This window comes from Chionomys nivalis, chromosome 5 (assembly GCF_950005125.1).
Source record: "Chionomys nivalis chromosome 5, mChiNiv1.1, whole genome shotgun sequence".
Lineage (NCBI taxonomy): Eukaryota > Metazoa > Chordata > Mammalia > Rodentia > Cricetidae > Chionomys > Chionomys nivalis.
Genome location: NC_080090.1, coordinates 20,378,697 through 20,510,405, shown reverse-complemented (window position 1 = coordinate 20,510,405; position 131,709 = coordinate 20,378,697). Strand labels below are relative to the sequence as shown.

General features: G+C 37.3%; 5 protein-coding genes across 5 annotated transcripts in view; 1 reads left to right on the top strand and 4 right to left on the bottom strand.

The window, feature by feature from the left end:
* Positions 1-24,697: 24,697 nt before the first annotated feature.
* Positions 24,698-47,345, bottom strand: LOC130874718 (gamma-interferon-inducible protein 16-like). Its single transcript, XM_057770160.1, is given in 11 exon segments — positions 24,698-24,839; positions 26,090-26,278; positions 28,222-28,638; positions 30,028-30,507; positions 32,857-33,024; positions 34,084-34,157; positions 34,160-34,195; positions 36,076-36,360; positions 41,638-41,680; positions 46,845-46,992; positions 47,294-47,345. Coding segments are annotated over 8 exon segments (1,662 nt in total). The 5' UTR covers positions 36,338-36,360; positions 41,638-41,680; positions 46,845-46,992; positions 47,294-47,345; the 3' UTR covers positions 24,698-24,803.
* A 13,530-nt stretch (positions 47,346-60,875) lies between these two features.
* Positions 60,876-78,114, bottom strand: LOC130874556 (interferon-activable protein 205-B-like). The gene is made up of 9 exons (XM_057769932.1): positions 77,883-78,114; positions 77,420-77,587; positions 74,771-74,812; positions 70,039-70,323; positions 68,870-69,054; positions 68,256-68,414; positions 64,172-64,594; positions 62,631-62,826; positions 60,876-61,849 (listed from the first exon to the last, which is right to left on the bottom strand). The coding sequence occupies exons 4-9, from the start codon at positions 70,298-70,300 to the stop codon at positions 61,710-61,712; spliced, it is 1,365 nt and encodes a 454-aa protein (XP_057625915.1). The 5' UTR covers positions 70,301-70,323; positions 74,771-74,812; positions 77,420-77,587; positions 77,883-78,114; the 3' UTR covers positions 60,876-61,709.
* An 18,819-nt stretch (positions 78,115-96,933) lies between these two features.
* On the bottom strand, positions 96,934-102,578 carry LOC130874555 (interferon-activable protein 205-A-like). Its single transcript, XM_057769931.1, has 5 exons — positions 102,555-102,578; positions 102,152-102,328; positions 99,501-99,923; positions 97,950-98,138; positions 96,934-96,948 (listed from the first exon to the last, which is right to left on the bottom strand). Exons 1-5 carry the CDS (start codon positions 102,576-102,578, stop codon positions 96,934-96,936), a joined length of 828 nt encoding a protein of 275 aa, XP_057625914.1.
* A 9,860-nt stretch (positions 102,579-112,438) lies between these two features.
* Positions 112,439-119,369, bottom strand: LOC130874965 (interferon-activable protein 204-like). The gene is made up of 5 exons (XM_057770549.1): positions 119,091-119,369; positions 117,548-117,660; positions 116,882-117,040; positions 113,808-114,230; positions 112,439-112,633 (listed from the first exon to the last, which is right to left on the bottom strand). Exons 1-5 carry the CDS (start codon positions 119,353-119,355, stop codon positions 112,439-112,441), a joined length of 1,155 nt encoding a protein of 384 aa, XP_057626532.1. The 5' UTR covers positions 119,356-119,369.
* Positions 119,370-131,121: 11,752 nt separating this feature from the next.
* The window catches only part of LOC130874554 (olfactory receptor 6N2-like), a 945-nt gene continuing 357 nt past the window's right edge, over positions 131,122-131,709 (top strand). Inside the window, exon 1 of the mRNA XM_057769930.1 lies at positions 131,122-131,709. This exon is cut by the window's right edge and continues 357 nt beyond it. Coding sequence (XP_057625913.1) covers positions 131,122-131,709 — 588 coding nt within the window.

Genomic DNA, 131,709 nt, shown 5'->3' with positions numbered 1-131,709 from the left:
CCCTTCCCCCTACATCCAGGTCTAGGAAGGTGTGCATCCAAACAGACTAGGCTCCCCAAAAGCCAGTACATGCAGCAGAATCAAAACCCAGTGTCATTATCATTGGCTTCTCAGTCCGTCCTCATTGTCAGTCACATTCAGAGAGTCCAGTTTTATCACATGCTCATTCAGTCCCAATCCAGCTGGCCTTTTAATACAGTTTCTCATGTTTTGGTGACCTTGACCATATAATGCTTTTCATTGCTACTCCATAACTGCAATTTTGCGACCACTATAAATCCTAAAGTAAATGGTCTTATGTGACTGCTATGAAAGTGTCGTTAAAGCTCTAAAGGAGTTGCAACCCACGGGTTCAGATCTTCTGGGAGGTAGAAAGAAAGGGAAGAGCTGGCTCCATAGAGAATAATGGGAAGAGGAAAGCTTGGTCCCCAGTCATGACCCAGCCACAGAAGAAGCAAGATGTCTGCCTCGCTGAAAACGGTACCAATCTAACATAGACAAGAATAATGGTCTAATATAAGTTGTAAGAGTTAATAAGAAGTCTGAGCTAATGTCTCAATCAGTTTATAACTAATGTAGACCTCTGTGTGGTTTCTTTGGGACTTAATAACTGTGGGACCAGGCTGAACAGAAAGCCTCTGACAACAAGCAGACACTTTAACTTCCCTTTCCTGCTTAATAAGGAATCTCCCTCTGAAAACAAGCATTGGATATGGTTTGTGCCTAATCCAGAATCTAGAAGAGAGCTCCCACTGTGCATGAATCACCTTAAGGGTTGGGGGCTTACTTATGACACAGATATATTGTCTTGATTGTTTAGGTTTTGGTTTTTGTCTTTGGAACTGTGCATCTCTAGTATATAAGGTCAAGAAGTAAACAACTTAGCAGTTTCAGGAAACCCTGAAACCAGATATAATTCTGTTCTCCTCCCTTTAGAATATCCAGGATGTTGCTAGGTTGCTCAGACAAGCTTTTTCCAAGAATATTATGTGGAAAAAGTAGAGATCAACCAAGTTGTACAGAAGGGGCTCAGACCACCTGAACTACCGGAAAAGTATACTCTCCAAAGCATTGTACTTTCTACAGTCTGTCAAGGGTGCTTCAGATTTCTGGCTATTGTGAGCTGATGCTTATTTTGGGATGAACTGGTGACATACCTATTTTAGCTTACCAGGAAAGATCTTAGCCTGCGTCTGTCTTGGAAAGGAGAATCATGGTAACTGACTGACTTGCCTTCTTTCTCCCAGCATTCTGTTCTGTTTACTCTACCTACCTAATTTTCCATCCTATTAAAGGGCCAAGGCAGTTTCTTTATTAACCAATGAAAGTAACACATAGACAGATGACCCTTCTCCATCAAAACACAATAAAAAAAATCCTATTGGTTCAAAAAATTGAACTTATTTGGATCTGATCTTCAGTCTGGGGTGAGTAGATACTTGTTTAAACCTCCTGAGGAAAATTTTCATACAAAACAGTCAGAGAATGGTTCCAGTCTACTTTGAGTAGGTGGATTTGTTACTGTTACCCTCATCTTTGTTGCATAGCATTTGTGCACTATACAAATTGAAACTTTAGGTACAATTCCCTGTCTCTTTCTTTTATGCAAAGTCATCATTTTCTTTTCTCTGTTCTTTGGTGTATCAGGAAACTACCAATAAAGTGTTATATAAGGAATATAAATGAAGTACTCACAGATCTGCAAGTTGGGGAATTCAAGAAATAACTTTCAACATTTGGTGTGATTTCTTCTTTTATCTTTGTTGCAGTATATGGTGGTAGTCAGAATCTAAGCCAAATGTTTCCAAAATCTTACCCTTTAATTCAAAGACTTATGTAAAGGCTCATACAGATTATAAAGAAGCCTTGAAATTTTTCTCAAAGCACAGTGACAGTACAGAATAGACAGGAATATGTGTGAAGAGCAACAGTGGTCACATGAGGAAAGGTGTTCAAGGGCCCCAGTTTTTGTTTGGAGCCATTTTCATATGTTCAAGAGAAGGAGTTGGGGTGCTGTGGGGGTGTGACACAAGTGGATCTTCATTTCAACTGACAAGCTTAGATTAGGTAGGCATTACCTAATGCAGGTCCTTTCCACAAAGTATTTCCTTTGATTATAAATAGGTCCTTTTCTCAAAGTATTTCATTAAATATAGACAATTATACATAGGAGGAAGGTGGTAAACATGAAATTTGTCATAAAAGTTCCTTGTGATGACACAGTTTGTCTTGTTGTGCATGTACCTGAACTAGTCTAGTCTGGATTAGATTGCTTTTCTTGGTATCAAAAAGATTTTGTGAAATATTTAAATATAAATAATATATGTAGTTATTTCTAAAGGCAGTAATCATTTTCATTATTTCCAACATATATATTTGTGACCTGATATATGAGGGTGTCCGTGCGGTCAATAGGTTTCAGGTATATTGATAGCAGAATGTGTGTATACAGGAGATGCAGATAATGGTCTCAGGCTGGAAAGTGCAACTGTGGTTATCAAACTAGAAAAGTGAAGTCTCAAGTGGCTAAGCTATTTGCCATGCTAGCCTGTCTCATCCTCATGTGCTGGGAGAACATACCAAAAACAAAGGAAATAAGAAAAGAAAGAAAAATAACCAGAAAAGTGAAGTCTCAAGTGGCTAAGCTATTTGCCATGCTAGCCTGTCTCATCCTCATGTGCTGGGAGAACATACCAAAAACAAAGGAAATAAGAAAAGAAAGAAAAATAACCAAACCAACAATAGAATTTCCTTCCACATATGATTTTCAAGTTGCATTGATCTATTGATGGGAAGTGACCATGAACTAACCCCCCTATCCCCATTAAACCCAAATTTCCATGATATTAGATTGGGAAGTAAGACATGGACTTCCAAATTCACGTGGGCATCAGATGTAGAAGTAAGTCACAAAACAATTGCACACCAGTTTGGAATTATGATTAATAAAAGGGTTATTTATTTAAGGGTAAAACTTAGAGATCAGTGTCCTATACAACAGCCCTCTGCACGATCAGGAACTGAGTCTAGGAGCCAGAAGCAAGAGAGGAAGAACAGGGCTACTGCTGCTTTTTAAAACAAAAGAGACAATGCCCAAGTGGGCTGCTTTCTTAAAAGCTATTGGCTGAAGGAGCAGAATGAGCTCCTGCAGCAGTCAGTCCCTTTTCACAGCAGTAAGAGAAGTAAACACTACTCTAGAAAGGCCTCTCTGGGAATCCTGACTAATTTCTTAATTCTTTTACCACAGTGCTTCGTCATTTTGATCTCAAGGTTTCCAGTGACATTATTTCATTATAGAATTTGAGTTGAGATTCCGTACTGTTGCAAATAATATTCCCCACTCATAAAACACCTCACTTTTGTGGTTTCTTTGCTCAAATAATTAAACTCTATGAAACACTCAAATTTGTTGAACAAAAAGGACCTGAAGACTTGTCCTGTTCTCAGCAGACTAGCTTTGAAAATGGCACTCAAGGCTGAATTGAATCTTCTGTGTCTATTAATGCCTTGGTTTTACTGGGGCAGATGTGGTCTACTTGTTCTTTGACATGTTTTCTCCTTAACATTACACATGAAGCATGTATTCTGTACTTCTGATTTTAAAGCAATTCTCAAATGGTTGACATATATTCCCAAGGAAGCACTGCTTTATTGAAACTGTGGTTTTATATTTAAGTTTTATATGTAAAACTTACAGATTAACAAGTATAAAAGTTATTGATAAAAATATGGAACTTAAATTATACAAAATTTTATTAAAAATATAAGAAAGTACCATTTTCTAAAATTAAGAACAGGTCTGATGGTGGCGGCACAGACCTTTAATCCTAGCACTCAAAAGGCTGAGGCAGGTAGATTTGAGTTCAAGACCAACCTGGTCTACAAAGTGATTTCCAGGACAAAACAGAGAAATCCCATTTTGGAAAACCATAAAAAAAAAAAGGAGCTGGTTGTCACAGATATGGTATTGCAACAGTTCATATATACACGTATTTTCTGGACTTGGATCTTATCTCCATAAACAGTATCTTGGCATCCAGGTTTACAGATATGAATTAGACTTGAGAAACTTTCTTTCTGATGTTGACGACCTTAAAGAAGAAGATGATGAGGTCAGATAAAGTGAAATTCAAATGGCTCCAAATATTCTCTACATTCATACTGACACCTCCCTATAGGTCACATTCCATTTTTCACTGGTCTGTCTTTTTAATGCCTCTCTGGCTTTAGAGTCAGCTTTCTTTCCCTACTTGGAACTATGAGAGTAGGTAGTTACTCCTACAGACTTGAGCACAGGTAGAAAGCCCGGTTATGACACAGAACTCCAGAGGAGAGGAAAGAGCTGCCATCCCTGAGGTAGAGATTGAGTTGCAGAGTCTCATTTAACAGGCAGGTTGGGAGGAGGGAGAAAGGACTTTGCTGTTGCAGCTGCCATGGAAGAAGGTTTGAAACTTTGGCTGGTGTTCTGAGAACCATAGTGCTGTAACATTTCTATGTGAACGAACATGTGATCCCTTCCATTTCTTCTGTTCACGTGCTTATAGTGGTCTTTTTACAAGTGTAAAATGAATCCCACACAATGTGTACGTATGACAAGGATTGTGGATTTTAGTACATTGTGGTCTGATCTGCCCGGGGCATCCTTGGGAACTTATGATTTCTGTACATCATGCTCTGCAACAGACAGTATTTGAATATTATGGATGAAGATTCCAAGGTTCTTTGTGCTTTAGTTTTTGCTCATTTTGAAAAATCAAAGAGTCATAATTTGAAACAAACATCTTAATTTTTTTTTTTTTTTTTTTTTGGTTTTTCTAGACAGGGTTTCTCTGTGGTTTTGGAGCCTGTCCTGGCACTAGCTCATGTATACCAGGCTGGTCTCGAACTCACAGAGATCCGCCTGCCTCTGCCTCCCGAGTGCTGGGATTAAAGGCGTGTGACACCACCGCCTGGCAACAAACATCTTAATTAACCTGAGTCATGTCAAATTATCTCTCTGCTTTGATAAATGAAATACTTTTTGTCATTAGCTAAACATATAACAACTTTTGAGTTTTTTGAATTTTTTTTAATTATAATTTAAAAATATTTAGTTAAAAGATAGTGGAAGGAACTTTATTATTAAATGTGAACAGTTTAATTTTTATTTCTGTTGGACTGTCTATGTAATGTCAACAGTCAAGTACAATATATATATATATATATACACACACATATATACATATAAATATGAATGATTCTTAATAATATTAAATTCCAGAGCACACACCTGCATGTTACTATGTCTTACAGACTTCAACTGCCATTTATCTTCCCTTGAGGACAATTCAAAACAGATGAGTCGTAGTTTTTGGCCTGTCTCACACTTTATACTGGTCAGTCTTCCATAAACCACCACTTCCATTTTCCCTGTATCATCTTCAATTCCATAGTAAATGAAGTCACTCCTCTCAGTTTTCTGAAAAGCAAGTTAACATTTATCTTTTAGAAAATGTGTCAAAGCTTGTCACCTCTGTGAGGAATAAAGAGTGTCAGCATAAACCTGTCCCTTGCCAAGGCAAGGATGCCTCATAGGTTTAGAATCACAGGCACAAGGGCCAGTGAGATGGCTCAGTGTGGAAGGGGGCTTGCTGACAAGCCTGATTACCTGGGCCCAATTATCAGGACTCATGGTAGAAAGAGAAAACTCATTTTTGGAGCTTGTCTCCTGACTTCCACACTACTTTAAAAGTTTTTGCGTGTCTTCCCATCCCTCACAGACAAAATAAATAACTGAGAAAAGATTTTCGGGAATCAGAGAGTTTAAGATGTTTTAGTGAACAAATCTTTTCTTTGAACTCCCTCTTGTCGCCTTGTGGGCCTAGCCTTAAGGATTGGGTCATCACTACAGCCTTTGGAAGCCACTCGTATGTTTTACCTATTTGATGATTTCTTCTGCTGGGTGTTTTTAGCGAAAAAATGAGTATCTTTCCAAGTACAATGATAACATATAAGACTACCTGAGATTTTTTAAGAGACAAAAAAGATAAAAATAAAATTAAACAGCAAGAACCGTTTAGTTACCATTGCAGGTTTCTTAGGTATCTCCAGGAGGACTGAGAAGAAAGGCTACTTGTAGCTTATTGTCCTTCTGAGAAACACTATTATAAGTTTTTTTATTTAATGTATTTCAATTTTTATTGAAAATAAACTCATTTTCATGTAACATAATCCGATCATAATTTTCCCTTCCCTACTCCTCCTAGATTATCCTCACCTTTCTACACCTCCCACTCCACAGCTTCTTTCTCTCTCTCTTAAGAAAACAAACATGTGATTAAAGAAGAAAACCAACAAGAATGAAACAAAAGGACACACTAACAGAAATAAGAAATAGTATGAGAAACAAATACACAGACATACAAATAGATACTAATAGTCAGACAGACAGAAGGACTGTTACATTCACTCATCACACACACACACACATCTCCTTTGTAAATGGATCACATTTGCTCACTGCACACATCGTTCACTCTACTTCTTCTTAATTACTCAAATGTTAAATTTACAGCTTTGCGTCCTGGTGTTTAAGTTCATGCCCCACTTAGTTTACTTATGAATTGTGTAACCAAATGCACCAGCACAGTCAAAAACAGCATAGATAAATTAAAAACCCATGGCTGATTCATAAACAATGAATTATAAAATCATATACTTAATAAGCATACTAATGAATTGGTACATTGGCACTTAAAGAAACACCAGAATGTCACAGATTTGTTGAATTTCCTCACTTTTGTTGTGCCTAGTTATTAACTGTGAAATTAAACTAGACTGTAAAACTTTTCTTCCTTTCATTATTTAAAACATTAGTCCTATCAAAAGAGTTTGATACAACGTAAAGAATATTATAATGAGAACACATTACAAAACAATCGTGGCTTGTTGGACATGGCTACAATCTGGAGCAGAATAGTCTCTTGTTTTTTATTCTCATCATCTCAAATTGTATGAAGGCTTTGAGTTTGGCTCTTTTCACAACTCAGTTGTCAATAATATGGGCATGGAAGCTATCAAGGAATTAGAATCTGGAAGTGTGCTATAAATTGAATAGTGTCTGGGAATAAGATGGATACAATTGATTGTCCCTGGTAGAATAATGCCAAAGGTTATTGATGAATCGATTTCTAAAGATTTTTCATGTTTTTACCTTGTGGAGAAGAATGATAAGAGACTCTCCCAATCCCCAAATGAGGAAACCGTACTCATCTCTTTCTGACATGAAGAGAAGTTACTTCCTGTCTTAAATAAGTTGAGCAAATTCCAGTGACATTTTAAAACTTAAAATCCCATCTGCAAAAGGAATTCCAAAAGTACCGGAATGGCTTACCTTATATACCACAAACTCTCCATTCGTATATGTCCCCTGTGCCTGTGAGAAAAGATTCCTAATTTTAGGAGTCGCATTAGCTCTTTGCCTCAGTGTTTTTGAGATATCCATGGTTCTGTTCTTGTCTACATCAGACACACAGGAAGTTTCGTGTATTTCCAGAAAGCCATTTAAGCCAAAATAATTTGATATGGCAATAATCTTATTTGGAATGAACTTATTCCTTATCACTGGGTCAAATATCTTCACTCTGAAGAATTCATTCTCAGTCGCCACTGTGGCATGGAACACCCTTTTGTCATCAATCAAATCATAAGTAAATGGTTTTGTTACTTTCAAAACCATCACTTCTTTGGGTTCTCGATGGTAACCTTCTTCCTTAACAGGTTCCTTTGGTATGTTTCCCATCCTTGGTGTCTACATAAAACACACACAGGATAAACATGTATAATTCAGACAGATCATAAGGCACAATTCCACAATCTCACTGAGTACCACGGAGAACGTTGGAACAATGATTGCAATCTGTAACCTAGATAAAGGGAGAAATGGACATTGACTTAAATCCCTACCTAGTGTTTCCAGTTAATGCTAATTTTACCTGGTAAATAAAAGGATTATACTTATTATAGTCATGGGGGATGAACACAAAGCCCCCAATGCTCTAGTCTATTTTTATGTATGAACATTCTTAAGATTTTGGTTACAAATTCTTGGCTAACTTGTTAAACTTTCTGGTAAATGGGTTAGACTGGCAGCCCCGGGAAGTGCCCCTTAAGTGTTGTTAATCAGAAAGGATTTAGACAAGCAGTTCTTCTTTTTGCATAATAGCAGGCATGGAGGAGAATCCCGGGACCAGGAAAAGTTTTCAAACCATTTTACTTTGATCACCAGCCTTCTCGGTTTCCTACTCTATTTTTGAACATCAGGAGAACACGTTGAAATGAGGGCAACACTGTAGAACTCAAAGTAGAAGCATGCTGACAGTCATGGCCAACATGGATACATTTCACGGAGGCAGCTGTAAGAGGGAGCCCTCCCTGAAATTCGACTTGGAAACATGTGGACGTCACCCTATTGGTAGCAGTGTTTAAGGATGATTCCTCCATTATGTGTTTTATCAGAAATTATATTTCTACACAGGGCAGAGAAACCTGCTGGCTCTTTGGGCTGAGGAGGAAGGAAGACTTGATTGGGGGAGGGGGAGGGAATGGGAGGTGGTGGCGGGGAAGAGGCAGAAATCTTTAATATTTAAATTAATTAATTAATAAAAAAAATCAGCAAGAAAAAAAAAGAAAAAAAAAGAAATTATATTTCTAATATAAATGGAACAGTAGATTAGATGAGGGCATTAATTTGAAGATTAGAAAATGTACAAGATTAGGAGATTGTATGAGAACTATTTTCAAGGGTAGGATCATTGTAATTATGTTCAGAAGGCATCAATATGAGAACAGGAACCCTTCGATGAGAAATGTCTGGGAGAGTTTAGTGTATGCCTAGAAGGGGTCTGAAGCTGACTCCCAGCAAAAGAACCCTTACAATTACACAGTATTTAGTTAGTGAATGAACATGCTAAAGACTTCAAAGCAGGTAAACAGCATGTGTCAAAATACCTGCTTAGAGGAACACAAAATGTTGAAAACAACCCCTGAATAAATATTTACCTTTTCACTACCATGGTGGCTATAATAAATGAATAAATAACTTAATGAGATATTTAATAATAGGAGGAAAAGCTCTGAAGTAGGAGATCAATGAGATATTTTTCTAAGACTGTGGTGAGCCCAGTTAAACTTCAGGAAGGGGCAAGCACTGGGAATAGGAAAGTGGTACCTTGTTGGAGGAACTGCTCAATGGTGTCAGTGGAGGCTTATGAGAGAGAGGTCTGGAGACAACCTTCATCTTTCTGTGTGTTTCTTACTGAAGATTCTGGAAGCTGAGTCTGCTCCTGTGTAAGCTTCCTTTTCTTGCCACCTTCGGTTTTTGTGGGCATCTTTCTTTTTTTCTGAAAGAACAATGTCTTTCTTTATTGATTTTCCCGTGTGTTGGAAATTGAACCCCAGCTTTGTCCTTGCTAAGATGTGCTTTTCTACACAGTTTCTCCAGTACAATGTCTGCCTGCATGCTGCCATGCTTCCTACATTGATAATAATGGACTAACCCTTTGAATATAAGAAAGCTTCCTTAGTGGAACTGATTTATTGGGAGCCCACCAAGGCCAGCTGGTCTGGGACTGAATAAGCATGGGTTGATTCCGGACTCTCTGAGCATGGCGGACAATGAAGGCAAATGAGAAGCCAAGGACAATCGCACTAGGTTTCGATCCTAATACATGAACCGGCTTTGTGGGAGCTTAGCCTGTTTAGACGCTCACCTTCCTGGAAGTAGATAGAAGACCTTCGTCTTCCCGCAGGGCAGAGAATTTGGACTGCTCTTCAGTATCGAGAGGGAGGGGGAATGGTGTGGGGGGAGGAGAAGAAGAGTGGGGATAGGGGGAGGGAAGTGGGGGGAGGGGGCAATATTTGGGAGGAGGGGAGGGAAATGGGAAACGGGGAGCAGGTGGAAATTTTAATTAAAAAAGAATAAAAATAAAAAAAAATGGTTTTTATAAGACTTGCTGTAGTCATGACATTTCTTCAAAGAAATAGAACTCTAACTAAGACATGAAGAATTGTCTTATAAAGGGGTTAAAAAGTTACATTTATCTCATCCTACTTATTCCTGTGGTGTCATAAGAAAATAGCTGTGGAATAACAAAGTTTATATTCGGGCTGAATTGTTTTAAGAGTCATATTCTAAAGTGACTGATATTTTAGTAAATGGTTTTTAAAAAGCCACATAGTGATTTTTTGTTTACATCTTTGAGGGATTATACTGCACCAGTATATCTGCCACAAAATGAGTCACAGGCCATGATGAATTTGTTGACTTAGAACTTCATTTTCATAGAGCCTTGGACTAGATAGATAGATAGAGTGCTAAATCTTCCTAAAGAGTTAAGAAGGGGCTGAACCTAGATAGAAGCATTTTGTCTGGAGATTAGCCACTTTACCTTTGAAGGGGGTTTATTCTTGTTTGATTCATTACCAGTGGAAAGAGATTGGGAACTACTGGGTTCATCTTGCTTTCTTTTTCCCAATGCAGTTTTATTTTTTCCTTTCTTTTGCTTCTGAACTATTGGAATAAAGGAAACACAGTAAATCCAGGGATTAAAATGGTTGAAGCTCACTCAGAATTATTTATTTTCTTCCCGTTTTAAAAATGGATATTTTCTTTTCTTTTCATTAATGATTTTAGAGAAAGGCAATAATTTCATGTTGACTTTAACAAAACCGCTATCGTTCAATTTTATGAGTAAAAACTTAAAAGACAGATGTTGGGGTGAAAGCCTGCTAGCTCACAGAGACAGAGATAGCAACCATCTGATTTTCCTTTCACTGATGTTCCATAATTTCCTGTTTCCAGTACCACGTCGAACCAAAATCCTTCAAGCTCAATGTCCTTCACGCTACTTCCTGTGCTCTTCTCTAAGCTAAGATAGAAGCCTACTGATATAAAGTTTCCTAAAATATAATATAATATAAAATGGTATGTGATATAATATAATATACACTCTATTTATCTATTCATCTATCTGCCATCCATCATTTGTTTTATATAATATCTATCAAGAATTTACATGTAGTTACTGTATAATGAGCAACAAGTTTCTAATAGACACCATAGTTTAACAAAATGCCCAGTTATAGGAATGAATTTTCTCTGTTAAACTTATTGGCCAGTCAGTTCTCATATACCCCCAACATATAGCTTGTTGACAATGCTCTTGTTTATATTCCAGAATGTATTACTGAAGACACCACATTCCTGAGTCACAGAACATGAACAAATCAAGTTGATACTCACCTGGAAGCCTCATCCTTACTGGATAGATTTTGATATTCTGGAAGGTATTCTGCACAATACCTTCCTGATGAGCAAAACAGTCATTAACCTTACCCGGTTGTAGATTATTGGAGGTAACAAACAGTCTGTCAACACATGGTTACTGGTGCAATTGTGGCATGAATGTTGTGGGATTAATCATCCTTCTTTTTTGATTTGATCTCTGTCATGTATAAGTTGAAATCAATACATGGCACCATTTCTGAGATGGAAAACCTGAGAAGACTACTCATAGTTCCTTCCTTGTTGATAACCTATTAATTTTACTCTACTAAGTAGGAGTAGAATTAAACTTTTCTTATATACACTTGTCTTTCAACACTCATCAGAGAATAATTAGAAAATTAGAAACTATAAAAATCTGGCTTTCTGAAAATTTCTCTAAGAACTGAGTGAGAAGATACTTCCCATATTATTCCTCAATAATGTTGATCTATTCTTAATCACAGCCAATTCTTCAATGCCAAATGACCAGAATCACAGCTGTAATTCAATATATTAAGTCATCTCAGTAGATTCTTTAGGGACTGTTCAACCTTCCCTCTAAAGTCCAAGTCAGGCTTCCATCATCTGCACTGCCCTCTGCATTATTTTGTAAGTCCCCACAATAGTCCACTAATCTCTAAATATGCAATAGCTTTTAGATTCCAAAGTTACAAAGTTCATTCATAATTCTTCCCAAAACATTGTCAGGTGTGTCACAATAATAACGCACAAACCGTGTACCAGTTTCTCTTTTAGTTACAGGTTCTCTTGCTGTGATAAAACATCATGACCAAAAGCAACTTGGGATGAAAAGAGTTCATGTAATTTTTCATTCCACATCACAGTCCTTTATTGAAAGAAGTCAGAGAATTAATTCAAGGCTGGAACCTGGAGGTAGGAACTGAAGCAGAAGCCATGAGGAACATTGATTCCTCACTTGATTCTCATGGCTTGCTCTGCACTCGGGACCACCTGCACAGGAGTGGCACTGCACCCAAAGGGTTACACACTCACATCAGTCACTAATCAAGAACATGATGTCCACACATTCTTACAAGCAATTTTAAAGGAAGCATTTTCTCAACCCAGGAATCTCTTTTCAGATAATTTTATCTTGTGCCAAGTTGCCAAAATGCAACCAGAACATACCCTTAATACTTTAAATGTTGGAATTATATACCACTAATAGTGTATGGTAATTCTTAGCATTTTGTGTCTCGTGATAGGATCATAATAAGTAGCAACACTGAACATCTTTTTTTCCAAATGGAAAGTTGCATACATATATTCTTCATGTGTATGTGAAAGAGCATACAGTGAATTTGATAAAAACCCAGAACATTGTGATAGATACAGCAGTATATTTCTCAGTTACTAAACCATCAAGGTATAAACATCGGTAACAAATTTAGAATGTTTGAAAACCTAATGGAAACACCAAGAGAGATAGCATTACACATAATCATGTCTCAAATCATTTTTAAAGTACTCTGTTCAAGTACATATTAGAAACTCTACAGGGTACATGAAAAGCCTTTAAAATATTCTAAAAGTATGCATTAGAGATATATTTTCTTTTTTGGGTTTTTTTTTTTTTTTTTTTTTTTTTTTTTTTTTTTGGTTTTTCGAGACAGGGTTTCTCTGTGGCTTTGGAGCCTGTGCTGGAACTAGCTCTGTAGACCAGGCTGGTCTCGAACTCACAGAGATCCGCCTGCCTCTGCCTCCCGAGTGCTGGGATTAAAGGCATGCGCCATCATCGCCCAGTCTAGAGATACATTTCTATTTAACTCTCCTGAATACCTCTATGTTTTCACCAGAAAACTAAAAAAATAATCCAAGCAATGTAAAACTAAAGAAAACAAAAAACTTTCAAGATGACAGAAACTAACTCATTGTGATTGAGATTCTGCTGATGTAAAAGATAGCAAGTATTTTGGTGAACGATTAAAAAAGATGCACTTGAATAACTATGAATCTGTAGAACTTTGTACTATACATGTCCATTGCTTCACATGCAGAACACTAGAGTGCAGCTCCATGTCCTGATATATTTTCATTAAATACTATTTCACAGTAATTAAAATAGCCAAGAAGTTACTTTTTACTCTCCAGCCAAGATACTCATTTTGCCTTTACTCATACTTATACTTAAAATATTATTTTATTATCTGCCATGATCAAAATTCGGGGTTTTTTTTTTGGTTTTTTTTTGTTTTTTTTTTTTTTTTTTTTTTTTGGCTCAAGGCCCAGTAAGGGTGGAATTAAAATGTCTGCCATCTGCCCGAGAGAAACATCAGAATCTATCTGCTGTGGGTTCATTTCCCTAAAAGCAGTGAGTACAATCCCTGCTCCTTCCATTGTCCTCTGAAAGAATCAGCATTGATTGCCCCCATGCCTTTGTGGGTTCACAGAACTCTCAACTCTACATAGTGGGGTTCGGGACTCGCCTTCTCAGAAATTTCTTCAGCAGTGTCCGGATCCTAGTTCGTCTGCAAGGCAAGAATCAGGACTGGTTTCATTTGAGTAAGAAAATAAATCTCTCAGTGATTGGACCAGTATGTTGCAATCTCTCAGCTGCCCAGAACATGAAGTGTTTTTAAAGATGGGAAGAATAACATCAGTCTGAGTTGTTTCACTCCTCTTCAAGTTGAGCAACCTTGGGTGTCTTGCATTCTGCTATTCCTGGAAGTGAAGGTTTGCAGAAGAGAAGCCTCCTCCCACTGTACTTAGCTTTCGATTTCCCCAGCTAGCAAGATTGGATTGTCTCCTAACTGCATACACTTTACTTACCAGAAAGAACAAAGATCTTTTGTGCTCAGTTTGTTTTCTTACATATATTCAAAGGGGGTATTTTAAACTTAAGCCTTCATATTCAACAGCATTACCCATACATTCCTCTGAATAAAGGTAACATCTGAAAGGGAAAGTGTAAGCTGCCCAGACACTTCTCCCTCCTCCCACTCAGCATAGGGTAGCAGGAAGAGAGAATACAGCAAGTGCCTATTGCCACCAAGAACTGAATGTGGTTCCTGGGTAGAAGAAGATATATAGTGCACTTACTTTTGATTTAAGAACTTACTAAAGCATTATCTCATTCATTAATAGTTCTCCCAGCCCCCCCCATAAAAAAAACCTCAAAATAACTCAATACACTTACTAATTTAATGATGAATAAATGGGAAGGAATTTGTTGCTGTCCAGACAAGAGCTACACTGCTTTCCTTTTAGTGATTAAATTAAAAATTCCTTAGCAGTTCTGCACTATTAAGACATTTATGAAAAAATAAAAAAGATATTTATGGATAAACCCAGAAGGTGTAATAGGCCTATGTAATAACAAAATGGAGGTTTTGACAACTGTGGGAAAACTCTCAGGTGTTAGTAATATCAGGGAACTTAAATGACCATTATTCTAGTGTTTTTCTGTCAAGGAGAGTGGAGAAATCTCTGAAGTTTTCTGTAATTTGGGACACAGAACAAATGGTGACAGGCAGTGGATGGTGGAGAGATCACCCCAGCTGATGTGCAAGCAGGATCGTGTTCTTGGGGTGTTATCATTCAGCATGTTAGGGTTACACACATTGCCTAGATGCACACACAGACATGCCACACGGTTTTCAAAAGCTTGTCCTTGACAACTCTTGTGTCCTCTGATTTTGACAGAGAGAATGTAGCATGCAGGAAGGAGCAGCTACAGTTGTGCCCTCTGGTGCTGTAGTTTTCTTACAAGTCTTAGGCTTCCAGGATCTATAGCTCTTGTGTAGACAGACCTAAACCTTTCATATCCTTTGCTTTCCAACTCTTGAAGACTTATAATTCAGCATTAACTTGGCCTAGAATTGTAGGTTTATGGAGAGATTAGGTTTGAGGAGCTTTAAGTCTTTCATAGCAGCCAGTGTTGATTCTAGTGTACCTGAGAACCTTGGCTCCAAAAGCTCAACATCCCTCAGCAAGTCTTCCTATGCCCAGAACCTCTAGCTCTCAATGAGTTTGATACTTAATCATCCTCTCTGCTTCTGCATGCTGTTGAGACCACCATCTTTATTCTCTTTAGCTGCCACTTCAGGAAGCCTGCAGCCTCACCACGTTTGTTCATTTTGCACTCCTGATTGCCTGAATGTCTTTCCTGCTCTGCTGCATGCACCTTTGCTACTACTTCTGCTGATTCTTTTATTTTTTTTCCTTTTTGGTACTTACTGTTTTTCAAAACTAAAATTTCCTACAGTAAATTTTTTAATAGTCTTTTCCCTCATTCAACTCCTTCCAGATCCTTAGTATTTACCTATCAGATCAACATTAGCATGCATCATCATGCATCATGCTCTCTCTCGCTCGCTCTCTCTCTCTCTCTCCCCCCGTACTTTTCCACACATACATGCACACATGCATTTGCACACATATATCACATGAGCATACACACATACACACAAACACACACTAACAGACACTCAATTTAAAAAAGAAAACAAGGAAACAGGAGCCAGCAATCTGTAAGGGAGATTTGTGGAATTCCTTTGATCAAAGATTCAACAAGATGTAACCCATTCCTGGTACTGGGGAGTTTATCTCCCCATTATATGGTGAATCCATTGATGTTTCTGTCATATGTGTATATGTATAAGTTTCAGGAAACTTAGTAGTAGTATGTTCCTGTATGACCTTCAAAAAGTCTTTAGTGTTAGCTATCTCACCCATATTCCTTCAACTGTCCTGAGTCCCCTCCACTCCCTGGTCCTTTACTAACTATATAACCTCTGTGGTTATACTCTAAATAAAACACAAGTACCTAAAGTTTAAAAGCTAATATCTATCTATAAGAGAATGCATGCATGAGTTAGGTTGCCTACCTCACTCAGGATGATTGTTTCTAGCTCCATCTATTTATGTTCACATTTAATATTTACATTTTTCTTAACAGATGAATAACACTTTATTTTGTAAATACTGCATATCTTCATCATCCATTCATCAACTAATGGACAGACATCCAGGTTGTTTCCAATCTTCTAATTATTATGAATAGAACAGCTATGAATATTGATGAACAATTGTTTTTGTAGTATGGTGTACTCCTTACGGTATATGCACAAGAGTGGGATAGCTGGATCTTGTGAAAGATCTATATTTAGCTTTTGAGGAAACAACTCACTAACTTCCATAATGGGTATATTTCCACAAGCAATAGATAAGATTTATTCCTTTCATGCATGTATCTACTGACATATTTTTATTAATCTTTACCATTCTAGAAACGAAGAAAACCCAAGATAGCTAGAACAATCCTTAAATAGAAAAAAAAACTGTTGGAGGTATCCCCATGCTTCATTTCAAATTCTACTAAAGAGCTGCAGTCACAGAAAACAAGATGGTATTGGCACATAAACATTGGTTAATGGAACTGAATGGAAAACATACATCTTAGTCCTCTCACCTATGGACATCTGATTTATACATATACAGACAGAAATACACACTGGAAAAAAGACAGTATCTGTTGTGGGAGGTCATTCTCTGTGTGTTGCTTTTCTTTGTTAATGAATAAAAAAACTGCCTTGGCCTGTTGATAGGGCAGAACTTAGGTAGGTAGGGAAGATGGAGTTGAATGCTGGGAGAAAGACAGGCAGAGTTAGGAGACATCATGGATTTGCCGCTGGAGTCAGACATGTTAATTCTTTGCTGGTAGACCACGACTTCATGGTGAGATACAGATTAATAGAAATGGGTTAAATTAAGATTAAGTTAAATTAAGATTAAATTAAATTAAGTTAGCAAATACGAAGCTAGAGCTAATGGGCCAAGCAGTGATTTAATACAGGTTCTGTGTGATTATTTCAGTTCCTGGTGGCCCAGACGAACAAGCAGTTTCTTGCAACAAGTATCTTCAACATTTGGTGTTGGTCCAACTGGATATCTGCATGTAGAACAATGCAACAAGATCCATATTTATTACCCTGCATAAAACTCCACTCAAAGTGGATCAAATACCTCAGCATAAAGCCAGATACGTTGAGATAATATAGCAAAGAAAAATCATCTGAAAAATCATAGAGAAAAGAGAAGAAACCAGTTCAAATGCATAGAAAATATTGTAACAAAATCAAAAATAAATTGCTACTGTACAGAAAGAAAATCTTATCATTGGTGTGGGACAATGGTCTGTATTCTGTCAATTATATTTTAAATAAACACTGATTGGCCAGTAGCCAGACAGAAAGTAGAGGCAGGTCAGTGAGAATAGAGGAATTCTGGAAAGAAAAAAGTCCTAGTCTGAATCATGGCCCAGTCACAATAGCAAGATGTGACTGAGTTGTCAAATAAGGTACTGAGGCACGTGGCTAACATAGACAAGAATAATGTATTAATATAAGTTATAAGAGTTAATAAGAAGCCTGAGCTAATAGGCCAATCAGTCTATGACTAATGTAGACCTCTGTGTGATTTCTTTGAGACTTAATGACTGTGTAAAACAGACAGTACAGAAACCTCTGACAACAGAATAGCAACTAACATGTGGCAACTTAATCCACATAAAGCCTGAGAGAGTTTGTAAAGTAATTCTAGACACAAAATAAAGGAGTCAAACATGGCTTATTGATAGCAACACTTTATTGGGTGGGCTCTGTCTGCTTGAGGCAAGCACTCTTATGTAAGAGAGGCTTCCTTACTCAGTTTTAGCTGTAAAATCTTACAGCCCTTTTAAGAGATCCTGCCACAAAACACTTAAATGATGTTAAAAACATGACCACGGGCGTTTTGGTTTTAGCCCATAGCAAAAAAAAAAAAAAAACAAAAAAACAAAAAAAAAAACAACCTGGCTTTCTGGGCAATCCTACCAGCACAAACTCTGACTCTTTCAGGTAGGAATGAGAACATCAAATAGACAGGAAAAGTAAAGAGGCTCTCCGTAAGATAAAAGAACCCAAATACTAAACATGGAGGACAAAGAAAGGCTACTGAAAGCTGTAAGGTGAAAAGACAAGGTCACTTATAAAGGCAGACCTATTAGAATAAACCTGAAGGTTCAACGGAGATTCTGAAAAGAGGGGTCTGGGCAAATGTTCTATAAACTCTGAAAGACCACAGATGCCATCCTAGATTACTATGCCCAGCAAAAATCCAACCACTATCAACAGAGAAGAAAACATCTCATGATATAAACACATTGTTCAATTTATCTCTACAGAAGACATTGATAGAAAAATTTCAGTATAAAGGGTCATACAACAAAGTGGACACAAAGAAAGAATAATACCGGAATAGTTAATCAAAAGAGGAAAAAATCCACTATAAAAAGATAACAGAAATTAATAAATACTTTTCCAAACTGTCTCCCAATATTAATGGTCTCAATTCCTTCAATAAATGACACAGGCTAAAAGATCATATTAAAAATCAAGATTTATCTTTCTACAGTTTTAAAGAAACAGACTTTATCATCAAGGACAGCCATCAATTTAGGCAAGAAAATGAAAAAAAAAGGTATTCTAAGTAAATGAAACTAAGAAACTAAGAAGCAAGTAGAGTATAGTAATGGTGTGGGAAATCCTTCTGTATATATGTTGCTTTTATTGGTTAATAAAAATGACTGCTTTCGGCCGATGGCTTAACAGATTATAGTCAGGCAGGAAGATATATAGATATAGATATAAATATATAGATATAGATACAGAAATAGTTACAGAGGTAGATAGATAGATAGATAGATAGATAGATAGATAGATAGATAGATAGATAGATAGATGGCAGAGTCAAAGAGAAGCCATGTAGCCTCTGCCTGAAACAGACATGCCAGAACATTCTTGGTCAGGGACAGTGAAGTGGCAATATACAGATTAATAGAAATGGATTAAACTAGGATATAAGAGGTAGCTAGAAAGATGCTTAAGCTACTGCCCAAATGGTATTGCAAGAAATACAGATTTCTGTGTGATTATTGAGGAGCCTAGGTGTCTGGGAAGCCAATGAGCAGGCTCTAGCAACATAGTTGCTACTTTAATATTTGATAAAATAGATTTTGTGGCAAAACTAATCAGAAGTAAAAAGAAACGGTACTGCAATATCACTAAAGGAAAACAAAAACAACAAGAATATATTACAATTCACCACGCACTGTTAACATATGAACTACATATAATGGTATTCAATTTCATAAATGAGACACTACTTCAGCTAAAATCATATACTGCGCTTAGCACAATGATAGTGGATAACCTCAATATGCCACTCACACCAATAGGCAGGTCATCCAGACCAAAAAAAAAAAAAATGGCAGAGAAACTTTGGAGTAAAATCATCTCATAAATCAAATGAACCTAACATAAGTCACAGAACATTTCATACAAACACTAAGTATTATATTTTTTCTCAGAACTCGGTGAAACTTTCTCCAAAATTTACCGCATATTGGTTACAAAACAACTCTTATCAAATATAGGAAGATTGAAGTAACACCCCGCATCCAATCTGACTACATTCAATTATGTCTTACTCTATGGCCATCTGTGTAGCTGGGTGGCTGGTCCCTAGTGTCCTCCCTCTCCCTTGGTGTCTTCTTTTCTTGCTCTCCTCTTTCTTCTGTTTCCAAGATTTCTCCTCCGATTTATTCTCTCTGCCTGCCAGTCTCACTTCTCCTTTCTCCTGTCTGACTATTGGACATTCAACACTTTATTAGATCTATCAGGTGATTTATCCAGGCAAAGTGATACAGCTTCATAGGAGTTAAAAAAGTATAACATAAAAATATGCAGTGCATCTTTGTACCATTAAATAAATATTCCACAGCATGAATAAATGTAACACATCTTAAGCTAATATACCACAATACTATTTGTGTTTACATGGTCTTCAATGAGGTACTTATTCATATCTTCTTTATGATCCTTTAGCATTTTCATAGTTGCTCTTTTAAAGTTCTTGTCATGTATTTCTGCTAATCTGCTTTTCTCATGGCTTGTTATACTATGTTTTGAAGAGACACTAGCTCACTAGAACTTGTGACTCTCGCAGCCCTTGCTCTTCTCCCATAATCCCTCTGTCTTGTTAAAAAAAAATCAAACAAACAAACAAAAAAAATTAGAATACATCCCTAAAGCTAGCACCAATGTCTGTTCCTTTCTTTGATCACTTCTTTCCAAGGCAGACTAACAAAATCCAGTAATCAGAAGCCCCTTTTGACTAACCTAATTTACATGACCAATTAAAATTGAATACCTCATCCCAACAGGTGTTTTCCCCCATACCTTAATAAACTGCCATTTCCCTATGTGCCCAACATCCGTCTACCCTCTATCCACAGGCAATTTTTTCTTCTTCCAGGACAAATACTGCTTCCCCTCTCCGTTGTTCCCTTTTCCTTCTCTTAGTCCCCTATCTCCTTTACCACTGCATCCTAGCCCATTCTATCACAGACCTCCCCTTTTTCCTCCTTTTAAAATTGTACCTGCAAGGTCATTTGCTGCTGTTTTTCTGTCAGAACCAGAAAGCGGCCACTTTAACTTCTCTTCCCTGCTTAATAAGGGATCTCCCTATGAAAACAGGCATTGTGTATGGTTTGTGCCTAATCCAGAATCTGGAAGGGAGCTCCCACTGTGCATTCATCCCCTTAAGGGTTGGGGGCTTAGTTATGACACAGATAAATGATCTTGGTTGTTTATGTTTTTGTTTGTCCTTATGAATGAAGGTAACATATGTGGAGGAGCTGAAGAAAGAAGGCAGCAGATGCTCTAAGAGTCTCTGGAGAAAGAAGAAAGGACGAGGGCAAAGAAGGGCACAGGTAAGCAGGTGGTCAATATGGGTTCCCATCAAGTATGATGGCTCTGATGTCCCTTGTAGAGAGACGGGTGGGTTCTTTGTGTTTTAGAGATCACAAAAGGATGAAGCTAGACCAAAAGAAATGACTGGTCATTTTTTCATGTTACCAGCTTGACCTTCACTGTCAAACTAATAATAAATATTTAAAAAACTGGCATAGGAGGACTAATCTTGAGTTTCTATAAGGGTTTCCAGTGGACATTTTCTCCCACGCAACACAGTGATGCTGAGCTGCTTGCTGATAGAGAAGAATTTCTGTAGACTAGATACAGTGTGCATCACATACAAGTGAAATTTTCTATTTGCACCAATAAAAGGAATCTTTCTATTAGGTATGGGGAAGTGCTCTGGCTCTAGCTTAGAAGGAAATGTTACCTGGCATGCTCAGACAAGCTAATGTGCCTAGAAAAAGTAGAGACCAATCAAGTTGTGCAGAACGGGTTCAGACCACCTGAACTACCTGAAAAAGACACTCTCCAAAGTGTTGTACTGTCTACAGCCTGTCAAGGGTGCTCCAGATTTCTGGCTATTGTGAGCTGATGCTCATTTTGGGATTTACTAGTGACATAGCTATCTTTGAGGCATTTCTGCTTTTGTAAGTAACACTTCATCAATATTGCTGTAAGAAACACAATAAAAATCAATCCTATTGGTTCAATAAATTGAACTTAACTGAATCTGAACTTTGTTCTGGGGTGAGTAGATACTTATTTATACCTCTTGAGAAATACTCATACAAAAGAGTCAGAGAATGGTTCCAGCCTAATCTATGTAGGAGGATTTGTTACTGTACCCTCATCTTTGTTTCATAGCATTTGCGTAATATACAAACTAAAACTTTACATCTGTAAAAGATACAATTCCCTGTCCCTTATTGTTATGGAAAATTATCATTTTCTTCTCTCTAAGTCTGTTCTTTGGTGTGTCAGGACACTACAGAGAAAGTGTTGTATAAGGAAGATAAATGTAATACTCACAAACCTGCAAGCTCAGGAACGCAAGACCTAACTTTCAGCATTTGGTGTGGTTTCTCCTGTTTCTTTGTCATAGTATATGGGGGTGGTCAGAGTCTAAGCCAAGTGTTTCCAATACCTTGGCCTTTCATTCAAAGATATGGGGGTAAAGGCTCACATAGATTTTAAAGAAACCTTGAAAGTTTTCTCAAAGCACAGTGGCCGTACAGAGCAGACAGGAATATGTGTGAAGAGCAACAGTGGTCACATGAGGAAAGGTGCTCAGGAGTCCCAGCATTTGTTTGGAGCCACTTTCATGGGGTTCAGGAAAGGAGCTGGGGTGCTGTGGGGGTGTGACGTGGGTGGACCTTCATTTCAACTGACAGGCTTAGATTAGATAGGCATTTACTTCTTGTGCAGGTCCTTTCAACACAATATATTATGTGATTATATACACACAATTATACATAGGAGGAAGGTGGTCAACATGATATTCATCATAAAAGTTCCCTTTGAGGATACAGTTTGTCTTGTTGTGCATGTACCTGAACTAGTCTGGATCAGATCCTCTTTCTTTGTAAAGTATTTGAATATGAATAATTCATGAAAGTATATCTAAGGGCAGCAATCATTTTCATTGCTTCATATATATATATATATATATATATATATATATATATATATATATTGACCTGATGTATGTGGGTGCCCACGTGGTCAACAGGCTTCAGATAATTTGGTAGAAGAATATAAGTACACAGGAGATGCAGGTAATGATCTCTGGCTGGAAAGTGCAACTGTGGTTATCAAACAAGTGGAGTCTGAATTCAAGGCTGAATTCAACCTTCTCCTGTGTCTTTCATTAATTCCTTGAGTTTTCTGGGGTAGACACAGATTACTTGTTCTTTGGCATGTTTGGTCTTTAACATCACACGTGAAGTTTGTATTCTATACTTTTGATTTTACAGCAACCCTCAAATGGCTAAAAGATATTCACAAGGAATCACTTCTTTATCAAAATGTGGTTTCATTTTTAAGTTTTATATGTAATTGATGGAGGAGTTACTTTCATTTAATAAAGAAACTGCCTTGGCCCATTTATAGGCCAGCCCTTAGGTGGGTGGAGTAAACAGACAGAATGCTGGGAGAAAGAAGCCGAGTCAGGAGTCGCCATGATTCTCCCACTCCAGACAGATGCAGGTTAAGATCCTCCCTGGTAAGCCAGCTCGTGGTGCTACACAAAATATTAGAAATGGGTTAGATCAATATGTAAGAGCTAGCCAATAAGAGGCTGGAACTAATGGGCCAGGCAGTGATTAAAAGAATACAGTTTCCATGTAATTATTTCGGGGCATAAGCTAGCCATGCGGGTGGCCGGGTGCTGGAGACGCAGCCCCGCCGCTCTTATTACAACAGAGTGGCGCTAAAAGAATACAGTTTCCGTGTAATTATTTCGGGGCATAAGCTAGCCATGTGGGTGGCCGGGTGCTGGAGACGCAGCCCCGCCGCACTTATTACAACATGTAATACTTATAGATTAGCATGTATAAAGTCATTGATAGAAAACATAGAACTTAAATCATTAAAGGTGTATAAAGAATAAAAGAAATCATTTTCTAGAATTAAGAGCAGGTCTGGTGGTGGTGGTGCAGGCCTTTAATCCTGGAAGGAGGCTGAGGCAGGTAGATCTGAGTTCAAGGCCAGCCTGGTCTACAAAGTGTTTTCCAGGAAGCAAGGACAAAACATAGAAATTCTGTCTTGGAAAACCATTTAAAAAGGAGCTGGCATTGTTCTTCAGTTCTCAGTAGTCCTCATTGTCCATTATGTTCAGCGAGACCGGTTTTGTCCCATGCTTTTTCAGACCCCGGCCAGCTGGCCTTGGTGAGTTCCCGATAGAACATCCCCATTGCCTCAGTGTGTGGGTGCACCCCTCGCAGTCCTGAGTTCCTTGCTCCTGCTCACTCTCCTTCTGCTCCTCCTTTGGATCGTGAGACTTCAGTCCAGTGCTCCAATGTTGGTCTCTGTCTCTGTCTTCTTTCATCGCCTGATGAAGGTTAATATTCAGGGGGATGCTTATATGTTTTTCTTTGGGTTCACCTTCTTATTTAGCTTCTCTAGAATCACGAATTATAGTCTCAATGTCCTTTATTTATGGCTAGAAACCAAATATGAGTGAGTACATCCCATGTTCCTCTTTTTGGGTCTGGCTTACCTCACTCAGGATAGTGTTTTCTATTTCCGTCCATTTGTATGCAAAATTCAAGAAGTCATTGTTTTTTACTGCTGAGTAGTACTCTAATATGTATATATTCCATACTTTCTTCATCCATTCTTCCATTGAATGAGGACTACTGAGAACTGAAGAACAATGGCAATGGGTTCTTGATCCTATTGCACGTAATGGCTTTGTGGGAGCCCAGGTAGTTTGGATGCTCACCTTAATAGACCTGGATGGAGGTGGGTGGTCCTTGGACCTCCCACAGGGCAGAGAAACCTGCTTGCTCTTTGGGCTGAGGAGGAAGGAAGACTTGATTGGGGGAGGGGGAGGGAATGGGAGGTGGTGGCGGGGAAGAGGCAGAAATCTTTAATAATTAAATAAATTAATTAATAATAATAAAAAAAATAAAAAGGAGCTGGCTTTCATTGATATGGTATTTCAACAGTTCCATGTATTTTCTGGCCTTGGATCTTATCTCCATAACCTGTATCTTGGCATCCAGGTTTTCCGATTTGAATCAGGCTTGAGTGACTTTCTTTCTGACATTGATGACCTTAAAAAATAAGATGATGAGGTCAGATCAAGTGAAATTCAAATGGCTCCAAACACTCTCTACATTCATACTGACAAGTGCCTATGGGTCACATCCCATTTCTCACTGGTCTATCTCCTTAAATGACTCTCTGTCCTTAGGGGTCAACTTTCTTCCCTTCTTGGGACTATGAGAGCAGCTAATCACTCCTAAATACTTGAGCACAGCTGGAAAGTCCGGTTATGACACAGAGCTCCAGAGGACAGGAAAGAGCTGTCATTCCTTAGGTATAGACTGAGTTACAGAGTCTCATTGAACAGGCAGGTTGGGAGGAGGGAGAAAGGACTTTGCTGTTGCAGCTGCCATGGGGGAAGGTTTGAAACTTTGCCTGGTGGTGTGAGAACCATGGTGCTGTAAGAGAGTTTCTATGTGAACTAACATATGATTCCTTCTATTTCTTCTGTACACATGGTCATAGTGGCCTTTTTTAAAGTGTGAAATGAATCCCACACAATGTGTAAGTATGACAAAGATTGTGGATTTTAGCACATTGTGGTCTGATTATCCCAGGGCATCCTTGGGAACTTATGATTTCTGTTCATCATGCTCTGCAACAGACAGTATTTGAATATTATAGATGAAGACTCCAAGGTTCTTTGTGCTTTAGTCTTTGCTCAATTTGAAAAATCAAAGAGTCAGAATATGTACAAAATGAACTGGCTTTGTGGGAGCTTAGCCTGTTTTGATGCTCACCTTCCTGGGCCTGGATGGAAGTGGGAGGACCTTGGTCTTCCTGTAGGGCAGGGAATTTGGACTGCTCTTCAGTATCGAGAGGGAGGGGGAATGGACTGGGGGGAGGAGAAGAGGAGTGGGGATGGGGGAGGGGAGTGGGGGGAGGGGGCAATGTGTGGGAGGAGGGGAGGGAAATGGGAAACGGGGAGCAGTTGGAAATTTTAATTAAAAAAGAATAAAAAAAAATCTTAATTAACCTGAGTCCTCTCATATTATCTCTCTGTTTTGATAAAGGAGATACTTTTTTGTCATTTGGCTAAACATATAACAACTTTTGAATTTATTTTCTTTATTATGATTTAGAAATATTTACTTAAAAGATACTAGAAGGTATTTCATTATTAAATGTGAAAAGTTTAATTTTTATTCTCATGTTGGATTGTCTGTGTAATGCCAACAGTCAAGTACATGATATATATGTATTTATGAAATCATATATATGAATGATTCTTAATAATATTAAATTCCAGAGTACACACCTGCATGTAACTGTGTCTTACAGACTTCAGCTGCCATTTATCTTCACTTGAGGACAATTCAAAACAGACGAGTCGAAGTTTTTGGCCTGGCTCACACTTTATACTGGTCAGTCTTCCATAGACCACCACTTCCATTTTCCCTGTATCATCTTCAATTCCATAGTAAATGAAGGGATACCTCTCAGTTTTCTGAAAAGCAAGTTAACATTTATCTTTTAGAAAATGTGTCAAAGCTTGTCACCTCTTTGAGAAATAAAGAGTTTCAGCATAAACCTGTCCCTGCCAAGGCAAGAATGGCTCATAGGTTTAGAATCACAGGCACAAGAGCCAGTGAGATGGCTCAGTGGGTAAGGGGGCTTGCTGGCAAGCCTGATTACCTTGGCTCAATGAGCAGCTCTCATGGTAGAAAGAAAGAACTCATTTGTGGAGCTTCTCTCCTGACTTCCACACTACTTTAAAAGTTTTTGTGTTTCTTCCCATCCCTCACAGACAAAATAAATAATGAAAAAATGTTTTCGGGAATCAGAGAGTTTAAGATGTTTTAGTGACCAAATCTTTTCTTTGAACTCCCTCTTGAAGTCTTGGGGGACTAGTCTTAATGATTGGGTCATCACTACAGGCCTTGGAAGCCACTCTTATGTTTGACCTACTTGATGATTTCTTCTGCTGAGCGTTTTTAGGAAAAAATAAGTATATTTCTAAGTACTATGGTAACATATAAGAGTATCTGAGATTTCTTAAGGGACTATAAATGAAAATAAGAATAAACAGCAAGAACCGTTTAGTTACCATTGCAGGTTTCTTAGGTATCTGCAGGAGGCCTGAGAAGAAAGGCTACTTGTGGCCCATTGTCAGTCTGAGAAACACTACTATAGTCTTTTATTATTTTATTTATTTTAATTTTTATTGAAAATAAATTTATTTTCATGAAACCTAATCTGATCATAATTTTTCCTTCCCTACTCCTAGATTTTCCTTACTTCCCTACTTTTCCAACTCCACAGCTTCTTTCTCTCTTTCTTAAGAAAACAAATAGGTGAATAAAGAAGAAAATGAACAAGAGTGAAACCAAAAGAACACATTAACAGAAATAAGAAATAGGATGTGAAATAAATACACAGACATACAAATAGAAACTAGCATTCATACAGACATAAAGACTGATACACTCACTCGCCACACCCCCCCCCGACACACACACACGCAGACACTCACCTCCTTTTTAAATGGATCACATTTTCTCAGTGCACACATCGTTCACTCTACTCCTTCCTAACCTCTCATGGATTAAATCTACAGCTTTTAGTTCTGGCGTTTAAGTTCATGCCCCACTTAGTTTACTTATTAATTGTGTAACCAAATGCACCAGCACAGTCAAAAACAGGATAGATAAAAGTAAAAAGCCATGACTGATTCATAAACAATGAATTATGAAGTCATACACTTAACAAGCATACTAATGAGTTGGTACATTGGCACTTAAAAAAAATACTAGAAAAATCACAGATTTCCTTGAATTTCCTCACTTTTGTTGTGCCTAGTTATAAACTGTGAAATTAAACTAGACTGCTAACCTGTTCTTCCTTTCATTGTTTAAAACGTTAATCACCCTATGAAAAGATCTTAATACAATGTAAAGAATATTATAATGAGAACACATTAAAGAAATAATCGTGGCTTATTGGTCATGGCTTCAATCTGGAGCAGAGTAGTCTCTTGTTTTTATTCTCTTCATCTCAAACTGTACGTAGGCTATCAGTTTGGATGTTTTGACAACTGAGTTGCCAATAATATGGGCATGGAAGCTATCAAAGATATAGAATCTAACAGGAAAGTGTGCTATAAACTGAACAGTGTCTAGGAATAAGATGGATATAATTGATTGTCATAGCCAGGAAAATGCCTAAGTTATTGATGAATCAATTTCTAAAGATTTTTTTCATGGTTTTGCCTTGTGGAGAAGAATGATAAGAGCGTCCCCCAATCCCCAAATAAGGAAACCGTTCTCATATCTTTCTGACATGAAGAGCAGTTACTTCCTATGTTAAATAAGTTGAGCAAATTCCAGTGACAAGTTAAAACTTAAAATCCCAGACTGCAAAAGGAATTTCTCAAGTATCACAATTGCTTACCTCATATACCACAAACTCTCCATTCACATATGTCCCCTGTGCCTGTGAGAAAAGATCCCTAATTTTAGGAGTCGCATTAGCTCTTTGCCTCAGTGTTTTTGAGATATTCATTGTTCTGGTATTTTCTACATCAGACACACAGGAAGTTTCGTGTATTTCCAGAAAGCCATTTAAGCCAAAATAATTTGATATGGCAATAATCTTATTTGGAATAAACTTATTCCTTAGCACTGGGTCAAATATCTTCACTCTGAAGAATTCATTCTCAGTCGCCACTGTGGCATGGAACATCCTTTTGTCATCAATCAAATCATAAGTAAATGGTTCTGTTACTTTCAAAACCATCACTTCTTTGGGATCTCGATGGTAACCTTCTTCCTTAGCAGGTTCCTTGGGTATGTTTCCCCTCCTTGGTTTCTACATAAAACACACACAGGGTAAACATGTGTAATTCAGACAGATCATAAGGCACTATTCCACTGAGAACAGTGGAGAACATCTAAACAATGATTGCCATACTATAATCTAAAGAAAGGGAGAAATGGATATTTACCTAATTGTTACCTAGTGATTCCAGTTAATACGAATGTTACTTGGTAAATGAAGGGAATATACTTAGAGTTGTGGGGCTGAACTCAATGCCTCCAACGCTCTAGTCAAGTTTTCATTCTAGAAACATTTGGAAGAGTTTGATTACAAAACCTTGACTAAATATTAGAGCTTTCTTATAATAGGTATAGGTAGGCATCCTAGGAAGATACCCTCAAATATTGCTACTCAGAAAGGGTTCAGATTAGTAGCTCCTCTTTTTCTAATATAACAGGCATAGAGGAGAATCCTGGAACCAGAAAATGTTCATGAAGTCATTTTACTTTGATCAACTGCCTTCTCAGTATGCTACTCCATTTCTGAGCATCAGGAGAGCACTTTGAAATGGGGCAACACTGTAGAACTGAAGGAGGAAGTACGTGGACAGTCACCACCAACCTGGGTACCAGCGCAAGTAGGCAGCTATAACTAAAGCACTCTCTGACCCTTGACTTGGAAACATGCAGACTTCACTTTGTGGGTGATGGGGCTTAACTCTGATTACAAACTGATGTGTTCTAACATCAGGAAGTATACTTCCAATATAATTGCAGCAATGATTCACAATCTGAAAACAATACCTTGATAAAAGGTATAATGTGCAAAATTAAATAAGCATGTGACTCAGCATACTCTTTAAGAGTAGCCTGAAAAAGCATGGGATAAAACCGGACTCGCTGAACATAGCGGACAATGAGGACTGCTGAGAAGTCAAGAACAATGGCACTGGGTTTTGATCCTACTGCACCTACTGGCATTGTGGGAGCCTAGGCTGTTTGGATGCTCACCTTACTAGACCTGGAAGGAGGTGGGAGGTCCTTGGACTTCCCACAGGGCAGGGAACCCTGACTGCTCTTTGGGCTGATGAGGGAGGGGGAGTTGGTTGGGGGAGGGGGAGGGAAATGGGAGGCAGTGATGGGGAGTAGGCAGTATTCTTTAATAAATAAATAAATAAATAAATAAATAAATAAATAAATAAATAAATAAATAAATGAAAAGAGTAGGCATGATCAAGTGATCGCTGAGTCAGACATTTTCTTAATGGAGTAGAACATACAACGTATTCTAAAATTGAATGTAGGGAAGGATCAGTAATTATACACAATAAAAATAGTGATTATTTAAGTAAAAGATTATGTGTCCATATAGATTAATGAAGAAGTCTTGCAGGCTTGTGCTAATCTTTGTCATTATACTTTGAAAGTAGGAAGCCATTACCTTGCATGAACTGCTGCTTGTAGTTGCTGGAGACCCCAGAGGATCATGGAGAGCACTGATTGCTGTTGCTGGAGACCCCCTTGGAGCCAGGAGACTTTTGGATGCTGTTGGTGGAGACATATATAGACCCAGGAGACTTTCAGATATTGTTGCTGAAGGTACCTGAGGAGCCTGGACACCACTGGACTGAAATGGAGGCAAATGAGAGATCAGACGGATGCTAGAGTCTGATACTCTAGATGCTAGAAAATTCTGGCAGGGTTGTGCTGGAGAGCCCTGAGCCTTTTTTAAAGCGAGGCATGGAGGTGTTTGGGGAGTCTGAAGGCTGCTAGAAGCTGTTGTCAAGAGTTCCCGACAATTTTGGAGTTCACTGGCAGCTGAGGAGTTGCTGGTTTCTGACAATTCTGGAAGCTGCTGTTCTTCCTGGGAAATCTCTGTTTTAAAAGTCCTCTGGGTTTTGATACTCATCCTTTTCTGTTTCTAAAAGAAAATATGATTGAGATATTTTTAATACTGCTTAATGGTTTTTAGAAATAAGACCGAATACATCCTTTCACTTTCTCTTTTGAAAAGAGAACTTTCACACCTGTCAGCTGTCTCCTGGGTGAGGGAAGTACATTAGAACATAGTTAGTATTTCTAGCACCGAGATTCCATCCTTAGTGATCGATATTACAACTCCTCTTAAAAGTCAGGTATTGAAATTTCACTGGTCTGGGATGGAATACTAGCTCAAGTATCTCACAAAACTGTCCAAATATTACTTGGCCTTATTCAACTCTTAGTGTCATTTTATGGGAAAGGAAGCATGAGATAAAATTGGCCATTTCTATATTTTTCTTCATGTAGACTTTCTAAATCATCATATACTCAATTTTTATTGTACACACGGAATCCCCCCACCACACATATACAGTTTTTTTTTTCAGGTGATCTTATTGAAATTGTGTGACAAATATCCTAAAAAATGGACCACAAAGATAGATTTTGGTGGATCGGATGTATCTCAGTTGACAGAGTACTGGACTCACATGCGTGAAGCCCATCCAGACCCATTTAAACCCTTGTTTAGGTCTTTAAAATAGCCATAACTTTAGTTAAATCAAACTTCTACATATGTGAGAAGTACTTGTTCTTCAGGCAATCGATCTAGTTAGGGTCTTCATTATACTTATATAATCTTTAAATTACAAATTATAAAGATTTAAAAATTTTGCTTTAAGCCGGGCAGTGGTGGCGCACGCCTTTAATCCCAGCACTCGGGAGGCAGAGGCAGGCGGATCTCTGTGAGTTCGAGACCAGCCTGGTCTACAAGAGCTAGTTCCAGGACAGGCTCCAAAACCACAGAGAAACCCTGTCTCAAAAAAAATTTGCTTTAAAAGTGAAGGTAAGTTAATATGCAAATCCCTTTGAATAATTGCAATGGCCATTTCTAATGCAACTATTGCTATGAAGCTGATGCCATTCTATTTAAAATTACTACTGGCTGTACCCTATTTTCCAGGCTTGTGTACATTTTGAATTATATTGCTGTCATCATTTACAAACACCGTTAATTAGACATTCCTAAGGCGTTTCCATGCAAATACCAGGACTCTGCCATTTAAAAAGATTAAATGTTGGTCACATGGCATGTACAACACAATTGTATCATGCAATAAAATAAGGAGATTTGTATAAATTACAGTCAGGTTCTCAAAATACATGCCTGTCGAATATATATCTATCTATATATATATATATATATATATATATATTTAAGTACATGATTAGTAGACCAGATGAGGAGTTTTTCTAGGTTATGGTTGTAATTTTATTAAGAAGGCATCAAAATGGGAACAAGAATCCATTTCCTTTGATGAGGAATTGTTGGCGAATATTATTTTAAGGTGTGTGACTTTTTTTATGCTGTATTTGATTAACTGTGAAGCTGTGATTTTTTTCCTGTCTAAAATACCTGATGGTCCTTATAGAACTAAACAACCAATAGTGAGGCAGGAGCAAGGATAGACAGGGCTGGCAGGCAGAGATATAAACAGAAGGAGAATCTAGGAAGAGGAGGAGAACAGAGAACAAGGGGAGGGGGACATCAGGGGCCAGTCACCCAGCCAGCCACAGAGTAAGAGTGAAAGCAAGAATTACATGAGAGAAGGATAAAAGCCCAGAGGCAAAAAGTAGATAGGATGAGGTAAGAAAAGCTGGCAAGAAACCAAACTAGGGCCTGGCATTCATAACTAAAAATAAGCTTCTGTGTGTGCTTTATTTGGAAGCTGGATTGTGGGTTCCTCAAAAAGTCAAAAGAGTAAACCATCATAGAACAGAATTTAGTGTATGCTTTGGCGGGGTGGGAGCGGTCTGAAGCTGACTCTCAGCAAAAGTGATCATTACAGCTATATAGTGTTTGGTTAGGGAATGAACAGCGATAAAAGACTTCCAAGAATGGAAACAGCATGTATCAAAACACGTGCTGAAAAGAACACATAATGGTGAAAATAACCTTTGTGGTTGGGTCACCAGCAAAGGGAAAAGGGCTGAGAAGAAGGCAATGAAGATTAACACATTCCTATGTTTATCCCTGACTGTCTCTTCTAGACTTCCTTCTGAACCCTAAGCAGAAAGTTGGTCTACAACATTAGAAATCATTTCACAAATACTTATTTTTTTCAGTACCAAAAAGGCTGTGATACATGATTTGATAACATAATAAGTTATTTAATAATATGAGGAAAATCCCTGAAGTAGGGGATCAGTGAAATGTTTTTCCAAGGCTGTGGTGAACCCAGTGATATGCTCTGGGAAGGTGCAAGCACTGAGAATATAAAAGTGGTACCTTGTTGGAGGAACTGTTAGGTGGTATTGGTGGAGGCTTATGAGGAGTCTGGAGACAATGTTCATCTTTTTGTATGTTGCTTTCTGGAGCTTCTAGAAGCTGAGTCTGCTTCTGGGTAAGCTTCCTTTTCTTGCCACCTTCAGTTTCTGTGGGTGTTTTACTCTTTTTCTGAAAGAAAAATGTTTGTCTTTCTTTATTGATTTTCCTGTGTGTTGGAAATTGAACCCCAGGCTTTGTACATGCTAAGATGTGCTTTTCTATACAGTTTTATCCCCAGCCCTTAGGAATGTCATTAGTATTAAATAAAGCATATTTTTAAGACCATAAGAAAATTTGTTTTATTACTGGATTCTAATTATACACTTTTTTTGTCATTGTGCATACCTCAGTCTTAACAGATAGATTGTATAGTATGGTGGTTTGAATAAGAATTGCCCCATAGACTCATAGATTTGAATGCTTGGTCATGAGGGAGTGTTAGTATTATGAGGTGTGACCTTTTTGGAGTAAGTGTGTTTTGTTGGAGGAAGTGTGTCACTGAGGGGTGGGAATTGATGCTTCAGACGGTCAAGTCAGTCCCAGCCTCACTCTCTGTTACTGTTGCCTGTGAAGATGTAGAACTCTCAGTTACCTCTCCAGCACAATGTCTGCCTGCATGCTGCCATGCTTCCAATTATTATATTAATAATATAATATAATAATAATAACACTCTGGATGTAAGCAAGCCCCAATTGAATGTGTTCTTTTATAAGAGTTGCTGTAGTCATTTTGTGAGATGTTGTGAGTCATTTTGTCACTATATCTCTTCAGAGTAATGAAAACCCTAGCTAAGACATATTGAATTGTGTCATAGAGGAGTAGAAAAATTACATTTACCTCGCCATATTCATCCCTGTGGAGGCAGAAGAGTATTAGATATAGAATTTTAAAGTCCATATTATGTTTAATCTTTTTAAAAACCTCGTCCCAAAGCAACTGCTATTTCAGTAAATGGTCTTTAAAGAGTCATGTAGTGATTTTTTTGGTTGATATTGGGGGGTTATACTGAACATTGAACACATGATAAACTCGGCACAGAATGAGGGACAGGCCTCTATGAATTTGTTGACTTGGAGTTCTGTTTTAACAGAGCCTTGGACTAGATAGAGTACTACATCTCTCATAAGAATTAAGAAGGGAAAAACCTAAAAAGAAAAAACTTTTTGGTGGGAAGTTAGCTACCTTACCTTTGAAGAGGGCTTATTCTTGTTTGATTCATTATCAGTGGAAAGAGATTGGGAACTACTGGGTTCCTCTTGCTTCCTGCAGTTTTTCCTTTTCCTTTATTTGGCTTTTTAACTACAGCGATGAAGAAAACACAATAAATCCAGAGAAATGGTTAATATGGCTGAAGCTCATTCAGAATTATTTGTCTTTCTTTTTTAAAAAATGAAATTGGTAATTTATTCCATTTCATTAATGATTTTACAGAAAGACAATTTCATGCTGTTTTTAAGAAAACCTCTCTGGTTCATGTTTACCAATAAAGATTCAGAAGCTAGATGTAAAAGCCTGCTAGCTCACAGAGGCAGAGAAAGCACCCAGCTGACCTTCCTGTTCCACTGATGTACCATAAACTCCTTTTCCTTCATTGTCTCAAACCAAAACCTCTCAACCTGAATGTCCCTCACGTCTGCTTCCTGTGCTTCTTTCTATCCATTTCTATTCATTTTCCTGACTTCCTCCCACTCTCTATGGTTGTTTTCTTAGTAACCCTATGTTCACTTCCTGTCAACTGGTTGCTTGCTCCATCTCTTGGCATGTGGTTGAATTTGTTTTAACCTGTTTACAGTATTCAATCAGAAAGCTCTTGGATTAAGGGTATGTGCTAGGGCTGAGCCACACCAAACCTGGAAACAGTTTTCTTTTACAGTAAATAATGCAATCTCAGGGTGGAAAGTGCAATAAAATATTATGCAACAATTTCAAGAACTATTTAGTCTCCTCTTGTGTCTTTGTGTTTATTTTCTTCTGCTGCAGAGGCTCTACCTGACCAGAAAGTCACCAGTGATAACAAATCAGATGCAGGCACTACCTCAGGGGATTCTTTACTCATCTCAGGCATAGTGGACTCAGCTTCTCCATTCTAGGAACTTCTTTTTATATCAGTACAAGCCTATGCCAACAATCTTATCCCACAAACTGATTTTATAAACCTGATACTTTTATCATAATAGCATTAGGTTACTTTTAAGGAGGATAATTCCAAATCACAGAAAACACGAAAGAATTATGATTTGATATTTGATGTAAATACATAGTAACATTGTATTTTGACTTTTATACTGGGGATATATCTTTCTATGCAACTCAGGGTATTCTCAATCTGGAGATCTCCTTGACTGAGATTCCTTGTGCTAAATTCTCAGGTTAGAGTTGTGTACCAGTATATTCAATATTGTTTAAAGTATTAAATTTGTGCTATTTAAATGCTTTAAATGATTTTTAAAAAATTTTACTTTATCATTTTCTAGTTTTTCCAACATGTTGAGTGTTGAGCCTCATGAGGCCTGGGTGTGAGAACCAGTGTAATTTCCTGAGCCTAACTTGAATTGGCATGAGGCCTAGTGTAACTTCCTGAGCATAGCTAGAGTTTGGAGACATGTCTCTGACTGCCTGACCTAGTCCCGCCTCCGATAGCTACCACAAATGTGGTAGAATTTGGACCTTTATTTCTATCTTTGCCTTGACCCATCTCAGGCTTCTCCACCCCCATCACAACCCTATATAAGTCCCTGCTTGATACCAATAAATGAGTTTCTGCTTGACAGCCTCCCTACTCAGTGGGTGTGTTTTCCCCCCCACACCACTCCCATGCCCAGGGGGGAGGGTGGCTGAGTTGTGACACTCATCATCCCTGGTCAGCTCCAGGGAGAGTCCAGTGGGTCTGCCTCTGCCCTGCTCTTTCTTCCAGAGAACTCAGCAGTTGGGTATTGTAATCTATCACAACAACTGCATTTTATTTTATTTACCTCCAAAGCAAAAGATGTCTACCAGAAAAATATTGTTTGTTTCCAAGAAGGATTTTTTGAAATCCTCATCTAACTGACATCTGAAACACTTCAACCCCTATAATTTCTACGACACACAATGGGAAAGGGACATATCAGCTCTGATCACTGCAGGGAGCTAGATATTTGGAAAGGGTCGGGAAGGGATGGGGGGGATCCCCTTGTTACCTTTTGCTCTCTCTTTTTTAAGATTTTCAACAAGACCTCTAAGATCACTAATTTCATGACAAATTTCTATCAGTTTGTTGAGTCCAGCATCTTTTGGGAATGTTTCCTCCATCTTGTCAGCAATCTGAATTTTGTCATAATCCTTTTGCATATTTTCAGACAGGTGTAGTTCTTTTTTTAGTAAGGACTTAATTGTCCTAAAGTGGTAGTCTTCCATACGCTCTAATCCTTTTAGAAGAACAATTTTCTTGTACTCACTCATTATCTCTAATATTATGAACAATCCTAAAAGATAAAAATGGACATATGATTACTCACATATACAGACAATTCCAAAACCAGGATTTTCCTATATTAGTGAATGACCCCAATTGATAATGTCTATAATTTTGCATGTGAGAGACAAACAGAGTTACATACAACTGTGTCACTGTCCAAAATGGATGTAGAACTCCTGTATTAATAAACAGGTCTAGGAAATTCTTCCCCAGTAGCCATGTTAGGTGACTTAGGCCAGTAGCAGTTGTGGGGGAAGAAAAGTGTTGGAATCAGTCATTGCTGCAGTTTCTAGAGTCTGGGCTATGAGTGTTAAAATCCTGAGTCCTTTTTCTATTCTTATTTAGTGCTTCATTCCTGAATATCAGCCTGTGCATATCTGAATTTTCCCAATCTAAAGTGACCTATATGCAAACGGACTGCATCCAACTCATCCTGGATAAACAATGCCTGAAGTAACATGGCCCATGTGAGCCACTGACCCTTGTCCACTAAGGCTTTAGCCAAAACACTCCTTGGGAGCATCCTTTCTCTCCTGAGCTTAGATTTTGTGCTCTATGGGTCCTTTGTGTTCATATTACTGTCAATCTCCCAAACATTTACATGTTTTTCAGAGCAGCATTCTAGAATTTATTGGATGGATTTACATTAGTGGTTTCTTGATTTATCCTTTCAGACTTGACTTAGTGATACGTACTTGTTCATAGACACAGTTTTCTAACGACAGGTCATACTTAAATCTTTCCAGGGCCTTTAATAGTTTCATAATTTATTAAAAAGTTCCTGTCTCCTAAAATATATAGGAAACACTTGAATAATCTGCAATCTTCCATTTATGTTTATTTTTATTACTGAGACCATGCGTTTCAAAATATACAAAACATGTTCCTATTGTCAAGGTTTATGATGTGTCAAATTTTTTCTTCATTGTTTGGAAAGGTATTCTCACTTTTTTTTCTATATAATTTTCATAAACTTTGAAAACTTAAGAGTGAAATGGGGTGGTTGATGGGAGGCTAGGGTAGTAGAAGGACTAGACAAAGGAGTAAGTAACCCTAATTATATTTCTAAAAACTGAGATGGAAATGTATCACTGTAGAAACTTCCTAATACATATTTATATGTATATATACATATATATATATATTCTATCTATCTATCAAGAATTTACATGAATTTACTCTATAATGAGGCAACAATGTTACTACAGGTTAACAAAATACCTTGTGCTAGGAATGAATGGATTTGTTCTCTTGAAATTACTGGCCAGTCATTTCTCATAGACACCCAATATACAGACTATGAACATGTTCTTAGTTACATGTCAAAACTTTGTGGTAAGAATCTATTACAGAAGACACCACATTATTGAGTCACAAAACGTGGGGAAATCAAGTTGGTACTCATCTGGAAGCTTTTGTCCCTACTGGCTAGATTTTCTAATTCTGGAAGGTACTATGCACAATACTGGAGGAAGAAAATAAAATAAAAAAAAAAAACAAAAAACACTTATTCAGCTGCGGATCTTTGGGGGAAACAATAGCAACCAGTCTAGAAATACATGCTCACTGGTGCAATAGTGACATAAATGTGGCATTAACCATCCATTTGGTGATTTGATCTAAGGCATGTATGAGTGGAAATTTCTACCATTACTGAGACAAAAACCCTGTGACTAGATGACTCAGACTCACTAGTTGAGAACCTACTAATTTTACGCTCCTAAATAGGAGTATATAAATTTACTATTATATCCACGGGTCTTTCAACACTCATCAGATAAATTTGTAAAGAAAAAAATAGCAAAAATTGGAAAATTAGAAGTAACTAAAAATTTGCTTTCTGGAAATTTCCCAACAGGTTGAATGTCTTCTTTATAGCTCATCCACAGTTTATGTAGTTCCTTGAGAACCTTCAGAGAATGCAAAGAGTCCAATAATTCAATTTATATTATTTTAGTTTAGGAATCATGCCTGTATGGACCTTTCTATAACTGGATTTTAATTTCTAGGCCTGTTAATTGCTTCTTTTTTTTTTTTTTTTTTTTTTTTTTTTTTTTTGGTTTTTTGAGACAGGGTTTCTCTGTAGCTTTGGAGCCTGTCCTGGAACTAGCTCTTGTAGACCAGGCTGGCCTCGAACTCACAGAGATCCGCCTGCCTCTGCCTCCCAAGTGCTGGGATTAAAGGTGTGGGGCACCACCGCCCGGCCTTCTTTTTTTTTAGAAAAATTGAACATCAATCATGCTCAATGAAACTCAAAAATAAACAGAATGTTCACACAAGGACACAAGAGAGGGAAAATGTAGAGTATGAAGAAAAAGACATACTCTGTAAGCTCTAAGACATTAAAAAACAGATCATCTACATATCCGAGGAGGAGATGAAAACAGGTTCTCAACAGTAAAGCCCCCTTCTTCAGAGCAGCATTCTAATTTTCATACAATACTGATCTCCAGACCCCAGAGAATTTTACAATAGAAAGATTTTGTTTGGGTTGGTACTTGTGAAAACACAACTGTTTCCAACACAACTTGATATGTGATGACAGAGACAATGTATAATTTTTGTGAGTTCCACTTATTTGAGAACATAAAATTTGTTTTGTTATTGAAGTCATATTGCTTTTGAATTTAGAAAATTACCCCAACTTCAATAGAATTTCCAGAATTACACAATTTAGTACATGTGTGTCAATGCCAATCTATGCCCACCAGATTCTGGATATCAATATTTTCAGCCTCACTGCTTAAAAGCTAAACACTTTAAATATCCAGTCTCTTTAAAGCACCAAAATTCTCTTCCAAATTTCAAAGCCTCTCTAAAATATCCAATCTCTCTCCAAAACACCCAGTCTCTCTCTAAAACACCCAGAGTCTTTCTAAAATACCCAATATCTCTCTAAAATAACAAAAGTCTCTCAAAAAATATACAAAGTCTCCCTAAAATTCCGAAGTCTTTAAAAATTTAAAGTATCTCAACTGTGAACTCTTACAAAATAAAAAACAAGTTGCCTACTTTCTATTCCAAGAGGGGATAACCAGGTCATAATTACATTGAAATCAAAGCAGAACCAAAATTCAACAGTGTAAAAGATTCTCTGGTTTCCAAAGGGCCTTGGCAGCTTCATTTCTCTTGCTTTTTCATCCAAACACACACAGTGTTTCTCCTATGCTTAGGACACCTCTCTCTCTACACCTGCTGCTATTCTGGTGGTCATCCCACATTACTGGCAACTCAAAATACTGGGGTCCTCATTGCACCTGGGTTCTATCTTCATCAATGACCTTTCGTGACCTTTCACAGTGGCAAGCCTCAGCTATTGCCTATGGTCCCTTCATGCCTCCAAAACCAGTACCACCTGGATGAGTCTTTCACATTACAGAGTTGAGTTGTCAGCATAAGGTGCAGCATTGTCTTACTCTGGACCACAATTTAAATTCTGTGTACTGAGGGTGAGAAGACACTTCCCAGAGTACTCCTCAATAATGCTGATGTCTTCTTAATCACAGCCAATTCTTCAGTCCCAGCTGACCACAATCACAGAGTTGTAATTCAAAAAATTTAGATACTTCAGTAGATTCTTTAGGGTACTCTCAACCTTCTCTCTGAAGTTTCCAAGCCAGGCCTCCATCATCTGCACTTCCCTCCAGATTATCTTGTAAATTTCCACAATAATTCATTAATCTCTAAATATTCAGTAGCTGTTATGTCCCAAAGTTATGATGTTCTTTCAAATCCTTCCTAAAACAGTCAGTCGTGTCTTAATAATATCCCACTAACCCAGTACCGATTTCTCTCTTAGTTACAAGTTCTATAGCTGTGATTAAACACCATGACCAAAACCAAGCTGGGAAGAAAAGGGTTCATATCATCTTATATTTCCACATAGCAGTACTTATGGAAGGAAATCAGAGCAGGAACTCAAGGCTGAAACCTGGAGGCAGGAAGTGAAGCAGAAGCCATGAGAAACACTGATTACTTGCTTGATCCTCATGGCTTGCTCTGCACTCAGGACCACCTGCACAAGAGTGGCACTGCCCCTAAAGGGTTACACACTCACATCAATCACTAATCAAGGATATGCCCTTGACTTTCCTACAGGCAATTTTGAAAGAAGCATTCTATCAACTCAGGTATCTTATCTCAGAAAAATTTATCTTGTGGCAAGTGGACAAAAATAACCAGAACATACCCTTAGAAAAAGACAATACTTTAAATGATTGATTTGTGTGCCAAAAACAGTATATGGCATTTCTTAGAACGTTGTGTCTCTTTATAGAACCATAATAAGTAGCAGCATAAAGTATGTTTTGTTCCAAATGTAAATAAAATAACATATATCCTCTTCATGTGTATGTGAGAGAGGATACTCATCTGCAAATCTGAGAAAACCTAGAATATTTTGATAAACACAGCAGTAGTTTTTCAGTTACTAAATTAACAAGGTATAAACATCTGCAAAATTTTAGAATGTTTGAGAAAAATGAATGATACATCAAGAGAGATAACCTTACATACATACATGTCTGAAATCAACTTCTAAAATACTGTTCAAGTACACATTAACTCTAAGATATACATAGTAAACTTTTAAAATATTCTAAAAGTAGACTATAGAGATATATTTCTATTTTACTCTTCTTTAGCCCCCAACTTTTTAAACCTGAAAACAAAAAACAAATTCAAACAGTATAAATAAAACAAATAAATTTCAAGATGACAGAAACTAACTCACTGTGATTGAGATACTGCTGATTTGAAAGAAAATAATAAGTATGTTCAAGAATAAATAACAAAAGATGTACTTGAATAACTATGAATCTGAGAATTTTTGTACTATATGAGTCCATTGTTTCTCATGCTATAAAATATTGCAATACTAGAACACAGTCCTGGTATATTTTCACTAAATACTATTTCACAGAAATTCTTTGATGTTACTAGATTATCATTTATCTAGTCAGTCACCACATCCAACAAGTTACTTGTCACTCTCCAGCGAAGACAATTAAATCCTTCTCATTTTTCATTTGCTCATATTTACACTTGTGTACCATAATCAAAATGCATTTGTGTTGGCTCTGGTCCCAGTAAAGGTGGAATAAATATGTCTGTTGTTTTCCCTAGTAAAGCATCAGAACCCAGTGGCTATGAATTCAATGCACCAGGAGCAGCTGGCACCAGTCCTGCTGTCTCCATTCTTCTCTGAAGGAACAGTGCTGATTTCCCCCATGACTTTGTGGGTTCTGCAGAGGTCTCAACTCTACATAGCAGGGGAATGACTCACCTTCTTGGAAATTTTTTTCAGCAGTGTTCAGATCCTAGTTTATCTGCAAGGCAAGAAGCAGAGATGGTTTCATGTCAATGAAAAGATAGATGATTTGTAGGCTGGTTTTTTTTGCTTCATGTTTAAAAACCACTTATGAGTGGCTAAATGTAATAATTGTCTTGCTGGGTCCGGGTTACCTCACTCAAAATGATGTTTTCTAGTTCCAGCCATTTGCCTGCAAAATTCAAGATGTCGTTATTTTTTCTGCTGTGTAGTACTCCATTGTGTAAATGTAACACATTTTCCTTATCCGTTCTTCAGGCGAGGGGCATTTAGATTGTTTCTAGGTTCTGGCTATGACAATCAATGCTGCTATGAACATAGCTGAGCACATGTCCTTGTGGCACGATTGAGCATCCTTTGGATATATACCCAAAAGTGCTATTACTGGGTCTTGAGGAAGGTTGCTTCCTAATTTTCTGAGAAATTGCCACACTGGCATCCAAAGGGGGCTGTACCAGCTTGCATTCCCACCAGCAATGCAGGAGTATTTTCTTTATCCCACAACTTAGACAACAATGAGGACCCTAAGAGAGGCATACATAAATCTAATCTACATGGGAAGTAGAAAAAGATAAGATCTCATGAGTAAGTTAGGAGCATAGGGACCTTGGGAGAGGGTTGCAGGGGAGGGGTTAGGCAGGAAAGGAGAACAGAGAAAAATGTAGAGCTCAATAAAATTTAAAAACGATAAATCAATAAATCTCTCAGAGACTAGACAGGATTGTTGCAATCCCTGAACTGCCAAGAACAGAAAGTAGTCTAAAAGATGAGAAGAACGACACTGGTCAGAATGGTTTCGCTTTACTTCAAGTTGCACAGCCTTGCATGTCTTGCACTGTGCTCTCCTTAGGGAATGGATGGCTGCAAAAGTGAAGATGCCTCCCACTACTCTTATCTTTTGGTGTTCCTAGCTAGTGAGATTGAAGGGTTTCCAACTTGAATATACATCCCTACAACGAAAAACAAATCTCTGCTGGGCTCCGTTATTTTTCTTACATGTCTTCATAGGTTGAATGTTCCAACCTTTAACTTTCATGTCCAGCAGACTTATCTTGGGTCACTGAGAAAAACATTCCTTTGAATAAAGGTAATTTCTAAGAGAAAAAGTGTGAGCCACCCAGACACTTCCTCTATTTCTCTAAAGGTGGGGGTGGCAGCAGGAGAATTCGGCAGGTTCTATTGCCACAAAGAACTGAATCTGTTTCCTAGATAGAGGAACATCTTTGATGTAGGTATTTTTGGTTTAAGCACTTATTAAAGCATTTCCTTATCTTTCACTAGTTTCTAAACCAGAAGATTGTTTAAGCAGGATGTTGCACATTTAGCCTTCAGTAAATTGGTGTAGGAGGGTCTTCTTTCTATGTGTTGCTTTCATTGGTCAAATAAAGAAACTGCCTTGGCTTTTTGATAGGGCAGAATTTAGAGAGGCGGAGTAGACTGCACAGAATGCTGGGAGAAAGAAAGCAAAGTCAGGCAGATACCATGGCTCTCCTCTCCGAGAAGGACAGACGCTGGTTAGACTCATCCCGGTAAGTCACAGTCAAGTGGCGATACAGATTATTAGAAATGGGTTAATCAAGATGTAGGAGTTAGCTAGTAAAAGGCTAGAACTAATGGACCAGGCAGTGTTTAAATGAATACAATTTGTGTGTTGTTATTTAGAGTTATAATCTAGCCAGGCAGCTGTGAGCTAGGTTGCAGGAAGTGGCCCACCACTCCCTTTTATTACAGTAAATTGAAAATAATTTGACATTGGCTGTTGCTGCTCTATGTTCTATAGTGAAGCTGCTCCTCTTTAGATGACCAAGTTAATACATTCATAATGTTTCTGCCTTATTTATGGATAAAGATAATAGATAATGGGCCTATTTAATGACAACATGGAAAGTTAAAAAAATGGGAAGTTCTAAACTTATAGTCAGACCAAAGATCTTAAATAACCTTGCCCTACTGTGGTATTCTGTTGAAGAAAGTAGGGAGTCTCTGCTGTGTTGCAGTTTTGAGATTGTTTTGAGGTGTGGGAGCCTCCGAATACATTGAACTACAGAATTTTGATTTTCATCACTGGATTTTGGTTTTGTTTGTATCTTATTGTTCCTATGCCCAGATTCTTCCCTTGGACGAAGAAAGTATTTCCCTCACTTTTTGTTTTACAGCAGTTTATAATTACATTTAGGATACCTCAGGATTTTAAAGAGAGTTTGGATTTCTCTGAAGTGTTGAAAAATTTAAAGAATGTGGGATTTTAAAACACTGTACTGTGTTTTATACTGTACTGGGTGGGAGACCTGATGAACAATGAAAGAAAACTATAATTTATAAATGATGCTTTCAAGCGAAAGGGAAAAAAATGAAGTGGTGCAAAGGTGGGCAAAGTGGCATGTTGGAACAGTAGGGTTAAGTGTGGTTGGAGAGTGTGGGGGCAGAATAATGGAGGGGATATGTAATTAGAATAGCTAATTCTAAAGACCTTTCAAAAATTATATGGAAACTAATACTGTATATGTTTCATAAAATAAATGTGTACCTATATAAAAAAGGTTTAAATGTAATTATGCTCCATTTAATGAATTACGGTGATCCTATTAGAAACCAGTAGCCAACAAAAAAGAATTCTAGTGTCAGGAATAGTTTACTTTGGAATTGTTGATTGGTGAGGTCCCATAATACCATCCGAAAACACACACACACACACACATCCATTCACCAACACACATTCTACAAGCTATTGCCAGTGCTTTTGGTTTCCTTCCAGAACTTGAGAGAGACTTCGCATACTTGAACTTGGGACAGCAGCTGGTACTGACCTGACCTTGAAGCTCCATTCCCACTGGCTAGCTCTACAGTGCTGGAAGATGCTGGGCATGCTACCAGCAGAGAAAAGTCATCTCTAGTCTTTTCCTTATTCTCAGGAAAACTTTAAGAAGACGAGAAGAAAAAAAAATTTAAGAGACAGAGGTTTTGAATGACTGCAGGGACACAGTGTAAACATAGTTGGCAGGCAGGAACTTGTGAATTCAGAGTGGTTGTAGCAGCATCCTAAAGTCTGTGGAGGTTTAAGACAGGAAAAATCCTAGAATGAAATGAGAGGGGGTCGTCACAAAGCCCCTTAACCTTCTAAGGAGTTTTTGGCACTTGATAGTTTTTGGGAGAGGGAGATTCATTCTTGTTAAAGGGACGCCCCAAAAGTGAGTTGAGCACAAACTGTACCTGATGGGTTTTAAAGATAAAGAGAGATACGAAGTTGGATATGTAGAAAAGGGAGTATGTATCTGGAAGGAGTTGTGGGAGGAAATAAATATGAGCAAAATCCACTGTAGGACTCTCTCAAAGAACTAACAAAAGTGAGAAATCAAAAAAAAAAAAAATGTAGCCAGGTGGTGGTCTAGCACACTGCCCTTTCAGCCCTCAGGAGGCAGAGGTAGTCAGATCTCAAGGTAAGTTTAAGGACAGCCTAGTCTACAAGAGCTAGCTCTAGGACAGCTAGGGCTGTTACACAGATAAACCCTGTCTGGAAAAAAAAAAAAGAAAAGAAAGAAAGAAAGAAGAAAAGAAAAAGAAAATATTTCTTTCTTAATGAAAACTGCAAACTTGATGATTAGGCACACATATACGTAGAAATAAATATCTGATTAAAATTAAGATGAAAGAGGAAGTACATAACATGGTTGGGGGACAGATGAAAGAGGACGTACAGTTTGTTGATGTAAGATAGAGACATCCTACAGTGAAATGACCTTAGCAGAAGCAGAACAGAAACCTGCTGTTTACTAGCCCATGACGAAAGATCTGATCAGTCCAACGACAACTTCTTTGAAATGTTATTTAAGAAATGTACCCCTATGTTGTTTTAAAACATTCCTTAACAATGGAAAAATAAAGAAATAATTAGAAACTAAAAACAACTCTGATTATCTTATATTGGTGAAGATTTAAAAGAAATGAAGGTAAAACTTTTATCAAATACCGAGGTATGATTAAACCTCCCCATCCTAGAAAGATATAACAGTTTTAATTATGGATTTGTCTACTAATAATTGTGCATGTACTATCTTATTATTATATTCCTTCACATCTCTATGAAAACATGAAATATTTTGACATAAGTATACTTATCAACACACATACATGCATCATATACATTCAATGTCTCTGAGAGCACACATACCTGTGAATTGGAAAAAATCTCAAAAGGAGATCCCACAGTTTTGTGGCCAATATAACAGTGTGTCAATAACTGAATGACTAAGTGGAAACATCTGCAAAAATCCAGAAGATTTAAACAACTGCTAAACTCAGAAATATGGGTTTAATATGGGTACAACTCTCAAATCGACATTTAAATTATGAAATTCAGGAACATATGTAGTGCTATGTGAGAGGACACAGAAAGTGTTTAAAATATTTTAAAAGTAGACAATAGAAATATATTTCTATTTAGCTGTCTTTTATATCCCTTATATCTTATGACAAAAAACGCAAACTAATAAAATTTAACCAACCAAAAAGAACAACTTTTATGATGACAGAAAATTTCTCCCAGTGACTAAATAATATTTTTACTTCCCTGTGTGAAGGGACAAGTATTAAATATGCTTATTAAAACAGGATGTATTTAAATAGCTGGGTTTAGGAACCTTAAAAATTTTTACTACATATGTCCACTGACTCTCATCTTGTTTATTATTAAGATATTACTAGATAACACGGACCCATGTGCAGAAGCATTTTCATTCAATTTTATTTCATGGTAATTCTTCATGTCATTCCCCTGTCCTTTCCTCAGACATGCGCCACGGCCACCAGGTTTCTGCTAACTCTCCAGCCCAGATAGCTAAAGCCTTCTTCTACTTTTCTATTTATTTATACTTACACTTAGAAAGTTTATTTTACAGTCTGCAGTAATCAAAACACATCTTTTCTTGCCTCAAACCCCAGAGATGGAGGAACAAACATGTCTGCCATCTTTTTGCCTGAAGCATTATAACCTAGCTGCAGGGTTTCCCTGCCCTTAAAGCAGCTAGAGCCATATCTGCCCCCCCACCCCCACCCACCCCCATCCCCACCCACCCCCCACCCCCGCACTGGAAGAAGCCACAGTGATCCCCTGCCTTCTTGTTGGTTTCACAGAGCTACTCCTTATATTCAAGAGTAGAACTTACCTCCCGGAAGTTTCTCAGTAATGTCCAGATTGTCGATCCTCAACGAGGCAGGAAATAGGGCTTGTCTATTTTGTGTAGGAAGATAAATCTCTCAAAAAGTACACAGCAGGGAGTTGGAATCTCATTAAACGCTGAGAAAATGTAGTATCTACAAAATAACAAGGAAACTGGTTATAAAGTGAGTTCCTAATTTGACCAGTGCTAGATGTCTGACCTCGTGCTGTTTCCCTGGGGAGAGTTGTGATGAAATAGGACTCCTCCCAGCAGTGTTCATAGCTTTCGATTTCCCCAGCTTCTCAACTAGAGCTGCTTGTTTCCTGTAACTAGTGCAGTGTCCAGGAAGACAAAGAAAAAAAAAAAAAAAAAAAAAGACTAATAAAAGAGCTACTCCTTACTCAATTATTTTTCTTACAAATAAAAGTAGGCACAAATCCCAACAGTAAGCCTACCTCTCCAACAGATTTACACGTTGATCACTGGGAATCTTACACTCATTTGAAAATGAAATCACTAAGAGATGAAAGTGAGTCATACAGCCTTCTCACCCTTTTTTCCTGTTTAGGATGGAAGCAGTCAGAAACTTGCCAGATTCTGTTGTTCCCCAAACCTGGCTGCTTGTTTCCTGGGTAGGGAAAGATCTGTGTTGAATCACCTTTGATTTTTAAGCACTTTCCAAAGCATTCATTAATTTATTGACAGTTCCCAGACCATAGCTTTCCAGAGCATAATTTTACAAGAAACATGCAACTCCAAATTCGGCTAAATAGAAAGTAATTTGCCATTAACTGCTGTCTTTGTTATTGCTAAGCTGTCTTCTTTCAATGATTAAGATAATGAGCCTTTAGGCATCCTTAATGGGAAAACACAGCAGATCATGAGTTTATCTATATAAGACTGAGCTGAACTCTCTATATAGCTTTGACAATACCAAGCCTTGAAAACTTACAGAAATGTTCTGAACTTCTGGTAGCTTCAGAGCCTAAAACCATGGTTGTCTGGCTGATTTTTCCTATTAAGGATAGTGGATGGTGTCTGTACTATTGCTTTACCAAGGCATGGAACAAATGACACCAACCAGTGGAGACTAGTTTGAGAGCTTTAAAGGTAATCCACAAGCAGGGTAATGCCATGGATTATGGTAATAACAATGGTTACCAAGGCTGACACCATCACCTGGAAGTGTCTATTGATTTGCCCAGATAGAAAACATGAATATGTGTTTTCCAACTGCAGGTGTTTGGCAGCTCTTGTATCTCCCTGTATGGTGTGGAAAGTCCTTCTATATATGGACTATATATATATGTGTGTTGCTTTTATTGGTTAATGAATAAAGCTGTTTTGGCCAGTGGCTTAGCAGAATAGAGTAAGGCAGAATTCCAAGCAGAGATAGAGGAGAAAATAAGCAGAGCCAGTGAGAAACCAGGAAACCACTGCAGGAGACAGACTCAGGATAAGCTTTGTAGCTGCCACAGGAGACAAACGCCTCTTCTGGAGCCTGCTGAAACTTCGCCCGTAGGTTATGACCTGGTGGTGAGGCAGATTAATGGAGATGGGTTAGTTTAGGATATAAGAGCTAGCTAGAAAAGTGCTTAAGCTATTGGTCAAACAGTATGGCAAATAATACAGTTTCTGTGTGATTATTTTGGGTCTAAGCACCTGGGAATGATGAGTGGCCTCTGACAACATCTATATTTGACAATCCATGAGATTGGGGTGCCTTTCATCTTCTGATATCTTCTTCAAGTTCTTTCATTGTTTTAAAATTTCATTGTGCAAATCCTTCCCTTTTTTGGTTTGTAATTTTAGGCTGTTTTGAGTATGACTGTTTCCTTGATTTTGTTCTTGATATGCTTGTCTTTTAAATAGCAAATCTACTATTTTTAAGTGTTATACTTGTATATTTATATTTGTTCAAAGTGTTTATGAGCTGTAGGAGATTTCTGGTGAGGCCTTCAGAGTCTTTTATATAGAGTACCATATCATCTGAAAATAATGATGCTTTGGATTTTTTTTTCTTTTATTGAAAATAGGGGATTTTTGTGCCCACTAATCTTATTTTGTTTTACAATCAGTTTTGTTTGGTTGTATCCTGAGTCCTTGGACTATCTAATCTCTGGTTCTTGATCACCCAAGCAGTGTCAGGTATGGGTCCTAATTTATGGAGTGTGCCTTTATTCTAATCAGATACTGGTTGGTCACTTCCACAAGCTTTGTGTCACCATTGCATTAGCTAATCTTTCAGGCAGGGTACCACTGTAGATCAAAGGATTTGTGGCTGTTTTGGTGCTTATGTTTCCCTTTTGGTAGGGTATCAAAGATGCTCGAATGTAGGGGTAAAGGCTTTATGGAGGCACCAGAGTGACTTGTTCAAGTTCAATAAGTTGTATAGGTGTTTCCTTCAGCAATGGGACCTTGTTGTCAATTTGTGGAGAGCAACGTATTATCTTGACAACAGGCTGCATTATTTAGAGGTTCTCATGGGATCCCTTTGGTCAACAAATCAATTAGATGCAACACAGTCTCAACAAGTTTTGTTTGTTGTTTCTCAACCAGTGGAAGCTATGTTTGGTGACAAGAGATGGCCAGTTGGAATTCTGTCTCCCCCATTATTTAGGGATTTTATTTATATCACTTTCATGTATATAAATGAAATATCCTACTGTATTAGGTTTTCTTATTACAGCTTGCACAAGTTTGCACCAGGTCCTCTCTATATATTATGTCTTCCTGTTTAGTGTTGTTATAGAATTCCTGAGTATATGAATGAGTGAATCTAAGATTCTTGTGCCTTCCTGAGTTCTTTTCCTTCTGTTCTTTTGTCTTGTTCAACTTCAATGTAATAATTTTTGTTTTATCTTATCATATTTTATTTTTTATATTTTAAAAAGAATGGAAAAGAGGAAAGTAGATTTTTCATATAATATATTCTGATTATACCCTTCTCTACTTCTCCAATTCTTCCCCACCAACTAAATCTTTCTTCTCTTTCTTTATCTGTTCTGAAAACAAACAGGCATTCAATAAATAATAACAAAATAAAGTGCAATATAATAAAATAAATTAAAAATAAACAAATTGGACTATATCAAAATTGCCAAACAAGAAAAGGCCAAGGAAAAAGTAAAAGAAACACATACAGACACTGACACACATTTTCTCACATGGGAATCCCCTAAATATTTCAAACCAAAATCCATAATATATACAAAAATGACGTATAAGACAAAAAGGAAAAAAAAATCCCTGACTTAAAAATATGGAACAACAAAAAAAAGAGCATCCAAAGATCTTGTTGAGTTTGTTTTGTGTTCCCCACCTACTGCTGAGCATGGGCCCCTGGGGCATGCTTTGTTTCTCCCTTGGAGAAAACTACTCTTTTTCATTTGTAAATGCCAATCAATTGCGGGCAGCTTCTGAGAAGGGCTGGGGGAATTTGTCCACTTCTCCTTTCAGTTCTCTGACCCCATCTGATACAGAACCTTCCAGGCCCTATTCCTGCTGCCACTGTCTCCCCAAGTTCACATGTATAACCTTCTGTTGTGAAGACCTTGTTTTCTTAGTTCCTCCATCCCGTCAGGCTCTTATGGTCTTTCCACCTCCTCTTCTGTAGAGTTCCGAGTCCTGAAGGGAGAGACTTGATGGAGACATCCCATTTAAAATGGAGAGTTCCATGGCTCTCACTTGTGCATACTGTCTGGCTGTGGGTCTCTATTTGTGCCTAGCTACTGTAGGAGGAAGCTTCTCTGATGATGACTGAGCAAGACACTGGTCTATGAGTAGAGCAGAATGTCATTAGGAGTCATTTTATTGCTTCATCCCTTTTACAAAGCAGTAGTATTTGGTTTTTTCCTAGGTCACTGCCCTATCCTGTCTCTGGTTCTTGACCATTTGAGCAGCATTGGATATGGGGTTCACCTCATGGAGTTGACCTTAACTCAAATCAGACAGTGGTTGGTTACTTCCACAAGCTTTGTACCACTGCTGCACCAGCGTGTCTTTCAGGCAGGCCACTTTTATAAATGGAATGGCTTATACCTGGGTCAGGATTTATGTTTCTACTTTGGTATTGTGAGCAGAGTACCTTCCAGTTCCATGAATATTATTAGTTCACAGAGGTGAAGGATCTAGGTAGTCAAATCTCTATTTCTCTGTGCTTAATGAGTTGTGTATGTGTTTTCTTCAGCAATAAAGCCTTACTGTCAGTTTGTGGGCAGCCATCAATATTCTTGACACTAAACTAGGCACTTTGGGGGTTCCTATGGCATCCCCTTGGCCAGCAGATCTATTCAATGTAGCCCATTTCTAGTACTGGAATTTGGTGATGAATGATAGATAGGCAGTTGGGACTCTCTTTCCCCAAATATTTGGTGGTTTTATTTATATTATATTTCTATATGTATATATTGAAAGAAGTTTCTACTGTATTAAGTTTCTCTATGACCCCTCAAGTGGCCTTTAGTTTTCTCTGTCCCTCCATGTATTTACTTTCTTGCTGCCCTCTCCCTTCCTTTGCTCTGTTTTGTCTTTCCATTACAGTGACCCCCTCCTGAATCATGAGATTCACAAGTAAATAGATGGAAGGAGGGTGGAAAAAAATCATCCTGAGTGAGGTAACTCGGGCCCAGAAAGACAGATAGTGTACGTAGTCTCTTATATGTGAATGTCAGTTCTTAAGTCAATGAGAAGCAAGCTACAATCCATATAATCACAGAGGTTCGTTAGAGAGTAAGAAACTAGGAGAGAATGGATTAATCTCCTTAGGAAGGATATTGTTTCAGAAACAATAGTTATGGATGGACAAAGAGGGATGGACAAGATGCTGTCTTTTTTCCAGTGTGTATTTCTGGCTTCTCTACCGAAAAACAAAAAAAAAATCTGGTGTCCATAGGTGTGTTGAATTGATTGACATGTCTGTTTTTATGCCAATACCATGTTGTTTTTATTACTGTTGTTCTCTAGTACAATTTGAGATCAGAGATGAAATCCCTCCAGCAGTTATTTTATTATTCAGGATTATTTTGGATATCTTGTTGGGTTTTGTGGGGTTTTATTATTATTTTTAGTTTTATTAATTCTTTGTGGATCTCACCTTGTGTGTCTGTAGTGTGAGCTGCGGGCCTGCTTTTCGTCCTGCCCGGCTCCTGCACGGCTAGATTTATACCCGAAATAATTACACGTAAACTGTATTCTTTTAAACACTGCTTGGCCTTTTAGCTCTAGCCCTTACTGGCTAATTCTCATATCCCGATCAACCCATCTCGAATAATCTGTGTAGCACCAGTCTTACCGGGAAAGATTCAGCATGTCTGACCTGGCGGCTTGCTGCATTGCGTCTGCTCTGGAGAGGAGAGCATGGAATCTGTCTCTCAGAGGAGCTGCCTTGCATCTGAGCTCACTTCCTCTTTCTCCCAGCATTCTATTCTGTTTACTCCACCCACCTAAAGGCTGGCCAATCAAATGGGCCAAGGCAGTTTCTTTATTAGCCAATGACCTTCCTCCATCATGTGTCCCTATCCTATTTATCACCTTGTCCCTTCATATCCACCCTCTGCCCTTGCAATGTCCCCAAATAAAATAAAATAAATTTAAATAAAATAAAAATTGAAAGACAAATATCTCATAGTTGGGGCTTTAGTGTAACACAGTGAGTCACACAGTATACTCTTTAGTCCATACAAGCTTACTTACAAGTGTTCATTGCAATGAGTCATTGTTCTGGTTCTAGGTCTCTGTCTTCTGCTATGCTGTGAAAACTGAGCCTTCACTGGGTTGCCTCTTATCCTATTATCATAGGGATACTGTAGCGTTAGAGCTACCGTACCAGGCCCTTCATGAGCTCTAGCAGCTCATAGGTGGAGTGGATGTTGGGGTGGGCAAACACATAGCACTGGTTCTCGGCCTGGATGGTAGCTCAGTTGGCCAGCCCTCAGCTCTCCCTCATCCTCATCATCAGGAAGAGTTCACCAGCACTATCTCAGCTAGCTTGCTCATTGTGACAGGGAGCAAGAAATGGGCCAGTTCTCTTGCTTCCATTTCCTTGTGGCTGTCTCACTTTCACCTGCACCAGCAAGGTCAGCTCTACTGTGTTGCTCAGGCAAGCTGTAGGGCCTGATTTTCTAAGTGCTGCAGCTGGTAAGGGGTAGGACCAGCTCTTCTGCTCTCATGATCTTAGGGTCAGCTCTCCCACCTGCTGCAGTGTGTTTTCATATAAAGCTGGAAATTGTTCTTTCAAGTTCTGTGAAGAATATGTTAGAATTTATTGAAGATCTCATTAACTCTGTAGATTGCTTTTGGTAGGTTTTTTTTTTCTATATTAATCCTATCAATCTATGAGTATCGAGATCTTTAACCTTCCACTATCTTCAGTTTATTTCTTCAATGTCTTTTTTTTTCCATGTAAGTCTTTTACTTGGTTGGTTAGAATTACCCCAAGATATCTTATTATTTGAGATTTAAGAAAGACATTGTTGCTCTGATTTCTTTTTTAGTTCATTTGTCATTTGTATACAGGAGGGCTACTGATTTTTGTTAGTTAATTTTGCATCCTTTTACTTTGTTGAAAGTATTTATCAGCTGTAGGAGTTGCGAGATGTAATTCTCAAGGTCACGTTTATATACTATCATATCATGTGCAAATAAAGATACTTTGACTTCTTCTTTTCAAATCTGTAACCCCTTGATCTCCTTCAGTTGTCTATTGTTCTAGTTAAGACCTCAAGTACTATATTGAATAGATATGGAGACAGTGGGCATTCTTGCCTTGTTTTTAGTGGATTTTCTTTGAGTTTCACCACATTTAAGTTGATGTTGATGATGGATTTGCTGTAAATTACCTTTAGCTATGATGAGGTATTTCCCATCTATCCTTTGTCCCAGTAACTTTGTCATGAAGGGGTATTAGATTCTACCAATGGTCTTTTCTGCATCTAGTGAGATGATCGTGTGGGTTTTTTGCCTTTCAGTATGATTGAATGGTGAATTACATTTATAAGCCCATGTATGCTGAATCATCTCTGAATCTTTGGTATGAAGCCTTGTTGATCATGGTGGATGATCTTTTTCATGGGTGTTTGGGTTCAGTTTGTGTGTATTAAGTATTTTCGCAGCTATAGTAATAAGGGAAATTAGTCTGTATTTCTGTTTCTTTGTTGGGCCTTTACATGATTTAGATATCAAAGTAACCATGACATCTCAAAATAAATTGGACAATATTCTTTCTGTTTCTGTTTTGTGGAATAATTTCAGGAGTATTGGTGTTAACTCTTCTATGTAAGTCTAGTAGAATTCTACACTAAAATCAACTGGCCCTGTGCTATTTATGATTGGGAGATTTTTAATTACTGCCACTTTTTCAATAGGGGTATAGATCAGTTTAAACTGCTCTTCTGATTTTGATTTAACTTGTTAGGTGGTATATATCAAGAAAAATATGCATTTCTTTTTGATTTTTCCAATTTATTGAAGTACAGGTTTTTGAAGTATGTTCTTTTGAGTCTCTGAATTTCCTCAGTGTCTGTTATTGTGTTCCCCATCTAGTCTCTAGTTTTGTTATTTTATATCATCTCTCATAGCCTTTTAGATATGGTGGCTACAGGTTTATCAGCCTTACTGATTTTGTCACAGAATCAACTCTTCTCTTCACTGATTCTATGTGGTACTCTATTTGTTCATTTCTATTCCTATTATTAGTTCCTAGTTTCATCATTTCTTGTCATCTACTTTGGGTCATCATTTCTTCTAGTTGAAAAAGAGCTTTCAGGTGTGCTGTTAAGTTATGACTATGAGATAGAGATCTCTCCTTTTTTTTTTTTTGCTTTAGGCATGTAGTGCTATGAACTTGCCTCTTAGAACTTCTCTCATTGTGTCCCATAGATGTGGGTATGCTGTGTTTTCATTTTCATTCAAATCTTCTTTTTATTTTCGCTTGGCTGATTTTATTTGGTAGAGAGTTGTTTTGTTTCCACGAGTTTGTAAGCTTCTGTTGTTGAGATTCAGCTGTAATTTGCAGTGGTCTGATAGGATGCAGTGAATTATTTCAATGTTCTTGTACTGGTGAAGAGTGACTTTGCTTCTGAGTATGTGTTCAGTTTTAGAAAAAAGTTCCATCGGTGATAGAGAAGAAGATCTATTTTTTGGTCTTTGGCCAAAGTATTATGTAAACATCTGTTATCTATAACATTTGTTATAAATTTTTAGCTCTAGCGTTTCTCAGTTTACTTTTGTCTGGATTATCTGTCTGTTAGTATTGAAATCTTCCACTAAAAGTGTGTGAGGATCAATATGTGATTTAACTATAATAATGTTTGTTAAGAATTCCATTCCAGTGTGTTCTTTGTGGTAGATTTTGCCTTTGATGAGTATGTGGTGTCCTTTCCTATCTCCTATCTCTTTTGAATAGTTTTTGGTTGAAGTTTTTTTTGTTTGTTTGTTTGTTTGTTTGTAAAATGACTACAGAGGCTTTCTTCTTAGGTCCTTTCGCTTTGACTTGGAACATTTTTCCAGTCATTAACCCTGAGGTAAAGTCTATGCTTGATATATTGGGGTGTGTTTCTTGAGTGTTGCAGAAGGGTATATCCCATTGTCAAAACCATTCTCTTAGTCTGCGTCTATTGAGCGACAATTGATGGTGATGGTAATCAGTGAGCAGTGTTTTTTGATAACTGTTATTTTTGTGAGCTTTTCATTTGTTTGTTTTTCCTCTTCTTTTGACTTGATGGTCTGATACAATTATTTTTCGTGTTTTCTTGGAGATGTTAACCTCTTTAGGTTGAGGTGTTCCTTTTTACCACCTTCTGTAGGGATGAACTTGTAGATAAATATGCTTAAATTTTGTCTTATCATGGAATGTCACATTTTCTCCCTCTATCATGATTAAAAGTTTTGCTGGGTTACAGTATTGGTCATGGGGGTTATCTGTGGTATCTCACAGTCAGTAGGATATCTACCAGGGCCTTTTTGGCTTTTAGGGACCTTACTGAGAAGTCAGGTTTTAGTCTAATAGGTCTGCCTATATAAACTATTTGTTTTTTTTTCCTTGTAACTTTTAATATACTTTGTTCTGTAAGTTTAGAAATTTAATTATTATATAGAATTTATTTTCTAGTCCAGTGTTTATGGTGCTCTGTATGCTTCTTGTTCCCGGATAGGCACCTCCTTCCTTAGGTTGGAGAAATTTTCTCTTGTGATTTTTTTAAAAAAATATTCTCTGTGCCTTTGACCTGGGTTTCTTCTCTTTCTTCTATTGCTATTATTCTTAGATTTGAACTTTTTGTAGTGTCCCTGATTTCCTGGATATTTTGTGCCGAGTTATTTTTTTAATTTAACACGACCAAGGTATCCATTTCTTCTATTGTATCTCTAATGCCAAAGATTTTCTTTTCCATTTCTTATATTTGGTTGGTGATGCTTGTTTCTGAGGTTTTTGTTCTATCTTCTAAACTTTTCACTTCCAGTTTTTTCAGAGTTTGGGGTTTCTTTATTAATTCAATTTTCACTTTCAAGTTTTAAATTATTCCCTTCAATTCAGTGTAGTATTTCTCTTTACATAGATTTCCTTAATAGATTTTTGTTCATATCCTCTTAAGGACCTCTATCATATTCATAAAAGTTCTTTCGAACCTCTTATCTGGCACTTCCAATGCTATTGCATTTTCTGGGCCTATTGTGGTAGGTTTGCTGAGCTTTAGTGGAGACACATTGTCCAGGCTGTTATTGATTGTGTTTTTATGCCAGTGTCTAGGCATCTGGGTTTGGGATGGCTGTAATTCTCCTTATTGGTAGGTGTTCTTGACTTTGTTGGATGATGCTCCTTTCTTTTCTTCCTGAACCCTCTCTGGTTCTTAGGAGAGTGTGGTAGCTGAGTGTTTCTGCTAGGGGGAATGCTGCTGAATTCCTCCTAGGTGTGGGCACTGGGGTTTTAGTTAGAATACACTTTCTGGTATTGGGAGCTGACACTTAGGGTTGGAGATGGGCTACAAGTGGTCTGAGGGATTCAGTGGGAGGGACAAAAGGTGTTCAGGTGGGTATTTCACCAGAATCTGCTTAGTCCCCTGGGGATGGAGGCAGAAAAAGAGGAGGGCCAGAGCTGGTAGTCTGCTGCAGAGCTGGAAATAAGACTTAGGGATTGGATTCAGAGGAAAGGATGGGGAGTGAAGATTTGAAGATTGCCTACCTGCTTCTCTGGTCTATCTGCTTTTTTGGCTGGAGTGGCTGAATGGTTTCCAAAGAATGTCTGCAGGACTTTGTGGTTTAGACAAAGGGATGGTGACTTAGTTAAGGTTACTATTGCTAAGATAAAACACCATGAACAAAGTAACTTGGGGAGAAAAGGGTTTATTTGGCTTACACTTCCTGATCACTACTCATCATTGAAGGAAATCAGAACAAGAACTCAAACAAGGCAGGGAGCTGGAGGTTGGAACTGATGTAGTGCCCTTGGGGGAATACTGATGACTGGCTTTCTCCTCATGACTCGCTCATCCTGTTCTATTATTGAACCCAGAACCACCAGTACAGGGATGCTACCACCTACCATGGGTTGGGTCCTCTCCCATCAACCACTAGTTAATAAAATGCTCTACCGCTGCATCTTAGGGAGGCATTCTCTCAATTCAGGATTCCTCCTTTCAGAAGACTCTAGCTTGTGTCAAGGTGACATAAAACTAGCCAAGATAAATGGGCTGGGTAAGGAAGGCTATGGGAGAAGATCTGCTTGATCCTCTGGACGTGTACAGGGAGAAAGGGGAGATCACAGGTAATCTGCTACAGAACTAGGGGGATTGGAGACTGGGGATTGGAGTTGGAGGAGAGAAGGGAGAGTGAAGGTCTGAAGATTTGAAGATTATCTGCCTACTTTTCTGGCTGGTGTGACTGGTGGTTTCTTAGGGAGTATTTTTTGCTCTCTTCCTTTTCTATCTATATCCACTTTATCTCCTTCATTTTTCTTATTTCTCAACAGAGAATAAAAACATTATGATACTGGCATAAAAACAGACACATTGATCAATAGAATAAAATTAAGAACCTACACAAAGGCTCACATTCGTACATACACTTAATTTTTGATTAAGAGACCAACAACAAAAATTGGGGAAAAGACAGCATCTTCAACAAAATGTGCTGGTTAGATAACTACACATAGATTTTCTCTGTTCTGCTAATCTGATTCCTTCATATTCATAGTAGTTATTTATTTATACTAGTCTTAATAACTTGTACAATTGGCACTTCCTTTGTAATCTTCCAATTTTCTTTAGGAATATTTGCTCTGAGCTCTTTATACCAGCTTGTGACTCATACAATAATTCCCCTAAAAAAATGTTAGAGCTTCCTCTTAAAAATTTTTATTTTTCCGTTATTTGTGGACAAGTTTTAGGATCACAACGAGTAGAGTGCTAGGAATTGAAGGTCCCAGGGGCTTCCTCCCCACCCCATCACAGTTTTTCACCCGTCACAGCTTGCAACACACTGGTGATTTCACTGTCATCTCTAAGGTTTTGTATGGAATTGATTTATTGTGAGAAAAGTCATCCTGGGCTGGAGAGATGGCTCAAAAGTTAAGAGCACCAGCTGCTCTTCCAGAGGTCTTGAGTTCAATTCCCAGCAACCACATGGTGGCTCACAACCATTGATAATGACATCTGGTGCCCTTTTCTAGTGTGTACATGTTAACAGAACATTGTGTTCATAATAAATAAATAAATCTTTTTTTAAAAAAAGAAAAAAGTCATCCTATTCATATTATTAATAGAATTCAAAACTTCACATATTTTCTCATTTATATAAGTTATATTTTATTTTAATAAAATATTGTTTCTCTGCAATGGCTTTAAAAATTTGTTATAAAACTACTAGTATTTATTTTATTAGACTGAGTGTCTCTCTGTTTTGTGAGTATATATTTAGGATTATATTGTTTGTTGGTCAGTTATTTTCTTTAATGATTTTTTAATTCCTTCTTGCTGAAGACTTGACATGAATGGGTCATCAAACAGAGATTAATCAAGTTAGTATTCACATGGAAGCTTCCTCTTTTCTTGTTAGCTTTCACAGTGATAGAAACTGATATGTATGTATGCCATGAGAGGAGAAGAGTAAACATCAGTTTTATTTAGTTATAAAACCTGAAAGCATCAGTCACGACAAGCTTTGCAATGTATTCTCAGAAGTACAATAGTGGCATGAATATCTCTGAAGTGACCAATGCTTTCTTCTTGGATTTAAAGCTCTCATCACAAGATAAAATCCACACATAGTACTGATATCAGGTACACGAATCTGGGCTACATGGGTCACACACCAGAGCAGAGATCTGACTTTATTACCCTGCCAAAGTGACATAGTAGTAAAGTGACTACTAATGACTTATCATTACTCCAGTAAGTAACATGAACAACAACTGGGCAAGGTGGAGAGAAGAAGAGAGTGTGCAATGAAAAGCTCAGCCCTCAATAGAACATCTGTAATGCAGCCCATCTTCCCGCATGACAGGGGTCATTGTAGAAGATCAGACTGGTATGAGGGATTGCTGCAAACACCATGGTCAGTAGAGTGTTGATCCAGGAGAGGCAAGAAGTAGGTTGGGTTCAATAAGACTCAGTGACCTGTTTTGTTTCAAATTCAGAGCCTGACATCAGGTAGTTTGTTTCAGGCATATTAAGCAGAGCACAATTGGGAGAAAATTTCCTAGTGATAATTAACTTAATCATGTATGCACAACAAAGCTTAAGACATGATTGTATTGAATCTCTGATCAAGTTCAAGTGACATCTTCCATAAAGATAGGTTCTATAGATTTACTAAGGGCCAGGCCATAGTGGCGCATACCTTTAATCCCAGCACTCGGGAGGCAGAGACAGGCGAATCTCGGTGAGTTCGAGGCCAGCCTGGTCTAAGCTACAGAGAAACCCTGTCTCGAAAACCAAAAAAAAAAAAAAAAAAAAAAAAAAAAAAAAAAAAAAAGAGTTCTAGATTTACTAAGGAAGCAGGCTTGAGGTAAACAATGCTTATCATAAGGATTTCAGGGAGGATTAGTGCTATAAATAAACGTAAGAATCTGGGTGAACTGTGTTGCCAGGCTATTAACCATATCCGTTCCTAGGCTTCTGGGCAGAAAACAAGTTACACATCTCTTCCTTTGAAGAGACAACACTGCAGGTTCCCTGTGCTTGTCTGTGAGCACAAGTGCCTACATGCTTCTTAGAGGCTAGCAGAGTGTAGGAACAGAAGTGGATGGATGAGTACAGGAAACAGTTTTAAATATGTAACAGGGATGTTGCACTTATGATCATCCGGTGGTCATAAGAGCATGCACGAGGCATGTGTAACTCAAGCCAGACAAAAGTCCTGCATTGGAGAAAAGGGATTAACACAAATTATTACGCTTAGCAAAGAAAGAGAGCTATTTTGATCAGGATGTTACTACTGGTAGATGGAATATGCTCCAGTTTTTGACAATAGCCAAGAATATATAGATGCATTAATTAGACAGAAATTACTCCTTAAATCAAGAAAGCTTGGTATGGGATAGGTACAGACAGCAGAGGAACTGAAGAAGTAGGAAGAGGTAAAATTGATTAAAATTTAAAATGCTATTTCTAAATATATTTTAGTTTATTGTACTTAGATTATGTGAGATACTGATTTTTAACAATCACTACCTGTGTGTTTGTAAGATAAGAGTTCTCAGATGTTATATGTTGAGTTTTATACCTAGAAATATTGAAAACTATAATATTTTGTATTAAAATTGTAATATTGTAAAGACAATCAATTTTTCAGTGTAGTTTTGCATTTAAAATACAGAGGAAATGCTAGTCAAATGCTAGTAAAGAATCTAGAAAGCTGCTTTTGGAAAAAATAAGAAGCAAATAAGTGGAGAAAGGAGGTTTATTCAAAAATATTTTACCAATAATAAGAACTTTAATGGGACAAATTCCATACTCATATTAAATTAAATCCCATTTCACATCTTTTTTTTTTTTTTTTTTTTTTTTTTTTGCTTTTCGAGACAAGGTTTCTCTATAGCTTTGGAGTCTGTCCTGGAACTAGCTCTTGTAGAACAGGCTGGTCGCGAACTCACAAAGATCCGCCTGCTTCTGCCTCCTGAGTGCTGGGGTTAAAGGCATGCGCCACCACCGCCCGGCCTCCTTTCACATCTCAAAAGTATGGAAAAATCAGATAATAGGCTAAAAGGGAAAGAACTAAACTACTTCCTAAAAAGGGTAAAGGATACAATCTTATGGTTTTGAGTCTGGAAAAGACTTCCCAGACAAAAATAGCAAGAAATGTGAATTGCATTTAAAATGTTTCAAGGAGACTGAAATAAGGTTCACGAGTTTGCACTCCACCAGCAATGGATGGCTGTTCCCTTAGTCCACATCCTCACCAGCGTGAACTGCCACCTGTTTTACCGATCTTAGCTGTTCAGCCAGGTTTAAGATGAATTCTCAAAATAGTTTGATTTGCATTCCCTGATGACTAAGGATGCTGAACATTTCTTTAAGTGTTTCTCAGCCATTTGAGGTTTCTCTTTTGAGAATTCTCTGCTTAGATCTTTAGTCCAATTTTCAATTGGGTTGTTTGTTTTCTGGATTATTTAGATTTTTGAGTTCTTCATATATTTTGGATATTAGCCCTTTCTCAGAAGTGCAGTTGGTAAAAATTTTTCCCCATACTGTATATGGCTGCTTTGACTGAATGACGGTATCCTTTTCAAAAGAAATTTTTATTACTTCTACACTAGAAATATTAAATTCAAGTGTTATTTTCATAAAAAAAACAGAGTAAGGAGTTTTATAAAAATACATAATCACAAATCAGGTAACAAAACCTTTAAATGCTTAGATGTACAACTGAAGCTTTCGCTTATTTCCAGTTGTTTGGTGTCTCTATTTTAAAAGCTTCACTGTTAAAAGCACTGAATGAATTTTGTGGGTAGCCACTTGCTTCTTCATCTTTCGGGTTAGGATGGAGAGCAGACATTTTCTTTTTTCCAGCCTTGGTGACTTTGAAAGAGACAGCAAGAGATACTATCAGATTCTAGCAATTGAATTGAAGCAATGTTTATATTTCTCCCCTCAACCATCCTTGTCTATTGCACTCAATGGCCTTTCTGGCTTCTCAAAGGCTGTTTGTTGATCTCTGCTTCATCTTCTTCATCATATTGGCTTATTTTGAGCCACCTCTTTCCAACTATGTGTTCCTTAAAGAGAAGGCTCTTCACACTCAACATGACTTTATTTAAGTAGGTTGGATATTTTCATGTGTAGTGGAATTAACAGTGTTGATCCTCACTTTGGTATATTTTTATGCCATTTCTATTTCCTAGACCCCTCTCTCTAGTGTCTTTACCCAATTAAGGAAATAATGTTTATTCACGTCTTAAGATGTGCTAAGCACTGTGTGAACTCACAAATATATAGGCATTTCTTCCCTTAAAGTACAGATTAAGAGTTATACTTTCCCCAGAACCAGCCACATCCTAATTGTTGAAGCTGCCATTCAAATCACATCTGACTTATTCAAAACTCTTGCTCTTGATCACTATTCAAATGTACTTTATGGCATTTCAATTTTTTCATACATCTTGTTATTTAGCATACATACAATAGTCTTTGGATTATTTCTTCAATATAAATTTTTGAAATTTTTCCCATAGAAATGAATGCGAGGGCATTATTTGAATTCTCACTTCCAGAGACAGAATTATCTATGCACCACAAGGAAAAGTTCATCTTTGGAATGAAAACGTGAATTTCTGCTTTGGTAAATCTGTTCCCTGTCTACTTCGTACCTTAATAAAACTGTGATTGCCAGACACCAACTTCGGTTGCCCGTCCATTGTTTTCAGTTGAAAGCAGAAGAGTCGCAGTTTGTCTCCTATCTCACAGCTGATGTTGTAGCATTTCCCACTCCCTAAAACTTCTATACTTCCTGTATCGTCCTTTATTTCATAGATTGTGTTCTTTGGGTTGAACTTTTTCTGCAAAAGTAAAATTAACATTCCTTTTCTAAAAGTTTTCTCATTTTGTTATAAACGTAAAAAGGATTTTTTCATTTCAAAAATCACAGAAAAATATGAAACCTGTTACAGATATAAACATTTAGGCATCTTCAGTGATGTCTTTCCAAAGAATTCTCTTTTATTACTGCAATGATTTACTTTGTTTATCTAGAGGATTTCTGCCTGGAAGTGTTACTACAATAAATGTTCTTCCTGCTTCCTACTACTCTTTATTCCTCAATAGTCTGGATTCTCCAAAAATCACCTTGATAAATCTCAGCAATCAAAACTTCGGGCAACCATCTTTGTATCCTCTTATAAAAGGATGAATGGACATTTTCTTCTACTATTCATTCATTCAATAGATTATAGGGAATTTCCAGAACAGGTAAGATTCCAGTAGTTCACTCATTTGGACTCTATTCATTTACTTAGCTTTTTCCATTATCATGCCCAAGAAAGTCAAAGTCCCCAAATCATACTGTATTGGCTTTCATAATTCACTGTATTGTGTTCATAAGCATTGTCGCTAAGGAGTGTGCTATAAAGTAACGGCTTTAGAATAAAGGAGCTTTTAAAAGAAGATGGACTAAGGAGTCTTAAATTGTCAAGTTTATAAAATGTTTGTTGAGTTCACTGAGATTGTCATTTTTTAAAAACTGAATCCTAATACTCAGAATTTGGGGATTGTTTCATATAAGATATCTGTATATATTTTCATTTGTAAAGGAAAAAACTAAATTTACTTACTCCCTAAAGGTAATTTCGTACAATCGTTCTTTGTTGCTAAGGTCTTCAGAAATAATTAGGTAACTGAATAAGATTATCAGTCAACATTAAATGATTAAACCTTCTAACTGCAGAGAGAGTAAATTTATTCTATTGAATGGTTTTGAATTTGTGAGGATGTCACTCATCCATTTATTATTTCAAATACATGTCACAATCAATATTCACCCTTTTCAAAGAATCTGTAGAAACAGAATGCATAGAAAGCAAATAACGAGCATTGTATATCTAAAAAATTTGAGATTGTTGGCATGACCCTGACCTGTGGCCTGTACCATTCCTTCTCGTTGATTTTTAACTAGCAAAATAAAGTTCCTTGGTAAGTCATTTTCTGGAGCTCTTTCAAAGACATTTTATGGAGTAGGAAAAGGGCATCCACTCTTATTCTCTAATATTGGGACGATTTCATCTTCTGTCCCTAGTCTAGAATACTGTGCTACAATATTGTCACTAAGCTGTGACTGGAAAGTTATCATATTTGACTCCAGGTGTTGGTATAGAAAAGTTAAAAAAAAAACAAGTTTTTAAGTATTACCTTGTGTAATGTAAACAACCCATAAAACAGTGTTCCACCTACACTCTTGTGAATATCAGAAATCATGGGAGTTTCATTTGCTTTACTGATTATCTTCTTGGGAACTTCAATCTTCTCGTTGGGTTCAGCTTTAATCACATAGGAGTCTGCCTTTATCTCTATGATTCCTCTGAACTTGACATAATTGGAGATTATGATGACATTCCCTTTTGTGAACTTCTCTTTCAGCTTGATGTTGAAAACTTTCACATGGAAATATTCGTTCATACTGGCCACTGTAGCATGAAACATCATCTTTCCTCCAGGTTCTCTTGACTCATATTCAAATGGCTCCTCTGCATTGAGTACCATCACGATCATGGCATCATTTTGGCCAACAGCTCCTCTGTTAGTGCTCTGGCTTGGGGTCTGTGTCTTTTGGTTCTGAGTTAAACAAACACCGGGATATAAACTTGTAAGTTTAGCAACAAATAAAAATTAACCTTCATAGCCGGGCGGTGGTGGCGCACGCCTTTAATCCCAGCACTCGGGAGGCAGAGGCAGGCGGATCTCTGGGAGTTCGAGGCCAGCCTGGTCTACAAGAGCTAGTTCCGGGACAGGCACCAAAGCTACAGAGAAACCCTGTCTCGAAAAACCAAAAAAAAAAATTAACCTTCATATAAGATAAATCTCAAACTCCATATTGGTCCTAAAGGTATGTATTTGTAGAACTATAGATAAGGTAAAAAGAAATTCTTTCACTGGAAAAAAAGACTAATGAGTTAAAGAAACAGGCTTCAGCCACGGAAGTTTGAACACTCTCCCTGAAAAACAGAGGAATCTTTCTAACGTGGACAAGATGTTCAGCATAAACACAGCACAAGCTGTTGAGAGCAATTGTCTGAAGTACTTAAGTGAAATTATCATTAATTCAATTATCCTTTTCTCTTATGACAGAAGAATATAAAATGGGGAAATTAAATATTGTTGGATTAGAGAATAGTAAATATAAAACATACAACTGGAGTTTCTTAGGTTATTAAGTGGGTACAAATCAAAGTATGTCTTCTCTGGAGATACCAACCTGCTCCTATTAAATGATCAAAAGCAACATGAACTGGCTCACAGCCACCTCTTTTAAATAGGCTCAGGTAGAGGTTCTTTGGTTAGAGTCATGTCCTCAATGTTTAGAGATTTTTTTCCTCAATATTGTGGGTTTATAATACAGGGATAGATTGATAGGCCTCTAATCTCTTTTCTGTGCAGTGTTCTGAGATCACAGACTAATACAGAGTATTTCAATGAAGAGAAGATTGCCTAACTGTAAGACAGAATATGCAAAGGAAGGAAAAGCTATAAGCTTGGAATCTGCATATAAGGAGATAGTGTTGTCTTCACAGACCCAAAGAAATGCAAATAATCCAAGCATCATGTCACACACAGTTACTACCTATTAGTGATTAGTGTTCACTTGGATCTGATTTTTCCATCAGTATAACCAATTGGTATAACATAAAAATAAAAATCAATATAGTTAGTGGTAGTGATGTGTATATAAGTAAGCAAGTAGCACTGACTAGATTAAAATTAACAAGAAAGTTTTAGGATATGTATAAAATAAATTAGTGGGCTATTATGAAGACCACCAAATAATTCTCAATGCACACAATTTCCAGTGTATACGTTAAAAGTGGAACTGAAGTTGTGGTAGTAGATAATAAATCTGTAATTAACTATTTTAAAAAGAAGCACAAATACTGATGTAGTCACTGAATTATAAGCATGTTAACTTAGGAACTTGGAGAGATGGTCCTGTTATGTTGAATTGAAAAGAAACCCAAGTAATAAAGTAATAACTATTGTAAGATGTTAAGACTAGTAAATTTTCCACATAATTACAAAAATATCTAAAAAATACCAAGAAAATCCTTTAAATTATCTAAATGGCAAGGTTTGGGGTGAGTAAAAATTGCTTTGTTTTTGCTTGACCAGCTGAATATATTTCTTCAAGTGAGAAAAAAAAGGAGGGGGATACAGAAGGAGAGATAGGGAGAGGAAAGGGAGAGTCCAGAGATGGTTGCTGACAATGTTGTGGTTTTTCCTCTGTGACAAATCTTTAGTTTCCTCCAGGGAGTACTCAGGAAAGATAAAAGGCATCAATCATCTCATTCGTTATGTGCTATGAGACTAACATCGATGATACTGCAGAAATATTTGGAAGTCCAAAGTGAAGACAGCCTGACCTGGGAAAAGTAAACATGAAATGACTTACAGCTCACTTCCTTTTCTTCTCAGTTTCTGGTCAATGCACACTTTCCCAAATTTCCAAATATTCTTTAATTATCCCCATTATATGTTTTTCTCCACAAATTTTTATTTTTCTATTTGTTTTAACTTAAAAATTTTTATACAATATATATTTATCATGATTTCCCTCCTTCAGCTCCTCTCAGATCCTCCACCCTCCGAAATCTTTAGTGTTCTTTCTCTCACTCTCAAAAAATAAAAGCAAACAAAACTGAAAAATTCCAAATAAAAGAAAAAAAAAACCCTATACATACACATGGAATTCTTTTTTTGTTGGCCAAACACTCCCAGCTGTGGGACCTGATCTAGACTATGGTTGATAGTCTCCATTGGAGAAAACTGATTATCCCTTTGCTAGTGGGTATCAACTAAAAATAATTTCTTATGGGGGTGGGACTTTGTGTCTATTTCCTCCTCTCTGTTCTATGATTCCAGGTAGCTTGAACCTGTGTTTTTTTTTAATGTGTGCCACCATCATCTCTGAGCTCATATGTACATCAGTCCTGTTTGTCCAAAAGAGACTGTTTTCTCGAAGTCGTGTACCATCTCTGGTTCTTACAATTGTTCCTTCTCTTCTTCAACATAGATCTCTGAATCTTGAGGAGAGGGATTTGATGCAGACACTCTGTTGAGGGATGGATACTGTGAAGTCTCTCAGTGTCTGCACTTTGGCCAGTTTTGGGCCTCTGTGTTAATTCCCTTCTATGGAAAGAAGCTTCTCAGATGAGACCTGAATGAAGCACTGATCTTTAGATGACAGCTTGTCACTATGAGTCGTGTTATTGCTATGTTCCCTAAGCAGAATAATAGTAGTAGGTTTTTTCCCCAGGTCTGTAATCTATCTAGCCTCAGATTCTTGGTTGCTTTAGCAGTTTCAATTATGGATTCCATCTCATAGAATGCACTTAGATCCAAGCAAAAACTGGTTGATTATCTAATTTCACATTGTTCTGTGACCTCTAAATCTCACCAGACACCTATTAGAGCTTTAACTGGACTGCACAGCTCTCATTTACGCTTCTTGGCTGTGCTGATTCTTGTTGGGAACAGTGAACTTCCAATTCTGAATTTCTGGTGAACAATTTGTTTTGCCCTGATCTGAGTGCCTACAGCTGCTCTGAGCACGAGACCCTCTGGAGTTCCTGATGGCAGGGGAATGGTTTTTGGTGCATTTGGCTAGGGCATGGCTATCTCTATATGAGCTGACCCTGCACACAATAAAGGAGGCATTCTTGGGGCATTCCTGCATCAAGGATGACCTGTGTCTCTCTGTCTGTGATTCTTTGTGTATTTCAATCTCCAGTCCCTTGCCCGGCTTGCGAACTGTATGGCGGCGGGCGCAGAGAGCACAGACAGCCATCGTGTGCCGCAGATTCTTACTTCTAAGTTTCTGAAAATCTCAGATCTGAAAGTATCTATAGAAAAATAGGGCAACCATCATCTTACAATGCACAGTAAAGTTGGAAAATAAATACTAGTTATGTGCCATAACTGGTAATAAAGCAAAAAAGCAAGAATATTTTATTCAGGTTAGCACTATCAGTTTTTAACTTAGTGTGGCTAGGGATTCTGGAAAGAAATATTAAGGATAGAGCAAGATACCAACACTAAAATTCAGAGCATGGGTGTCTTTGGACACTTACAGGATTTTGAGCTGGAATGAATATATAGTAAGTCAAAAATTCAGAAGAAATCAATGTTAAATCTTAGTGATAAGTGGGAAAAAATGATCAGAAACTTGAAGATCTGATTCTGATATTTGGATTGAAGAAATGAAATGGAAGCAAAAACCTTGTACCTTAGCCAAAGAAGGATTTGATGAAGTCGAAGATGAGATCTGGGGTCCTGGAGTCTGGCATCTGACTGTGGCTTCTCCAGGAGAGTCAGGGCAATCTGACCCCTTAGACTTTTTGGTCTTTTTCACTTCAGGCTTCTCTTCATTCACACTTTTTCTTTTCTGAAAGTGTATCCATTGGCCTGTTAATGAATCTCAGTATCAAGTGAGCAGAGTGTGTCTTCATTATTAGGTAGTAGAAACCTACTTATCTAGTTACTCAATCTACTACTAATTTAATTATGCCTGAATGTTTTGGGGACTTGAAGGGGTAATACTCACCTTCTGGACAGGCAAAATATGATCATAAATATGACAAAATGTGTGGATAACAGGCTTGATTAAATAAAGGTAGAAGAAAGTTATATATACATTTTTTCTATCTTTAATTGTGTGGTAGGACAAAACTGAATTTGAATGTGAAAACTAGGTTTTGAGTACACATGGAACAAACATTGTTATACCTGATTTTCACATTTACAGCATCTCTAGTAGGAGTGAACACATATTAATGCCACATGCTCACTTATCATAAGTTTTGATAAAGCTTGAAGATAAACTAGTAAATCAGTACGTACTTGATGGACAGAGTAGGGACAAATGGCACTACCTCTGTACGCTGCCAGCCCACCGCTGTCCCCCAGGCTCACCTGAGCTGTGGATGTCTCCCCTCCATCAGATGCTAAGGTGTTGCTTGTAGTTGATGTAGGTACAGCAGAATCTGCTTTTTGCCTCTTTTTTCCCGTGGGTTTTTTTCCTTTTACTGGGATGAGTATAATTTTCATCACAACAAACGAATGACAAAAACAGCCCCCATAAACCAAAACAGAGGATCAAGGAAACATCTAGTTCTCCTGCATTTCTTCTCCATTGCATTCATATCAATGTTTATTTCACTAGCTTACTGTAGAGACATAGCCTTAGTCACTATCTTGCACTACTTGATATTTCCTTACTTGTTCCCTATGAAATGAGAAAATTCCTGTTTTGAACCCATATATATATATACATCAGCCAAGCTTTTCTCACTTCTATTTTCTTACCGTTCTCTTAAAAATCCAGTTTTTAGGGGAAGGAGGAAGGTGAGTGGGGGAGCGAGAGGGGAATGGGAGGATGGGAGGAAGTGTAAATTATTGAATGGAAAAATAAAAAGTCCAGTTTTTATCATACTGACTTGTCATGTTTGAGTATAACACACCCAAATCATAGAAACCAATGAAAGGAAATCTGGCACAGACTTGTAAAATGAGATACTGCACTATCGGGGCTTCCTTATGTTGAATTCTGGGTCAGAGTTCTGCACCAGTATAACTAATATGTATTAAATTCAGTCACTTTATGAATAGAAATTTCTTCACATCTCTGATATAGATCTCTACTTAAATATTGTATTGTATTTGTTACCAGAAAAGATATTAACAAATGTGTAACATTGTTATTTATATATAAATACTCTATTACTCTATATGCTTTAAATGATTATTTTGCAACTCTCACTTTATTAGTTTCTAGTTTTTCTACCATTTTGGATGTTCTAATCTATCTCAACAACTGCTTTTTATACATCAAGTTCCTTTGTAGGAAACGATTTTTCGAAATAAACTTGTTGACATCTGAATTGCTTCAACCCCTATAGCTTCTAAGAAACACAATGGGAAAGCAACCTATCAGCTCTGATCACTACAGGGAGATAGAAAGTTTGGGGAGGGTGGAGAACAAATGAGTGACCAGGGTATTCCTCTGTTACCTTTTGCCTTCTCTTCTTTAAGATTTTCAACAAGACCTCTAAGATCTTTAATTTCTTGACAAATTTCTATCAGTTTGTTGAGTCCAGAATCTTTTGGGAATGTCTCCTCCATCTTGTCAGCAATCTTAATTCTGTCATAATCATTTTGCATATTTTCAGACAGGTGTAGGTCTCTTTTTAGTAAGGACTTAATTATCCTAAAATGGTAATCATCCATACTCTCTAATCCTTTTAGAAGAACAATTTTCTTATAGTCATTCATTATCTCTAAAATGATGGAAAAGCCTAAAAGATGAAAATAGATACAGCATTACACACATACACAGACAATTCTCCAAACAGGATATTCCCGTGTGAGTGTATGACACCATGACCCCACTTGATAATATTATCCATAATTTCATGAGAGAGATAAGCATGCCACTGTGTGAAACGGATGTAGAACTTCAGAATTAACAAACAAGTCTAGGAAATTCTTCCCCATTGGCCATGTTAGGTGACTTGGTCCAGTGGCAGTTGTAGGGAAAGAAAAGTGATAGATGAGTATTTGCTGCAGTGTTTAAAGTCTGGGCTGCAAGTGCTAAAATCCTGGGTCCATTTCCCATTCCCATTTGGAGGTAAAGCTCTTTGCTAAATATCTGCCTTTGGGTTCTGACTTTTCCCATTCTAAAGTGGCCTATATACAAATGGACTGCATCTTTCTACAATATACATGGATGAACAATGACTTAAGTAGCATGGCCTGTTCTGAGTCTCTGAGCCTTGTCTGCTAGGCGTTCTCGCAAACAACCCTCACTAGCTTCCTGTCCTATTTGGGCTTAGATTGTGCTCTTTGGTACCTTCATGCTGATATTACTGTTAATTTCCCAAACATCTACATAATTTTCATAATAGTGCCCTAGAATTTAGTCAGTGGAATTATGTCAATAGTTTCTTGATTTTATCTTTCAGGCTTGACTTAGTGATTCTTACTCATAGACAAAATTTCTAACTACAAGTCATGCTTAAATCTACCCCAAATCCTTTAATAGTTTCCTGATTTATTAAAAATATTCCTTCCTCATACAATATATCATAAGTCCTTAAATAATATGTTCTTTTTGATTTGCTTATTTTAATTTCCGATATATGCTTCAAATTTACAAAATATACTATTGTCAAGTTTTATGATATGACTAATTTCTTCTTCATTGTTTAGAAAGCCATTCTCACATTTCTTTCTCTGTCTACTTTTCATAAATTTTGAAAACCTAAGAGTTAAATGAGATGTTTGGTGGAAGGCCATGCTAGTGAAAGGAAAAGAAAGAAGAGTAGCTGACAATAATTTCATTTTAAAAAACTAAAATAGAAATCTACTACTGAATAAGCTTCCTAAAATGCATACTACACATAACTTTATCTATCATTTCTATCATCTATCTATCTGTCTGTATGTCTGTCTGTCTGTCTATCCATCCATCCATCCACCCACCCACCCATCCATCCATCCATCCATCCATCCATCCATCCATCCATCCATCTATCTATCTATCTATCTATCTATCTATCTATCTATCTATCTATCTATCTATCTATCTATCTATCATCTATCATGTAGTTACATATCATCTACCTATAAAGAATTTACATGAAATTATTCTACAGTGGTTTAACAATGCTTCTACAAAGTGCCCTAAGCTAAACAAAAGCCCAGTAGTAGGAATCGATTTCCTCCTTTGAAGTTATTGGCCAGTCAGTTCTCATAGACCTCCAACATACAGCCTATTGCCAGTGCTCTTGATTTCATTCCAGATGGTAAGACTCATTGCAGATGACATAAGTTCGAGTCATCAAACATGGAGAAATGAGGTTGATACTCACCTGGAAGCCTCGTCTCTACTTGATAGATTTCTGATTCTGGAAGGTACTATGCACAATAGTAGAGCAGCAAAACAATTATTTATCTTCCTCAGTGGTGATCCCTTGTATTTATAATAATAGCCAGGTCTGACAAGACATGCTCACTGGTATAATAGTAGCATGAATATTATGGGATTAACCATCTATTTTGTGATTTGACTTAAGACCTTTATGAGTTGAAACCTATACCTGGCACCATTAATAAAACTGAGAACCTGTGAATGGACTACTCATAGTTCCTATTTGCAAACCTTCTAATGTATGCTTTTAAGCAGGAGTAGAATTAAACTTACTATGATATTCGTATGTCTTTTAACCCTCATCAGGGAAATGTGTAGTAGAAGGAGCAGCGGACTGTGCCCCGCCACCTGGTTAGCTTAACCCCCAAAATAACCACACAGAAATTGTATTAATTTAATTACTGCCTGGCCCATTATATCTAGCCTCTTCTTGGTCAACTCTCACATCCTGATCTAATCCATTTCAGCCAATCTGTGTATCACCATGAGGTCGTGGCTTACTGGGAAAGATTCTAACTGGCATCTGTCCCAGGCAGGAGATCCATGGCATCTGCTTTCTGCCCTTCTTTCTCCCAGCATTCAGTTCTGTCTCCCTGCCTACCTAAGCTGCTGCCCTATCAAAAGGCCAATGCAGTTTCTTTATTTAACCAATGAAATCAACACATAAACAGAAGGACCTCCTATATCAGAAATGTGTAAGGAAATAACAAAATTTAAATAACAAAAATTTAAAAATTAGAAGCAACTAAGAATTTGCTATCTGGAAATTTCCAAAATTCCCTAATGGACTGAGTGTCTTGCTTTGTAATTCTTTCTTATTTATATACTTCCTTGATGATCTTCAGAGAATGGAACGAGTGCAATATTTTAACTCAAATTTATGTTGTTTCAGCTTGTGAATCATGCCTATATTGGTCTTAGTGTAATAGGACTTTAATTTCTAGGCCTGTTAACTGTTTCTTCTTTCTTTTTTTTTTTTTTGAAAAAATTGAACATCTTCAACATGTTGAACAAAAATTGAACATGCTAAAAGAAACCCAAGGATGAATGGAATCACACACAGGCACAATTGACAGGGAAGATAAAGAGTATTAAGAAAAAGACATACTCTGTAAGCCATAAAACATTTTAAAAAATAGATAATCTACATATTCAAGGAGTAGACTAAAACTGACTTTTAATAGTACATCATACAACACTGATCTCCACATCCTGAGAAAATTAAAAGAGAAACTTTGCATTTACGTTGGTACTTGTGAAAACACAACTATTTCAAATACAACCAGATATGTGATGACTGAGTTTATGTGTAATTTTTGTGGGTTCGATTTATATGAGAACATAACTTTTATTTTGTTATTAGAATGTTATTGATTATAAATTTGAGCTAATCATCCTAACCTCAATGGAATTTCCAGTATTATACAAAATCTTATATGTTAATCAATGTCAATCTATGTCCATCAAATCCTGGATATTAATATGTGTTCAGCCTCACTGCTAAAAATCTAAACACTTTAAATGTTCAGTCTCTTTAAAACACCTAACATTTCTTCCAAATTTCAAAGCCTCTCTAAAATATGCAAAGTCACATCAAACAATAATGAAAAATATGCCCAGGTAATTTTGAAAAGAGAATTTTCTCAACTCAGGTAGCTCATTTCAGATAATTTTGTGTCAAGATGACAAAAACAACCAGAACCTCTCCTTAGAAAGAGTTAATAGTTTAAATTATGGATTTATATGGCAATAATAGTGAATGCTATTTCTTAGTATTTTGTGTCTCTCTATAGGACCATAATAAGTAGCAATATGGAGTATATTTTGTTTTAAAAGTGCACAGATGCACAAATATTCTCTTCATGTATTTGTAAATAGCATACTCATCTGTGAACTTGAGAAAATTCACAATATTCTGAAAGGTACAGCAGTAGATGTCTCAATTACTAAATGGACAAGGTAAGAACATGTGCAAAAATTTAGAATGCTTGAGAATCCCAAATGATATACCAAGAGGAATAAGCTTACAGATATACACATCTGAAGTCAACTTCTAAAATATTCTGTTCAAGGACACATTATGGGCTTTAAAGGGTACATGGAAAATATATAAAATATTCTAAACCTAGGCTACAGAGATATATTTCTAAATAACTCTCTCATCAGCTCATCATCAGCTCCCTACATTTTCTACCAGAACATAAAAAAAAAAAAAAACTCAAACAAGCTAAAAGCAAAGAAAACAAAAAACTTTCAAGATGACAGAAAATACCTCGAGTGAAATACCACTGATCTAAAGAAATGGTAACTGTGTTGTGATTAAGAACACTTGTACTTAAATGATCATGTGAATCTGAAGATCATTTTACTATACATTCCAGTTGTTTTATGTGTCATGCGATATCAGAGTACAACAGAATGCAGCCACAGATCCAGATGTAGTTTTCACTAAATACTATTTCACGGTACTTCTTTCATGTCTCTATCCTATCTTTTACCCACATGATCACCACAGCTAGCAAATTCCTTCTCACTCTCCAACCAAGATCATTAAGGCCTTCTTTTCATTCTTCATTTTCTTATACTTAGACTTAAAAGTCATTTTACCATCTGTCCTAATCAAAATACATTTTTGTTGGGGTAAGTGTAGAATAAATATGTCTGCCATCTTCCCTAGTGAAGCATCAGAACCTAGCTGCTCTGCATTCAGAGGCCGTGCTCCCTCCAATCTCCTCTGTTGCCCCCACCCTACCCCCACCCTTGCCCTTGGCTTCACAGAGTTCTCAACTCTACATAGCAGGGGAATGACTCACCTTCTTGGAAATTTCTTCAGCGGTGTCCAGATCCTAGTTTAGCTACAAGGCAAGAAGCAGAGATAGTTTCATTTCAGTAAAAAGACAAATGAATAAATCTCTCAAGTACTGGGCAGGGATATTGCAATCCCTGAACTGCCAAGAACAGGAAGTAGTTTAAAAGATGGGGAGAAGGACACTGGTTTCACTTTACTTCAAGTTGTGTAGCCCTGAGTGTCTTGCACTGTGCTCTCCCTTGGGGGGAGGAAGGCTGCAAAAGTGAGGACGTCTCCCACTGCTCTTAGTTTTTGGTGTTCCTAGCTAGTGATATTGAAGGGTTTCCATTTATACAATGAAAAGCAAAGGTCTGCTGGGCTCAGTTTTTTGTTGTTGTTGTTGTTTTTTGGTTTTTGGTTTTTTTGCATGTCTTCATGTGTGGATGTTCCAACATTTAACCTTCAGGTCCAACAGACTTACCTTGGGTCACTGAGAAAAACAGTTCTTTGAATAAAAGTAATTTCTAAGAGGAAAGTGTAAATCACCCAGACACTTCCTCTATTCCTTTAAACGTGGAGATAGCAGGAGGAGAATTCTGTAGGTTCTATTGCCACAAAGAACTGAATCTGTTTCCCAAATAGAGGAAGTCTCTGATGTAGGTCTTTTTGGTTTAAGCACTTATTAAAGCATTTCCTTATTTTTAGTTCCTAAGTCAGATTGTTTAAGCACATTTAGCTATCAATAAATAGAAAGAAATGTGGCATTAGCTGCTGCTCTCTTATATATAGCGAAACTATTCCTTCTTAGATGACCAAGTTAAAAAATCTATAGTGTTTTTGCCTAATGTATAAAGATAATAGGTAGTGGGCCTATTTAATGACAACATGGAAAGTTAAAAAATAGAAAGTTCTCAACTTGTAGTCAGACCAAAGATCTGAAATAACCTTGTCCAACTATGCTATTCTGTTAAAGAAAGTAAAGAGTCTCTGTTGCATTGAAATTTTGAAACACTGTTTTGTGGTGCGGAAACCTCCTAACTCATTGAACTACAAAATTTGGAGTTACAGCACAGAATTTTGGTTTTGCCTATATCTTATTGTTGCTATGCCAAGGTTCTTCTTCTTCTTTTTTTTTTTTTTTTTTTTTTTTTTTGGAATTAGGAAGTATGTGCCTCATTGCCACTATACTCAGGAAAACTTGAAAAAGATGGCAAATAAGAAATTTTGGAGCCCAGAGATGGTGAATGACTACAGGGACAAAGTGTGAACACAGCTACACACAGATGTGAGCTCGAAGTAGTTGTAATAGTGTCAGAAGTTTAAGCCACACGAAACCCCAGCATGAAGTGAGAAGTGGTGGACACAAAGTCCCAGCTTATGAGCTTTGGGCAATGGATAGCTGCTGGAAGGGGGAGAACCATAATAGAGGCACGGCCCATGGCTAGTTGACCACAGACTGTAGTTGATGACTTACAAAGTTGGTTCGGTAGAGAAGGGAATAGGTATTTGAAAGGAGATGTGGAAGGGGTTGAATACGAGCGAATTACACTGTATGAGTCTCTCAAAGAACTAACAAACTGAGTAAGAAAAAAAAAACATATAATTCTTCCTTCATGAAAAATACAAAAATGAAGACCTGATTAAAAAAAACCAGTGGAAGAAGAAGTGCCTCAACATGGTTGAGGGGCAGATGAAAGAGGACGTACAGTTTGTTGATGTAAGACAGAGTCATCCGACAGTGAAATGACCTTAGCAGAACAGAAACTTGCTGTTTACCAGCCCATAATGAAGGATCTAACCAGTACAACGACAACTTTTGTGAAATGTTATATAAGAAATATACCCCTACGTTGTTAATAAAATATCCCTTAGGAGTGAAAAACACCCAAAATTAACTAGAAACTAAACAAAATCATGTTTATGTACACTGGTGGATCTTTAGTAGGATTGAAGGTAAAAATTCTTATCAAATACCAAAATATGATAAACCTCCTCATTCTAGATGTTATAATAGTTTTAATTATAGATGTAACCACTGATAATTGTGCATGCTATTTGTTATGATTTTGTTCATTCACAGCTCTGTAAAACATGGATTATATTTTCACACAAGTATACATATCACACACATATTTACATCATATATGTTCAATATTTGTGAGAGCACACATCTGTGAATTTGAAAAATATCAAAAGGAGAACCCATAGGTTTGTGGTCAATACAACAGTGTATCAATTACTGAATGAGTAAGGCAAAAACATCTTTTAGTATCTAGAATGTTTGAGCAACATAACTGATAAACTTATCAATATGTTCTAGTATGGATATAACTCTCTAATCAACATTTAAATTATGAAGTTTAAGTACACATGGAGTACTATGCAAGAGGACACAAAAATTTGTAAAACATTTGAAAAGTAGAAATAGAAGTATATTTGTATTTAACTCTCCTTTATCTCCTACATCGTATAGTCAAAAACCAAAAATAAATAAGATATAATCAAGCAAAAAGAGTAACTTTTGTGATGACAGGAAGTTTCTCCCAGTGACTAATTATAGTTTTTACTACCTTGTGTAAAGGAGAGAAGAAGAAAATGTTAAATATGCTTATTAAAACAGGATGTATTTGAACCACTGTGTTTGTTAATCTTAGAAAATTTTTACTATACACACCTGCTGGCTTTTGTGCTGTGTAGTATTAGGATATTACTAGATAATTCAGCTCCATGTGCAGATGTATTTTCCACTCAATATTATTCCATGGTAATTTTTCATATCACTCCCTTGTATTTTTTCATGTGCCACGGCCACCAGTTTCCACTCTCTCTCCAGCCAAGATACCTAAAGCCTTTTTATCATTTTCTATTTATTCAAACTTAGAAAGTTTATTTTACAACCCACAATAACCAAAATGCATCTTTTCTTGCCTCAAGCCCCAGAGGTAAAGAACAAAATGTGTCTGCCATCTTCTTGAATGAAGGATTAGAACCCAGCTGCAGGGTTTCCCTGCCCTTAATGCAGCTAGAGTCATCTCTGCCCCCCCCCCACCCACCCTGCACTGGGAGAACCCACAATGATCCCCTACCTTCTTGTGGGTTTCACAGAGCTACTCCTTATTTTCAAGGGTAGAACTTACCTCCCTGGATTTCCTCAGTAATGTCCAGATTGTAGATCCTCAACAAGGCAGGAAATAGAGCTTGTCTATTTTGTGTGGGATGATAAATCTCTCAAAAAGTACAAAGCAGGGTGTTGGAATCTCATTAAATGCTGAGAAAATGTAGTATCTACAAAATAACAAGGAAGACCAGGAAACTGGTTAAAGTAAGTTCCTAATTTGAGCAGTGCTAGATGTCTAACCCCGTGCTGTTTCCCTGGGGAGAGTTGTGATGAAATAGGACTCCTCCCAGCAGTGTTCATAGCTTTCGATTTCCCCAGCTAGTAAAACAGTTTATTTCCTGTAGTTTCCAGAAAAACAAAACAAAAAATCTCAAAAACAGAGCTTCTCGTTACTCAGATGTTTTTCTTTTTCTTACAAATGTAAGTAGGCACTATAAATCCCAGCCTCCAGCATCCCTCTCCTATGCACTTTGAACCTTGACCCCTCCACAAGGAGGTTCAAGTTGGCCCAAAAAACCCTGACCCCTCCCTAGGAAAGGTCAAGACCATCCTATAGGCTATTTTAACTGCTCCCCAAAATATAAACACGTGGCTTTCCCTTTTCCTCTCCAGTGGTCATGTTGATGACTTCCTGGTCCCTTTGGGGCCACCCAGGAGTGTAGGTGTCTAATTAAACCTGGATATCTTTTAATCTGGTCTGATTTGGCTTGATTGGGATTATTTGCATCGGCAGAAAGCTCGCTTTAAGAAAATATTTCTAACAGGCACAAAATCCCAACATTCATTTTTTCATACCCAACAGATTTATCCATGCATGAGTCTCTAGGAATTGTACACTCATTTAAGTGAAGATGAAATCACTAAGGGGTAAAAGTGAATTGTTCAGTTTTCTCACCCTCCTGTGCGGTTCAGGATGGAAGCAGTCAGAGGTAAACCTGTCAGATGCTGTTGTTCCTTATCCTGCATTGCACTTTTCCTGTACAGCGAAAGATCTGTGATGAGTCATGTGGTAGTTTGTGTGTAATTGGCCCCCATAATCTCAGAGGGGTGGTACGCCCTTACAATTCCTTAACTTCGTTTTCTGCAAGGGTGGGCAGCCTCCATCAGCACAGGTCTGGAAAGGATGGAGATAAGAAAAGAGAGAAGAGATTACAAAATCAGAATAAAAAAGAAGAAGAAAGAAAATCTCTGAAGGAAACCATCAAAAGAGTACCTGAGTGTCTTTCTTCCTCTCCCTCACCAGATAAAAAAGTCTGCTATGAATGGATGGAGATAGAGACAGAGACCCACACTGGAGCACCGGACTGAGCTCCCAAGGTCCTAATGAGGAGCAGAAGGAGGGAGAACATGTACAACGAAGTCAGGACCACGAGGACCTGAGACAGTGGAGTCGATCTATTGGGAGCTCACCAAGGCCAGCTGGACTGTGACTGAAAAAGCATGGGATAAAACCGGACTCTCTGAACATGGCGGACAATGAGAGCTGACGAGAGGCCAAGGACAATAGCGTGGGGTTTTGATCCTACTTCAGGTTCTGGCTTTGTAGGAGCCTAGACAGTTTGGATGCTCACCTTCCTAGATCTGGATGGAGGGGGGAGGACCTTGGACTTTCCACAGGGCAGGGAACTCTAACTGCTCCTGGGACTGGAGAGGGAAGAGAAGAGGAGTGGGGGGAGGGGGAGAGGGGCGGGAGGATGGGGAGGGAAATGGGAGGCGGGGAGGAGGCGGAAATTTTTTTTTTTCAATAAAAAATAAATAAATAAATAAATTTAACATGCAAAAAAAAAAAAGTCTGCTATGCTGACTCCCATGCTGCTGGAGGCTGCTGCCCCCTCCCCCCCGGGGGGACTTTAAGGGGAATTTTTTTCTCTTTGGTATACGTTTGAAATTTCCAGGTCCATGGTACTGGCAGATGGGAGAGGGATGTCCCAAACTAGGGGAAGGGGAAGAGGTCACACCCCTGAGGTATAGGCAGATAATGAAATAGACTGCTAATTGGTGGTACTTATCTGAAGTCTGTTTTGACCTGTGAGAGGTGGTGGATCCAAGTTGATTTCCTAAAGCTTATAAGACTCTTATTAAAGAGGCAACAGTTCAATATATGTTAGCATTATTATTGTTTGTAGTCTGTATCCACGTTGTAGAAAAGGCAGTAGACTCATGTGCTTGAGTCATAGTAAAAGTTTGGAAACCTAAAATGGATTTTGGTTGAAAGCATTAACATTTTTTCCTTTTTCCAAAAGATTGGGTATATATAGATTAGGCAGATGATTTTAGCACAATTAGAAATATATTTTTAAATTCTATATTTAGAAAACAACCAAAAGGAATTTAAAACCTTGAACTTATTACTATGATAATATTCAGTGTTTACCAGAGCTAGATTAATAGCTTATCAGAGTTTTATTGATTTAGAAGTCTCAATATAACAAGATCATAGGGGAAGAGAGATGAAACTTTTTTTTATTTTTGTGTGTCTTAAATCATTTTTATCATAAATTAAACCTTTGTGTTCTCAGACCTTATGTAAACTTGTGCTTATAAACCTTAAAACATCTTTTTTATACATAAAGTATTTTTTTGAATCCTTATAACTTAAACTTTAAGCTTTGCACCTTTTATTTCAATCCAGTTATTTGTCGGATGACATAGGTAGGTGATTCCTGATGTTTCTTTAAACAAAGGAATAATAAAAAGTTACTTTGAAATCTGCTTGGTAAGTTTATTTCTTATTTGGTAGACCTGGCTTCAGCTTCAGGAAATGAGGCCAATAGCCCAATTTTTACCCTTGAAGAAAACTGAGAAGGAAGCTGAAGCCTTGGGAAAGTGTTTGTTATATTTAAAGCTGCAGTCAGTCAATTTCTCAGAGATTTAAAAAGGATCAGCTGTGACTGGAAATATAATCTAATTGGTCTTTGTATCAATTAAAATGAAAGATGTCCATTGTCCAGACAGTTTGCCTTAGGGTCCCGTGGTCTCCATAGTCTTTTGGGCGGAAGTAGTTGTAGGTCTTCAGTTGTCATGTAGAGCATCATAGGCTTTGACTGCCAAATCCAGGTCTGAGATTTTTCTGTAAGAAAGCCACTTGGGGTACTGACTCTGCCTTGACCAGAAAAAGTGGTGTGATTGAGCCAAAGTCTACATAATTTGCAGCAAGCAAGGCATGGGGTAGTTTTGTCATCTGTGAGAAGCTTAAACATTTTAAATGCCAGGGACTGAGTAAAAAATAGATTGCATTAATAATGTGACCACAAATATAGTTCTGAACACATGAAAGAGTTTGGTCATTTATTAGGTGACTAGCCAGTAACTTGTATTGTTAAATTAACCTTACTAGTTGGCAGTAAGTTAGTAACTTTTGTAATACTAGGACTTTATGTTCCAACCCTGTTCAGTTTAGCCTTAAAAATAATGTTTTTGAAATGAAGTTCTTTAGTATTGAAATAAAGCCTTTCAATCATCAAGACAATGTATAGGGAGACTGGCAATTTTATTAATCTTTTTTATAGTGCACCGTGACTGAAAATACGGTTATTCCATAGGCGAAAGGGGAAAAAGGTCATCCCAGAATGTCAAGGGGAAAGACGCTCAGGGTTAAATGAGAACTGAAGACTGTCGGCAGCTCTCAGGGAGAAGGGAGGGAGCTAAAGGAGGACATTAGGAGGAATCCCGAGGAATCAGTAGGGTTAAGGGTCCTGATAAGGAGCTTCAATCTGAGACATCTCCAAAGGGACCGAAAGACTTGTCAGAGAGAAATGTTCTGAGTTATTGAGGAGAGGTGTCCTCTCCGTGTGATGAGAGCTGGGAGGGCTAGAATAAGCTTCTGGACACACTGATGTGGCTTTTCTCGTAAATGTAAACAAAACAGGGAGCTCTGTAGTGACCCTTACCCAGAGGGAGGGGGAGACACAAGTGCTCAGAGCAGGAAATGGCTGGAGAGATGGGTAAGTGGAAATACCCCAGAAGCTGGGATTAAGGTATGGGTGGGAATCACCTTTTTGATTTTCCAGTTTTGTGTCAGCGGCCTGGCATAGAGCCACAGACACCGTTAGCAAGACTTACTTTGTTTTGGTTGGGAAGCCACTCCAAACTATTTTCCCAGACCCAGAAGCATTTTGCAAGTTAACTCTTTTCTTTCTCCAGTGATTCCCTTGCTGATGGGCCTGGCTCTGGCAAGAGCAAATCCCATCAATTCCATTTACAGTTCTCTTAGAGTCCTGTGGAATGATATACAGTCCAGCCTCGCAGAGTAAGCCAATCAGGATTATAATACCTTGCTGCCTCTTCCTTAGATACTGAATGAGATAACAATGGAGCTCCCTCATGAGGAGGGGGAGCAAAGGGCTCCTGAGAATACCGAGGCTCTTTATCACCTGTCAGGGCCTATCTAAGCACACCCCAAATAAAAATGCTGCAAGAGACATGATCTTCCCTCGATTTTCTGTATACCTATTTGTAATATTTGATCCTACTGTATCTCAAATATCTATATTTAAAGTCTCCTGGTCTGGAAACCAGGGACTGACTGTACAAACAAACAAACAACCAAAAAAAAAAAAAAAAAAACCCCAAAAAACCAGTCAGTTGACCAGTGCAGTTATCAGTTCCCTTTTTTCTTAAGCGTGTGTTTAATAATATCAACGAAGAATTGTTTTTCTCCAGACTCTTTCCTTGACCCATTCTGAAGGAAAGACAAACACAAGGGTGTAATAGAATTTCCTTCTGGCCTGGCACCAGAGAGTTAGTTAGCCTAACCTGCCTGGGCCACACCTGGCCTACCTCTGGAGTTAGCTCCTAGCTCTAATCCATCCTTTGTGTGACATATACCTTTTATCACCCTATGTGAATCATGTCTAAGTACTTCTCAAATAAAGCCTATGCAAAACTTGGCTAGGGGACAACCTGGAAAACCTCAGCAACCTTCTGAATCAGGTATTTGCACTTGGCACTGTATTTTTGGAAGCTTCATTCAGATTGTTCTGAGCATAAGGAAATCAACTGGCTAATGGGTAAATATGGGAAAAAATAAAAATACCCTAGGCGAAGGGAAAGTGCTTCAGTCCACTGAAGCTAGGGATCCCTGTGGCTGCAAAGGCTAAATTTATTCTCAGGCATCTTGAGTCTTCATTTCATGGACCCACGTGAACCCACATACCTGCGCAGGGATATCCGCCACGCAAGAAAAAACAAAAAACATAAGGGGATTCTTAGATTACTCGCCCTTCGCCCTTCTTTATTCGACCATCAGTAGTTAAGGAATTGCAAGCACCAATGAGTGAGATCTGATCTGTGGGTGATGATTGGATGATTGGGGACTGCCCCTTCTTCTTGGACAATCTCCCCAAAGAGTTGACTCTTTTCTCTTCATAATTATTCTTTTGATATACCTGCTACTGGATGCCAGGTATCCACTGCCTAGAGGACCAGCCTCCAGCAGCACAGGGCTCAAAGGGAACCTATGGAGTCGGTGTTGAGACTGTGATGGACTATGGAGATTTCTGAAATCAGACTAAATGCATTTATGATGTTGTTGTAAGCTTATGGTGGAGAAGGAGTGAAATGTGTTAGCCTGGATGTAATTGCCCTCCACAATGTCATAGGGAGTATTTGGGAGACTTGTAGTCTTGGGTCAGCATATGACTACCTGTCCAACAGGTTTCCTCTCTGCAAGACACCATGAAAATGGACTCTTGCTTCAAAAGAATCAGTAGTTCATAGGACAGTGTAGCAATTTGCAAAATTCATGTAGCTTGCAGGCTCTTTCTCTTTCATTACAATGGCAATTCTTTGGGTGGTGTTTAGTTTTACTTTGCTAGTCAAACATGCAATAGCTATAATTTTCCCTGGAAATTCTGGTCTTTCTTGAATATTTTTCCCTAAGTTTCAACTGGGAGCTAATGCTTCTCACATTGCTTATCTGGAATTACTAACTACAGCTCCTAATCTTGGGAACATTTATGACTCAATACAGACAGTTAGGTGTATATAAGAAAACAATACATGGAACATTAATCATGTCTCACAGTTTAAAACAGGAGAGTAAGGCATGTATACACAGAATGAAGAAAAACTTTCAATCATCGTAGACAGACAAAACAAGATATTCCATGAAAGAACCAGACTTAACCAATATCTAGCCACGTATATTGGCAGTTTGTCAGTCACTTTTTTGTGTGTGTCCTATAGAATGTATGGCAGACTCTTTCATGAAGCAGGAACACCAAAGGACTGTCTCAACTTTAGGCAATTTCAGCAGTCATTTCTCTGTGGGTCCTGCATGTCAAACAATCCAGGCAAAAACAGTTTCTTGCTCACATAGCTAGTAAACTTCATAAGGAGCCTCTTTGATGCCCATCATCCTCTTGAAGTAGACTGGTACTGCCAGGAGCATATGTATCTCACTTTTATGAAAAGTCCTAAGTTCTTAAAACATTTAAAATGCCATATTCTGTAGTCTTTGAAAGGTTTGAAGAATGCCTATCCATCTGAAATACATTTTTATACATCTAGAAAATATAACTAACATGACTATAAGCTTGACTGTTATAAATAATTTTATATTAACCTATATTTCTTAATTATACATTACATTTTTAAATGAACTGCACAACCACAATACCTTAATCAAGAGCAGAAATATACATATAGCAAAATTGATGTTAAATTTGTATCAATAAACCAAGATTTATACCAATGCAAATCTCTACAGCATATGCCCCTTTAAATATAAACAAACATTTATAAACAATCATATAGGGCATTTGGGCATAGTTCTCTCCAAACTGCTTCCTGCTTTTTGTTAGGCAAATTAATTTTGGGGGGTGTTCATGGTAACCTTTTGGGGGTTCTTGGTCCATTAAACCATATTAGCCTAGAATGAATCCACAGGTTCTCATCCTCTGTGGAAACAAAAGAAGAACCGCTTTTCCAAAGCAACAAATCCTTAGACTCAAATTTGGAAGTCATGATACCTTTAGAACATATATGCTGGTTTAGCTTAGCAGCCCATACAACGAAATGTCTTTCTGTACTTAACTCTTTCACAGTCAAAAAATTCAAAGACAACACAATAATATACATAATCCAGACGCTCTTTGTATAGTTCATGTTTATGTAGCTTATTTATTTTTACTCTATTACTTTTTAATAATTATTTTATTATCTTTACTCCTTTAATCTATGACTGTCTGTGATTATACTCTTTATCTTCCTCTCCCTAGCCTACATACATTTATCCAACATTGTGACTTATTTAGAGGTCTTTTCCACCTGAATTTCTCTTTATTGCGTGTCTGTAATTATCTTTTGACCAGGACAGCTTCTTCAAATGCTAAATGCTTCTTAAGAACCTAAGCTGCATCGCTGCTGGGGGAAATATGGCACTGCCTGTTTGCCTTACCCAGTTCAGCATGGTGGAGCAGTTTCCTGCCTCTGAGAGGCATACGGCTCATCTATGTTGCCATTAAACAAGTTCTCATGATCTGCTCACAAAACCCATTTGAATGCTCAATAGCTGGACCTTGTTGGCATTTGCACTGGTAGCATGGGCCAGGAAGCTGCAGTTTCAAAACAATGTGGCTTTTTGTCTGCTACCATTGAATCAAGAAAACCTGTCTTAAAGGAGCCATGCCTCTGTTTGCTTCTAGCAAACAGAGCTCACCCAAGAAAATGCCCCTACCAAACCATACCGAACTCTGTTATTTTGTGACTAGGATTTCTTTTTAAGCTTTCTCAGGTTTTATGTGGATTTAGTCAACAACATGGATGCCAATTTGTTGTAAGGAGACCATTTGTTTGTTTCCCAGCTGACCAGAAGCTCAGGCCCAAAATAATCACACAGAAACTATATTAATTAAATCACTGCTTGGCCCATTATCTTTAGCTTTTCGTTAGCTAACTCTTACATCTTTATTTAACACATATCCTTTCATCTGTGCATCACCACGAGGTCATGGCCTACCAGCAAAGTTTCAACATGTCTGTCTCTGGAGGATCCATGGCTTCTTTCTGCCTTCTTCCTCCTAGCATTCAGTTTAGTTTTCCTTGCCTAGCTAAGTTCTGCCCTGCTATAGGTCCAAAGCAGTTTCTTTATTAACCAGTGGTATTCATAGCATACAAAGGGGAATCCCACATCAGTGGAGTATTGAAGTCTCCCACTATCAGTTTGTGAGAGTCAGCATGTGATTTAAGCTATAGTAGTGTTATTTTTTTAAATTTGGGTGCTCTTTTGTGTGGTATATAGATTTTCAAATTATAAAGTCCTCTTAGTGGTAGATTTTTCCTTTCATGAGTATGTAGTCCTTTTCCAATACTTTTGTATCAGTTTTGATTTGAAGTTGATTTTGTTAGATATTAAAATGACTACAGTAAATTTCTTCTTAGTTCCATTTACTTTGAACATCTTTTACCAACCATTTTTAATTGATTTTTATTGAGCTCTGCATTTTTCTCTGTTCCCCTCTCTGCCTCTTCCCTCCCCTTTAATCCTCTTCCAAGGTCCCCATGCTCCAAATTTACTCAGGAGATATTGTCTTTTTCTACTTCCCATGTAGATTAAATCTATGCATGTCTCTCTTAGGGACCTCATTGTTGTCTGGGTTCTCTGGAATTGTGATTTGTAGGCTGGTTTTCCTTGTTCTGTGTTTAAAAACCACTTATGAGTGAGTACATATTATATTTGTCTTTCTGGTTCTGGGTTACGTCACTCAAAATGATGTTTTCTAGCTCTATCCATTTGCCTGCAAAATTCAAGATGTCATTTTTTTTCTGCTGTGTAGTACTCCATTGTGTAAATGCACCACATTTTCCTTATCCATTCTTTGGTTGAGGGGCATTTAGGTTGTTTCCAAGTTCTGGTTATGACAAGCAATGCTGCTATGAACATAGTTGAGCACATGTCCTTGTGGCATGATTGAGCATCCTTTGGATATATACCCAAAAGTGGTATTATTGGGTCTTGAGGAAGGTTGTTTCCTAAGTTTCTGAGAAATTGCCGCACGATATCCAAATGGGCTGTACCAACTTGCATTTCCACCAGCAATGCAGGAGTGTTCTCTTTACCCCACAACCACTCCAGCATAAGTTGTCATTAGTGTTTTTGATCTTGGTTATTCTTACTGGTATAAGATAGAATCTCAGAGTTGTTTTGATTTGTATTTCTCTGATGACTAAGGATGTTAAACATTTCCTTAAGTGTCTTTCAGCCATTTTAGATGCCTCTGTTGAGAGTTCTCTGTTTAGGTCTGTACTCCATTTTTATTGGATTGTTGTTTTGAACACCAGTTTCTTGAGTTCTTTTTATATTTTGGAGATCAGACCTCTGTCTAATGTGGAGTTAGTGAAGATCTTTTCCCGCTCTGTAGGCTGTCACTTTGTCTTGTTGACCATGTCCTTTGCTTTACAAAAGCTTTTCAGTTTTAGGAGGTCCTATTTATTAGTTGTTTCTCTCAGTGTCTGTGTTACAGCTGGGCTTATATTTAGGAAGTGGTCTCCTGTGCCAATGCGTTCAAATATACTTCCCACTTTCTTTTCTATAAGGTTCAGTGTGGCTGGCTTTATGTTAAGGTCTTTGATCCATTTGGATTTGAGTTTGCTGCATAGTGATAGATATGGATCTATTTTCATTCTTTTACATGTTGATATCCAGTTATACCAGCACCATTTGTTAAATATGCCTTTGTTTGTCTATTTGAATTTTTTTGCTTTTTTGACAAAAATCAGTTGCTCGAAGGTGTGTTGGTTAATATCTGGGTATTAGATTCGGTTTCATTGGTCCTCCTGTCTGTTTTTATGCCAATACCAGCCTGTTTTCAGTACTGTAGCTCTGTAGTAGAGTTTGAAGTCAGGAATTGTAATGCCTCCAGAAGTTCTTTTATTGTACAGGGTTGTTTTGGCTATTCTGGGTTTTTTTTGTTTGTTTGCTTATTTTTCCATATGAAATTGAGTACAATTCTTTTGAGGTCTGTGAAGAATTTTGCTGGGATTTTGATGGGCATTGTATTGAATCTGTAGATTGCTTTTGGTAAGATTGCCATTTTTACTATGTTAATTCTATCTATTCAAGAGCATGGGAGATCTTTTCATTTTCCAGTGTCTTCTTCAATTTCTTTCTTCAAAGATTTAAAGTTCTTGTCATATAAGTCTTCCACTTTTATGGAGTTCTTATTTCAAATGACTAAACTGTAGAATGTACTGAAACGTACAAAGAGCAAATAATATAAGGAATTTGTACCCTTCAGCTACATTCTAGGCCTCATTTCAGTACCTACCTATCTTTTATTAACTATGGCTTCTTGAGGGAAGACAAACCTGTTCTTTCCTATAGAAGGCCTTTCTAGTAAATATCACTCTCAAAATATAAATTTGAACATCACTTGGCATGAATGAATCTTCTGATGTGGGATTCCCTTCTGTATGCTGTGATTACAATTAATAAATAAAGAAAACTGGCTTGGCCTGATAGGGTAGAATAGAGCTACATGGGGAAAACTAAACTGAATGCTGTGAGGAAGAAGGTGGAGTCAGAAAGAAGCCATGGAGCCACTGTTGGGGACAGATGTGTTGAAACACAACCTTCGTGTTAAAATATGAAATAATGGAGATGGGTTAATTCTAGAGGTAAGGGCTAGCTAGCAATATGCTTAAGTAATTGGCCAAGAAGTGATTTAATTAATACAGTTTCTGTGTGATTATTTTGGGTCTGAGCAGCCAGAAGGCCAGGAAACAAACAAGTGGCCTCATTACAACAATCTTTCTCCATTCTGATCTGTATCAGGCCACCAAATCTTTGCTTTAAAACCAATTCTCAGAATTGTTCTGTGACTTCAACAAGAGCACCATGGCATGTGTGCTTCTCCTCAGACCTCACAGTGTAAATAAAAATAAATAAATAAATAAATAAATAAATAAATAAAATTAAGTACACATTTTAAACAATAGAATTATAGGAACAAAACAGCTTAAGATATTTGTGTTGGCAAATTCTTCATTTGAATCTTTCTCAATAAAATTGTCTTCCTAAGTACCGGTGCTAATTTATCAGAATAGCTAAGATTTCTTAATGAGCAAAAGGAAGGGAATAAAAACAAAAACTGCAACAAATGTATATAAGTAAGCAACAATTGCAACAAAAAGTAAGCAACAATGGCAACAAAACCCAACTGGCTACATTTACAGGCTTCCTAGGTTAATTCAGGAGACTTGAGAAGATTGAGAAGAAAAGTTGCAGCTCATTGTGAGTCGAAGAAGGACTATTGGAGTTCTCATTTAAATGGATCATATTTAATCAATGTGTGCACTCATTTACTCTACTCCATATCTTTCAAAGGTTAAATTCACACCATCTAGCTCTGCTCTTTTGATTTGCATTCAACTTACTTTACTTATTAGGTGTATAGTAATTTAAACAGTCTGCAAATAAATAGTACAGATAAAACTGATTAAAAATACACTGCCAAACACATGTTTAAAAGAATACAAAAGAATATCATAAACATGTGGTTAGGTCAGTTAAAACCACAATTTTGTGGGGCATTGGGTCTTAAAAAGACACTTCCTGAGTACAGAATTCCTCAAAGCTCTTCCTTTCATTGTTTTCAGTTATAAATTAAGAAAGTAAACTGTATTTTTCCAGTCAGTTAAACTTCTCTTTAAAGCAGAAGTCATTCCCTCAACAAGATCCTGAAGTAAAATGAAGAATAAAAGTGGGAATACTTTAAGGACATGGAGGTCAGAATCCTAGCTTTTTGGCTATGACTGCATTATAGGTCAGAATTGTCTATTGGGTTTCTTGTTCTCATCATCTCAACCAGTATCTAGGCTAGGAGTCTGACTCTTCATTCATAATTGAGTTGACAATAATACAGGTAAGGACGCTCTCAAAGAAATAAAATCTATAATGAAAGTATGCTATAAAATTAACTGAATCTTGGACTAGAATGACTATAAATGTATTTTCATAGCCAGACCAAGGCCAAAGGTTATTGTTGAATCTCTTTGTAAAGTATTTTCATGGTGTTACTCTGAGAACAAATTGTTAAAAGAAATGGTATCACACACCAGAGTTGGAAACTCTGTCTATTTCTTATACAGAAGGCTTATGTTTTCTGTGTTCAGTAACTTGACAAAATTGCAGTTGCCAAGTTAAGATTTAACATGAGATTCCAGAAGAAATATATACAAAATAATCTAATGGCTTACCCTAGTTACTTTCCATACTCCACTTACAGGCATTTCTCTTGTTTGTGAGTGGAGATAAAAAAATTTAGGAGTTGTGTGGCCTCTTTCCTCACTGCTTTTGAGATTTTCATATTTGAGTCATCAGTCTTCACAGACACACTGGAGGCTTTGTGTATCATCAGAGATCCATTGCTGCCAAAATAATCTGTGAAAGCAATGGGTTTCCTTTTGGAAAACATCTCCTGAAGTGTTTCATAGAATACCATACTCCGAAGAATTCAGTCTCAGTAGCCACTATGGCATGAAACATTTTCTGTTTTGTCTCATGTTCATAAATAAATGGTTTTGTTGTTTTCCATGCCACCATTATTTTGGGACCTTTGTGGTAACCATCTTCCTCAGAAGGTTCTTTAGGTTTGGACTCCATTGTTGGGCTCTACATAGAGTGTACACAGGAATAAACTGTTAGTTTTAAAACAGATGATAAGAAAAAAATTTTCATTGGATAGAATGGTGAAAATCTAAACAATAGCGGTTTCCTAGGTAATGGAAGAAATAAAGATTTAGGCAATAGTTCGAGCTAGTACTACTCTTACACAGTAGAGAAGGGGATTGTATTAATATTTTTTGCAATACTTGGGATCGAACCCAAGGCAGCAGCACATTCTGTAATTAGGTGCTCTTTCTGTGAGCTACTTCATGAGCCCACCACAGCATTTTAAAGACAGGAATTACAAAACTTTATCCAAAATATCAGTATTGCTTTGCAAAAAGGCTTATCTAGGCAGTCAATGGATGTAACCCAAGGACATTGTCAATCTGAAAATTTGAATTAGAAGCTCTTCACATGCAGAATAATGATATGGAGGAGAATCCTGGAGCAGAAAAAGAAACAGGAAGGGGCAATTGATTGATGGAGTGTCTCTACAGTACTCTTCACTTTCCTTCCCCCCACTCTTCATCTATTCCTTTATTTCCTTCGTTCCTTTCTTCGTTCCTTCCTTCGTTCCTTCCTTCCTACCTCCCATCATTTCTTTTTGAGCCAGGATCTTATTATTTATCCTGGAACTTACAATGTAGACTAGGCTTGTCCTCCACCCACAGAGGCCCACTTGTCTTTGTCTCCTTAATGCAAGGGTTAAAGTTGTGAACTACCACAGCTGACTTCTTGCACTATTTATAAATTTCAGGAGAGCAATTTAAAATAGAGAGAGTTCCACAGAGCTGAGAAAAATATTTATGACACCAATCACAAAAAAGCCTAGATAACAGTAAATATTCAGAGGTACCTGTAAACCAGTAGCTTGCTAGGCTATCATGCACAAAGCCCAGTTAGGACTCACATCAATACCTATTTAGGTTAAAATCTTTATAAGGATCATAACTCAGCTTATATAAAATTTCTGCAAGAGCAATATCTATTGTCTTCAATACACTTTTTATAAAGTTATACAAAGTATACAACTTTATTCTAAATTTTGTCTTAAAAGTAATGATAAGTTGCCATGAAATCATTTCAATATAACTGTGATGTTCAGTATTGTTGACTGCCTTGCGTGTTTATGATCAAGCAGGGAACCAGTCTTCTAAATTCAAAGCCTCTTAGAAAATTGTTTTATAAAGCTGGGGTCATTCAAAAAAATATTATTAAATCGAATTGTGCTTTTTCCAGACTTATGAATGTTTCTAATTACTGTTATTATTTATGAACACAAATAATTAGATGTGCCTAAGGACCTCATGCTCATAATGATGCTGTTCTGAAATGTCACATACAGTGTTCTGATGTAAAGACACAGTGCAGTAGAAGAATGCATTTATGTAAATTGAAGGCAGTATCTCAAAACTTACACTCAATAAATGAATGTACACATGAAATAAATAAATTTGTGGGAAGTTAAAGAAGTTCTTTCAAGGTCATAAGCCCTGTAATTATATCATGAAGATATCATAAAGGAAACAGGAAATCATAACACTTGATGAGGAATGGCTAGGAGAGTTTGGTGGGTTCCAGAAAAGAATCTGGGATTGACTCACAGCGAGGCCTGGAGGAGGAGTAGGGAGACTCTCAGCAAGGTCTAGGGAATGCCTGGGAGCAGTCTCATGTTGATCATCAGCAGGATGTGTGCTGGAAGCTGATACTATGTTAAGCTGGGACATCGTCTCAGGTAGTGTGTCTTCTTCTGTAGCAGCAGATGTTTTGCATGACTTCTGTTTACAAAGGAAAAAAAAAAGATTGTTCTCCTTTAATCCTCGATAGTTATTTTCAAAGTCACAAAGAATACAGGAACTTTTTCTCTTTATTTCTTTTCACAGGTTTTTGCTCTCTAATTTTCCTGAAATAATAACACATTCACATCCACAGATACCTTCAGCATCTGTCTTTCAGCTATCCTAACAAGGATGATGAGCCCCAGTCTGTATATATGTTTTACATACTTTACTCTCATCATTCTCTGCCATGAAGTCTCCTTTGTGCCCTCCCACCCATTCTTGCAGGTTTCCTGTCTTCTCTCCAAGATATTCCCCGCTCTGCTTTCTTGTCACATGTGTTCCTCCACCATCACCATTTCTCCCTTCTCTTAAGACTTATGCCTTCCTTCTCATGTTCTCTTTTCTAGCTTCGTCGTCTAAACACACACACAAGCACGCACATGCACACACCCACACACACGCGTGCACAAACACACGCACATACACACGAACACACACATACACACGCACACACATGCACATACACAGGACACATGCACGCGCACACACACGTTTTGGGACCAATTAAGTCCTGGTCTTCAGCTGGATGTTGGGATTAATGAGTCCTGACTTTCAGCTGCTCTACCCTGCTGGAACCTTCTAATTGAAGTTACTAGAAACTGTGCCTAGCTTAGAGGTTCAGAGGATGGGATTATCACCTGTTGACCATTGGCTGGAGTGTATTTAAGCCTACATGGTGTTAATAAAGGGGGCTTTCTGAACCAGCGTTTGAAGGTCTGCATGTGTCTGTCTGTCTCTGTGTCTGTATTCTCAACCTCCGACTCCCTTTCCCGAAACTCGCGAACTGGGTTCTAGTGCACAGAGCACAGACACTGGGGCACGGTGCGCAGCACACACACACACACACACACACACCATATTGCTCTGTGTTGTACAACTCTTAATTGTATTTGGTTTTGTATTTAACATTTTCTTTGACTAAGATAAGGTATTCAATTTTTTTCTTCTTTGTCTTTAAATTCTGAAATCCTCTCTTTCATATCTTTTAATTTGTTGGGGAAACTTACATCTGAGGCTTTTGTAGACTTCCTGAGTATTTTATTTCCAGTTTTGTTTATGTTTATGTTTTCTTAGTGATTCAATATTTTTGCTAAATTCTACTTTTGGGTCTTGAATTGTTTTCATTTTTCATTCAACTGTTTATATTTTCACAGTCTTCATGAAGAATTTTTTCAAAGACTCAGACATTTTCAAATTGCTTTTTAAAGTTTGTGCCACTGCTTCATCTAAATTGCTTTTCTTGCAGCCTGTTACAGTGGGATTACTGTGTTCAGGAAGAGCTATCTCCTGGTTGTTCACATTTGTGGTTTTGTGATGCAATCTAGATATCTGGAGTACAACGTTTGAAGAGTTGTGGACTTGCTCTCAATCCATCTGAAGTTGATATGCTAGCTGCCACAGGAGAAAAGTAATTAATACTCCTTCCCAGTTACATATGAACAACAATGACCAGCACAGGAAGATATTCCTAATGGGACAATGGTGGCACTTGTATTTTGGGAGTAACTAACAATTGTCCACTTGGACGTAAGGCCCTCTCAATAGGAGGGAAATCATATCTGGTACTGAAAACCTAGCCAGCTACTGGATGGTGAGCAAATGGTCCCTAGATGAAAACAACTATTGTCATTTTCTTATCCCAGTACAATTGCCAACTGTATTTCATTCTAAACACCCATTCTGAACCCTACAGATAAGTGCAGCTCTCATAATTCTTCAAAGAAGCTACTTTTTGCAGTAGTTGAAAGCATTGCTTAAATCCATATCTGATAAACATCTACGGGAAAACACTGTGGAGTGTTCATCCCTAATTGATGCATCTCTAATACAATCTCTGCTCCCAGGCTCAGGGAAGACAGTGGAAGAAAGAATGTAAGAGCCAGATGACCATGTTGTTTAGTGCAAGACAGTGTCTTCCTAAAAGATATTAAAAATGCAACACCTGTTCACATTACAGCCTGCATGGAGGAAATCTCACACACCTTCCCCCAAATGAAGAGCCACATGCATTAAGTGTGTTATTACAAAAGGCAGAATGGAGGTGGGCAGTGGTGGCTCACACTTTTAATCTCAGTACTTGGGAGTCAGAAGCAGGCAGATCTCTGTGAGTTCGAGGCAAAACTTGTCCACAGAGTGAGTTCCGGGACAACTAGGTTTGTTACAGAGAGAAACCCTGTCTTGAAGAAAAACAAAACAAACAAAAAACAAAATAAAAGAAAGGTAGAAACAATCTTCTCCAGTGTTGAACCAAAGCTTATAACAATTATCAGATCCCAAATCACATACACATACAAATAATGTACATATGCATGCATGTACATTGATATATGCTTTTATGCATTAATAATTAAATAAATTATGAATTTGAAAAGGCTTGTGGGGGAGACAAGAGCAGTTAAGGGTAGAAATAATTGAAAAATTATCAAAAATTATAAAATATATTGTTTTTAATTCTTTTTGGTTTTTCATGACAGGGTTTCTCTGTAGCCTAGGAGAGTTTAATTTTTAATGAATTAAATAAAATATTATTTACTAAGAAATTAAAATCCCTGATGACAGAGAGAAGAAAAGAACATATTGCAGCATGGTTGAGGGAAACATGAAAATGGATATAAGGATAAGTAGTGTTTTTATCTTAAAACGTAGGGTAGATATATTAAAGTGAAGTGAGACCAATAGAGTCAAGAAAAATGTTCTCTATAGGTTATTCACGAATGATCCAGCTAGTCAAGTGATAACAGTCAAATTTATTTAAGCCATGCACCTAAATATTGTAACAAAACATTCCTCAGTGGTGGAAAAATTAAAAACAAGTTGCTCTGTATAATACATGAAGAAAATAATTATATATGTGTGTATATGTGTTTGTGTGTAGCTTTAAATAACTTTACAAACTACTGCCAAATAACACAATATGTTTTCTTTTTCTAGAAAGGAATAGCAGCTTTAATAATGAATTTATCTTATGGTAAAATTGCACCATATTTTCTTACAGTAGTTTTCTTCAAGGCTCTACACGTAGTATCATGGAATGTTTTGTTCCACATGCACATGCATTTATCCATGTATATACATCGTATACATTTCATGTGTGTGAGAGAGTACACATACTTGTGAATTTGGAAAAAAATGCCTTTCTCTGAATTTTATAGTAGATTCAGCAGTATTTGGCACTCACTACAAGGTGAAAATATTTGAAAATACTTAGAAATTTGGTCTACTTAACTGATAAACTTAACAATATTGTTCTAATATGGGTAGAGTTCTCAAATCAACATTTATAATGTTAAGTTTGACTGGGCAGTGGTGGTGCATGCCTTTAAACCCAGCACTCAGGAGGCACAGACAGGCAGATCTTTGTGAGTTCGATGCCAGCATGGTCTACAAGAGCTAGTACCAGGACAACCAGGGCTGTTATACAGAGAAACCCTCTTTTGAAAAACAAAAAACAAACAACAAAAAGGCAAAAAAAAAAAATAGCCCAACACCGACAAAAAGATGCTAAATTCAAGTGTACCAAAGTCTTATACCGGCGTTTACCAAGACTATATAAACACTTTAAAAATAATCAACAGAAATGAATTTTTATACGTAGAATATTGAAAACACAACATTTTGTATTAAAATTATAACATTGTCTTTAATCAATTTTTTTACATTTTTTTTTATTTTTAGTTAAAATTTTCCACCTCCTCCCCTTCTCCCATTTCCCTACCCCTTCTTCACCCCTTCCCCTCCCTCTCCAGTTCAAAGAGCAGTCAGGGTTCCCTGCCCTGTGGGAAGTTCAAGGTCCTCCCCCCTTCATCCAGATCTAGGAAGGTGAGCATCAATTTTAATGTAGTTTTGCACTTAAAATACAGAGGAAATACTGGTCAAATACAGTAAAGAATCTAGAAAGCTGCTTTTGGAAAATAATAAGCAATAAATAAGTGGAGAAAGGAGAGTTTATTTAAGCATATTTTTACCAATAATAGTCACTTTAATGAGACAAATTTCATACTCATTTTAAAGTAAATCCCATTTTACATCTTAAAAATATGGAAAAATCAGATAATATGCTAAAAAGGAAAGAACTAAACTGCTATATTCTAAAGAGAAAAAGGATACAATCTTATAGTTTTGAGTCTGGAAAAGACTTCCCAGACAAAAATATCTAAAAATGTGAATTGCATTAAAAGTGTTTAAAAAAAACTGAAATAAGTTGTACAAGTTTGCACTCCACCAGCAATGGACGGCTGTTCCCTTACTCCACATCCTCACCAGCGTGAGCTGTCACCTGTTTTACTGATCTTAGCTATTGAGATAGGTTTAAGATGAATTCTTAAAATAGTTTTCATTTACATTCTGCGATGCCTAAGGATATTGAACATTTAAGTGTGTCACAGCCATTTGAATTTCATCTTTGAGAATGATCTCCTTAGATCTTTAGTCAAATTTCAATTGGGTTGTTTGTTTTCTCACTTATCTAGTTTTTTGAGTTCTTTATATATTTTGGATATTAACCCTCTATCAGAAGAGCAGTAGGTAAAAATCTTTCCACATAGTGTAGATGACTACTTTGACTGAATGTATCCTTTTCAAAAGAAATTTTTATTACTCTTACATTGGAAAAATTAAACTCAAGTGTTATTTTCCTAGAAAAACAGAGTAAGGAATTTTATAAATGAAAATACATAATCACAAGTCAGGTAACAACACGTTAATGCTCAGATATACTACTGTAGCTGTTGCTTGTTTCCAGTTGCTTGGTGTCTCTATTTTCAAAGCTCCACTGTTGAAAGCATTGAATTAATTTTGTGGGTCGCCACTTCCTTCTTCACCATTTGGGTTTGGATGAAGAAGGGATATTTTCTTTTTTCAGGCCTCGATGACCTTGAACGAGACAGTGGGAGATACTATCAGATTCTAGCAATTTGAGCTAAAGCACTGTTTACATATTCTCCAGACAGCCATTCTTGTCTTTTGGCCTCAATAGCCTTATATAGCCTTTGGCCCTCTCAAAGGCTGTTGATTTTCCCTGCTTCATCTTCTTCATTGTAATTTCCTATTTTGAGCCACCTCTTTCCAACTATATGGTCCTTGAAGAGAAGACTCCAGTGGATATTTCCATGTGTAGTGGAATTAATACTGATGATTCACACTTTGGTATATTTTCATGACATTTCTATTTCCTCTCTCTCTAGTGTATTTACCCAATTAAAAAAAAATAGTATCTACCCACTTCTTAAAATGTGTTAAACACTGTGTGAACTCACAAATATATAGGCATTTCTTCCCTTAAAGTACAGATTAAGAATTAAACTTTTCCTAGAACCAGCCACCTCCTAATTGTTGAAGCTAGCATTCAAATCACATCTGACTTATTCAAAACTCTTGCTCTTGATCACTATTCAAATGTACTTCCATGTCATTTCAATTTCTTCATACATCTTGTTATTTAGCATACAAACAATAGTCTTTGGATCATTTATTCAATATAAAAAATTTTCCCATAGAAATAAGTGTAAGGATATCATTTTGATTCTCCCCTCCAGAGGTAGAATTATCTATGCAACACATTAAAATGTTCATATTTGGAATCCTAAAGAAAACGTGAATTTCTGCTTTGGTAAATCTGTTCCCTCTCTCCTTTTACCTTAATGAAACTGTGTTTTCCAGATTCCAGCTTCACTTGATTGTTAGTTGTTGTCATTTTAAAGTCAAAGAACTGTAGTATGTCTCCTTCCTTACATTTGATGTCGAAGCATCTCCCACTCCCTACAACTTCTATATTTCCTGTGTCGTCCTTCATTTCATAGAATGTTTTTGTTTGCTTCACCTCTTTCTGCAAAAGTAAAATTAACATTCCTTTTCTGAAAGTTATCTCATTTTGGTGTACACTCAAAACAGTCTTTTCCATTTCAAAAATCACTGGAAAATATGGAACCTGTTACAGACATGGGCATACAGGCATCTTTGTTAAAGTCTTTCCAAAGAATTATCTTTTATTATTACAATGATTTACTTTGTTTATCTAGAAGATTTCTGCCTGGAAGTGTTACAACAATAAATAATCTTCCTGTTTTCCACTACTCTCTATTCCTCAACAGTCTGTATTCTCCTAAAGTCACCTTGATAAATCTCAGGAATCAGAACTCCAGTCAACCATCTTTGTATCCTCTTCTTATAAAAGGATGAACGGACATTTTCTTCTACTATTCATTCATTCAATAGATTATAGGGAATTTCCAGAACAGGTAAGATTCCAGTAGTCCACTCATTTGGACCCTATACATTTCTTACCTTTTTCCATTATCATGACCAAGAAAGTCAAAGTCCCCAAATCATACTGTATTGACTTTCACAGTTCACTGTATTGTGTTAATAAGCATTGTCGCTAAGGAGTGTGCTATAAAGTAACAGCTTTAAAATATAAAAGAGCTTTTAAAAGAAGATGAACTAAAGAGCCTTAAAAGTGCCAAGTTTATAAAACATTTGTTGAGTTCACCAAGGTTGTCATTTTTTTTTTTTATAAAAACTCAATACTTGTAATTTGGGGATTGATGCACCAATGAGATATCTCTATATATTTTTTCATTTGTAAAAGAGAAAACTAGATTTACTTACTCTCTAAAGGTTGTCTCATAAATAGTTCTTTGTTGCTAAGGTCTTCAGAAATAATTAGCTAACTGAATAAGGTATGAGTCAACACTAAATGGTTAAACCTTCTATCTGTAGAGAGAATAAATTCATTCTATTGAATGGTTTTGAATTTGTGAAGATGTCACTCATCTATTTATTACTTCAAATATATGTCACAATCAACATTCACACCTTTTCAGGGAACCTGTAGAAACAGGATGTATAGAAAAAAAATAACAAGCATTGTATAGTTATAGTATATCTAAAAAATTTGAGATTGTTGGCATGACCCTGACCTGTGACCTGCACCAATCCTTCTCATTGATTTTTAACTAGTAAAATAAAGTTTCTTGGTAAGTCATTTTCTGGTGCTCTTTAAGAGACATCCTAAGGAGTATGAATAAGTCATTCACTCTTATTCTCATATGTGGGATGATTTCACCTTCCGCCCATAGTCAAGAGTCTTGTGCTTCAACATTACCATTAAACTGTGACTGGAAAGTCATCATATTTGATTCCAGGTGTTTTGAAAGAAAAATAAAAAAAAACAAGTTTTAAGTATTACCTTGTTTAATGTAAACGACCCATAAAATGGTGCTTTACATACAATCTTGTTAATATCAGAAATCATGAGAGTTTCCTCTGCTCTTCTGATAAGCCTGTTGGGGACTTCAATCATTTCGTCAGGACCAGCTTCAGTCACAGAGGAATTTACATTTATCACTAGGATTCCTTCGGACTTGATATAATTGGCGATTTTGATGACATTACTTTTGGTGAACTTCTCTCTCAGGTGGATGCTGAAAACTTTCACGTTGAAATACTCAGTCACAGTGGCCACTGTAGCATGAAACATCTTCTTTATTACTTTTTCTGTTGACAGATATTCCAATGGCTCTGATGCATCCAGCACCATCACGATCATGGCCTCATTTTGGCCAACAGCTCCTCTGTTAGTGCTCTGGCTTGGGGTCTGTGTCTTTTGGTTCTGGGTTAAACAAACACAGGGATATAAATTTGTAAGTGTAGCAACAAATAAAAATTAACCTTCATATAAGATAAATCTCAAACACCATATTGGTCCTAAAGGTTTATATGTATTTGTAGAACTATAGATAAGGTAAAAAGAAATTCTTTCACTGGAAAAAAGACTAATGAGTTAAAGTAACAGGCTTCAGCCACGGAAGTTTGAACACTCTCCCTGAAAAGCAGAGGAATCTTTCTAAGGAGAGACAGGATGTTCAGTATGAACACAGCACAAGCTGTTAAGAGCAATTTTCTGAAGTACTTAAGTGAAATTATCATTAATTCAAATATATCCTTTTCTCTTATGACAGAAGAATATAAAATGGGGAAACTGAATATTGTTGGATTAGAGAATAGTAAATATAAAACATACAACTGGAGTTTCTTAAGTTATAAAGTGGGTACAAATCAAAGTATGTCTCCTCTGAAGATACCAACCTGCTCCTATTAAATGATCAAAAACAACATGAGCTGGCTCACAGCCACCTCTTTTAAATAGGCTCAGGTAGAGGTCCTTTGGTTAGAGTCATGTCCTTAATGTTTAGAGATTTGTCCTCAATATCAGGGGTTTATAACAAAGAGATATATTGATAGGTCTCTAATCTCTTTTCTGTGCAGTGTTCTGGAGATCACAGTAATACAGAGTGTTTCAATGAAGAGAAGATGCCTAAATGTAAGACAAAATATGAAAAGTAAAGAAAAGCTATAAGCTTGGACATCTGCATATAGGGAGATAGTGTTGTCTTCACAGACCCAAGGAAATGCAAACAATTCAAGCATCATGTCACACACAGTCATTACCTATTAGTGATTAGCATTCACTTGGATCTGATTTTTCTAGCAGTATAAGCAATTAGTATAACATAAAAATCAAAAAGTGATATAGTTAGTGGTAGTGATGTGTATATAAGTAAGCAAGCAGCAATGACTAGATTTATATTAATAAGAAAGTTTTAGGATATGTATAAAATAAACTAGTGGGCTATTATGAAGACCACCAAATAATTCATAATGCACACAATTACCAGTTTATAGATTAAAAGTGAAACTGAAGATGTGGTAGTAGATAATAAATCCTTTCTTTCCTTCCTTCCTTCCTCCCTTCCTTCCTCCTTCCTTCTTCTTTCCCTCCTTTTTTCCTTCCTTCCTTCTTTCTTCCTTCCTACTTTCCATCCTTTCTTTTTGAGCCAGGATCTCATTATTTATCCTGAAAATTACAGTGAAGACTAGGCTTGTCTCCAACCCACAGAGACCCTATTGTCTTGTCTCCTTACTGCATGGATTACAGTTGTGAACTACCACAGCTGACTTTCTTGCACTATTTCTGAATTTCAGGAGAGCAATTTAAAAGAGGTGGTCCCAGAGAGCTGAGAAAAAATTTATGACACCAATCACAAAAATCCTAGATAATAGTCAATATTCGGAGGTACCTGTGAACTGGAAGCTTGCTGGGCTATCATGCACAAAGCCCAGTTAGGACTCACGTCAATACCTATTTAATTTAAATCTTTATAAAGATCATAACTCAGCGTAAATAAAATTTCTGCAAGAGCAACAAATAATTTTGCTTTGGGAAAGACTTATATCTATAGTCTTCATTACACTTTTCATAAATTTATACAAAGTATATAACTTTATTCTAAATTTTTTCGTAAATGGAATCATTTCAATATAACTGTGATGTTCAGTATAGCTGACTGCCTTGCGTGTTTATAATCAAGCAGGGAACCAGTCTTCTAAATTCAAAGCATCTTAGAAAACTGTTTTATAAAGCTGGGGTCATTGAAAGAAAAATTATTATTAAATCAAATTGTTTTTTCCATACTTATGAATGTTTCTAATTACATTACTGTTATTATTTATGAACACAAATAATTAGATGTGCCTAAGGACCTCATGCTCGTAATGATGCTGTTCTGAAATGTCACATACAGTGTTCTGATGTAAAGACACATTGCAGTAGAGTACATTTATGTAAATTGAAGGCAGTATCTCAAAACTTACACTCAATAAATGAATGTACACATGAAATAAATAAATTTGTGGGAAGTTAAAGAAGTTCTTTCAAGGTTATAAGCCCTGTAATCATATCATGAAGATATCATAAAGGAAACAGGAAATCATAGCACTTGATGAGGAATAGCTAGGAGAGTTTGGTGGGTTCCAGAAAAGAATCTGGGGTTGACTCACAACGAGGCCTGGAGCAGGAGTAGGGAGACTCTCAGCAAGGTCTAGGGAATGCCTGGGAGCAGTCTCATGTTGATCATCAGCAGGATGTGTGCTGAAAGCTGACGCTATGTTAAGCTGGGACATCATCTCAGGTAGTGTGTCTTCTTCTGTAGCAGCAGATGTTTTGTATGACTTCTTCTGTTTACAAAGAAAAAAAAAGATTGTTCTCCTTTAAACCTTGATAGTTATTTTCAAAGTCACAAAGAATACAGGAGCATTTTCTCTTTAGTTCTTTTCACAGGTTTTTGCTCTCTAATTTTCCTGAAATAATAACACATTCACATCCACAGATACCTTCAGCATCTGTCTTTCAGCTATCCTAACAAAGATGATGAGCCCCAGTCTGTAAATATGTTTTACATACTTTACTCTCATCATTCTCTGCCATGAAGTCTCCTTTGTGCCCTCCCACCCGTTCTTGCAGGTTTCCTGTCTTCTCTCCAAGATTGTCCCCTCTCTGCTTTCTTGTCACGTGTATTCCTCCACCATCACCATTTCTCCCTTCTCTTAAGACTTATGCCTTCCTTCTCATGTTCTCTTTTCTAGCTTCGTCGTCTAAACACACACAATGCACACACATGCGCACACGCTCATGCACACACACACACACACATACACGCGCATACACATGCACATACACAGGACACATGCACACGCACACACACGTTTTGGGACCAATTAAGTCCTGGTCTTCAGCTGGATGTTGGGATTAATGAGTCCTGACTTTCAGCTGCTCTACCCTGCTAGAACCTTCTAATTGAAGTTACTAGAAACTGTGCCTAGCTTAGAGGTTCAGAGGATGGGATTATCACCTGTTGACCATTGGCTGGAGTGTATTTAAGCCTACATGGTGTTAATAAAGGGGGCTTTCTGAACCAGCGTTTGAAGGTCTGCATGTGTGGGTCTGTCTCTGCGTCTGTATTCTCAACATTCAGCTCCCTTTCCTGAAACTCGCGAACTGGGTTCTAGCGCACAGAGCACAGACACTGGGGCCCGGTGCGCGGCACACACACACACACACACACACACACACACACACACCATATTGCTCTGTGTTGTACAACTCTTAATTGTATTTGGTTTTGTATTTAACATTTTCTTTGACTAAGATAAGGTATTCAATTTTTTTCTTCTTTGTCTTTAAATTCTGAAATCCTCTCTTTCATATCTTTTAATTTGTTGGGGAAACTTACATCTGAGGCTTTTGTAGACTTCCTGAGTATTTTATTTCCAGTTTTATTTATGTTTAGGTTTTCTTAGTGATTCAATATTTTTGCTAAATTCTACTTTTGGGTCTTGAATTGTTTCCATTTTTCATTCAACTGTTTATATTTTACAGTCTTCATGAAGAATTTTTTCAAAGACTCAGACATATTTCAAATTGCTTTTTAAAGTTTGTGCCACTGCTTCATCTAAATTGCTTTTCTAGCAGCCTGTTACAGCGGGATTACTGTGTTCAGGAAGAGCTATATTCTCCTGGTTGTTCACATTTGTGGTTTTGTGATACAATCTAGATGTCTGGAGTACAACATTTGAAGAGTTGTGGACTTGCTCTCAATCCATCTGAAGTTGATATGCTAGCTGCCACAGGAGAAAAGTAATTAATACTCCTTCCCAGTTACATATGAACAACAATGACCAGCACAGGAAGATATTCCTAATGGGGCAATGGTGGCACTTGTATTTTGGGAGTAACCAACAATTGTCCACTTGGACGTAAGGCCCTCTCAATAGGAGGGAAATCATATCTGGTACTGAAAACCTAGCCAGCTACTGGATGGTGAGCAAATGGTCCCTAGATGAAAACAACTATTGTCATTTTCTTATCCCAGTACAATTGCCAACTGTATTTCATTCTAAATACCCATTCTGAACCCTACAGATAAGCGCAGCTCTCATCATTCTTCAAAGAAGCTACTTTTTGCAGTAGTTGAAAGCATTGCTTAAATCCATATCTGATAAACATCTACGGGAAAACACTGTGGAGTGTTCATCCCTAATTGATGCATCTCTAAAACAATCTCTGCTCCCAGGCTCAGGGAAGACAGTGGAAGAAAGAATGTAAGAGCCAGATGACCATGTTGTTTAGTGCAAGACAGTGTCTTCTCTATATGGCACATGGACATATCATGAAAGTTTAATAACATGACTTCCTAAAATATATTAATAATGGCAACACCTGTTCACATTACAGCCTGCATGGAGGAAATCTCACACACCTTCCCCCAAATGAAGAGCCACATGCATTAAGTGTGTTATTACAAAAGGCAGAATGGAGGTGGGCAGTGGTGGCTCACACTTTTAATCTCAGTACTTGGGAGTCAGAAGCAGGCAGATCTCTGTGAGTTCGAGGCAAAACTTGTCCACAGAGTGAGTTCCGGGACAACTAGGTTTGTTACAGAGAGAAACCCTGTCTTGAAGAAAAACAAAACAAACAAAAAACAAAATAAAAGAAAGGTAGAAACAATCTTCTCCAGTGTTGAACCAAAGCTTATAACAATTATCAGATCCCAAATTGTCAGTTCTAATCACATACACATACAAACAATGCACATATACATGCATGTACATACATATATGTTTTATGCATTAGTAATTAAATAAATTATGAATTTGAAAAGGCTTGTGGAGGAGACAAGAGCAGTTAAGGGTAGAAATAATGGAAAAATTGTCAAAAATTATAAAATGTATTGCATTAAATTCTTTTTGGATTTTCATGACATGGTTTCTCTGTAGCCTAGGAAAGTTTAATTTTTAATGAATTAAATAAAATATTATTTACTAAAAAATTGAATGCCCTGATGACAGAGAGAAGAAAAGAACATATTGCAGCATGGTTGAGGGAAACATGAAAACGGATATAAGGATAAGTAGTGTTTTTGTCTTAAAATGTAGGGTAGATATATTAAAGTGAAGTGAGACCAACAGAGTCAAAAAAAATGTTCTCTATTAGTTTGTTCATGAATGACCCAGCTAGTCAAGTGATAACAGACAAATTTTAGTTAAGTCATGCACCTAAATATTGTAACAAAACATTCCTCAGTGGTGGAAAAATTAAAAACAAGTTGCTCTGTATAATACGTGAAGAAAATAATTATATATGTGTGTATATGTGTTTGTGTGTAGCTTTAAATAACATTACAAACTACTGCCGAATAACACAATATGTTTTCTTTTTCTAGAAAGGAATAGCAGCTTTTATAAGATTTAATGAATTTATCTTATGGTAAAATTGCACCATATTTTCTTACAGCAGTTTTCTTCAAGGCTCTACAAGTAGTATCATGGAATGTTTTGTTCCACATGCACATGTATTTATCCATGTATATACATCGTATTCATTCCATGTGTGTGAGAGAGTACACATACCTGTGAATTTGGAAAAAAATGCCTTTCTCTGAATTTTATAGTAGATTCAGCAGTATTTGGCACTCACTACAAGGTGAAAATATTTGATAATACTTAGAAATTTGGTCTACTTAACTGATAAACTTAACAATATTGTTCTAATATGGGTAGAGTTCTCAAATCAACATTTATAATGTTAAGTTTGACTGGGCAGTGGTGGTGCATGCCTTTAAACCCAGCACTCAGGAGGCACAGACAGGCAGATCTTTGTGAGTTCGATGCCAGCATGGTCTACAAGAGCTAGTTCCAGGACAACTAGGGCTGTTATACAGAGAAACCCTCTTTTGAAACACAAAAAACAAACAACAAAAAGGCAAAAAAAAAAATGGCCCAACACCGACAAAAAGATGCTAAATTAAAGTGTACCAAAGTCTTATACCGGGGTTTACCAACACTATATATATACTTTAAAAATAATCAATAGAAATGAATTTCTATTTAACTCTCCCTTTTGTTGCCTACATATTAGCACCAGAAAAAAACTAAACAGAAATAAGCCAAGCAACCAAAACAATGACTTTTCAGCAAGAAGGAGCTCTAACAGTAAGTGGAGCACTGCTGCTTTAACTGGCGGAGAAGAGAGTGGAGGAGGATGTTAAAAATGCACATGAAATCACCGAGACAACTTGTGTTTGGAATCTGAGGAATTTTCTATTGCACACATACATACATACATACATACATTCATACATACATACATACATCTAATCTACATGAGATGTGGAAAAAGACATGATCTCCTGAGTAAATTGGGTGCATGGGGACCTTGGAAGTGGATTGAAGGGGAGTGAAGAGGCAGGCAGGGGAGAATCAGGGAGGGGAGCACAGAAAATTTAGAGCTCAATAAAAATACTTACATACTTGCATAGTATGTTATTTAACATATAACAAAACTATTTTTTAGAATTCTATCAGATTGAAAATGAGTAGAAAATTGGAGGTGCTGGAGAAAAAAAGAATGATGAAGTGGTGTAATTGTATCTTATTTAAAATATATTTTAAAAGTATAAAATGAAAAAATACTTATGAAACTGGCAAGCCTAGAAATATATGCCCAGAGATACAATAGTGGCATGAATATCATTGGAGTGACCAACTGCTTTTTTCTTGGATTTAAGTCCCACTTCCCAAGATAGAATCCACACATGGTATTATTATCTAGACCAAGAACGTAGGGCTAGACAAGTCACAGACCAGAGGGAAGAGTTGACATTTATTACTCTGCCAAAGTGACATAATATTAAAGTGACTTCCAGTTCCTTCTCATTACTATGGTAATCAAAACAAAGATTCACAACTGGTCAAGGTGTAGAGAATAAGAGACTGTGCAGTGCTCAGCCCTAAATGTGACATCTATAATTCAAACTCTCTTGCTACGTGTCAGAGATCATTATAGAAGCGCAGGTTTGTGCCAAACACCATGACCAGCAGAGTGTCAATGCAGGGGAGGAAAGGAGATTTGGTTCAACAAGACCCAGTGGCCTGTCTTGTTTCAAATTAAAGTCTGATGTCAGGTAATTTATTTCAAGCACATTTAAGGACAGCACAACTGTCCTTAATTCATGGTATTAATTAACTTAATCCTGTTTCACTATAAAGATTAAGCCATGGCAACATTCAGAATCTGATAAAGTACAAGTGACAAATCCATAACAATGAGTTCTAAAGATTAACTAAGAAAGCAAGCTCAGGGTTAACAATGTTCATGATGAAGTTTCAGGAAGGATGGTGCTATTGATTTACTGAGGTAAATGTAGGAGTCTGGGTGAGCCAGTAATGTCTGGCCATATGAGAAGTGTCCAGGTCACTAGTCTATTAACCACACCCATTTTCAGTCTTCTGGGCAGAACACAGACTATATATCTCTTCCTTTAAAGGGACAATCTAATCATGTGTGTTCAACGTTCCTCATTTCCCTGGTGCTTGTCTGTGAATACAAGTACTTACGTGCTTCCTGCAGTCTGCTAGAGCATAGTAGCCTAAGCAGATGGATGAGTATAGGAAACAGAGTTTTGCAGATATAACAGGGAAGTTGCACATATGAACGTCCAGTGCTCATGAGAGTATTCACCAGACCTGTCTAACTTATGTCAGACAAAAGCCCAGTATGGAGAAAGGAGATTGAGAAAAGATATTAACCCTAGCTGAGAGAGATATTTTGTTTTATTGAGCTATACATAGCTGAGAGAGATATTTTATTTTCCTCTGCTCTTCCTTTTTCCTCTACCCTTCCATCTACCCTTTCCTGTGACTCCCAAGCTCCTAATTTACTCAGGAGATCTTGTCTTTTTTTCTCCTTTCTATGTAAATTCATGTATGTCTTTTTTAGTGTCTTTGTTGTCTAGGTTCTCTGGAGTTTTGAACTGTAGGTTGTTTTTTCTTTGTTTTATGTCTAAAAGTCGCTTATGAAAGAGTCCTTCTATTATATTTGTCTTTTTAGATCTGGGTTACCCCATTCAATATGTATTTTCTTTTGCTAGATCCATCCATTTGCCTACAAATTTCAAAATGTCCTTATTTTTACCACTATGTAGTATTCCATTGTGTAAATGTACCATAATTTGTGCATACATAATGAATAAGTAAATCTTTAAAAGAGAGCTATTTTTATTAGTTTGTGGCTTCTGGTAGACAGATATGCTCCAATGTATGACAATAACCAAGAGTGTATAGACACACTAATTAGACAGAAATTACTCCTTAAATAAAGTAGGCTGGGTATGGATCTCAGAGGAACTGGGGAAGTAAGAAGAGGGAAAATTGATCAAAATTTAAAACTCTATTGTAGTTCATTGCAGTTGATCATGTTAGCAAATATTTTTTTTAAAAAAAATTCTATCTGTATGTTTATAAGGCAAGGATGATTGGGAAACTCTATCAACCAATCACATCTAATTAGGGTGTGTCTACCTGGGGCCCAGGTAGAAAAACTGGGAGGAACCAGGTGCGTGCTCTCTCTGTGCGGTGCCCACTGGACAGATAGGCTGTCAGACCTCCCACTCTTGTAGCGTGAGTTTCCCCTTTTAATCATTAAAATATAACTGTTATTCTTGAGCTGGTCTGGTTATTTATCATACCGACCTAATTCACAACACAAGGGAGTATCAGTTTATATGCTGATTTCTATATCTCTAAATATTGAAAATTATAATATTTTGTTTATTATTTTGGGTTCTTTTTAAAGACAAAGTGTAGTTTTAAACTTAAAATACAGAGGAACTACTAGGCAAATGAAGTAAAGAATCTAGAAAGTTGCTTTGGGACAAAAATGAGAAGTAAATAAGTGGAGAAAGGATGTTTATTCAAGCATGTTTTGCTAAGAAAAATGGTTTTGATGGCACAAATTCCATATTCATATTAAAGTAAATACCATTTCACATCTTAAAAATAAGAATAACCAGGTCATAGAATAAAAAAAAAAAACTAGACTATAAACTTTCTAAAGAGAGCAAAGGATGTAATCATGGTTTTGTGTCTGGAAAAGCCTTCTCAGGAAAATAAAACAAAACATTTTATTGAAAGTGTTTAAAGGAGACTGAAGTAAGCTGTTTGCCCTCCACCAGCAGTGGATGGCTGTTTCCCTTACTTCACATCCTCATCAGCATAAGCTGTCACTTATTCTACTGATCTTAGCTGTTCAGTGGGGCTTAAGATAAAAATCTCAAAATAGTTTTGGTTTGCATTTCCCTGGGGGTTACTAAAGTTGAACATTCTTTTAAATGTTTTCCAGTCATTTGACTTTCCTTTTGTGAGAATTGTCTGTTTAGATCTCACTTTGTAGACCAGTCTATCCTCAAATTCACATAGGTTTGCCTGCCTCTGCCTCCTGAGTACTAAGTGGCATGTACCACCATGCCCAATTTGCACCCTATTTTTTAATTGAATTACTCATTTGATCGATCTACTGGAGTTTTGAGTACCTTATATATTTGGATATTAGGTCTCTATCAGATGTGTAGTTGGTAATACTTGTTTTTCATTCTGTACACTGCTTCCTTGTCTGAAGGATGGTGTCCTTTGTGATGCAGAAGCTTTGCAATTTCATGATGTCCCTTTTATTAATTGTTGATCCTTAGTGCCTGTGCTAACACTGTTCTGTTCAGAAGGACTTTCTTTATAGGACTTCATACATCCAAGAATTAGGTCAACAACTGACTAATGAGACCTCATAAAACTTCAATTTGTATACAGTAAAGGGAACAGTCAATGGAGAAAAGAAACAGCCCACAGAATGAGAGAGAATCCTAATAGATTCTACACTCTGGAAGTTCTAATCAGAATATTGAACTCAATGTTGACAAAATTCTGTGTATTCCATCCTATGTGTCCAACGGAGCACAAATGTACCAGTATCTAGCAGTTAACCCATGAACTGAACAAACTACATACAGCATTTTGTAATGATGTCCCTTTAAAAAGAAATTTATTATTTTCACACTAGAGAAATTAAATTCAAGTATTATTTTCATAGAAAAAGAGAGCAATGAGGAAATTTGCAAATGAAAATACATAATCACAAATCAAATAGCAAGACATTTAAATGCTTGAATGTACTACTAAATCTGTTGCTTATTTCCAGTTGTTTGGTGTCTCTATTTTAAAAGCTGTCCACTGTTAAAAGCACTGAATTGATCTTGTGGGTAGCCACTTCTTCTCTATCTTCTGTGTTTTTTTTTTGCAAGCCTTGGTAGCCTTGAAAGAGACAGTGAGAGATACTATAAGATTCTAGTCAATGAACTAAAGCACTCTTTATATTTCTCCAGTCATCTCTCCTTGTCTATTGCCCTCAATGGCCTTATATGATCTTTTAGCCCCCCAAAGGCTGTTGATCTTCTCTGCTTCACCTTCTTCATTGTATTGCCTTATTTTGAGCCACCCTTTTCCAACTATGTGGTTCTTGAAGATATGGCTTTTTACACTCAACATGACTTTCTTTTGGGGCAGGGAATTATAACAAAAAAGCAAAAGTATTGGTTTACGTTTTCAAAACGTGGGTTGAAGCAGAAAAACAAAATCAAACTACATGAAGTTCTGATTTTCTTCACTACTACTGCTCTGGGCTATCAGGTATAGTTGGAACTCATGAATTCTTGTATTATTGAAGATGGAACAATTAATGTTTATATCCCTGTGTCAGAATGTAGCAACATTTGCATTTTGACTGTTGTATCTGGAGCATACCTTCTGCTAAAGTCTTCTCTAGCTTTATAATGTAGTTATTTCCAGAGAGCTCCTTGCTCTTTTGTATCTGGAATGATCTATGTTGACCCCATTCCTCTTTAAATTGTCTTTATCTATGTTTCATCTCTTTCATTTTATCTTGCCCTTTCAATTTGTTTATCTTAATTTATAGTGTTGTTTACCTATCCCTTCACTGTCCTGTGATTCATAACCGCCTTCAGTGATCTGCATAATCACCATGCATAAGAATTTGAATTCAGTGCCAGGTAGCACAGGTAGATTTCAGTTCCACCGTGCACGTTGTCTGTGATTATTACTGATTATCTGTGAAATGAAAATAATTATTATCTCCCTATTGTTGCTTAAAGTCCCAACACAAAATAAGTACTTAGTATGTGTTCTCTATTCTTATGGATATAAATTTCCTCAAGGGAGTTTAACATCATCATCAATTTGAGCATGCTTCAAACCCCTAGGTGTTGTTCTTGTTTTTAGTGTTGGTACCAGCACCATTTATTCTGCTTATTAGTGTTACCTCTGAATAGCTTTTGGATGTTCTTTGAACCCTCTTTTTTCTCTTACCACCATTACCAAGCTGGTTGTAAAATAATGAGGGTTTATCTTCTTAAACATTAGTCATTTCTATCACTCAAAGTCCCATTTATCTTTTCCCTGCCTAATAAAATTATAAAATAGATTCTGGGATGTCTTGATAAAGTAGCTGCCTGATTTCCAAAATTATTCTCAATAGCCTTTAAATGTTTTAGTGCTGTAAATCTATGGTGACTTTTAAACTGCTGGAGATTTCATAAGCAACTTGCAATGTTTCTGAATACTTAACACAAATATTTAATACAAAGTGTATAATAGTACATAGTTGTGTCTAACTAATATTTCTACCTCCAAGGCAAGTTTCTCTGCAACACAAATTTTCAAGACAAGTACAAAATTCTTTTTTACTTATGTGTCAAAGTTATCAAGCATTCAAACTCAGAAAGTCTTTCAATGTTTACTTTATCCACCATGAATGGTTCTTACTTCCTTATTTCAGACAATGATACATTTATTTGACCATTTAAACAGCTCTTTAGTCTCATGTTCTCAGAGTCTCTGTCTTTCATATGTAGAAGAATTAATAGTGGTGAGCCATACATTGATATATTTTCATGCTGTTTCTATCTCTTAGGTCTCTCTCTATCCCTCTCTCTTTCCTTCACCCCGCTAAGAAAATAGTACCTACTCACTTTTCATGATGTGCTAAATTCTGTGATAACTCATACATATCTAGGCATTTCTTACCTTGAAGTCCAGATTTAAAGTGAAGCTTTCCCCAGAATCAGTCAATTCTTAATGGTTAAAGCTGGCTTTCAACTCAAATTTGACTTATTCAAAACTCTTGTTCTTGATCACTTTTGAAATATATTTCCATGTCACTCTTACTTCCTCATATATCTTCTTATTTAGCATATATACAATATTCTTTGGATTATTTCTTCAATACAATTTTTTAAAAATCTTCCCCATAGACATGAGTGTAAGGAAATCATTTTAATTCTCCCCTCCAGTGACAGAATTATCTATGTAACACACTAAAAGTTCACATTCAGAATCCAAAAGAAATGTGAACTTCTGCTTTGATAAATCTGTTCCCTGTCTACTTCATACCTTAATGAAACTGTGATCGCCAGACACCAGCTTCGGTTGCTTGTCAATTGTTTTCACTTGAAAGCAGAAGAGTCGCAGTTTGTCTCCTTTCTTACAGCTGATGTTGTAGCATTGCTCACTCCCTAGAACTTCTATATTTCCTGTGCTGTCCTTCATTTCATAGATTGTGTTCTTTGGGTTCACCTTTATCTGGAAAAGTAAAATTGGCATTCCCTTTCTGAAAGTTATCAAATTCACAAACATTATTATACATTCAAAAAAGACTTTTTCAGGACAGAAGACAGAAAAATATGAGAACTGTTACAGACACAGGCATGCAGGTGTCTGTAGTGAAGTGTCCCCAAAGAACTTTCTTTATTAGTGTGATGGTTTTCTTTCTTTATCAAGAAGATTTGTGCCTGGAAGTGTTAGGACAATAAATGCTTTTCCTGATTTCCTCTGCTTCTTATTCCTCAATTGCCTGCATTCTCTCTAAATCACCCAGAATCATAGGCATTAGAAATTCAGGCAGCCATATTTGTATCTTATGGTTATAAAGGGATGAATGACATTAACTCCCACTATTCATTCATCCAGTAGGTTATAGGGAATCTACATAACAGGTAAGATTCCTGTAATTCACTCATTTAGACACTCTACATTTACTTACTTTTATTTTCTACATTTGGACAAGTATCATGTCCAAATAAGCCAATATCCCCAATTCACACTGTATTGAGTGATCCATCAATGAGATGTCTGCATGTATTTTCTGCTCTAAATGAGAAAACTAGGTTCACTTGCCTTCCAAATGTCACTTTATACTATAGTTCTCAATTGCTAAGGTCTTCAGAAGTAGTTAATTGAATAAGATACAAGAGTCAACATTGATTAAAGCTACTGAAGAGATAAAAGATTCATTCTATTGAATGATTTTTAATTTAGAAAGTTGCTAGCCAATCATTTATTACTCCAAATATCTGTTGTAATTAATATTCACCCTAGTTCAGACAATCAATAGAAACACAGTGTATAGAAAGAAAAGAATAAATATCGTACGGTTGCAATAGAGCTTATAAATCTGAGACTGTTGGCATGGTACTGACCTACTATACTATTCCTGCTTATTGTGACTAAGGGTAAGTATTTTTTAACAAAGAAAGTAAAGATTATTTGTAATTTATTTTCAGAGACCTTTTTAAGAAATATCATAGGAAATAGGCTGTTGAATTATCTCTTAATATGCTGGATAATTTCATCTGTTACCCCAGACATGGTAAAGTCTTCTGTAACAATATAGTCATTACACATGGACTGGAAAGTTCTTATATTTGAGCTCAGGTGTTGGTGGAGAAGAAGACATAAACAAAATTTCAGACATTACCTTATGTAATGTAAATAACCCATAAACCGGTGTTCCAGTGGCATACTTGCGAATATCAAAAATCTTGGGAGTTTCTTTTGATTTTCTGATAAGGCTTATAGGGACTTTAATACTTTGGACAGGACCAGCTTCAAGCACAAAGGAATCTTCATTTATCTCTAGAATTCCTTTGAATTCAAGGTAATTAGAGATCATGATGACATTCTCTCTTGTGAACTTCTTTTTCAGGTTGATGTTGAAGACTTTCACATGGAAATATTCGCTTTCAGTGGCCACTGTAGCATGAAACATCATCTTTCCTCCAGGTTCTGTTGACTTATATACAAATGGCTCTGTTGCATTGAGCACCATCACTATCATGACATCATTTTTGCAAACAGCACCTCTGGCAGTGCTCTGATTTTGGGTCTGTGTCTTTTGGTTCTGGGTTGAATAAACACGGAGATATAAACATATAAGTTTACCACAAATAAAAAATTAACCTTTACATAAGATAAATCAGAATCTCCACATTAGTTCTATCAATTTTTATGTATTGGTTGAACTATGGAAAAGCTAAAGAGGAACTCTTTCACTGGCCAAAAGTCTAATGAATTAAAACAATGGACTTTAGCCACAGAACCTTGAGCACTTTTGCTGTAAACTCAGAGAACTATTTCCAACATGAAACACGATGTTCAGCATGAACACAGCACTGGGCTGAACTCCTGGAGAAGCAGTATTATGAGAAAAGGAGCCAAGATCATCATGGAGAAACCCACAGAAACAGCTGACCCAAGCAAGTGGGAGATTACTGACTCCAGACTGACAACTGCAGAACCTGTATAAGACTGAACTAGGTTCTCTGAATGTGGGTGACACTTGTGTGGCTTGGGCAGTTTGTGAGGCCATTAGCAGTGGAACCACTATTTATCTCTAGTGTATGAACTGGCTCTTTGGAGCCCATTCCCTATGGAGGGGTACCTTGCTTAGCATAGATAAAGGGGCCTTGTTCCTCTTTCAAGTGATGTGTCAGATTTTGTTAACTCCTTGTGAGAGGCCTCTCTGAGGAGCAGTTGGGGGTGGTGTGGATAGATGTTGGAGATAGCAGAAGGACAGGAGGAAAAGGAAACTGGGATTGGTATGTAAAATAAGATTGTTTTAAAAATTAAATAAAATATTAACAAAAAATCAAAAAGCAATATAATTAGTGATAGTGATAGGTAAATAAACAAGTAGGAATGACTAGATTGAAATTAACAGAAAGTTATATGATATGCATAAAATAAATTAGTGAGATACTATGAAAAACAAAATGGAGTATGGGGGTGGAGATAGGGGTGGGAGTAAGGTTGGGGAAGGAGAGAAGCTTGGGGGAGTGGGAGGGTAGAGATGAAAGAAGGGCAGATATAGGAGCAGGGAAGAAGATATCTACATTAAGGGAGCCATTTTAGGGTTGGCAAGAGACTTGGCTCTAGGGGGATCCCAGGTGTCCCCAGGGATGTCCCCAGTTAGGTTCTTGGTCATCAGAGGGGAGGGTGCCTGAACTGTCCTTGCCCTACTATCACACTGATGATTATCTCAAATATCACTATAGAATCATTGTCTGGTGACAGATGGAGATAGAGACAGAGACCCTCATCAGAGCAACGGACTGAGCTCCCAAGGTCCAGTTGAAGGGCAGAAGGAGGAAGAAGACGAGCAAGGGATTCAGGACTGTGAGGGGTTGGTCCACCCACTGAGGCAGTGTGCCTGTTCTAATGAGAGCTCACCAAATCCAGCTGGACTGGGACTGAACAAGCATGTGATAAAACCAGACTCTCTGATTGTGGCTCACAAAATGATTCTTAATGTGTAGAAGAAACAGGACCACTTGTTCATCCAGCCACCCAGCTAGCTTAACCTTGAAATAATCACACAGAAACTGTACTAATTAAATCACTGCTTGGTCTACTAGCTCTAACATCTTATTGTCTAACTCTTACACCTTGATTTAGCTCATTTCTATTAGTCTATATATCACCATGTGGCAGTGGTTTATCAGGAAAGATTCAGCATGCCTGATTCTGGCGGTTCCATGATGTCTCTCCCCTCCTCTTTCTTCCTCCCAGAATTCAGTTCTGTCTTCTCAGCCAACCTGAATTCTGCCCCTATCAGGCCAATGCAGGTTCTTTATTCATTAACCAATATAAGCAACACATAGAAAGAAGGACCTCCTACACCATTAATGCACACATTTCAAGGATATTCTGATGTGGGATGTTCTTCTGTATATGAGTTGCTTTTATTGATTGATGAATAAAGCTGTTTTAACTAATGACTTAGCAGAGTAAAGCCAGGTGGAAAATTTGAACACACACACATATATATATATATATATATATATATATATATATATATATATATATAGAGAGAGAGAGAGAGAGAGAGAGTAGGCAGAGTCAGGCAGATGCCATGTAGCTGACAAAGGAGAAAGATGCCAGAACCTTACCAGTAGACCACACCCTCATAGTGATACACAGATTGATAGAAATGGGTTAACTTAAGATGTAACAACTAGCTAAAAATATGCCTAAGCTATTGGTCAAACTGTGTTGCAATTAATGTAGTTCCTGTGTGATTATTAGAGTCTGGGCAGCCAGGAAATCAAACACAGTCTCCATTCACAATATTTATTGAAAGTGGAACTGAGTTTGTAGTAGTGGATAAACAATCTACAATGAATTATTCTTGACTCATTTAGCTGAGTCAGGTATGGGTTCCATCTTTTAGAAATGGAGCCTATGGCTACTGACTCTTCATCTCTCTCTTCCTATCTATGATCAGCTCAAGGCAGGACATTTCTCATTGTCAGAAATGCCAAGTTTATCAAATGTCTTCGTGGCAGCTGAAAGTTATGATGCAGCAAATTCTGTAATTGTATCACCTACATTTATGTTTCTGCCTTTATATGGTGATCTACTTCTATTGTATCCAAACACTGTGTGTGTCTAACTAATTAAATCTCAGTGATAAGTGTGGAACATGGTCAAAACTTGAAGATCTGATTCTGATATCTAGATCGAGAAAATGAAAGAGAGGCATAAGACTTGTACCTTATCCAAAGAAGTGTTGAATGAAGCCAAAGATGAGGTCTGGAATACTGAGAACTGGCATCTGGCTGTGTTTTCTGTAGAACATGGAGGGTGATTTGGCCTCTCAGACACCTTGGCCTTTTTCACGGCAGTCTTTTCATTATTCATACTTTTTCTTTTCTGAAAGTGTATCCATGGCAATGTTAATGAGTCTCAGTATCAAGTGACCAAAGTGTGTCTTCATTATTAGGTAGTAGGTTTATTATGCCTGAATATGTTGGAAAGTTGGAGTGACACCCACCCTCTGGCCAGGTTTAGAATATAATTGTGAATATTCACAAAATGTGTGCATAAGTAGTTTCATTATATAAAGGGAGAGGAAAGGGTTATATACACAGTTTTTCTCACATTATCATTATGGTAGGACATAATTGAATTTGAATTTGAAATTGAAAACTAGGTCTTGTATAAACATAAAACAGCCATTATTCTTCTTGATTGTCAAGTATACCACATCTCTTGTAGGAGTTAACAAATTTTAATGCCACATGATCATTTATCCATGAGTTTCAATAAAGCTTGAAGATAAACTAAAAAAGCAGTCAGTGCCTGATGGACAGAGTATGGACAAGCGGCTCTGCTGCAGCCTTTTTGGCTGGTCAATCTGTTGTTGTACCTCAAGCTCACCTGAGCTGCGGAAATTTCCCCTCCATCCGATGCTGAAGTATTGCTTGCAGTTGGTGTTTTTATAGCAGAACTTGCTTCTTGATTCTTATTTCTCAATGGTGTTTTTCCTTTTACTGGGAAGAATATAATTTTCATCACAACAAATGCATGAACAAAAGAGTCCACTTGAACCAAAATAGAGGATCTAGGAACCATCTAGTTTTCCTGCCATATGAATACAGTTTTATTGCATTCATATCAATGTTTATTCCATTAGGTTATTGTAGGATTATACCACTAAAGGCACAGTCTTAGACACGGTTTTTACTACTTGATGTTTTCCGTACTTGTTCCCTATAATGGGAGAAAACCTTCCTGTCCTTGAACCTCATTACATCAGCCAAGCTTTTCTCATTCTCATTCTCCTACCATTCTCTTAAAAATACAAATTTTCATCATGATTTGTTGGTTATGTTTTGTGTATAGTACACTCAAATCTGTAGATTCCTGCCACCCGGGAGGGCTCCCAGCCACCAGCTAGCTTTACCCGAAATAATTACATGGAAACTGTATTCTTTTTTTTTTTTTTGGTTTTTTTTTTTTTTTTTTTTTTTTTTTTTGGTTTTTCGAGACAGGGTTTCTCTGTAGCTTTGGTGCCTGTCCTGGAACTAACTCTTGTAGACCAGGCTGGCCTCGAACTCCCAGAGATCCGCCTGCCTCTGCCTCCCGAGTGCTTAGATTAAAGGCGTGCGCCACCACCGCCCGGCATGAAACTGTATTCTTTTAAACACTGCTTGGCCCATTAGTTCCAGCCTCTTATTGGCTAATTCTCACATCTTGATTAACCCATTTCTAATAATCTGTGTAGCACCACGAGGTGGTGGCTTACCGGAAAGGATCTTAACCTGCATCCTTCTTGGAGAGGAGAGCTATAGCGTCTGCTTGACTCGGTTTCTTTCTCCCAGCATTCTGTTCTGTCTTCCCCACCTACCTATGTTCTAACCTATCAGGCCAAGCAGTTTCTTTATTAATTAACCAATGAAAGCAACAGATAGACATATGACCCTCCTCCATCACAAATCATAAAAAAATCAGTGAAAGAAATCTGGTACTCACTTGTGGAATAAGATAGAAAAGTAGTGGATTTTATCTTTCTAAAATCTTATTACCTAACTCAATAATTTTATGAAAGACAATGGTGATTTATACCTTCTTACGTGATATTTGATTAAAGTATTGTCTTATCTTTGTCAATAGGGAGGATAATTATGCTAGTATTCTTAATAAAATAAGTGACACTATTGGTTAATGAGTATACTTAGATTTTAAACCATAATTTTCTAATATCTATGTTACACCTACAAGCCCAATCTTTGATGAAATTCTATTTTTGTGTTCGTCCACATGCCAAATAGGCTCTTAAGTCATAGCATCTACTGGAAAGGGAACAGCTGTGATCACTGAAGTATAAATTGGGTATATGAAAGCTATGTGGGTACTTTAATGAAGGAATCAGAGATAGCAATATGGTACTAGGGACAGAGGGTTCTATGTTACATGTTACCTTTTGATTTCTCTTCTTTAAGGGTTTCAGCAAGTCCTTTAAGAGTTTGTATGTCTTCACAAAAGTCAATCAGTTTGCTCAATCCAGCATCAGTTGGGAATTCATCTTCCATCATGTCAGCAATCTGAACCTTGGTATATTTCTCTTGCATGTTTCGCTCCAGTCTTAAATCACTGGACATTAATGACTTAAAGAAGTCAAATTGATCACTACTGATGTTCGCTAATCCTTTCAGCAGAACAATTCTCTTGTATTCATTCACCATCTTTAAAGTTGTTGGTGAAACTGTAAGAGAAAATTGGCATGCACTGTTGTATATGTGTTCAGAAATTTCCTAAGAATGTCTATTCGAATGAATGCACTATGTGAAAATATTGTATACATGTGTGTCCGTGAAAAACAATAGTACAACAGTCATTTATGTTACACGGAATATTGGGTAAGAATTTCTGTATTAGGAAAAACTTCAAATCAATCTTTCCTATTAAAGAAGATGGTTATTTGGGTCAAAGCTAGCTGAGATGGAAAGATTCTGGAAGAATGCCACTGTGGCAGAACTTAGGAGTATTGGTTTACATCTTCTCTTTTCTTCACCTTAAGTGCCTGAACCTTTTCCTTGTGTGTTTGTCAGATCCTGACTCCTCAGACTTACTGTGGCTATACTGGTTACTTTTCTAGAGACTGTGACAATAATACCCAATAGAAACAACACATGGGGGCTGATCTCCAAAATATACAAAGAACTCAAGAAATTTATCATCAAAAGAACAAATAATCCAATAAAAATGGGCTACAAACCTAAACAGAGAGTGCTCATCAGTCAAATCTAAAATGGCTGAAAGACAGTTAAGGAAATGTTCAACATTCTTAACCATCAAAGAAATGCAAATTAAAACAACTCTGAGATTTCATCTTACACATGTAAGAATGGCCAAGATCAAAAACACTGATGACAGCTTATGTTAGAGAGGATGTGGGGAAAAGGGAACACTTCTGCATTGCTGGTAGGAGTGCAAACTGGTACAGCTGCTTTCGAAATCAGTATGGCGATTTCTCAGGAAAGAACCTACATCAAGACCAAGCAATACCACTTTTGGGTATATACCCAAAGGTTGCCCAATTTTACCACAAGGACATGTGCACAACTATGTTCATAGCAGCATTGTTTGTCATAGCCAGAATCTGGAAACAACCTAAATGCCCCTCAACTGAATAATGAATAAAGAAAATAAATGTGGTACATTTACACAATGGAGTACTACTCAGAAGAAAAAAATAATGACATCTTGAAATTTTCAGGCTAATTGATGGATCTAGAAAACACCATATTGCTTGAGATAACCCAGGCCCAGAAAAACAAATATGATATGTACTCAGACATAAGTAGCTTTTAGACATAAAGCAAGTTTTCTAATTATCAGAAAAAGTTAAATAAAAGCTATAGTGACCTATCATTTCACCCAATTAGAGTATTTATCATTACACAGATAAAAATAAGTTAGGATTAGGATTCAGAGAAGCAGCAACTCTAATACTTTGTTTGAAGTTACATAATTTAGTATAACCATTACAAAAAATAATATAGCAATCCCTTAAACACAAAAAGTACAACCAGTGTATTTCATTTCTTCCATTAAATGAATATATAACCAAAGGAGATGAATAAGTTGTATAGAAAAGGTAATTGCACTTTTATATTTATTACATTATTATTTACAACAGCCAAAATACAGAATAACTGCAAATGCTTTTTGGGTGGATGAGTGAATTAAGAAAACAAATAGCCAGGCACCATAGTACATGTCTATAATTCCAGTACTGGAGAGGTGGAGAAAGGATTAGGAGTTCAAGGGAATCCCCAATTATGAGACTGTTTGAAAAATGAAAACAAAAAACCAAATACAAAAGCACATGGTAAATACACATTTAATGGGCAATGGAGATGGCTTAGTTGGTAAAAGTGCCCACTGTGGCCTGCCATTAGATTCCTGGAACCTGTAGAAACAAGATGCAGTAGTGTATGTCTGTAATCCTAGCCCCTGTATGGTAACAGAGAAGCTGAAGATAGGAAAATTGCCTGGAAATTTGTGGGCCAGCTCTTCTGGAATACAGAGCATAGCAACAGAAAAATAAGAAAGGCTTACTCAAAACAACATAGAAGACAAGAAGCAACTCCCCAAAGATACATTATGATCTCCACATGTATGCTGTAATATGTGTATACCTGCACTTCCATACATGACCCACACACACACACCAAGTATTCATTAGCCTTAGAAGCAATGAACTTCTGTCATTTGAAGCAACATGAATAGAAAATAAGATAACCTTGTTAAGTAAAACATGACAGATACAGAAAGATAAATACCACTTGTCTCAGTTATTAACAGGAATAAACTCTATAGAAAAATGAAGTGGAATCATGGTTCTCTAGAGATGGGGAAGATCTAGAGGCAGGAGGAACAAAGGAGGAACAGAAAGAAATTAAAAAATAAATTCAAGATTACAACACAGAGTACAACTCAACTCTTGTTCTTATTTAGCACAACAGGGCAATTATTGGTCAGAACAGCGTATAACATAGTTCAGCACAGTTAGAAAATAAAATGTGTAATTCCTAAAACATACAATAGTTGATTGTTGAAGGCAGACTATATTACTAGACATTACATATGTGTATTGATTTTACGATGGGCCATATATAGGAGTGTAAGTTAGAAAATTTAAAAATAAAAATGTATAAGATTCAGCACTTAGATGGCAAGTAGAAATCTCTGATTTCTTTCCTATGTTCTTTTATATTTCACAGAGATATCTGATCATATATTTAGGAAACAGACTCACCTCCCTGGAAATTTCTGCAGCGATGTCCAGATCCTGAGACCTTTAACAAGGCAAGAAGTGAGCTTGTTTGGTTTGAGTAGATAGATGAACGAGTAAATCAAAAACTGAAGAGTAGGACACAAGTCAAGATACCAGGGTCTGTGACAATGTTAAAGTCACCTCCTATCTTGAGTAGCACTAGATGTCACTCACTGTGCTTTCTCCTTGGGGAGAGGGGTGCTGAAATAGTCAGGCCTCCTCCCAGTGTTGCTCATAGCTTTCAATTTCCCTGGCTAGTGAAACCTGACTCCTTACTTCCCATAAACACTGTGGTTATCGTAAATATATATAAATATTTATAATATATATCAAAGCTTAGTTATGCTCACATTCTTCTCTTATGAAACTCACCAGCTCACAAAAGTCCTAACCTTGTGACTTTTGTAGCAAACAGTTGTACACTAGTCACTAGACACAAACCCCACATACGGGGTGCACCAATTTCAGGGTGTTAATACTAGCTGTCCAAGGCCTCTTTGCTCTACCTAGGTAGGAATCATGGAGAGCTGAGACAGGGTTTTTATCGTAGTAGAGGACTCAAGGCCTTGGACATAGTCTAATATACCCAGGGTCTTACAAACTCCAAACTCTTCAGAAGCCAAGATCTGTGGTCCTGAGGTTTCAGATGGGAGACTTGTTAATCTGGGCTTTAATCACCAACTTCCAGCCTTGAACTTGGAAGCTTTTGTCATCAACAGTTTCTGGAAGCAGTAGGTAAAATATGGCAGCACACATGCAGTGCCTTTATGATCCTGGGGCCTTGAGCATGGCTAGTGTCACAGCTCTTTGGCTAGGATGCTGGCATTGTTGGCACTTAAGGATTGACAGCTGTCTAGGATGCATCTGGTTGTTAGAGTCGCCAGTGTCACATCCTCAGCTATTAATACAGCCCTCATTGTCTTTATCTCTAACTTCTTATTTCAGCCCCAGAAGATCTCTGGAATTCCCAGATGCTCTTTTACCACAACCACCACTGTCACTAATACTGTCACCTCCACCACTCTGCCTTCATCACAGTCTTCTAAACTTTCTTAGTGTTACCAGCTCATCTCACTCTATCAGTGAAAAACAAAAGCCAAGAAAAGGCCATTTAAGAGCAGCCTCTAATTGAGCTTTATATTGCAATAGCACAGATTAAACCAGGAGTGACTTTTCCACATACTTCCAAAGGGAAATTATTTCCTGCTTATATGGACATATAAAGAGAATTTATAGTGATTAAGGCACATTGTCAAACAACTTTATGGCTATCTGCACCAATCAAGGCACAGCGTTTTAATACAAATGACAAACTGCCCTTCCTCCAATCATAGCTTTAATAATTTCACCATGCAAATGAAGGGTTTTGTTTGCTGGTAGACTTGAGCCTTTTGCTGAGTCATGAGGAGAGATTCTTTCTCCAGGTCTAGTTCCAATTGATAATGTAGAAAGGTAAATGTATAGACACAGGACAAAAACATCAAGGGTTACATGTACATGGAGGAAGTAGAAGAAAAGTTAAAGAACAGGTCAGTAAAAGTGTTCCATATGATACTGTAATGGTAGGCATGTGTATTACACATTTGTGCCAAACCACAGAATGTACAAAAGGAAGAGAAAACTCTGATGTGAATTATGTGTTGGACTGGTAAAGACATATCAGTACTAAACACATATTTGTTAGGTGTAGCAAATGTCTCACTGCTGTGGGAAATGGTGACAGTGAGGGAGATGGTACATGTGTTGGGTAAAGGATATATGGGAACTTTAATTTGGACACCATTCATTCATTTTAAGTTATATCTATCTATCTATCTATCTATCTATCTATCTATCTATCATCTATCATCTCTCTCTCTCGTGTGTGTGTGTGTGTACAGGTACATGCATGTTCTGCCATTTATGTGGAGGTTAGATGGTAACTCTTGTGCTACTTTATTGAGTAAGCATATTTATATATTGATTTCATATATTATACATATATAATATAAATATATTATATATTTAGTTCAGCTAGTCAAGTTTGTGAGTAAACGTTTTTCTTCATTGAGTCATCTGTCTGGCCCTGGCACCATTTTCTATGAATTTAAAATTCCTAAAAACAACATGATAAATAAACAAAAAATAACATTATAGAATTTAAGGCTAACTCATTTTTTGTAGTGAAACATATAAAAGAACTTTTTGTGTTACATAAAACCTGTGTGCTTAAGTATTTAAGTAGTGTGAGAAATGCCACAGTGAAGAAGACAGGGCCTTAACAATAATTGAGCTTATTTTCCATCCCAAACTTTAAGAAGTAATTTCCCATGCTATAATCCCTCCCTATAACTCATCATGGCAGGATTGTATTAGCCGAAATGTCACAGCCTCAGACAGGGTTTCCTTTCAGGAAAGGCATTAGCGCATTCTAGTCTACTGACCCTGGCCAAGCTGCAGTCCATATACCTGAAGAGATATGGATCTCTAATTATACAGATGAGTCTAGATCATGTCCCAAGTCATGAGTATTTTTGATGTATCAGAGATCTTACCTCTTTCATAGTTTAATGTCTTCTAAAGACCATGATAAATATACAGACCTGAAGACCTCCAGGATTTCAAGTCATTTATTGAACTCATCTCGAACCCAATACTTTTAATATTCAGAAATCATTTCTTGTGTTTGGAATTAGATTCATGTATGCTGCTAAAATAATAGATGTCAGCAAAGTTAGGCTCGATTTCTGCAGCAGTTAATTGTATGTTCACTTAAATTATTTTGCAGACTCTTCCCATTGATCTTCCATGTGGCCGCTACTTTCAGTTGCAAATGAGGCCCCCAAAATTAAGGAAATTGTGTATAATTTTTTAAAATGATAAAGTATGGGATTAGAATTAAAGTGTAGAAGTTTTGATGGAATATTTTGTGATATATTTGTTTGTGGATTTTACTTTCTAGTAACACCTGGGAGTCATACATGTACAGACATGTAAGAATGTAAAAATAGGTAATGATTGGAACCTTTTCTGTTATAAAAGGATGTGAGCTTTGTTTTCATAAGAGAGGCAGCTTATAACATGTTCTAAAAGATCAGAAAAGAACACAAAATTAGCTTAATTGGCTTGATTCACATGGTATACCTCCTCCCCCCACAGTGTCAATCTATTTATTGAACTTGATTTCACTCCTTTGTTGCTAGTGCCCTGATATTAAGCTGGGATTATTTTCATCATACTTACTTTGCACTCGATATCATTTATCGGAGTTTAGAATTACAGTTCAAAACATCCATAAAAGTCACAGAGTGAAATTACTTTTATGTTTTAATAAAAAAGGTTGAGGCCAGGGAAGGTCTGTGGCTCACAATATACTGGAGTTAGCTAGTGGCAAGGTTTAGATTCACACTTAGGCCTGCCGGGATGTCAGTCTAAGTCAACATATTGCCTAGTATAGATACAAGAAACAAATGTATTATTTAGGGAAAGTCTCTGCAGAAGGGACTCCTACAAAGTCTTAACCTAAAGTAGCGATTTTGACGTCTAGGTCTGTGTTCCCATGATCCTAATTAGGGCTAATTGAAGGAAGTAAAAAGGAAACAACGAGGACCTCCCCAAAGCTTCCTACTATGACACTGCTGCGCTGGTGATCTCTGAAGAGAAAATGCTGATAATTACTGAAGTTGAAGCCCCAGGTCATTAATTGGGCATTGACTTCCACCTGGGAGCCATTCCCCTTGCTCTGGCTCCTGGCTTCCCCAGCTCAATTAAGCAACTCGTTTGTTTTCTCATTAGGAAACTTGTTAGTGTTTCACTCTGTTCCCCTGAGTTGCTCTGGAGAAAAGTTTGTGGGAGGATTTCTGAAGCTGTTTCAGGTCTGCCTCTCTCACTTCCCTGTGAGACATATACTCCAACGGGATGTGTTACATCCATAGTGAGCAGTGGGGTCAAAGCTCCTTGTCTTGAAAACACAATATGGAAACAAATGGTTGGTGTGACTAGAGATAGCAATGGTCAAGGCAACTGCCTGAGACCTACTGAAAAAGAGGGAATATTGAACACTTGCTTTGAACATCCGTTTATAAATATGTTCAGGACCATTGCATGCTGTTGAGCCTTTGTGCAGAGAGGCTGGTGCATTCTGGTCTCTTCTCTCTATGTCTAGAATTTCTATAGTCCCTGAACATTGGTGCAGCTTTTTCTTGTCCACCGAACACTTAATTGAGTGACAGTTCACTGAGGAAAGACAGGTCATGATACATGTACAACCTCATTCCTCATTTATCAAATAGACACCCAGGGCTCCAGTTACTTAACCTGTAATAGACACGGAGTGTAGGAACAGGGCTTTCAACTACGACAGATGAAATGCTATTTGTAACTCTTCATTCTTTAAGTCCATTTAACCAGTCACCAGGAATTTAACCAGAATGTATATATTTATAACTGTCAACTTTGTAGTAGCAGGAGCAATATCATTTATACAGTGTTTGCTAGAGTGGCTGTATTCACCAGGACACAGAGCCTTAGGAAGACCCCAGAATTATTATCAGGTTAGAGAGAAAAATGATACCTCTTGTGTTAATGGCCTAGTTCTGAGAGTAGAGATAAGGACATCTTGGATGAATAATATAGGGAAGACAGGAGATTTGTTCAGTAATTTAAAGTATTCCATAGTGAAAAGCATATATAAGGTTTAAGTAGGGCACTTAAGATACTGGATTTGGAGGCTACCAGAGTAAATCAATCTATTCATCCTCTAGCCATCACTACTCTCTGAGGTTTCAGTCAATGCCATTGTCTAGGCCTGAGTCCACATGCCTGAGGTCTTTGTCTTCCTGTTTCCGTGATGATAATGGATTGCATTTCTTTTCCAAATGCATCCATGCCCATTATCTATCCCAGGTAGGCATGTGTCCCACTTTCCTTCAGACTGGTTAGGTCATTGCTGCACAGCCCTAGCAAGATGTGAACCCATCAGTCTTACATAAAGATAAAACAAAATACCCCAGAAAACACTAACTTTTCTGCTTTCAAATAGATAAATGAACAAACCTCATATGAAAGATCACATATAAAAATTATCAATATAAGGTGAAACATATGGGAATAGGAAGTAGAGGCTGGAACTTAACAACTCTGGCCTTCCCTATGCTCACCTGGTATCCCCACCATTTTCTTCTCTGAGATGACTCATTTCAGCTCTCTCTTTTCTGATGATGGAACTGAAGCCAAGGAGGGAATATGAATGTCTAAAAGAGGCACAGCTTCTTAGACAGACAGAATACGGCAGAGACAGACTGCCCTGTGAGTCTTGAATACACTTTATATTTGATCAAAAGTAGTTTGAATTTCTGCACCATACCAAGTAGGTGCCACCTGGGTTTTTTTATTTATTTATGTATTTATTTTGGTGTGTGTATGTGTGTGAAAATGCATGCATGTGTGCACACGTGGAAGTGCATGCTGTTTCTGTATGTGTTTTCTGAGCACATGTAGAAATCAAAGAACAACTTATAGGAGTTGGTTCTGTCTTTTCACCATGTGGATCTTGGAGACCAGAGTCAGGTTTTCAGGCTCACCAGCCGATGCTGTTACCTGCTGACCTACCTCTTCAGCCTCCTCTCCGATTTTACACTCCTTTACACATTCTTTTTAAAAGTCAGTGCCAATGATTTAAGGCAAATAATGAAATATTTCTGAACTTCCCACAAAGAAAACACGCATTCATTCTTAGATGATTTTGGCAACCTCTGCCTCTCTATTGCAACATTCTTGGCTTCATTCCATCACTGCAAAACACGTGCTGGGCGTGGAAGACTTTTCAGATTCTCCCTATTTTTAGAAAGTTTGGTTATGTGATTGCAACACTGTTTAGAAAGTGGGAGGTTAAATGTGCTAGGCAAGCACTCTGCCTCTGAGATCTCTTTCTGGCTCAACCCTATTTTAAGAAGGGAAGACCTGATGTAGGCCCAGTCAGATGGTCAACTTCTGAATATGCCAAAGGGGAGGGAAATGTGTCCATACATGTCCAGGTTTTGTCTCCTATTCGTTAAAAAATTCTGGGAAAAAATAAGAACCTCTTCTTAAATATGTTTCCTTACCCTAAAAACATAATAATGAACTCAAACTCCCACAAAGATGAACAAAATGAAATATGTAAAGTTGCTGATCGCGAGACTACTTAAGTGATCTGAGCACTTAAAAGGGTTTTTAGATGGTAATAGATCCCCTTTCCTCCAGACACAGGGCAGATAGTGTATAGAGATGGGATTTTAACATCACTTTCCATGGTTCAGTCATTATCTTTAATAGTTTTTCCCCCTAATGTCTTAATTTTTCACTTGTCTTTCTCACTTGTGAAACACAGACAATAGGTAAGTTGAGAGAATTCTTTGGTGGTTTTTTTTTGTCTTTTTATTTTATTTAAATATTTTTCATTTTATATACCAACCACAGTTCTCCCTCCCTCCCTTTCTCCCACTTTCCTCACTCCCCCACTTCCCACCCACTCCTCAGAGTGTTAAGGCCTCTCTTGGGCAGTCATCAAAGTCTGGTATACCAAGTTGAGGCAAGACCAAGACTCTCCCCGCCTACATCAAGGCTGAGCAAGGTATCCTATCACAGGGAATGGGCTCCATTAAAAGCCAGTTTCTGCTTCAAATATAAATCCAGGTCCCGCTGTCAGGGGCCCCACAAACAGATCAAGTCAAATAACTGTCCTTCACATTCAGAGGGCTCTGTTCAGTCCCATGCAGGTTCCCTCCCCAGCTGTCAGTCCAGTCCAGGAGCTCCTACTAGCTCAGATCTTAGTATGGAGTCTTCAGTAGTCATCTCACAACTCAGGAAATAGACACTCATCACTGATTGCTAGAGCAGGACACAATGTCATCACACTATGAACGTGAGCACAATCATAGCAGTAAATAATATGCCTATTTTATTTTTAATAATCAAGTAATCTACAGAAGGTAATATAAATGAGGGTTTCTTCCAAACCTAGTTTCTCCCTCTCTGTGCTTTTACATACACTATACTCATAAAAAATTTAATAGTGTTTCTTAGAACTCTTCAGAGTTTTCTTTAGTGAAAGCAAATTAATGTAAGTATTTCTATACATCCTGGAAGATTTATATATCATTTCAGGAAGGGCATTCTCATTTTGATAATAAAAAAAAACTCCTTTGTCTTGTTTGGTTCTTTTATTTAACCAGTCCCCTATTGTGAATCTCTTGAATTGCTTCTGGTCTTTACAATTATAAATAAGACTAAAGGAAAATACAAGATGAAATCCTAGAAATAGGATAACCTGGTTTAATGAAAATAAGTATGAAGTTTATATAAGTATTGTTAACATTTCATTCAACGTATGTTATATTATATTCTTAGACGAAGAACATCTTTTTGATTACCACCTTTCAAATCAAGTATGTCTGTGAACTTCTAGGTCTTTGTCAAAGTAAAAACACAAGAGAAATACCAGAATATTGCTCCAGATTGAACACATCTTATTTTAAGTTGGCTAATATCTTTCCACATGTTTCATATTCTTTGTGTGTTTTTTTCAGTTTCTATTTAAAGTTTATTTCTCACACTACAAATTAAACTTCTTGAGAAAAGAAATACCATTCTCTATCCTATCTTTACCCTAGCATAAGATACGGAAAACAGAAAGTGGTCCATTCAATGAATTAGTACTTCTTGTCACAGTGGTTTAGCTGCATATGATATCACTTTGAATTTCGTTCATATTTTTTCCTTAGGAAACAATATTATGAACAAGTATGCCAATAAAATGGATAGTTAGATTAAAAAATTAAAATCACTTTAACATTATTTTACACAACTATTTATCTCTTCCTTTGAAATCATTTCCCACAGCCTTAGTTTTGACTGTCTCTTACTGGAATATGAATTTACTGATGAAGGCATCAGTCCTGGGTGCAAGATGAAGAGTAATTATCTGAGAAATAGAACTGGCATGTTTCACTTCTCTCTGCCCAACTCGTTGCCCCAGAGGGACTTTCACTAAAAGCTCATGACACTGACAGTTCCAGGGAACACCCACAAGGAGCCTCTGGGAAAATGGACTTTCTAGGAGCACTGGATATAAGTAGATAGCAACAGAAATTGCTCTGAGGAGGAAGCTACAGTTTCTAAAGCCATCAAGTGCTCAGGGAATAGGGGAAGGTGGTAAAGCAGGTATGTGATTATCAAAAGAGAATTAGGCAAGAGCTTTGATCCTCTCGGGGTGTTGCAAGAAAACTCAAGCAAAATTAGACTTGATGCCCACAAAACTCACAATCATTTTCCAATAACATCGTGAAATCAAAACGTATATGAGTTTCAGGAACGAACTGCCAAGTGTTTCTATTCTTCCTTTTAGGGAAGAGGAAGTTGGTTAAGTGAAAAATCCCCAGTTCAGATTGTACAGCTGGGGTGTGTCAGAGCAAGGGGATGCAGTCAGTCTCTGGCTGATGCAGTCTCTTCCCTGCCTGGGGATTCTGACTCACGCTTTTCTTCTTTGATAATTCCTGTTGCCTGTCACTCAGGAAAACCCACTTTTAAAGCTGCAGTATGAGTGTTGAATGAATAATCATTACACAGAATGGGCCTGATATTTTAGGGAGCACTTTTGGAGTGTCAGCCGCATTTTCATGCCCAGATCACCTAATCCTTCCCTCCCAAAACAGTCGATGAAGTGGAAGATTTCCTGAGAGAGGTCACAACCTTTAAGTGGCAATCCCTGACAACAGCAAATACGTCCAGTTATTTTATCATTGTAAACTAACTGCACGGAGTCCTCAGAAAAGATAAAGCTCGTAAGAAAGACTACAATAGAAAAGCTCCTTCTCCCCTTTTATTGGCTAGGGAGAACTGAGTTCCGGGACTCTCAAGAGTTCAGTACTAGAACATACACAAAGATTAAACAGGGTCAGGAGTTGTCATTTCTAGTCCAAGCCCAGCCACCTACTGATGTTGGGTCATTCGGCCAATCATTTTGCCTTGGACAGGAGGTAGGGAAGGGGAGGTGCAGTTTCAGTATGAAAACATAAGGGATTGAATTAAACAATGTTCGTGCTCAGTCGTGTGCTCACAGTTGCTGTTCCTGGCTCTAGGAATATGGCCTGAAGAGATGGAGGATGCTGAAGTTCGTCTTGCAGCTTAACTCCCCCTTCTCCTTGGAATCATGGACCGTGCTAACCACACCTGGACCCACACCTTCATCCTTGCTGGGTTCAGTCCCACTGGCACTCTGCGACCTCTTGCCTTCATGGGGACCCTGTGCATCTATCTCCTCACACTTGCAGGAAACTTGTTCATCATTGTCCTTGTTCAAGCAGATTCGGGGCTGTCCACTCCCATGTACTTCTTTATCAGTGTCCTCTCCTTCCTGGAACTCTGGTATGTCAGCACCACAGTGCCCACCTTGCTACATACCCTGCTCCATGGACCTTCACCCATCCCGGCGACTGCATGCTTTGTCCAGCTGTATGTGTTCCATTCCTTGGGCATGACTGAGTGCTACCTGTTAGGTGTCATGGCTCTGGACCGCTACCTGGCCATCTGTCGCCCGCTCCACTACCATGCACTCATGAGCAGACAGTTGCAGCTGTGGCTAGCAGGTGCCACTTGGGTGGCTGGCTTCTCAGCTGCCCTGGTGCCTGCCAGTCTCACTGCCACTTTACCTTACTGTTTGAAAGAGGTAGCCCATTACTTCTGTGACTTGGCACCACTAATGCGGTTGGCATGTATGGACACAAGCTGGCACGCTCAG

Excerpts from the sequence above, each read along its gene's own strand:
- LOC130874556 (XM_057769932.1), bottom strand. The coding sequence starts at position 70,300 with ATGAATGACTATAAGAAAATTGTTCTTCTAAAAGGATTAGAGAGTATG. Across the intron at positions 68,415-68,869 it reads GTCCCTACTCTGTCCATCAA|AAAAGAAAAAGTGTGAATGA; the intron begins GTACGTACTGAT and ends ATACACTTTCAG. Across the intron at positions 62,827-64,171 it reads GGTTGTTTACATTACACAAG|AAAAAGTTCAACCCAAAGAA; the intron begins GTAATACTTAAA and ends TTACTTTTGCAG.
- LOC130874555 (XM_057769931.1), bottom strand. The coding sequence starts at position 102,578 with ATGGCAGAGAATGATGAGAGTAAA. Across the intron at positions 102,329-102,554 it reads CAGAGAATGATGAGAGTAAA|AAGAAGTCATACAAAACATC; the intron begins GTATGTAAAACA and ends CTTTGTAAACAG. Across the intron at positions 98,139-99,500 it reads GGTCGTTTACATTAAACAAG|AAAGAGGTGAAGCAAACAAA; the intron begins GTAATACTTAAA and ends TTACTTTTGCAG.
- LOC130874965 (XM_057770549.1), bottom strand. The coding sequence starts at position 119,355 with ATGGTGAATGAATACAAGAGAATTGTTCTGCTGAAAGGATTAGCGAAC. Across the intron at positions 117,041-117,547 it reads GGGAAATTTCCGCAGCTCAG|AAAAGAAAAAGTATGAATAA; the intron begins GTGAGCTTGAGG and ends ATACACTTTCAG. Across the intron at positions 114,231-116,881 it reads TCAACACTTCTTTGGATAAG|AACCAAAAGACACAGACCCA; the intron begins GTACAAGTCTTA and ends TATTCAACCCAG.